We start from the raw sequence: 144,179 nt of genomic DNA on the forward strand, positions 1-144,179 counted from the left end.
CAGAACAGTTTACCCCATCACTTTTGGTTACAACTTCAGCGATTTCCTCCGCTTAGTCTTCAGCTGTAGTTTTTGTTCTATTTCTTACCTGTTAAATTAGATCACTGAGCACCACAGAATGAAGTGGTAACACTTTACACTTGTGTCAAGACACTTGTTGTCTGAACTGACTGGAAAACGTGGCAGGATATGTTGCCATTGTTAATATGTTTGTGGTTTTAAACATGAGCATCAGCACAGAGTGTCAGCATATGCCTTAGAGAGCCAGATGAGCCTCGGGTTGCAGATGAGTTTCAGAAGTAAACGCATATGTTAAGCAGTCCCTGCTGCTCCCTGCTGTCACTATGTAAATGTGACATTTAATGGTCAGGCTGGAAGTGTCTATATCAGTCACAATGGTTATTATTTGAAACTTGGGACACCACTAAGGGCCCCTGTGGTACGTCGTGCACCCGGCCATGACATTTTCACTGTCAGCCAAACATGTAGTCATTAAGTGAGAAACTGTTGGGATATTTCAGTATATATATCAGTCTTTAATTACAAGTGCACAGCTGGTTGTTTTGATCATACAGGTAATAACATACATAAAGAAAACATTACATGTCAACAGTTACAGTTTCTTGTACTGTAGATGCCTTTGGGTTCTGTACACACTCAAGACACAGCATTGCTTAAGGCAATATACCATATTGTACGTACCGCAGTTTACAGTATTAAAATTACAGCCATTAAGAACACCCCTGGAATGTGACATGTTGGTATGGACGGCGACTGCTTCCCTTTGTATGTATAGAGACAAGAGCAAAAATGTTCTCTCCTGAGCTGAGACATGTTCTGAACCTGTGCTTTGGTTCTTTGAAGAGAAGATCTTGACTACATATGTTGTGGACAAACACAGGAAGTGCACTGCAGAACATAGATGTCAACAGAACATACTGGACTTTCTTACAAGGTTTGTTTGAAGAACATGTATTGACAGCTCTGGGGATTTTTCTAAGGTTGACATGGGTTAAGGACAACGGATCTACTTATATATTTATATATATAAAATAGTAAATCTCTGATCTTAGTTTTCTTTGACCACTGCTGACACAACAGTTACACACATGTGGGCCGAAGCACATCACAATATTCCCCTACGGACAAGATACAGAGAGGAAACTACGAATCTTCTGATTTGACGTCAATAAATCCTTGGATTCTTTGCATGCTAAATAAGATCACCTGCATGCATCATTTCAGACGGCCTTATTTATTGGTTTTAAAGAGATGGATGAGAGGAGTAAAGGAAAAAGTTGAGAACCTCAACATGTTAATGCATCATCATGAAACATCTCACCAGTATCCAGGATTGTTTTGTTCCAAATGAGCTTCAAAGTTTGGACGGGAAATCATCCGTTAAGGCTCCCATGCTGACGTGACAACAGGAGTCACCTCTTCCAGAGAAGAGAGATTGCACTTTTAGATGGAAAATGATCAGAGAATAAGTAAAAAAAACACATTCCACATTAAATCAGTCACATTTCGTCCTTTTCAGAGCCAATAGTTGCTTAAACATTTACATGAGAAAAAAATACATTTCTTGTGTCATCAGACAGCAGCGTGGCTCTCTCCTAGCTGCTGATCTTGGTCAGCATCTTGTTGATGGCCTGTTTGACGTGCGTGGTGGAGCTGCGGCGTCTGGCCTTGCCCTGCACGGCCTTGCGGCGCCTCACCTCGCGGCACAGCTCATGGAAAGCCTCGGCCACTGTGCCGCCCTCATTGGCACACGCTGAACATTCATAGAAAGCACACGCCATTTCAGCTGCCAGACGCTCGCCTTCCTCTGTGCCAACCTGCCGGACGTGGTCCAGATCGGACTTGTTGCCCACAAGGACCAGAGGCACATTTTTGGGCTTCTTCACCTCCTCTAGGAGACTTCGGAGCGGCGCCACCTCCTCAAAGCTTCCCCGGTCTGTGATGTCGTACACAATGACAAATCCATCCCCCCAACGCATGTGACCTTCCTTCTGCTGGATGTCCTCCTGAGAAGAAGACAAAGAAAGTTGGTCACGAACTTGAATTGAAACTCCAATTTTGAATAATCTGAAAGGAGTAGTTTTGATATTGGGAAATTCAATTGTAGTGGTGCTACTGCTCTGATATCTGTATGTAACAGAGGGAAACAGCTAGCCTGGCTCCGTCTAAATGTGATAAAGTCCGTCTACAAGCAACTCTGAAACTCACTAAATAATAGGTTATATTTTGTTTATTTGATCTGGACAAACTCCAAAGTAAGAAAATGACAAGTTGTGTTTTTTGTTTTTTGTTTTTTTTTTTATGGAGGTTAAATGCCAAACTATTTCTTGCCTGAGAATGCTCACTTTCTCCATGAATCCACAACTTGTGTAAACAATAACATGTTTTTGTTGTGGTAAAAACAAACAAGATACAAAGACACAGAAGCTTCGAGATGATGGATTTAGTCACCTTTGGGTCAGGCTAGCTCTTTTGCTGTTTTAAGTGTTTGTGCTATGTTAACTGACTGCTAGCTGGAGCATCATGTTTTCCATAGGAGACCGGGGGTTGGTTCTCAAACAGCTATTCTCTGGTGCTTTTAAGGTCAGAGAAACAAAAATACAACATCAGAGTGTTTGCTTTCTTGACCTATACTTATCGACTGTGTTTAAACATTTGGAAATATTTTGGTAACATTTACCATTGAATCCAAAGTAAAAATGTGGTGTAATATTTATTTTAAATAGTCAATGGAAAAATAATTAGACATTCCTACTGATGAATTGCTTTAAAATGTTGTTTGGGTTTTAAAAATGGACAGATACTCAATTGTTCTTGGTTTCTGGTTCTTGTTTTCATCAAATGTTAAAATTGTTTGTATTGGTTGCTTAATTTTTTGGTAACTATATCATTTAACATTGTGCCAACCAAACTCGTGATGGGGCAAGTTGGCACAAATGCACATTACCTAAAGCATGTACCACCAAACTTTAGAAAACATTTGTATGAATTAAAACATATTAGTTTACAGTTAAGACCTAATATGTTTCATCTGCTGCTGGTTTGAGTATTGTAACATAAATTATGCCATTAAAGTAAGTCAGAGCAAAAAGTTTGCCATATAACCCCGGTCTCCCCTAAAGAAAGAGAGTTGTATTAATTTTATCCTACAACTGTGCAAGTGAATTTCCCAAAATATATAACTATTCCTTTACATTTTGCGACTCCGAACCTTTTTTTAAAAAAAGTCAGATTATCTAAAGAATGATCTAAAAACAAGATAATGCTCAAAACAAGGACTTACAGAAAATTCTGTTGCATAGGTTTCAGTTTAAAGCCAGCACTGGACACTATCATTCTATGCCTTTTTGTGTTTGAACAGAACAATATTTGGTCTTGGTAGTTTTAAACCATGTTCACATATGCAACACACCTAGTTTCGTTAGGCAGATTTGTCTCCAGTTCCTGACTGTTTGCTCTCTCCCACACCTGCGTAAACCAGAAATTAAATTCTGCCGAGCCGTCTGAGGATTGTAAACATTCAGGCATGTGCTCCTAATTTGATCATGTTGAAGCCGAGGCGGTTCCTCCTGGTCATAACAGGACTTAACTGGTCGTGTGGCAGACTTTAAATCGTAACCCGACTGGAGGGAGGCACACAGATCCTGATCCCATAATTATTGTCAGCGGAAGCTTAAAAAATACCACATCCCTCCAGAGGACAGACAGGAAAGTTTGACGTTTGTATACCTGACCGACTTCTGAACCTGGAATTTATGAGCTCCCCAGAAGACTCCACCTCCACAAATCATGATAGAGTTAGCACAGCGCTTTGATACAACAGAGTCAGGAGAGGCCTGACATCAATGCAGCCGTGACTGGAAACATTCAGACCTCATCCTAATGCCAGCTGAAAATAGGCTACGATATAATGAGAGAGAGAGATGACTTGGCTCAAGTGTCGCAAGGGAAATCAGCCGCCAGCAGAACACCTACGCAGCACTGCAGCATATTTATCTTCAGCCTGAGGACTTACGCAAGCTCTCCCTCATGGTCAGGACCCTGCTATACCTCTGCCAGACTGCAGGAAATGACCATCTTGTAGTGCCATTCAGCCTCATATCCACTCCTACTGTTGCTCAAACAACTCTTTGCATGAGAGACAAATGAGAAAAGAAGTGGAGATGTGTCCTTTTTTACTGTGAACAACACAATACTTTGCTGACACAGAAGTAAGCAATTACTTGGAGAATGTCTGGAAGAAGTGGGGGGGAAAAGCTCATTTATCTGGACCGACTTTAGGCATGCATTTTCCTCTGTCTGCTATTTGGTGTACAAATTATTGAACATTTACTCCATAAAAATGTCAGTTTAAAGTCTGGAGAAGTACATAAAAAAAACTACTGGCCAAATAGCTTTATAAGACAACTACAGCTGCCACACTTGAATAAATCTTGAATAAATCAGGTTGGAAATATGACTGAATATTATTACTTTTTAGAGCGAATTTTGTGATGTCACCATCCACCAATTTTACACAAAGGTCAGTTACTCAATGGACTCATTACTCGTGGACTAAGGAAGCCCAATAAGAAACCTCTGACATCACGGGGGGGGGGGGGGGTCCGAATTTGTCTGGACACTTCAGATATTAAACACAGTCTGTTTTAGAAAGCAGGGGCATTGAGTTTGAAAGATGCAGGCATTTATTAGGACGAAGGGTCTAATGAAAAACACTGTCGACTTGCATCATGGGAAATGTAGTATCCAGTGCGTTATAAAGCTACAACACTAAATCACTGAAGTGCCCTTTGTCTGTACTTGAGATACTTTAATTTACATCCATTGTATGTCTCTGGAAACATAGCATTAGATTATTAATTATGTTGACAGTAGGGCTGGGTGATTGATGATTTACTGATGTCAATATATTTTCAAGCAAAATATAGATTTGGAAATACCGTTTGCATTCATATAGACTGACACAGAGCTGCTCCTCTGTGTAATCTGTCTGTTAATTGTCTACAGTGCGACATCAGTCTATATATTGTACGTGCTACGCTGACTCAGTCTGTGAGATGAATGAAATTACCACAGTAGTACATGTGCAGTCCAGTGCTGCATGTGTGGGAGACAGAGCTGCTTGATTTGTGTCAGGTGAGCATTTGTCTGCTAGTTTGAGTGTGAGGTGGATCGTAGCACATCACCGTTCTTCTTGGTTGTAGTTGTAGTCTACTGTATGACACTGAGACAGCGCCTGGATGTGGGCGACAGATGTGTTTAAAATATGCAGCGACAAGAGGCGTTCCATATACAAGACGTATATAAGGTGGACTAGGGTTGGGTTGGTATGAGGGGGAAAAAAAAAAAAACGGCCAGGTTTTTGTGAAAAACCGCATCAAGGATTTTTGCCACTTGGAGGCGCAATTGACTCATTTAGAATAAATAACGACCATAGGGCAACAGAGTGACAGTAACACGTTGTTTCTTTTATTCCTTACAAATAAATTTGCAGGTTTAGCTTACCCAATCAGTGCAAACAAAGGTTGCCTCCTTCGTCTGGCACAAAGCCAAAGTGTTGCCATATTGGCGCATTCTTTGATTTCTTTGAGACTAAATTGTCCGCCATTATCGACTCCCCGTCGCTGTTAACAAACTCCAGGCTACAGTAGAGGCCTCGGTGCATACACACTCACACTCCCTAACTCAGTCCTCGCCCCAACCCCCTCTCTCCTGCTCGCTGTGCGCTTGGCGAAGAGGCAGACATAGGCTGTAAAATGACATATGCGGTCCGGTCGCTCTCAAAAAAAAAAAAAAAAAAAATCCCTGGTCCAAGACGGAGTACCGAACCGAATTGGTATTACTGAGAACTGACCCAACCCTAACATGGACAGTGTCTCGCGCCTTCCCTCCCTCAGTCTCTCTGTTGATGCTATATGCATAAATAAGATTAACAGCCTCAATAAATAAATAAATATTTAAATCATTTTCCAGCACTAGATTAATTTGAAAGGCCATGGAAAATGACTTTTTAACTTCCCACATGGAGATTTTAAATTGTGCAAAAAGTTAACGTACAGCCTGCTATTTATTTTGTAACAGTTTCCGTTAACATATTGTGCAGCTAAATATTTTCAAGCAGGAAGATCAGTGTCTTTGTATTTTATTTTGTTCACAGTGCATGTGACATCTCAACAGTGGTTTTATCTTGCACCTAAACATGTAGCCCATTTTGTAGAAAATACTGAGACATATAGAGTGTGTCGCCATTCAGCCTGTAAATATGGAGTAAGGACTTTCTGTCCGTATCGATCAGCCCTAATTGACAGATATTTCACTGTGTTCATACACTAACAGTATTTGTAGTGCTCAAGTACGAAGTCTGGTACTATGGTCATCCTACCTCTCCAGTCAGTACATGGTACAGCAGAGATAAGTTGCAGACAGGGTCCAAAACTAACTTCTTTTTTTTTTTACCAGCCAGGCAGATATTTTACCAGCCAACCAAATAGGGCTGCCACGATTAGTTGACTAATCGATGACCAATCGACTATTAAAATAATCGGTGACTGTTTTAGTAGTCGACTAATCGGTTTGAGTCATTTTTCATGGAAAAGTACCTCAAAATACTCTTACTGCAGCTTCTTATGTTCAGATATTAGCAGCTTTACGCACTCTGCTGTGACAGTAAACTAAAACCCTTTGGTGTGAGGATGAAACAAGACATTAGATGATGTAATTTTGGGGTTTGGGAGAGACAGACTGACATTTTTCAACATTTTAACACATTTTTCGATGAAATGATTAGTCGACTAATCGAAGAAATAATCGACAGATTAGTCGACAATGAAAATAATCGTTAGTGGCAGCCCTACAACCAAATAAAAATTGCTTTTAAGTGTTGTAATTTGCTATCAGTATTATTTACCATGTCATTTGGGTCTTGTATGCGATTCTCAGTCAATATTTTAATAGTGTGCACTAATATTAGTAATAATGTATGCTAAAATATGAATAACTGTTTCAAAAGTGAAGTGTAATATTTGGGTTAATAAATTCTGTAGTATTCTTACTACAGTGCAAAAAGAATCTTTCATTAAGGAATTTTACATGAATCACTGACTTCAGTCCCCTTTGGACAGTTGAGACATAAGATTTTAGCTCGACCAGACTGCAACAGCAGGGCCTGCCCTATATAAACATGAATGTCTGACCAGTGGTGGACAAAGTTGGTGGACAAGTGAAAGTTGTTCAGTCATTTTTTTTTTTTTTTTCTTAAGTGAAACTGCACCAACTGATTAACATACAAGTACAGAACAGTCCCTTCGTAAGTAAAGAACAGTCCCTAAAGTGCGGTGAGGTTTGTGGATGGTTAGCTGCCACAAAGAGAGAAATGTGAACGGCTTGTTTCTCCTCTGACACAACACATACCTGTGTGCTTGGCTGTTCAGGTACGTTTGGACAGCGATCGCAGGGCACCGAAATTCTCGCGTGAGCCTGTTCACATCAGACGCGCATTTCTCCACGCCGGTCGACAAGCGGTTCTGCTCCCAGCTGTTGTCTCCGTCACATTTGGGGCTGTTTTTCTATCATGGGCAACTGCCCGGCTTGACACATTCGCTCGCGGCTCGCCCAGAAAATAGACCAGACGCCGAAACGATCACTGCAGGGCAGCTCCGCGGCCGGTGTGGATGACACAGTCGGTTAACATGGGCGCCGAAAGGAAACTGGCTTCGCTTCGAGGCTATTCACAGCGCTTATCCGGGCAGTGTGGCCCTGGTGTTACGTGACCAAAGATCATCTCTGCCTGAAATACACATTACTCTGCCAGGAAACCAGCCGATACCAGCACCGTTCTACAGTAACAAAAAATGCATTTTTCGCTGGTAAAAAAATAACTCGCCAGAGTGGTGAGTGGTCTTAAAAATTTACCAGCCAGAGACAAAATCTACCCGTAATTGGCGAGTGTTAGTTTTGGACCCTGGTTGCAGATGGTGGCAGAGATCTCAAGTCTTTGTGTTTCTATTTTGACTCCTCAAATCCAAATGTTTGACACAGGGATCATTTGTCTCACCTGCCCTGCCGTGTCCAGAATCTCCATGGTGACAACCTCATCGTCAATGTTGGCTTGGTGACGATATGTTGATTCTGTAAGACACAAAAGACCAGAGTTACTCTATAAGATAAATTCAATCCAGTGTGAATCATCATTTGATAACAGACTCCTAATATGGGAGTCAGACTCATCGTTATGCACATTTGAGTTACTACATTACATATCACTGTGAAGGTAGGCAGACTTTTGAATGAGTGGATAATAAGTCATCACTACTGAAGTGACTAATAACTTTGGCTATAAAACCTCTTGCTGTGCAGTCCTGATCGCAGTACTCTGCCTGATGAATGCAGTGTTTCGATTTGTTTAAAGTCACGTCTCTTTACTTTAAATACACACTGGATGTAGGGTGTTGAGTTGGTAGTTTGCTGCAGCTTCCCAGTCCTCCCAGATCACAGCATGTTACCTTCACAAACTTGTCTTTTGTTTCCAGTCAGCTTGATACAGCCAAATAACAAATACCTGGCTCCCTTCAGAGACTTGTGTGTGATATGGACATCACGTACATCCATGTTTTTCTAGACTAATAGAGGTCAAAACAGCTTCTGCCTGGCTCAGACAGACGCTGCATTCTCCACAAAAGAGTGGCCTCAGTTTTCTCAGCAGGTTATTGGACCTTCCTGGTTGCTGTATGCAGGCTTACTCTTGCAGCGGCCTGAGTCGACCTGAGCTTCACCTCCTAGCTGGTTTAAAAAGCAGGATAAGAGCTTCTTATTCCTGGCACAGGAGCGCAGGTTTGAACTGTGGCTGTGACCTTTCGTTCCACCTTGAACAGCACAGGCGTTATCTGCCTAAATTGCCCCCTTGTAAAAAACCCATCTGTGTAAACACCCAGCAGAGAGCACTGAAGCCCATCAAGCCCTCCTTGTAAAGAGAGAGATTCTGACGGATTTTGCCGTCATCTCAACCGGAGGGCGAAGGCCTCAAAGCTTCTCAAAGCTTTTTGAGTTTGTGAATTAGGTCTTACAATTGCTTTCAGCTTGTGACTCATGACCAGGTTGCTCTGCGATGTCTCGATGTATGGTTCTTTTGTAAAGGAAAAACACCAGAAAGCTTTGTCCGTCAAGAAATCTATATTTGAAAGACAAGAGAACTATACATACTTTTGGTCTCATCATTTTTAATTTTTAACCTCTTGAATGAAAGACCAAGATAACTGTCAAAGTGGTCCGACTGCCCGTCACCTACCATGTCATTCAACATGATCCCTTATTCCAAAACCAAGAAAAGAAAAACATTCTTGCTCTTTCCTTAGCTTAACATTTGTTTTTATTTTTTGGTAGTGCTTTTTTGTCTTTTAACCGTTTTACAAAAAGAGAGATGTGAGAATGTGTGTATGTCATGTATTGCAAACTTCAAAGCTATTAGCTCTATTAGTTTGCAGTATCCTCCTGAGACCCTGTGTCCTCTTATGAGGACATCTCATTTTGGGTTTACTTGACCTTATACTAGGGTTGTCATGAGAGCCGATACTTCAGTACCAAGTCAATGCCAACACGCAAAAAATACATCGGTACCTGTTTTTTTTGTTGTTGTTGTTGTTGTTTTTTCTCGGTACCAAAAGTACCGGATACAACTTTGCCCTCAGCGGGCTGTGTCGATTCCCGTTGGAACTGACAGGGGCATTATACGCACGTCAGTCGGTGCCGAGGACGAGCACCTAAGAAGAACGTCTGTTCTCCATCGTCTTTGCTAGAAACTATGGCTTTTACAAGTGCTGCTGGAGCCATTACATCACGGCTTGTCAAAGTCAAGTAGTGGGAGTTGTGTGTGGAGAAGGTCTCATTTACACCGCAAGCGATGTGTTGGCGTAGCTCTCGCGAGCGGTCACTGTTTACTCGTGTTTTCATTTCGGCGAGCATGTTAACAGGTTAGAGCATTCACATTGCATCCGTTCTATGCGCTGCTTGAGTCACATTTTTTGAATCCATGAATGGCCGCGGTATTCAACAAAACACACGATTTTGCGTGTGTTGTGACCTCTCCCGGCCACCATAGACATCTCCCCCTTGACCAAGCGAGACCTGACAGGCATATGTTTCATGTACTTACCCATCTGTAGTGCTAAATATTAATTCTCCAAGTGTTGGAATAATCACTGGCGCGTGAACCTGTCCACCCTGGGCTTTGGGTCCAAACTCACTTGTTTTTCTTTGGGGTTTATTGGAGATTTACAAACACGGTGCACTACCGCCACCAACTGTTTGGGTGTGGTTTGTATTTTGACGGGACAGCAGCGTCTGTTTGATTTTGGTGTGAATACACTTGTGCTGCCACAAAGCTTGTGGACCACTTCGCGAGGGCTACGCAAATGCATCGCTTGCGGTGTAAATGAGGCCTTAGACCAGCTGATCCCGACACAAAAGTGGACGAGGTCCAAACCCTGATCACATTTTATGGTTAAAACGTGTTTATTTATTATTAATAAAGTTTGTAGTTTGATATGGATTACACATGTGATTGGTTTTAGTAACAGTAAAAAGCTAAGACACTGTTAATTAGGAATTACTTGTCTGAGGACACTGGGACTTAATTATCATCAGCAATGTTTATTTTTTTTTATAGTAATCGGGTCCTACTGATCCCAAATAGCTAGGAGAAATCAAAAATGCATTCCAAACTAAAGTGCGGTTCTCAGGAGGTTAAAGTGCAAGCTAACAGTTCAAGATGACTAAGCTAGTGTTTTCCAAGCTACAGGCTGTGGTGGTTTGAGGTACAGGCATAAGACAGCTCATTATACATTTATTAAACGTATTAAAACCTCTGACCACTATGTGAATATTACATTTTTTATATTTGATATGAGGATGCTTGTTTAAATTTAATTGTTCAACCATTAAGGTTGGATACTGGACTCATTACTTTTAAGGGTACTGATTGAATTACGTCTGTACTGCTGGTGTCAAATTTTGGTCATTGGGAGCACATCTGGGTGAGAATGCTGGGTGTAGACAAGAGGCAGAAGTGTCGCGAAGTGCCTGGAAGCCTAGAAGCCAGCGACAGAGCTCTCCAGTGATGCGTCGTCCATCGGGTTCCTAGCAAACCAAAACTATCGTTGCAGTGCCAATGTGCTGCAGTAGTTTTGGTGTCTGGTCTGTTTGCTTTTCTATAGTGTTTTAGTAATAGCCTGGTGTCACTGCAGGATGAGTAGACACACGCCGACAGTCGGAGACGGAAGATTAGCTCTGTGTGTTATTAGAAAAGAGCAAAGGAGCAGAATTACATTTTAGCCCACTACATCACGTGCAGCCTTTTTAAAATGTAATTTCTGTAATTGCAGAGAAAGTAAAGTACTGAAAAAAGGTACCTTTGGGTGCCAGTACTGGTGCCAGTATTGGTTCAAATGTGAACTGCTCCCAGCACCACTTTACTCTACTTAATGAATTAAAAACACTGAACAGTTAATTCTGAAACTTTTAAATTGCCATTTTCCGTTCATATCTGAAGTAATAGATTGGTGCCAGCTGCAGCCAAATTGCTCATCGATAAGTTCAAAAACTCTGCTCAGAGTTTAAATAGCAGATTCAGGACTTGTTGCTCCAGTCTCTGCACGTCTTTCTCTCTGTGTCCCAGGTGCGCTCACCTCTCTAGGGGATAAACTGCATCCTGTGACGTAAATGAAATGTCACAGAGAGCCAAAGGCGTAATAGTGGCAATTTATAGCTCTTTGGCTGGAAGCATGCGGAGCATCTGGGAGGAGGAAAACCAGAGTCTCGCACTGTGACCCGTGGGACAGCCTATTTCAGGAGTCATCACTCCATCAGCTGCAAACAGCACCTAATCTGTCCACGTCCACCCCTCTGTGTATTTGTCGCTAAATGCTCTGACAGGGGGCAGGGTCGCGATGATTTAACCTGCTCCATCATCCCCTCTAAAGGTCTTGGAGAGAAACAAAAGCAGTAATTTTCTTGGCAGCGAGCAATTCTTCCCTCATAATTCAAAACCCCTCGCTGCCTGAGGGCTGTTTTGGCAGAAGGAAGAAAGAGAAAGTGTCACGCCAGACTCTTAGTGTCAAAACTGGAAGCAGAATCCAGTCTGTTGATATAGCTCGTAAAATCTATCGCTCTTACAGTGCTTTATTTCCAAAATGTTCATACCAGAAATTCCCTCAGCATTATGCGATACAATATAAAGCACTGCTGCCGTCGTGATGCCAAACCGCAGTAGAAGTAGCAAAGTTCATTTCTGTGTGCCAAAGGAGATTAGATTCTCTAACTGGACGGTGTGCAGGGACAGAAATGACTAATGCAATATATCAAGGCCATCTGCACTCTGAACAGCTACAGTTTCTCATGTCAGCGAACGACATCCAACTGGTCATCTTGTAACAAAGCAGCAGATGACGTAGCAGAAGTCTAATTATTACTTATGCACATATTCATGTCTTTTTGCTTCATTCATTTGATGCAGGAACACAGTACGCAAGTTCGACAATACATATTGTCATTCTTTGCTAACGTAACATCTAGTGGAGTCACCCACAGGTGGCTCAAAGAACATTTGATGCCTGGGTGTGTTTGGATGTCGACTAGATCCTGAAAATGCAAATGTCAGTTAAGCAGCCCAAAATAAAACTTGGGCTCAATTTATGATTTAGATTAAAATATATCTTTTAAGGTTCAATTCAATTCAATTTTATTTATAAAGCCCAATATCACAAATCACAATTTGCCTCACAGGGCTTTACAGCATACGACATCCCTCTGTCCTTATGACCCTCGCAGCGGATAAGGAAAAACTCCCCCAAAAAACCCCTTTAACGAGGAAAAAAAACGGTAGAAACCTCAGGAAGAGCAACTGAGGAGGGATCCCTCTTCCAGGACGGACAGACGTGCAATAGATGTCGTACAGAACAGATCAGCATAACAAATTAACAGTAATCCACATGAGAGAGAGAGAGAGAGAGAGAGAGAGAGAGAGAGAGAGAGAGAGAGAGGTAATGACAGTAGCTTACAACAACATTATTGAAAGTAATAATATTATAGTTATAGTTCTGGCTACTGTGGTACAATATGTTGAAAGTATGTACTAATATCTGGCAGTATACATGTGTGACAATAGTCATGTGTATAATAACAGTAGAAGTATGACTAATGATGGCAGCAGCAGGAGGCGTCTGGCAGGACCACGGCAGAAAGTTGCCACCAACTTGTACGTCACTCTGAGTAGATTTAAATCCAGTCACAGACTTTATAGAGAGCTGTTTCTTGTGTTGGGTGACTAACACACAGCTGAACCAGCCTCATGAGTATTTTTTTTTTTTGCATTTCTGTATCCACGTTTTTTTGGCAAGACTGAAATCATGGCTCGATAGCGCACTGGAGCCGTCATTAACATAGCCTCTGCCCCACTATATACAACTAATGTTAGAGTGAGTAGCATCATCAGTGTTGTTTCATTCGCCCCCTGTGTGGTAGCAACGTCTGGTCTACGTTCAACAAGCTCGCTTGGTTCTTTCAGGCTAATAAATACATGACTTAACAACTCAACTTCCAGCTTAATCGGCTACCTGACCCGACAGTTACTGCTAACTGCTGTGGGTGCGTGCTCTGTAGGGCTGTACATGACTCAGAATTGTGTCAGTCAAATCATATTCAGACTTATAATACAAATACTCGACTATTCTTTTTGGGGTTTTTTTCCATATAAATTTTGAAAGTTTGAACAGAGCTCAGCAGGACATTTAGTGTAATATATGGGGAAAACGCTAACGGTGCCAGTGATGGATTGAAAATGTGCAACATTTTTTGTCGACACTTGTTATCAAACAGTGGAAACGGTGGAAAGTCTCTGTTCCTCTGTCGCTGCATCACTTCCGCAGCTGTCTGTACCAAAGAGTAGCGTGAAAGTTGAGTGCTCATCAGTCTCAGTCGACTGAGGGGTCTCTGACTGACAATTCGATTCTGCGACTTTCAAGTGGCAGCCCTAGTTCTTTGTGCTAATGTTAGCTGCTGAACAAGACACTGTCGCAGCATTAGCGCCTCACTTATTATTTGGCTTATGGCGTGTGCTTTGTGCCGATGGGTTAGCTGCTAACAAGAGTCTGGCTTCGCAGTGCCTCGCTCTTGGTTTCAGCGCCTTCAGTGTTTCAGAGCAGAGAATACTTTTTATTAGGGCTGGGCGATAAATCGATTTTATCGATTAATTCAAATTTGTAGTTTAATGAAAATTGAGTTTCTCTTTAAAATCCGCCCCCGCGCCCCCAGTATAATGGTAGGGGAAACACAGCTGTATGATAAGAAAGGGGCCCGGTGGAAAACGATCACAGATGCAGTCGCGATGTATATTGCAAGAAATATGGTGCCCATATATACCATGGAAAAGCCGGGGTTTATTCACATCCTGAAAGTTTTGGACCCCAGGTATGTGCTACCAGGCGTCAATTTAAATCGTGAATCGGATTTGTTGTGGAAAAAAAAAACCCAGATTTTTTTTTTTTTTTTTTTAAGGCCATATCGCCCAGCCCTACTTTTTATTATTTCACATTTTTGAAACTTTATTTTATACACTTGTTGATTTTTGTTAAATTATTCAAATTTGCCTAGGTGGTTACTGACACATTGTTTGTGCTGTGACAAACTGATTACACAAATTTTTGCTTTACCCTGACTTTAAACTAGGGTTGTAGTCAACCAAAGAAAATCTTGGTCGACTAAAGTCATACATAATCTTCAACTAATCGATTAGTTGTGGGGAAAAAAAATCTGCATGTTATTTTTACTTCTGCGGTGGTGTGTCTGTGTCGCTCTGCAGTTACACCTCCAAAACACTAGTCAGCGGTGGAAGACTTAAGTGCTGTAAAGTTAAGTTCAAATCAAACTTTATTTATGTAGTTGATTCAAAACACACATTAAACATGGCTTAATAGAGACAATTTCAAACACAAGTACGCTAATCAGCTTCACTATAAATTGCAGAACTGACAAACGCTTGTCTTTATCTGGACTCATTTCACCCACCAATACAACATGCTAACATTATTAGCACAAGTCTATGGCATTTTACAGTGTATAAATTAGCCTAGCGTCCAGCTATGTTTTCCTCTTCTCTTCTTAACCGACAAAACAACTGTCTTTTACTAAACATGTTTTCCAAGCATATACAACATGCTAACGTTATTAGCGCAAGCCTATGGCATTTTACATTGTATAAATTAGCCTAGCAACAAGTAGAGATTTCCTCTGCTCATATGAAGCCAGGATAAATCCCGAAGTATAAATCCCTGAAGGATAGATCACACACATGACTTGCTATTGCTATGCTATTTTAGTGGAGGCTTTACTGTCTATACAATTTATTGTTTCTGATCTGTGAAATACAAGTAATACAAGCTTTGTTTCCACTGAGGGAAATGGTTTGGGTGAGGGTGGGCGAGTTCAACTTTCTGTCAACAACGGGGGTGTTATGAAAACACCCCCGTTTTCACAGATAACTTAGCCTTTTTTTCACTGTGAAAGCATGGTTCACTGGCTATACAACTCGAGGCGTAGCCTTGGTGGTGATGCGATGCTGAACTAGTCTATGAATCTCTTTCTGAAAGCGGTGTGGTGTCCATGTTCCTGATTATTTTTCTGATAAGAGGCTCAGCAGTCTAGAAGGCATGTCACATTTACTTGAGCCAGCTGATGTGCTTTGGGTGCTTGCCCAAGCAGAGGTGTATGAGACACCTCTGCTTGGGCAGACCCAGGACATGCTGGAGGAAGGACGGGCAATCATGCTAAATCTAAACACCAGAGAGTCCTCATTTTAGAGAAGAACACGCTTATGATCAGAATGAATAGGTAGATAATAAATGGAGATCAACAGTGAGCTGTAGACACTGGAAGTCCTATTACAATAGATGAAGTGCAGCCCACATTCTGGCGGTAATCTCGAGCTTCTCAGAACAGCACTCTGCATGCATCCACCCCACCTGTGTGATGTGCCCATAATTGGGTTTTAATAATGTGTTGACCACCTCATGGGTAATTTCAGCCAGGCAGTCTGATTGGTCACAGACACCCTCCCACAGTGCTTTTATTCCCATTATGCACCTCAAGCTGTGCTTTCTTGCTCGTGACGCCAACTCTTGTGGTAATCGAGGCAGTTATGTTCTGTTTTCTGCTTCTTTTTTTTTTTTTTTTTTAAGCTAAAACATGTGCAAGTTAATACGGCGCACATGCTGTATGAAACAGGTACACACAGTAAGAACACACTGAATTACAAAAGAAGCTATTGAGGGTGGAAAGAAAATGAATCTGTTCTTAATAACATGTTAACAGGTGCCTGCGTTCTGCCCTCAAGTCACATCTTTGCTGAACAAAAACAAGTCACTCAGTATCTGGAAAATAAGTGTTCCTGTTTTGTCGCCCCTGGAGCTAAAATTATCTCAACAACCTGCCAGCCATATGTTGTGTTGTGAAGCAGAGGGCATAATGGCTGTGAGATTACAATCATCATGTCGTTACATGAAGACGAGATTGATTATAAAAAAAAAAAAAAAAAAAGCGAATGTGCTCCCGAGTACAGTAATTGCACTCAGCCGAGATGCTGCACCTGACGTCACTAAAAATAGGTGCTGAAGAGAGCACCGTGTGAGCAATCTAGGGGCTCTGACCTGTCGTATACAACCAGGAAAAGAAAAGCACTTTACGAAGATGTGATGTCCTTGTACCCTGTAATTACAGTGCGGGGAATTGGCTCAATCTGCATCATTGTATAAAAAGGTTTTATAATGCTCTAATGAGGGCAGGAATATATAGTCTGAATTAAAGCTGATTGCATCACTTTAATTTGTGCTTTTAAAACACCAGACTCATTTAAATCACTACATAGTAAATTAATTTATTTTTCATAGCCTATAGATTTTCAATGTGTCTTTTTTTATTCTGATAAGCGTCATTATTTTTATAGCTTTTGATACCACAAAAACTCTTTTGTATATAAAGCCATAAAGGAATATTTCAACATTTTGGGAAATATGCTTATTCGCTCCCTTGCCAAGAGTTAGATCAGACAATACAACTCTTTATCTGTGTGCTGAATATTTAGCTATGGCCAACAGGTGGTTAACTTAGCTTAGCATAAAGGCTAGAGTCAAGGGAAATCAGCTTGCCTGGTTATATCTAATGGTTAAAACCCATCACTAAAGGCGTTTCTCAATCTGATTTCTTACCTGTACTTGTGTTCTTGCAGACTTGTGAAACATCATCAGTCGCAGCCCAAGTACTGTTCCAATTCAAAGTAGGGCTGCAACGATTAGTCGACTACTTTTCATAGAAAAGTACTAAAAAAATACCCCAACATACTCTTATTGCAGCTTCATATGTTCAAATATTGGCAGCTTTACACACTCTTCCATGACTGTGACCTAAAACCCTTGGGTGTGAGTACGAAATAAGACATTAGATCACATAATTTTGGGGTTTAGGAGAGACAGACCGACATTTTTCAACATTTAACACATTTTTCGATAAAATGGTTAGTAGACTAATCGAAGAAATAATCGACAGATTAGTCGACATTGAAAATAATCGTTAGTTGCAGCCCTAATTCAAAGTACAGTCCGAATGCCCAGATGTGAACTTGCTCTGCCCGTTCCATCTGGGATGCATTAGGAGGTGACTTGTGTGGACTTTTGACAGCCAGGTATCCCAGAATGCATTTCTCACAAACCAGCGGCAATGGCAGCCGTCCTTGGGAGTTTGTACTCCTGAGTTGAACTTGCCAAGTCCAAACTCCCACACGCGCAAGTCCGAACTTGATGTACTTGGTATTGAGAAACGCCTCAAGAGATCTAGAGCTCACTAATTAACATGTTATCTAGTTTGTTTAATTGTTGTCTGTTTGAGGCTTATGTGCTGAAACTATTTCCTGGCCTTCAGAGACTTTAAGTAGCCACTGTTCCAGCACGTATCTTCCCGTAAGACCACCAATTGACATAGACATGAAAGAGTATACGATAACACAATAATTAGTGTGATTTAAAAGCTAAAAATACACCCTGCTCTTTGTCATGAGCCTCTCCCACCGGACAATGACACGCTTGTGCACGTGCTTCATACAGTGACCTGGTGTTTCCCGAACGTTGTATTATCTAATCTTATTTAAATGTAGAGTGGCCCACGGCGCATTCACTTAGTCCCTCCTTGCCCTGCTCTTTTACTGTCTGTTTTTCAGACCACAAATGAAAGAAGAATTAGCTAGCCAGCCCTCCACCTCACTCTCACCGGGTTGAGAGTGGGCAGCACACATGCGTGGTATCTTCTTATCTAACTCTCAGCAAGACAGCCAGTAATAATAATGATTATAACAAAGCAAAATGTCAAACGGAATAAGTGTGGTAGAAGTAGCAGGTCTGCAGTATTCGTATTGATGGCTGTAAAACTGTAGTTGTGATCGCAGATAACTTGTCTTACCGAGTGTCGGGTCGTACTCCCAGATGAAGCGTCTGGTCAGAAATCTCACCACCAAAGCTGCAGAGAACAACAAATAAGTTCAGAACATGAATACAACAGAAGGAAAACTTAGCAGGGTAGTCGTCATGCTTTACAGAATATATTCAGTAATAATTGTGTCCTGAGTGTGGATTTTACTGCATGGAAAACAAACTGGAAGTGCGTGACCATCAGTTATTAACAGTGCTGATTATATCAGGCGCTGGCCCTAATATGCACATCCGCTGACAATATGTCTCCTTTAATAGCTAATCAGCTGTGGATGACCACAGATCCAAACCATTTTAATACACTTCTCATCTAAATGCTAATACCTATTTGAACAGTTCCAGATCATTAAGGCAGAGTTTAAACAGCCTTCAGGATGAAATATAGGCTCTCAAAGTTCATCACGAGCTGCCTCTCTTGTTCTGCCAAGCATCATCCTTCATCACAACTAAACAAAACAACATCCCCAGCAGGCCGGTGACTCACTTTCTTAATGATTTACCATCAACAAGTAAACTGCCAGGCGGATATGCTGATCTCCTTCATTTAGACAGAATCAGGAGGCCATTACCTCTGTGTCACGCAGAGCTGCAAACCATCTGTGTGCTGTTTGCCGGAGTATAAGTACCTGTAAACACCCATTCGACATGTTGACTCATGTGGGGAAAGTCTAGAAACTGCATAAAAACATTTATTCGCCGATCAAAATGTGACAGCTCTGTGATACATGATTCGTACCTGGCTGTCTTTCTCAGCAGCACTTGGCCTGTTTCATCTCAAAGCCAACATCGACTCTTCCATTTGATTTGTTGTGTCAGTGCCTTCTCTGCTGCTGATTATATTATTACATCCCCTGGTACCTCACACCTGAGCTCTATGGTGTAATGTAACTGAGACACCATGCACGGTGCCCCCACGGCCAATGAGTTGGAGCCCTACTGCCCTGGATGCCCAGATGCAGATGTAAGGAAGTGACATTGAATAACCAATCTGTGTTGAAGCAGTGGTGTCGGGTAGCTTTGAAGTATTTCTCATGTCACAGACACCACTTTTGGTTCGTGATGTGTCTTTGTTTTTGTTGTGGTGCTCTGCACAGATTTAACACCTGTGTGCCTGCCCACCTGCTCTCAACCTTGGCTGTCTAAAGCTTAGTGCGCCACTGTTTCCTGGTAAAGGTGGCAGGGTCTGCTGATGTTTGTTTTAATTGTAATTTTTTTTTTTTGGTCTTTGTGTGCTTGTGTATCAGTCTGTGTCCCCTCTCTGAGGTCTGAGGTTTTTGTTGGTTTGTGAAGCAGTGTAGGTAGAACTCTTCCTTTTTTCCTCAGTAGGACTTTGAGGAGTTTTGCGTCACATTGCGGATAATTGATCAGTATTTGTTCATTCAATATGAGTCATATAGTCATTGCAGTGTTCAACAATTTTATCGTGTACCCCATGATATTGTGCAGCCCTAGTTAATGGAGAGGGATGATGCCACTGAGACTGAGTATAAGCAAAATTGTGTATAGTTAGCAGCTATTTACAACATGTTTCTTAGAGAAAATAAATTTAATGTCAGACATTGGCTCTGAAACTTGTGCATGTCTAAAACGGCGGCTCTTCGGCTCTGCAGGTGGATGATTTTCGGCATTTTGGGAAAAATAGCTTAGCTTTACCTCTTTCCAGCTCTTATGCTAAGCTAGGCTAACCGTCTCCTGGCTTTAGCTCCATAGAAAAAGCTCAGTGGTATTCATCTCATCTCACTCCTGGAAAGCAAATGAGCTATTTTCCCAGAATGTCTACCTCTGTCTGTCTGCTGTGCTTAAATGAGACTGCACATGTATTGAAAGTTTGCTTTCATTAGCCACTGTAAGAGTCAGTTTATGTTCCATCAGAAGTGGTTTGTAAGAGGTGTTCAACCATGTTATAAATTAAAAGTGTTTTCTTGGTGTTCCAAACTGCTATGCTGAAAGCCAAAGTGGGAAGCCCACCATGCTACACTGTCAACACGTTTGCAGACCCGTAAAGGCTCCCTTTTTTTTGTTTGCTAACACACACGAACAAGCAAGTGTTCACACTTTCAATTCACTTCTCTGCAGGAGCTGTCATGTGCCTGAGTGACTCGCTATAGGCCTGAGTGGTCCACTTGAGTCCAGGCGTGTATCTGTATCCCCATGTCAAGTTGCTGAGCTGCTGCTTTTAGCAAAGAGACAATGGAGAAACAGCTCTGCCTTTGAACTGGGAAAAAAACCCCATCCATCTCGGCCAGGCCTTTTTTCCGCTCATAATTAGCCACGACAAGGGACGGGAAGAAAACCCATTATGTCGGCCAGAGTGTCGCTGCCACGTTTCATTACGCTCCTAAAGAACTCAAGTCCAGCCTTTGAGCTCAGGGCAGTGTTTGATGATTACTGGGAGCCTGGTGCTCAAATGTTCCAATTTATCTTTAGCACGTACGGAGGAGCTGTGGAAGGCTTCGCCGTGGTCTCTTTTTATTACGCAAAACATTTCTTTTTCTTCACATTGTTACATCAGTTAGTCCCGTGAATACAACATGCACAGAGAGACAGGCAGTCCCTTTGAAAAGCCTGTTGCAGCCCTGTTTTGCTGATTTTCTTACCTCTCTGTCCTAACACACGTAATGTGTTATCAGGGGAGGTGAGAGTACGTAATGAAACTTCCCTGAATGCACTCAAAGCAGAACAGCAGCAGATAATTTGTCATGCTGTTAAGAAGGCGCACTGACACGCACATTTCTTCTCCAGGCACATTTGCTTCTCTTGTTGCTGACTGAATTTCCCACTGAGGTTATTTCGTGTTGTTTCGGCCACAGTGGCCTGGATTCCAGGTGGACAGAACAACCAATGGGGTGTGAAGTCCTCTCCTCATTAGAGGTAACTGTATCTCCTGCTTTTCACTGCTACTAGAAGAAATGTACACACGGAAGAGAGGAGCCTTTGTTAACATGCGTCAATATGCACATTGTGGCCCAGATTCAGTACAGGTTTGCAGAGGGAATAATGTGCTCTGTATCGCCAAGCTGACCAGATCACAAAGACAGGCGATTCACTGACTGTGTGCAGTGAGAAGAAAGCTGATAGCGGAAAAGAAACCTCTTTTGCACCTCTCACAGTCAAACACACCACTGCTGTGGAAACCTTGTAGCACCGGTTATGTTCAGTTTAACTGCAGGTGGGGCTGAAACAGTTTGTGAATTCATACCAAACCATCACAGTCCAGGGGTCACTGTCTGGTGCACGCGGCCGCACACAGCAGCATGCAGAATACACAGTATGTAGATAGAAGCCTGTAATACAGAGCCAAAGTTCACAAACCCGAGTGCTACCCAGAAACCTTTTAGCTATTGGCGGTGGTACGTGTCCACAGGGGCATTGTTTTGACGTGAAGGGTTGCGTCAGCTCCCAGCATTGGACACTTGATGGGTGTGCCAATAGGTGGTCTGCTCCCAGATTCCAAACCAACATGGTGGCTAATTTGAAAAAGTTATCTCATATTACAAAAGCAGTTCATCGAAATGTGTGAGAAATAAGCCATGCGCTTACAATTAAACGTCTGCCCCCTCGCTAGTCGGCGCCAGAATATTAGTTGGATAAACCAATTAGTAGGGATGTCCCCATCGCATTTTTTTTTTGTTTTTTTTTTTTGCATCCGATCCGATACCGAGTCCTTTATTTTGAAACCAAGTCCGATCCGATACTTTGCAAAGCACTAAGAAAGAAAAAAAAAAAAAAAGAATGCGTCAAGGTTTGTTTTTAATTTAAATAGTATCCAAAAAGCTTATCGGTGGTTCAACAGCACAAAATGTAAACAAATTCAATATCTTCTTGTCTTCAACAAACAAAATAGGCCTATATCTGTATACACTGGAAAGTGGAGGCAGCAATGAACAACATAGATGAAAAACCTGGCCATTTTTGTTGTTTTGATTCTGATTTTGTAAAAATAACAAGATCGGAGCCGATACCCAATCCGAGGATCAGATCGGGACATCCCTACCAATTACTGTTTTATTCATGTACAAGGCCACTTAACTGTCATGCAGCCGCCCGCCACTATTGGGGGCTACAGAGCCTTCAGACAGCAGCCCCCCTCCCACTGGTAATGCTCGAGTAGACTGGAGTTTTAAAACAGCACGGTGGGAAATAGGAGAGATGTCCTCTCGCAAAACCAGCGCAGTTCGGCAGTACTTTGATCTAGGAAATGAAAACAAGGTAGCATGTAGGCTGTGTCAGAAAAAAATGGCATATCACTTGACTGCAGCAATGTGCAACCACATTCTGCTCAAGCATTTGGATGTTAACCTGCACTGAACAACAGCTGCTGCTGCTAGCGGTGCTAGCCACACTCAGACCAATTTGACATCATTCACCTGGAGATGCTGTGATCCCGCCCGGTCTGAGAATATAACGCAACTCATCATGACAATGACCTCGCAAGATATGCTAACACTTAACTTTGTTGAAGGTAAAAGCTTCAGGAAGTTAATGCAGTATGTTGAGCCTGAATGTTCCTGTTCACATTCATACTGCACGGCACAGAGTCTCGTAATTCAGCAGCATTTAAAATCCGACATGGTTGTTGAAGATTGTGATTAAAGACTTCAAAAGGCTCTTAATGCAAACAATATTTTTGGGACAGTGTTCGAATTATTAACAATGTATCGTCTTAAATTTTGACTTTTTTCTGAGTGTTTTCCCTTTTCAGACTAGTCGACTGGTCTTAATTAAAATTTTCATTTAGTCGGCAGGGAAATTAGTCGCCAGGAACATCCCCAATCACGATATCAATATCAAGTTGCTATATTGCCCAGTTTCTATGTCAGTGGTTAATTTTGAAGTTTTGCCCAGAGTTTCCAGAGACAAGTTACACCAGACGCCCGTGATTTGCATAAAATCATCTAGATTCAACTTTACACAAAGTTGAAGCAGATGCCCTGTCTCTGGAAATACAACACTGTACTACTTGAATGTATTGAATGGCTGCTTCCATAGACAGTGAATGGAGACACACTCTAAGGTTAAAACAATAAGGGGATGGCATGCAAGTCAGTCACACTGATGGAAACACTCCTCTGACTGCACAAGCTCAATTTTGTATTATTGTATGTATTTTGTTATTTTTAATTTCATAGCACTGAGATGCTTCTCAGTTTTATAGCTTGTTGTGACCTGTTGCCTTCTGGGGAAGTATGTGTTCAGTGTTTGTACAGTGTATAGAAATGTTTGAAATGTTCTTTACTTTTAGAATGAAGAAAGTTCGCCAAAGTTGCCAGTGAGCTAAATGCTACATCTAGAAAGAGGATTATGTCTGTAGCAGAAATTCCCTGCCACGTTGACCTCAGTTTTTGCCATATAATATCTGGTATCTTGGCATGCTGACAAAATCAATACCTTATTGCCTTCTGGAGCTGGGCTGTTGAGTTTCTCACAGTCTGAACAACTTGATATTTCCCAACAAATACTGCGGCTGAACTGAGTTGAAAAACTGGTCTGATTATCATATAATTCTCCAGGCCAGACTTCACAGGGGTCGCTGTGAGTGGATGGATGGAGGAGGTGTCTGCCAAAAGCTGCTTTTGTCCAATGTGACCTAATCACATTAATAGCAGAATGTTGGACTAATTGCAAACAAAGCAGGAGCAATTAGCGGCGCCCGTAGCCCTGCTCTGAGCCGGCGCTGTGTTACTCATTGAACAGTCTCTATTGATTCCCCACGGCCATCAGACGGACACCCACGGCTCTTTGGTTCCCTTCGGCTACAAAAACACCTCTTTACTGGCAAGTAGAGCTCTCCCAGTGCTGTGCAGCTGCAGTCAAGTTTTGTACCTATTGTATTCATGTCACGTCAGGTCATGTCATACTGACTAGCGGTCCAGATTAGACTGGAGGGAAAATGGTTCGACTGTGACTGACTGAAAAATCTGACAGCAGAAGCAGAAAAATACGAGCATTTAATCAGTGAAATAAAAAGAACTGTCAAAACATAACTGTTCTGCTCAACACTTACAAAAAGCTGTGACTCAGTGTGTAGTCCAGGTTGAGCTTTTTTAGACTGAATTGAATTTTTGATATCTGTGTCACTGGACAAAAAAGTATTGTAGGAAGTGTAGTAAACAAAACTGAACTAAAATCGAAGCCAAACTGCACTGTTGTTGCAGTCTGTTATCTGTGGCTGTAGAACTTGGTGTTGCACTTAATTCACTATCTGCCAGGGAGACGGAAACTACAGGCAGCTTAACTAGAGAACTTAATGTATGAAACAAAAGCTAGCTGGTGAGATAGCAACTATAGCCTTAGCTCAAACAGAAGCCTTACAACTTGAAATTGTAATTGTAGAAATACAGATTTTGATGAACTGACATCTTGTTAATTCAATTAATTTACCACATAAAAATAAAACCTAGAATAATAAAACTAATAAGACAGAAAATACTCATTCTACCTCCTACCACCACACCAAATATAAGTTCCTGAATTTAAATCATCAAAGATTATTAAAAGTTTCTTCACATTTTTATCAATTACTTTTCAAAAGCCACATAAACTACCCTCAACATCATCATAAAGTAGATCCACCACACAGCACTTACTGAAAATATTTCCCTTTTAAAGCTAGTTTGCCTGCTACTCCTGTCCTTCGTCTATAAAAATGGTTACCAAAGTTACCATGTAAGTGGTTGCAGACAGGCAATGTAGCATTTAAAAGGCTATTTTTTTAATGGAGTTCGGCGCAGTGCTCACACCACATTAAACACACCATGGATACCCACAGAACAGTGTGGCCAAACAGTCTGTTTATGGGAATATTGTCTGGTCTAGCTTTGCTTAAAAACAAAATAAAGAATCTCAGAATCCGTTAGCAGGTTAGTGTCGTTCATTAACCTGCCTGTTTTTACCTGGTAACGTTACAGTGTTCTTCTCACTTCACCTGTTCAGCTGAGTTTCGCAGTTTAGACAACAGGCACTTGATTGTCCTGCTGTATTACAGACATTGAAACTAACCACAGACACTTGCCTCGTTCATGGACTCACAGATTGAATATCTGAGAAACACTGGAATAGATATGTGGCATTATTTTAGGCCTGGCAGGAATTCCCGTTGGTCTGGCAGCATGCCATGCCTGTATATGAGGGAAACACTGTAATATTGGCTGGACGAACGGATATCCAGCAAAACAGGCACACAAGAAAGCATTTAGCTTGTAGATTTTGTTTTCCTCCTTGCATCCCATGAAGATTATTCAAATGTAGAGTGGTTCTATGGCAAAGCTTTGTCATGTAAAAGAACCAGCCCTAAAAAGGCCTGAATTAAGCCATCGTTTGCTAGTCAGGCTGAAAAAAGTCCATCCTGTCTTCTCAGTTTCACTGCTTCTATAGCTCCTGCTCTTTCCCTTGTTAGGGCAGTATTGATGGAAGCGGACATACATTTGATACTTCTTCCAAATTCAGACTGTATATGGACTGAATGTTCTCAGTGATTCATGAATCATCTCTAATAAGCTGATGAGAGCTCAGAAATATTAACGATGCAAGACATTTAAATAATTCGTCTGTGACAGAAAATCCACAGAAACACCTCATTCGACTCAAATTCATCTCTAAATAGAATTAAATCTCGCATCTGATTTAGACTAATTATGATTTTCGGCTGTGCGGAATATGTCCCTGGACTTGTTATAAATTCGCTCCTCTGCTGGCAGGAAACTGTTTTTCTCTTGTTTTACGTGAATAAAGAAGAGGTGAATCATTAACCAAATGAGCTGTTTCTGGGGTTTATTGCATTTCTGTCAGAAGAAACGCAGACTCTCGCTGCCCTGCTGTTGTGCTGGCAGAACAGAAGAAGAAGCTCCAATTTACACACAGTGTGGCTCCCAAACACTTGTAAAGGACTAAATCTGTATCATGAATATACATGACATTTTCGTCATTTAGACTGCAAAACCTATTGACTGTGTTTACGTGTACAAAATATTCTTTTTTTTGCCCGTGTTCTGAAAATCAAAATATTCCGACTACCCTCTTGACATGGCTGATGAAAATTAATATTTACTTGCAGATGTGCAGACTCTGATCAGCATGCACTAACATGTTATCATGCCAAAAAATGGAAAAGTGGAATAGCTTGAGCTGTTTGAGCCATTTTGCTTTTTTGCAACAGAACAAACACACACAAGCCTCTGTCTTTCATTCCTCCAACCGCCATCTTTAAAAGGTCGTCTTTGGGATATATGCACATATCCAAAAACCTATTGATAATCAAACTCCTTTACAAGTAGTAGTCGGACACAGACTTCGATATTGACACTTGCCCAGGACAAGTTATCTCTGTGTTGGGGCATACTGGACACTATGTTGAGGTAACTCATACTTAACATAACGTTACTAATGTTAAATATCTATTAAATGCTGCATACGAGAGAGAGGCGCTACGATTTTTACCCGAGAAGCTAACATTAGCCATCCTTTTGCTCCAATAATAGCTCACGTTTGATTGCGTCCCTGTCCAAAGCTTTATAATTCAGCCTTGAACTGCCGTGTCTTTTTGAGACTCAGTAAACTAAATCCATAGTGATAAATCCAACTAAAATGTCTTCTGTGATTATTTGTTTTTTCTGATTAAAAATGAGAGTTGAGAAATGTTCTATCTTGGCGAAAACTCTGCACCTGCATTGTCACCAGTAGGGCAGGACCAATACCACAAAGATCAATTGTTACACAGGACATCTAGAAGTGCTGAACAACAGCTGCCGTTTCCAGCTAGGAGAGGAAACGCATTGGTGTTTTTAAAGACCAATGAGAACTTGGTCAGACAAGAACATATTGATCAACAAATTGACCAGCTGACCAGACTATGACAGCCCTTATGTGCTTGTGAACATAGTCAAATAATTTGAGATTGTACAACTCATTACTAGCTTAAATGACTATGAAGTTAGTCTTTTTGTAGCAGTCCCTCATCTCTAATTTATACACTCACCACCTATTATTAGAGATGCTGAGAACAGGCTTAAAGATTGCTCCACTTTGTGCAGTGATTATTGATTTATGATTTCCTGCAAATTCACTCAGCAGAACTGAGACAATTGGGACACTTAGGTCCTGCGGCTTTGCAGAGCCTCTTCTGTCATAGCTCAAGCATTAATCCTGAACATTTGGAGCTTTAGCATATATAAAAAAAAGGTGCTGCTGGACTTAATCACCTTCACTAAAGCATAATTAGAGAAACAACATGATGTGAAACAACAGATGGACACAGGAGAAGGTGGCTTCCAGAGTTCACACAGATTTATTCAGCTGTTTTATTAATGTGACAGACACAGTTACTTTTAAAGTACTGTGATAAATCTACTGGAATGCTGGCAGCAGCACGTTCTCCGTTTTCTTCAGTATTTTTTGTAAGAAAAAGCTCAATACATCTTTGTCAGTCTGAGTGATATAAAAGCACAACATTTCTCTTCCGTGTAAATATACATGCATGCATTATACAAGTGAGAACCCTAATGCTTGAAACAGGCAAACAAATTAGCTACAAAAGCATCCAGACCACTTCCTGAACATGAGGTCAGGTCACTGTTTTTTAGTCTCGGAGCTTTCCCAGAGTTCCTGTCACCACCAGTACCTCCCTGGGGCACGTCTGCATCTCTAAACACCAACACCAAGCCTCTCTGGAACTGCTGGTTAGACATAAACTGTATTTCTCACCGTTCAGATCCATAACACCCACTATAAGGAAATATATGTACGTCTAGGGACTTCTGAGAGTCCCCATGGTGCTGGGGTAAATATTCAATCTCTCTCGACTGCCAAATATAAATGAGATTGAGTCAGACATGTTATCATCTCTGCCCCTTTCCAGATCAGATTACAGCTCGCCAATCAGGCTCCATTCATATTTATTCTAGAACTTAACCAATACCCTTTAAGAAGGGATGTGGGAAGTCTAAAGTGAGCACAGTAACAATAACACGCAAGGCAGCAGTAAACATGTCATCTCCCATGAGTCATGGCGTCACTGTCTGGGCCAATCAGGAACACATATTTCACTCTGTGTGAGCTGGGATTCAGGGGAATCTAGCTTTTGGGCCAAACTGTGGTTTTGAACGGTGAGATGCAGCAGATAAAGTCATAAAAAATCACGCAACAGTCCTTCCATCGATTATCTATTCATAGCTTAGCAATAGTAACTGAGCTTAGCTTTTTTTGTGCCCCATTCAAAACGAAAATGCAAAGAGCAAAAGTGTAACGACTGGCTTAAACAGTATATTTATCTACATTAACATAATCGTTAGCATGCTCTGTTAGCTTTCCTGCTGTAGTAATTGAGCGTTCCCCAATGTGTAGACGTTGGCCCTAGGTACTATCTAAGTTTAGGATAGTCTGACTCACACAATGTAGCCGTTGGCCACCTATTTCAGACGTAATACTCCTCTCCTTCTGCTTTCTCCTGGTACTATTTTGCAAGGGCACCGTCACTACATCAGCTTAGCACCACCTAAGACAGCTGTGATTGGTTTAAAAAAATACAAACAACCCAGATGGTTTTTTTACTCCCCTAGTGTGAAATTATGATGAGCTCAGTCTTTCTCCAGTGCAGACACAGCGCTAAAAGAAATTGTGGAGGTAGGTCTGGTTATGTCATGCTCATTCTTGGAACCCATCAGCTGTATTCTGCGTCTGACTTCCGGCAGACGGCGATACAGCCTCTAGGGGCAGACCCCTGATTTTTTGGCATTCCGGTTTGATTTGGGCGGAGGAGGCGAATTTCCCTTTCCGACTTCGTTTATATATAAGTAAATATGCTGAACCATTGCCATGGATTCAGAGTTTGCAGTGACGCCAATTATGTTCCGCCTCGTTAGTTCACCGCACAGACCGTTTAACCTGGCAACAACTGCAGCCAGCTCAAACGTGATTGGTCAATATCACGCGGACTACAAACAGCCTACAACCGGAAACCAGGGCTCTTCCGCTCGTCTTCCGGAGGCAAGATCTCCAGGGTTTGCCTACAGACTCTACCATGCTAAGTTTAGGGTAGCATTACCGGATCTTTGTACTACACTCTAGGAACCCCAGCCAGCGTTATCTGTGATAGCATCACCTTTGCAAGCACATTGGCTAGCACAATCTAAAAGTCTTCTCTCTTGTAACAATAAGAGTGAAAACACATTGTTTGGAAATACAAAGTCTGATACTTTTTTCCTCATCATAATCATAGTACTAGGATATGATTTTATAACTCACCCATTTAAAAATTTTATGCCTCCACCCCGGTGATTGCTGTGATTGTAGTCATTATGTTTTCGGGTTGTCCGTGCATATTTTGTCCAATTCTCATGAGTGGGATCTCAAGAACGTCTTATGGAATTTTCTTAAAACTTTTACCAATGTCCACTTGGACCCCCAAGGATGAAGTGATTTGAGTTTGGTGGTCAAAGGTCACTGTGACATTGCGTCTTACCCTAGTTAAGACCATCCTGATGATGTGAGCTCAACATTCTGTTCCGCTCTCTGTATCAGTCTGGACTTGCTGCCACCCCAAGTGTGGTGGGATCCACACTGTAGTCAACGACATATGCAGCCAGTCAGGGACTGCGCTTTAGTTGATGACTTAAAACGCAGGCTGCAGCTTGTAGAAGACGAATTGCGGCCCCTGAAGCAACAAGCTACCCTAACGTTAGCAGAGTAAACACAGAAATAAGTGAAGTTATTGCAGAAATAACAACAACTAAACAAAAACAAGAGTATGCAGTGGAATAGTTTAACAGAGGAAGAGACATTCTTGCCGTTCGTCCAACTGGATTTGGCAAATACTTGATTCATCAACTGGCTCGTTGATGATGTTCCCTGGTTTTTTGTTATGCTGATTGGCTAAAGGAGTACTCCCGCCCACTGAAAATTTTTGGAGTGGCATGGAGTCCAGACTGATGCAGAGCGTCATCAGGATGTTCTTACCAGGCTATTTGCGTTTATCTCGTTCTCGTGAACTCAATATCTTAAGAAGGCCATGAGGGATTTTCTCAAATTTGGCACAAATGTTCAAACTCAATAGAATTCAATGGTCAAAAGTCAAAGTCGCTTTGACCTCACAAAAAATGTTTTTGGCCTGTAAGTGTAAAGGCTAATAGTTGTGCATAATTAAGGGCATGGCAGCTTGTTGACAGGCTGTCTGTGAGGTGTCGCTACAGTCTGAGTGAGATCCACCCCTCGCTCCTCCCCAGTGCTAACCCCCGGTCACTTCGGGCTCCAACAAACCACCATGGTGACAACTGAACTGCCCAACTGGAGGTCTCAAATGGGAGTCCACAAACCAATAGGTAACATCACAGTAGCTACTTCCCTATTTATTCAGTCTATGGTTTGAAATCAGTGTCTCTCTGTTTCATAATTTTCTGATTGTGAGGGCCATGGTTAAAATCATGAGCTGCAGCTGAGCCATGTGAGAGTTGCTACAGCCATGGCAACAGTAACTAAAGGGGAAGGGGCTTAGCAAATGATCAATTGAGCCATCAGCTATTTGCTCCGCTCTCCTTTTGTTGAGAGTCATTGCTCTCCATGCTGCTTAGTTACGCCTCAGGGTTTTGATTATCTGTGTGACCCAGATGGGAATTGGTAAAAATGCATCTTGATGCAGCTTTTTATCGCTCACACTGATAACAAAATAACAGATGTGAGTGACACGCATCCTCGAGAAACAATATCTGCTCCCGTAATATTAAACAAGTAATTCCTCAAGAAGTCTATCGCTTGTTCTCCAGATTATATTACAGCTGGCTAATTATCAGCACATGACTCATCACTTCTTCTCCATGCCCGTAAACTCATTAGTGATTGAGTTTTGCAGATTCCTGGATATTGTGCACCATTTAAATAAATGAGATGTGGGGCATAATTAGTGCAACTGCTCCTCTGAGACTGAGTAGATGAGCTTTCTGTTTTCTGCCATGCTTGATGAGTCATTACCTGTGGGATAATTAATAATTAGGCATATCTTCGTAAACAATAAATTACATGTTTTAAATGAACAACCCTTGAGCGCTGAGAGGTTTTGTATGAACCCCTTTTAATCCCGCACTTACTATCTGATATCCTGGCTCGTCTAAAATATACCAAATAAATTACCACTTGAGCTGCTGTGATCAGCAGTGAAAATTAATCCGTCTCTCTGAATATTGGTATGAGCAGCCTCCAGTCTGTGGCTGGCAGACAGCGCACCATCCAAATTTGTTGTGCGGTAAGCACATTCTCTGCGTCACAAGATGGCATTTTGGCTGCTAGATGCTTTTTGCTGCCTCAAGCCACATTCTCATAATAAATCAAAGTGAAATTAAGCCATCAGAGGAAATATTTTACTCTCCTGAGCTATTAAATCATTTCCTCTATAAATCTCCAATGCCGAGGGATTTGCTGCAATCATGAGCAGTGTAATTAGATTTGCTAGCAGTGTTGGTAAAACAGAGAAAGACAATGTTTGCATTGTGTTGACAGATTGGTACAAAATTAACAGCCGTTTTATGGGAATACAAAATGTCTTCTACATAGACATCTGCATGTATAATAAAAGACACTGCTTATCCTGTTAGGGGTTGTGGGGAAGATGGAGCCTATCCCAGCTGACATTGGGCAAGAGGTGGGGTACACCCTGGACAGGTCGCCAGACTATCACAGGGCTGACACATAGACAACCATTCACACTCACATTCACACCTACGGGCAATTTAGAGTCACCAATTAACCTGCATGTCTTTGGACTGTGGGAGGAGGCCGGAGTACCCGGAGAAAACCCATGCTGACACAGGGAGAACATGCAAACTCCACACACGAGGGCTCCCCCATCCTGGGATTCGAACCAGGAGCCCTCTTGCTGTTAGGTGACAATGCTAACTACTGCATCACCATGCTGCTTTAAAAAAATAGATAAATAAAAAGGCACAAGATACTGATAATTACTTCAAATATCTATTGATTTTTTTTTTTTAACTATATTAAATTAGATTAAAAAATCCTTTATGAAATGTGAAAGATGTCACCCATTGAGGTAAACCCACAGAAAACGATCACCTGACTGCGGTTCCTCGCCGCTTTATGGAACATTTAGTGTCTTTCAGCCCTTTGTTTTGGTTTTATAGCTCACAACTTTGATATTTTACTGTTTCAGTTATTTATTAATAAAGATATTATAAAAGGAGAGGAAGTATTTGACTTACATCTGTCACTTCACCAGAAACATGACTCCAAATAAATGCTGATGTTGCTTTATATGTCTGCTGTATGTGAAAGTAGGCAGTTGTTTGCTGGCGCGCTAACCATAAACCTAAAAATTAAATCTCAAGGCATTGAAAGCCTTAACTTCAGACGATAGAGATCAGACAGGAAATAAGAGTGGGAGAAATGTTTGCAGGACCGGGGTAAGTTGCGGTTCAGGGTTGATATCTTAAATGATCAGTGTGTAGGATTTAGTGGCATCTAGTGGTGAGGTTGCAGAACTGAAACTTGTCCTGTGTGTTAAGTGTGTGTAGAACTATGGTGACCAATGCAAAAACTCGAATAGCGCTATTTGTAGCTAGTGTTTGATTTATCTGTTCTGTAGAAACAACATGGCCGACTCGCTCTGTATGAAGATATTAACGACTCATTCAAATGTAATGAAAACACAACAATTCTTCAGGCGATTATAAATGAATGAAAACATGGTTATGAATATTATACACCTTCTGCTAATAGATGCCCCTAAATCACACACACTGAACATTAACTTTGGTTAAATTCTGTTAAAAAGGTTTTAAAAGGCATTAAATTTAAGCTGCCGATATCCATTGACACCCTGTCCACAGATGTGACTCATCCAAATCTCTTTACAAATGTTCAGGAGTAGTACCACAAATGTGATAAAAGTTGCGTAAACCTGCGATGACGTTTGTTTTGAAATCTGATAAATTGCCTTCAGTGATGTCACTACAGGGCTGGTGGTTCGGTCTGACTACCAACTCAAGATTGTCAGTAGTTGACGACCTGAAAATGAAACTTGGCAATCAAGTATCTTTCTCTAGATGTGGTACTTTAAGACTACAAGTCTGAACATTTAGAAAACCTGGGGGTGTGAAGTTTGAAAGACCTATTTACCAGACCTCTGTAGATCCTTAACTCTGAGTAATGAAGGCCCCAAAATTTAAGAAGGAAGAAGAGTGTGTTTTTAAAATGACATTCCTGTTTCTGCTAAATCAATTTTGATCTTTTTAAACAGTCCATGAGTCCATTGATGTATTATGTATCATAACTGTACCTTGTTGATGACTAGACTAGAATTGATCTGGTCAGATTGGTTTTCAACATTTGAGATTTCACTTTGTTTGAATTAGACAATCGTCTGCTGTCAGTCAGTCAGAGCCCAGTACTGTGAGTCCTCACATTTATTCAATATAAAGTACTCAGATCTCCACAGAGATTTGACTCGACTAATAAAATAATTTCTGTTTCCAAGCAGCTCCATCTCTGGGAAATGACTTTTTGACCACAGGACAGACAACATAATGTAAACACATCATGGAAAAAGATTTAATTCACATATAATTCAATTACAGTGGCCAATGTTCTTACAAAGATTGAATAGCTTTGTCAGGATGTTCAGCCATCTTACTTTGAGTTTTAAACACAATACAAGGCCGCTGACAGAGCTCCAAAAACACCAAATCACTTCTTCTAAATGAATAAATAGTTTGTGGAGAGGACTGGTCCCGAGGATCACGACAATGCATGCCAAACACAGACAAAGTGTGCTGAAAAACAAGCACAAGTAAAAAGCTAACCATAAGAGTGGTGACAAACAAGCTGTACTGGAGTTGGACAAATACTTAAAATTATCATGCAACCAGTTCTTACATTGGTGACTCACTCACTTCAAACTCAGAGTTGTTTGCTCACCCTCTGAGAAGCATTTGTGTGCCTTATGTAATGCTGAAACTTTTCAATACACCTGTGCTTGAATACACTTCCACTTCGCATTATGAAGATGGATCTCTCTTTGTCTGAACACAAGTCCCAGTACGTATCAAGTTCACTTTGAATGACAGTAAAGGTCACACCAGCTCCCCTCCGCTCCACTTTGGACAAGCTCCACGAGCACACAAAGGCAGAGGGAGAGACCGTGATTCTCCTCGGGGGCCCTGCAGCTCTGTAAAATAGGACACCAGAGAGACTTTGATTTCACATCTCTGAAGACTCAAAAGGGCAGAAGCTCGCAGTTGTGGAGTTAGAACGGGAAGGGCGTGAGGATTCTAACGCTGCATTCATCCCTTTAATTTAGTCTCTAACAATAGCACCACGGCGCTATTCATCAAGAGCCATCTATGAGGCAGATGAGGGCAGAGATGCTGTGGCAACCACACCTTAGCCAGAGATCTTCACTGTGATTACACACGCGAAGGTGAGGCTGTGTGTACAAAAGCGGCTGGGAAAAAGTGAAGTACCTTTTTCAGCATGACTCATCTGGGTAAACTTTTATATAATGGCCTCGATGACACTGCAGCTACAGTAAAAATTACAGAATTTAAAAGGAAACTTTGATGTCAGCCCTGTTGACATTTTGTCTGTCGTGTTTCTTTGAGTTTTCTCCAAATAATTACTTAGAAAATCACATTTTTCAACCATTTTTCATAGTTTCTACAGTACCTGAAAGGGATGAGGGATCTTTTCTTTTTAATCATTTATTCATTTTATTTTATTTTATCGTCATCACGATGCCGAGTGCTGCGTTAGATCAAAGAGGGTTAAACAAAGAAGTGTGGGGGTCAGGTTTCAGGTGTTTCATATAAATACATTAAAATAAAATGAAAACAATGTAACTAATTTTATGTTTTAATGTTTTAATCCTTCCACTGCTGATTTTGTGTCGGCTCGGTCCTCTGCGCTACCTAGAATATGACAGCTGCTTCAATCAGATGCGTTACTAACAGACACATTAACTGTGGAGATGTGCTGCTTAATATCATGAGAATAAGCCAAAAATATTCAATTCAGTTTTATTCATAAAGCCCAATATCGGAAATTACAAATAGCCTCTAAGGCCTTGAAAACATCAGTATTTACTGAACTTGTATTTCTTGAATTACCATTGATTTAAAATAATATCTTTAGTGCAGTGGTTAACATTGTCGCCTTGCAGCAAGAGAGTTCCTGTTTCGAACGCAGGGTGGGGGAGCCATTCTGTGTGGAGTTTGCATGTTCTCCCTGTGTCAGCGTGGGTTTTCTCCAGGTACTCCAGCTTCCTCCCACAGTCCAAAGACATGCAGGTTAACAGGTGACTCTAAATTGTCCGTAGGTGTGCATGTGAGTGTGAATGGTTGTCTCTCTCTATGTGTCAGCCCTGTGATAGTCTGGCGACCTGTCCAGGGTGTACCCTGCCTCTCACCCAGTGTCAGCTGGGATAGGCTCCAGCACCTCTGCAACCCCTAACAGGATAAGCAGTTACGAAAAATGAAATGTCCCATAATGATCGTTTTAAACGCACTGCCTAACCAAAGTATTTGAACAGTGCGTGGTTATTATAGGATTTAAGGTTTTGTGTTGGGTTTTGGATCTTGTCTCGGTGGGTCAGGTTGGGTTGCAGAACTTATTGGTCATATGTGCAGGTGGCGAGGTGAGTGTGTTCCTGAACGTCACGGTGCCAAGGTGGGGGCAGGTCTTAAAAGTCAGAGCCCCTGCAGAACTGTCAACACATCACCAAAGACTGCTATATTGCACTCTGAATATAGCACCAATGGTTTAATGACTTCTTGTCTTGAGACTATTTTGTTTGATACACGCCGGGCTGTTAAATCTTTGCCATTAGACATCGTCTCATTGGTCAGCATCTGCTTGCATGTCAGTTATTAGACCAGTGCTGCCAAACTACAATGCATGGTTGAAGGAGGAGAGTGTGACAAGATGAGTGTAGATGAAAGTGCAAAAGCCAGATGGGAGCTGGTGCCTACAAGACTGGCACGTAAGCTGTCTGCCAATATTTTGGATACAGGAGAGACAAAGCGGCGCTAGGCCTGTCGGTCAGGTCGTGTCCATATATAGCACAGTATTGCCCTTGTCTTTACATGTGTTTACATGCAAATTTCATCAACATTTTAGCCAACATGATTCCAGAATAAACAGAATAAACTTGGATGCAGCACCTAAGGTCTGTGAACATGAAAAAAGATTATGCTGTGCCACATTTTGCTGCCATTTCTGGTATTATACATTTCTAGTGTCATTTCTGGAACTGTATTATAATGCAACTATATTATCATTATGTCAGTGGCATAAAGTTAAAATGACTAATATTATTAGGGCTACCCCCAATAGTCGACCAGAAAGGTGATTAGTTGGCAAGATTTCATTGGTCGCTTAGCTGCAGAAAAAAAATAAAAATGTGAAACTCTGAGGAGCTGCACCTTGTCAAATTAAACCTATATGACTGGACCATGTGGGAATTTAAAGGGATAGTTCTCCCAAAAATGAAAATTCAGCCATTATCTACTCACCCATATGCTGATGGAGGCCCTGGTGAAGTTTTAGAGTCCTCACATTCCTTGCGGAGATCGGCGGGGGGAGCGGCTAGCACACCTAATGGCTGACGGCGCCCCAGACTAACGTCCAAGAACACAAATTTGAATCCACAAAGTATCTCCATACTGCTCATCCGTAGTGATCCAAGTGTGCTGCAGCCCCGAAATAAAAAGTTGTTTCGAGAAACGTCATATGAACTCTGTTTTTAGCCTCACTGTAGCCTGTAGCTCTGACTGCTTCTCTGTGCTCCCCGCTCACGCATGTGTGCTTGCACGAGACCAGCAAAAGCATTGGCTTTGCTTACCTGTGTTTACATCATGTGACACGTGCACCGCAGGGGGAGACAGCAGTAACCACAGTAGCTAAAAGATAATTTGCACTACGGTCGTTTAGCAAAGGACAGCCCAATATGTCTGAAGACTTTGAAACTGAGGAGGAACAGCATTTCTTTGTCGAGCCGTATTTGTTTGAGCTCGAGTATACGGACAGAACTCAGGCTACTGGACGAAGCAGCCGCCGCAGCTCATGAGCCTAACCCTCAGCCAGCCGCAGAATACCGAGTCGAGCACTGGAAACCTGGTGGTGTAGTTGTTTCAAATGCAAAGCAATGCCAACGGATGAGGAAAAGTCTTTGCTGCTCAGACTGGGAATTGGCGATGCCTGCACTTGAGAATCTGGACATTAGTACTGACGAGACTGCTGCTCTTCAGAGACCGTGCATCACCGATCACCCTGAGCGCGCACACGTGAGCGCGGAGCACAGACAAGCAGTCAGAGCTACAGGCTACAATGAGGCTAAAAACAGAGTTCATATGACGTTTTTCGAAACAACTTTTTATGTCGCGACTGCAGCACACTTGGATCACTACGGATGAGCATGTTGGAGATATTTTGTGGTTTCAATTTTGTGTTCTTGGACATTAGTCTGGGGCGCTGTCTGCCATTAGATGTGCTAGCCGCTCCACCCGCTGATCTCCGCAAGGGATGTGAGGACTCTAAAACTTCACCAGGGCCTCCATCGACATATGGGTGAGTAGATAATGGCTGAATTTTCATTTTTGGGTGCACTATCCCTTTAATTTGAAAGGACAGACACAGGAAGTGTCCACACTCAGCAGTCAGACAGGAGTCAGGTTAATTTCCAGGGCTGGTACCTGCGGTTATTCCACAGGCTAGTTAATAACATGTCAGGCAGGAAATCCAAAGTGTGGGATCATTTTGAGAAGGTGAAGGACGAACCCAAGGTGATATGTAAACTCATCTTCACTGGTCGACTACAAACATGACGTATCATCTGAAACATGGAAGTAGCTACATGCCCATTAGCCCACAGCGTCATTAACAGGCGGCTCGCTCAGTGTGTGACGTGCACTTGTAGATTAAATATAGGCCTATATTAATGAAGGTTCATTAGTACGGTTTTGTGTTTCTGATCCTGGTTTTGCAGCTCAGTTCATTGTTATGTGGTTTCATACACTGTGACAATGTGCCGTCGATCACTGATACCAAAAGGGTGTTCAAGAGGATCTTGTAATCTTCTAATGTCTTCCAGATGACATGAATAAATGTATGCAGAGTAATACTTTAATTTAAAAGTTTGCAGATGATTAACAGGAAAGTACAAAGTTACATCACTATCCGAAGAGAAAGAGAGGGTTTGAGGTGGGAGGGAACAGTGTTGAATAAGTCAAATATCACTAAAAGTGGCCCTGAATATTAAACATTAACTTGAGCCTCGGCTGATAACGTGCATTCAGAAGCAAAGAAAGGAAATACTTAATGGATCTATTATGAAACTTTAAAAGCGCTGCTAATCTCCAGAGAGTAAGGTTGTTAAAAGCAAGGAGGGAAATAACCAGCCGTGACTCACACGCTGGACGAGGACACGGGTGGAGAGCGGACAATGTGCGGAGGCTGAGGAGAGTCGGAGGTTTGCACTAAAAATAAATTCAAAAGAAGAAATAAGCACAGCCACTCGAGAAGCCCACCTTCCTGTGGCACAGCCATTTCCCTGTATGGGTCAGCTGCGGGTCTGATTAATTTGCTGATATTTATACTGACGAGAGGCACAGAACATTGGCTACCAGGAACTCCACTCCAGAAATACATCCTTTCTTTAGTTAAGCCCACATGTGAGAGTGTGTGTGTATGTGTGTGCCAGGTGAATAGAAACACTAGGGGGGAGGTTTGGAAACTGAAACAGGCAGATGGCCTTTAGAGAGCTCCAGCAGATAAGGTGAATGGCAGAGACACCCTGTTCTTTTCTTGGGACAAAAGGAAGCTCCGGGCAGTAGATGATGCGCTCAGGAGAGGAGGAAGTGGAGGAGGATGGAGAAAGCCAGGCAGAGTGTGGGCATGCAGAGGGAATTTAGGTCTTCTGGCAGTTTAATGAAGTCTCAGAGCTGTGAGGCGGCAGCAGCAGCAGCGGAGGGACTGATTGCATATACCTGCCATTCAAACAGTGCTGCTGCCCAGACTGTTGTTGTAGGTGGGGAGAACAATGCATTCAGGCGTTTGTTTACGGCTCATACCTGCTCTGTTTCTTTCCTCTGAGTGAGGTCACTTGTCAGCTCGCTTACTGCAAACATTTTGAACGTTACTGTTCAAGGTGGATAAACACAGACTGCACAAATGGTCCAGCTGTCAAATTTGCGAGACAGGTATAGCTGCAGCCACATTTGAAACCTACAGAAAAAGCCCCCTACAAGCTGCGTCCACCACCAATACAAGACAGACCCGCCGCTGCGACAGTTACTTGAGCCCTGCTGCAACCCGCCAGGTTCACATTGGACGCAGAGGCACCACGATTTGTCAATTGTTGTAAAGCAGCCGGTCAGCAGCTGCCTGGCCGTTGACACCAGGAGCACATCTTTCAGAGCTGGTCAGCAAGTGATTCTGCTCTCTGCTCTGTGTAAATCACACGTAGAGATCTGTCTCTGTCTGCCTGCGTCTGTGTGTGAGTCAGTGTGTGGCTCTGCTCGTCTCTCTCGCTCTCTTTAGACACAACTGACAAATGTGAAAGCATGAGATGCATATTACTTATCATAGGCAGATCATTTAATCGTATTTGATATACACTTCATAGAATTTACGATACATTCTCAGAGTGTTTTCTTGGCAGATTCGCTAACTGCTTGCGGAAAACCCAGCAAGCCGGCCAGGGTGCTCAGCGCCGCGCCACCTCCAGTGTCAACAGCCTAATCCGTTAATATGGGCGCCAAAAGCAAGCGGGCAGCGCTCCATGGAAAATCAGGATGCTTAGCAGTGCTTCTGAGTCCAGTGTGAACCTGGCATAATTTATTAAACATGAAGACATGATTGACGTTATAAGTAATAAGAGGTAACTGCTACCATTAACTTTAACTGCCTCTTCTTTTTTTTTTAAGTCACTACCACAGTGTTTGTTAGTGTTTTTAAAATATTTCAGAACTTATTTTTACTTAAAGCAATCATTTTAAATAGGTAATATTTTATAAATATAAATTTATCATTTTTAATACTCTCTTTTTCAAATAAAAATAATAATAAAAAGTAATTCCCCTTCATATATTCATATAGCCTGGGAGCCTATTCTTCCTCCATAACCTCCTCAACCAGTGGATGAAAATCATTTTAAGGGATGTCAGACAACCATAATGAATAAGAAAAAAGAATATTTTAAAAGTAGTTTTGCTCACCTGGCCCTCATGTGTCCTTGAGTTAGAATACTGCATTTAAACCCAAACCTTAACCGCCTCTCTGAAACCTAACCCTTTATAGCTAGTTAGACGCTAACGTAGCATTGCTTCTGGACCAAGGGGCAAAGGGGGCTGATTGTGGACTGACGTGTAGGTGTGGTAGGCGGGTCAGGTAGCTGCTCTAGCCGCAGCTACAGTATACCTACTCGAACTTTAGGACAATAAGGCAAGGTAAAAACTGTCTGAAAACACTGAGTCTTCTGCCACTCTAGTAGCTTTGTACTTAGACACAGTAGTGCTTTTAGCGTAATGCTAATGTCACAATGCTAACATGCTTACCATGTTACCGAAGCATGTTAGCACGCTAACATCTGCTAACTAGTAGGAAATGCACAGTACACCTGAGGCTGATGGGGATCAACAAAAGTAATGGGCAAAATAAAAGTTTTGACGTGATTCATAAGTCTGAGTCATAAGTGTGCATGCAGAATTTTAGTGCAAAACAGCCAGTAGTTGTTAAGGGATGTCCATCTATACCAACAATGTCAACCTCATGGTGGTGCTAGAGCAGGGGTGCTCAAAGTTTTGATGACTGAGTGCCAGTTTAGGGAGCCAGGATATGACCCAGGGCCATGCTAGAAAGGCATAGTTGCGAGTTGTCCAGCGAAACAGCACAAGCACTGATGAAAGAATGTAATTCCCGTGACACTTGTGAGGTGCTGTCGTTCCTAACCTAAAAGACGCTTGTAAGGGAAGCGCAGTTTCATGCAGTCAGCTATAAGTGGATTAAATGTAGGCCATTAGAAAGTGAAAGTGTAAGTAATGTTGGGGGGCCACACAAAATGTTTCTGAGTTCCACCATTGGACTGCAGGCTGCACTTTGAGCAGCAATGTGCCAGAGGAATGCTCAGAGGATCACCAAGATTCATAGAGATCTGTAACAAGTTTGTGATAATTCATCCAAATTATTTGTATCACCTGAACACAAGCTGCAGAAATATTTCATCCTGAGTTCATTGTGACTTTCAGCTCCTGTGAGCTGAAAACAATGTTCACATTAGCACCAACTCTCTGTGAACAAATACAGAATTAATTAGACGTTGACGTAATTATTTTTTTTATTTACACAGGTGTGTGTGTACATAAAACTGCAGCTGTACCCCACCTGTCTCAGCTGCGTGGGTAAATTGGCAGAAGTGCAATTAACTGATGATAATTTCTCATTTTCAAAGTGAAATGAACACGCTGAAGATGCTGCTCGTCTCCAACCTGTAATCATCCACATGAGGGTGTTACCGTAAGAAAGAACAGAGCGACGTGATGCATCTGATAATCTGATACATGTGCACCACATTAAAGCGTTCTTTACTCCTGCTGTTATCTATCAGGATTTAATTAATCCTCTCTTAAACACATTTTCTGTTATAGATCAGCTTCACCTGATCGGCTCAATCATCCATTTGTCTCCGTTGGTACGTCAAGCTAATATGGATTTACAGTAATGGGCTTAATGCTGTCATTTTAGAATACACTTCATCAGGTAAATCCATGCTGTTTTTTCTTACACTTATGATGGTAATAGCAGAGGCACTGGCCTCCATCATGAGAGTTCCTCAGTAGCCACAGCTGTTTGGGAGCGATGGGACTGAATAAAAATATTTAGTATAATAGTTGTAGGCCATAAAACCAAAACAACCAAAAGATGCTAAAGTGCTTTGTAGAGTTAACTGCAGAGTTGGAGCTCTGTGGGTGCAAGCAAGCCCTTTCACATTACAGGTCATTGTTAATATAGAATTATTGATTTGTGCAGCTTTGATTGTGATAAGCCTTTTTTTTGCCATTGCTTTGTATTTTTACTCATGCCCTCCATACACTAGAAGACTTAGAAACGACTTGAATGACTTATGTCTGACACCCTCTCACCTCTAATGACAATGTGAGTCAGTATTTGCAAGACTACAACTAGATTCCTAATCCTGCCGCCAGGGAGACAGTTCAGGAGCATCATCTGATCAGACTGTTGTTGAACTGTAGCACACATGAACTCTTTTTCCCTGCACTTTATTGGCCTTTTTTGTAGACTTGCACCGATTTATCGGCAGTGCTCAGAGTCGGGCCGGTTTTCACGTGATCGGCCATGACCTGTGACTGGCCGGTCAGTCTAAAATATGCAGATATAAAACGCCGGTCAAATTCCCGGCGCGCCACGTGATTGACATCGTGTAACATCAACAGCGCACACACACGGCCATGTGCAACTCACAGCTTGGGCGATGTGAGGAAGTGTAACATGGGAGGCTTCTCACCTTAATCATTCACGCACACGCATCAAAAGAGAGGAGAAAGTTGTTAATTGTCCGCGTTAAACTGAACTGCGGCGCTCTCACTGCTGCATTGTGCCGCTTGAAACTGACGAGATGTGTGTCCGCGTGCCGAAGATGCGCGTGTCCGCACGCTTACTGGCGGGCGTGTCCCCAAGGCCTGTGTGAATATTCCACAGGAGATATTTTTACTTTTGTCTATTCAAGAAATCATCCACAAATGCTCTACACCAAGAATTATTTTATTTATCCATGTTTTTATCTATGTATCTATGTATGCCTTTTTTACTTTTTTATTTTAATACTTATATGCCTTTTTACTTTTTATTTTAATACTGTGTAGAGGATATATATATATATATATATATATATATATATATATATATATATATATGTATGTATATATATATATATATATATATATATATATATATATTGTTTTATATTTTTCTATCTCTATATATATATAGATATATATATATATATATATATATATATATATATGTATGTATATATATATATATATATATGTATGTATATATATATATATATATGTATGTATATATATATATATATATATATATATATAAAAGCTGGTTGTATCTTGGTTAAAATGTTCTGATAAAGCAAAGATAGAAAATATTGCAATATCTTGTGTGCTGTAAAGTGGTTTGAAAAAAATGATATCGGTATCGGCCCAAAAAATTGTAATCGGTGCAAGTCTACTTTTTAGTAGCTTCTATTTAACATTTATTTATTTATCTATTAATTAATTGAATAATTTTACTGCACTGAGAACCTTTAATTTTGCCAGTTTTAGACGTGAAATTGTATTTCGTTTTTGTTTCATCATAAAAATGACTAGAAAGGAATCTAAGATTATTTTCCATCCTGCTCCTGGTGGGAAATGTTATACCAAACTCCCTTAAAGATATATCACATTAACAACTCCGTACATGTCCCCAAAAACACATAAATCTAGAAACAAAAGATAGAAGGCATCAAATGTCGACAGTAATCTTGTCAATTCAGCATCAACTTATGCCATAAAGATGAACTGTATTTGTGTACAAACTTGGATTTTGTCAACTCAACTCATTACCAGCCTCTCTTGGTTAGCGGAGCTATCGTAGTGGGAGGAGACTGTGGTGATGAGAGATTAACTTTTTAAAAAAATTAAGATGAAAATGAGTGCTGGTCATTGAATCAGATTCATGCATGCTCTTGTTCACTCCACAACTCCACCAGCTTCTCGTTCTTTGCCACAGTCCCCTCCATGTTTACTGTCTACCTGGTTCGCTGCTTCCTGTTTGGTGCTGGAGCGAGTGCAGCTATTGGTTGTTGACGATGTTCACATTGAATTTCACCATTTGCATGAGCCAAGACTGAAAACTTGAGATAATATTATCATGTTTGATTTTGTCAGAATGCCAAGACAAGAAAAAGACTGACTTAAAAAAAGCTCGGACTGAGTTTTATGACCATCTTACACCAAACAATCAGGATCACAGGAGCGTACACTAAGGGGTTAAACTCATGATTTTATTCAGACATTTGAAATTGGTCTGCGACAGTGAAATAGCTTAAAAAGTTGTTTGGTGTCGTGCTGGCGCAAGTTGATAGAAATATTCATTTTTGTTCAGTTGTTAATGTCCTTGACGTCTCTTCTCTGTGCCAGTTTCCTGTATTACAGGCAGCTTGGATAGAACTCTAACACCTGTGCGAAGAATTAAAAAGTTACAACGTCTGTGTCTCGCTTCAGCAGGTTCCCCTCTTTCCTAATCCCAACAAATCTCCTTCCCACACCATCCTGAAATACTTTACCACAGTTTCCTTTCCCTGTCTGTTGCAAAGATTGCACCCCTCCACAGCAACAAGAAATAGCCCTGAAACGATGTCTCTTATACTACAGCCAATTTATCTCCCACAAGAATCCTGTTCAATTTCACAACCTAGTGTTCCTTTAGTTACCCACCTGGCCCTGGTTGTACGGCTGCTTAAGGTCAGTCACCAGAAGAAAATGTTGGCATTGTACGTCTCTGGAAATGTTGATATGATGAAATGTAACAAATCCATGATTTTCAAAGTGACGTACTATATGTGCTGACTTTGTCACCAGGGGGTAGAGTGGTAGATGGTGTGACACCAAGACGAGATGCCTGCCAAGCTGCAAATCACTGTCAGAGATCAACAAACAACAAAACCGGTTGTTTTTTAGCAAGTTATCACTGCGTTTTCTGCCAGGATAGTGCCACTGAAAGCAGGTATTTCTTCTTTATTTCTTTTCCTAATCACAGCCAAGTGGTTTTTGTGCCTAAACATAACTCCTGTTAACCACAGTGTTGTTGAAACATAAAGACACGCAAAGTTTCATGCCGAGTTGCTTGCTAAGGCCTACTTGACTTCACCCATACAGCAGCAAGAGGCCGTGATCTCTGATACACACACTGAACAAACAAGCACAATTTAAAAAGAACAAAAACCTTAAAGTGATCTTAAGTCTTATGTAACATGCTTAAGTAGGTAAAAGTCACTTGATGTGCTGAGCACTCACATCACCGCAGTCACTCTGAAAGCCACTCGTCAACCTTTTCGGATCTCTTATCTAAAAGAGTAAAATCTACCTCTGACATGCTGATTAGAGCACTTGTGCCACAGCATAATGCATTCGATGAGTCATAGCTTACAGCTGCTCACCGGGTTCGACGTGCGGCATGTAATCAGCGGAGACAAACAGCCAGCCAACTTCACAGCTGTGGGCTCTCTCAGCTGTCAAAGGCCAAAGATGTGCGGCAGGATTGGCATCTGTCCCCCTGCATCCTATTAATTTTACTGTGGTGCAGAGCAAGGAGCAATGTGCAGAGAGCCTGATGGATGCTATTTGATTACTTTCCAGGGCTTTCATTTCCTCTTGCAGGCATCACAGGAAGTTGATTTTGGAAGCAGCGTGATCACTGCGATAGTGATTTGAGTGGAAAAGACTGGCTGGGCCATCTTTCAGCAGGAGGCCTATATCAAAGTCGTTAACAGGAGCTCACAATGTGATATTGTCAAAACTGTTTGAAGACCTGCTGTTATCTTGTACATTGTCTTCATAGACTGTATTACATTAAAATGAATTAGAGATCCAAATACAGTCAAATTTCATACCGTTTAAAATATCATTAAAATAGAGGAACAAATTCTGCGTGACTTAATCATCATTGCAATCCCTCCTGAGATAGTATCCTGTCCTGTGTGTGGTTCATGAGAGTCTTTGGTGAACCTCTAAGACTGAATGAGGTGACCGTAGAAAAACTTCCCACACTACTAAGATGTTCCCTTGTATACTTTGCACTTTATCGTCCAACCCAGTCCCCAGAATGAATGTTGGCATTGTACCTTTCTTCAAAGCTCAGATATGTTACATTTGTACGTTATTATGGAGCGAGTACGTTGAAACTTAATGATTTACATTCCAACACTGTGAATAATGTGTGGTTAGGTTTAGGCACAAAAACCTCTTGGTTATGGTAAGAAAAATATCACGTTTCAGTGATATCTGTAGGAACAAACATCCACTTTTTGTGGCGCGATCCTGGCAAGAAATCCGAAATCCAGTTATGTCTCGGTAAAAAACAACCTAATTTCTAGGCTTGTATGGTATCACTATAGCTGTGTTTACAAGGTCTTTAGTATCCCGGTTTTGAGGCTTATCCCGGTTTTGAGCATATCCGGGATACATGGAACACAGAGAAACCCGGTTATTCATATCCCTGTATACATGATAAATACCAGTAACCCGTTTTCTGATCACTACATCCTATCTGCGCAGGCGTGTGTTACATCTTTTACGTCTTTTGTTTACAACAGATTGAGCGGGAAATGTGATATATTTATTATATTTAGAAGTAAGACAAAAATGACACCTCTGTGGCTTCTAGCGGGCTTAGCATTAGTAAACACTCACGTTGCATTACAGCTATGGCTCATCCACTTCATCTTCAGCAATGGGAGGAGAGAGCGACAACAAATATTGAATACATCACCAACTTTGATAGGTATTTGGTAGAGCTTAGATCGGGCCCAAAAAATCCAGCCCGTTATGCACGTTGTGCACGTTATGTCCGGGACCGGCCCGTCCCGTCCAATTAACTGTAATTATGGACCCGAGCCCGATTTAAACCCGACATTTTTCAATAAGTTGGCTTTTATAATTAAGAGTATTAAACCACAAGTCTTGTTATTTGAATGACAGAAACATAGGATCTTAATGAATGGCGCAACACAGAAGCATGATTATGTAATAAAACAGGTGTTTATTTTAGTATCCAGGTGGTGAAGGGCTGTGAATAAATATTGTAAAAAAAATTGGACATTTCTTTGCAAATGATTCTCACTGATAAACAAGGTCTAATTCACTAACACCAGCGCTAATAGCCACACGCAGTTTGAGTGAAGTAAATAACGTGTTTAAAGCTGGTGCAAACTGGGCGCTCCTCTGTGGAAGCCTCTCGCCCAAACTTTCCAGTGATCGTGGCAGCAGTGATCGTCTGTTAAATCAGTCTGTAAATAATATTTTGACATTATTAGGCCAGGCTCGGGCTCGCGCAGAGAATCTCAAGCTCTAGTATTCGGCTGTCACTGCCACCACGCAGTACAAGGCAACAGTGGATGAAAATACGTATCTGTGACTGGTGGGATAGGATCTTTCTCATGGAGTTTACAGTTTCAGAGTAGAGAGAAAACTTCAGAATGAGTAGGGCATCCTTCAGCCGGCTGTATGACGTAGTTGAACCATTCATGAAACCGGGATAAGGCGTATACATGCTCCAGTATCCCGGCTTCTATCGGAGTACTCCAGGTGGCAAAACCGGGTTTCTTGAAACCGGGAAAAGGGCATAACCCGGTTTCTGAATTTGGGATATGGTGTTTACATGCACAAACACAAAAACGGGATACTTAAAAAACCCAACAAAAACCGGGATACTAAAGACCTTGTAAACACAGTCAGTATTACAGTTTACCAGGGTTTTAAGAAATCCCGATGGTATATTTCCAATACTGTCAAAAATACAGGTGCTTCTTTCTCTCTTAAGCTCATTGTTTGTAGTGCACATCATCCTCCACCAGAGGTCCGACTCTGGTCTCTACTGGTGGAACAGGCAGCTAAGGGGACCTCCAGCTACGCAATTTAGTAGCCTCTTTTACACTGCCAGATCTTCGGTGAATGTTGGGCCGTTTTGCCGGCAAGCTGCGAGCGTTTAGACACACAGAGCCGGATTGGCGAGTTGATCCGAGGTGCCCAATTGTTCGTATCAGTCATATTGGCGGAACCCTTTTAGTTTAAACAGACCAAGGCGGCCTTCCGCAATGGGAGGGGCTGTTGAGGACTTGTGGGAGGAGCTGTTGATGACGCCACACGTACGACCCACTGGTGGTGGACTAACAGGAAACAGCTGATAGCAGGAATGAGAAGGTAGTAGCAAGAGGGAAACACAAACCTGACAGACACTGTAAAGATGAGCAACTGGGGAGACAAGGAATTGCGCACCCTCCTTGCCCTCGCAAACAAAGAGGCCATTAACCGTCAGATGACGGGGACGGTGAGGAACGGGGCGATTTACGAGAGAATCGCCTCCTGATTTACGTCACATGCTGAGCTACATGTTTTGTTACTTGCTCACGCCCCCCATTGCCCCGAAAAAGGCGCATTCTGTATAAACAAAAGTAGGTAGGTGGCAATTTGCCACACTCCTTGATTTTATTTTTATACTGCCAATGCTGAAAAAAGACTGATTGGGCTTTCCTACAAATTTGCATCACTGCTATCTAAAAAGGGCTAGTGTTAAGGCGCATGTTGTCCGAGCTTTATATCATTTAAGCATAATCTTTCCGTAAAATACTATTTATCATCAAATATTGTGTCACCATATTAAAGCAGTTATTGTGCTTGAGAGCTGAAATAAGCAGAGCAGCCAAGGTGGGAGGAAAGGCGACAAATCAAACGAATGTGTGTAACAACATGGCGGATAACGCTCCACCTCCACTAACAATGGAGAAGCTTTTGGAAGAGCTTGAAAATCTAAGGAAAAGTATGATCAGTGAACTCACAGCCCTACTGAATAGTTTCTTAGAACCAGTACGGTCCTCTGTTGAATCATTTCAGCACACTTTGGCGACTCAAGCTTCCACTGTCAGAGAGATGGAGACTAGCCTAAAGAGAGGGGTGTGGATAACGTTACCAGACTGACAGTCGGCCAGCAGCAGCAGCAGAGAGAGAGAGAGTCCGAGGGAAAAACGGTATATTTTCACATCTAATTTGGTGAATTAAGGGTTTATTTCCACCAGTTGGTAGTTGTTAGAGGAGTGGACTAACCAGGTAGATGCCTAACAAGACTAACCAAGACAGTTTATTGAGTTTTATATTGTTTCTGCGTAGTTTGAATGAGACAAACTTGTATTCAGAGGGTTTATGTTCTCTGTTTAATAAGGAAAATAAGACTAAGAATATTAACTTCTCTTTGAGTTTATATTGTTAATTTATTGACTGAAGGGAGATACAGTCATATGGAAAAAGTATATACAGTGGTGGAAAAAAGTTTTCAGACACCCTTAAAATTTTACACAATCTCAAATATTATCATGAAATATTTGTGGAAAAATCTTTTTTGTGTTTCAAAAGGTGTGGCTGCATTAGACAGATACAAACAAATACAAATTATATTTTTTTGTTTATTGTTTACAAGAAAAACTAACAAAACTAAATTCTTGACAGTTTCAATATGTCAGTTCTCAACATTGTCGGTATCAAAGTCAACAAATAACAGAGAATGTGTTCAAAACTGAACAAAAAATAAATAAACCATCACATCATCAAATTAATATTTAGTAGTCCTGCCATTGGCATACAGTAGAGCTCTAATCCTGGCTGGCATGTTCCCCATGAGCCTTTCACACTGTTGAGGGGTAATCTTGTCCCGTTCTTCTTGAATTACTGCTTTTAATTCTTCTAAATTCTTTGGTTTATGCTTTGAAACAGACCTTTTGATAATCCACCACAGATTTTCAATGGGGCTCATGTCCGGGGATTGAGCTGGCCACTCTAAGACCTGGATACTGTGCTCCTGCAGCCAAGTTCTACTGGCCTTGGATGTGTGGCAAGGGGCATTATCTTGTTGAAACATCCAGTTTTTACCTCGACGGAACAGTGCACGTGCAGAAGGGAGCATGTGGGTTTTGAGAATGGTACAATACTTGGTAGAGTTCAATGTGCCATCACAGACAGTGAGATGACCAACACCAGCAGCACTCATGCATCCCCAAACCATGATACTGCCTCCACCATGCTTGACAGTAGGTACTGTACATGCTGGAGATAATGCTTCGCCTGGCCTTCTGCATACCCTCACATTAGTAGGAGGAAGATAAAGCTGGAAACTGGACTCATCTGACCACAAAATCTTCTTCCAATTCCTGGCTGTCCAGTTCTTGTGTGCCTGGGCCCAACGACGCCGGGCTAACCTCTGTCTCTCATTGATCAGGGGATTCTTGATAGCCTTGTAGGGCCTTAAGCCATGATCTAAAAGTCGGCCACGTACAGTGCGGGTGGAACACTGGACACCAGTTTGGTTTGACCACTGCTGCTGAAGCTCCTGTGATGTCATTCGCGGGTTTTGCCTGCACATGCGGATCAGGATGCGGTCATTTCTTGCTGAAGAAACCCTTGGACGCCCAGATCTAGGTTTTTCTTCCAAGCTGTTGGTTCGTCTGTATTTCTGCAGAGTGTATCCAACTGCTGAAGGACTGCATCTGCACTTCCTGGCTATCTGGCGGCAGCTGTACCCTTCCTGGCTGAGAATCTTTATCTTCAGGCGTGTTTCCTGCGTTAGGTTCCTTGTTTTAGCCATTTTTGTGTCTGAAGAACTTTCAAATGTGCTGGCTTTATGTAGACACGAAGCTTGGCAACAAAAATTGTGTCTTTTAATAAAAAGAACGCCCTTCATCACTGGTACCAAAATGACCCAATACTCAAATTTCTTATGTATTTTTATGGAACCAATCAATTTTAAGTTTTTAATGGCTTTTTTAGGATTTATTTAGTATTTTGGCTGTGACTGTACTAAAAGAAATTGCACTTGAAGACCTAAGAGTGATTCTTAATGCAATATTTCACAAATGCATGGGGTGTCCGAAAACTTTTTTCCACCACTGTACTGCCCAAGCCTTCGTTTTTCGTGTCACTATCCTGACAAGAAATGCTTTTTAAGGCACCTGCTGGCAGTAAATCCAACAATGTCTAGGTAAGAAACTACCTCTGATTCGATCACTATCCCAGCAGAAAATTCTGCAGTGTCTCGGTTAAAAACAACCTCTTTTCGTGTCAGTATCCTGACAGGAAATGCAGCAATGTCTCAGTAAAAAGCAACCGCTTCTCATGGCAATATTCCAGCAGGTAACGCAACAATGACTCAGTGAAAAACAACTGCTTTGCATGGCACTTTCCCTGGTGACAAAACAGAGATGGGTCACTAATAAACATCCATGTTTGGTGGCTAAAAAGCTGCTGGAAACACTGCAATGACTCACTAAACCAACCTGTTTTGTTGTTTTTTGGTCTCGAACACTAGTTAGTAGTGGTCTGCATGCTCACAGGTGTCTCACCATCCACTGTCCAATGACAAAATCCACTCATCTACTCTGACACTGAAGAAAGTTGATATTTATGGAACTTACAAATGAAACATATCCATGGTTTGCAGAAATGTACAACATCAACATTTTCTTCTGGTGACTGAGCTGCTTCGTCTTTCTATTAACTTTTAATTTATACTGTGCACCCCTCTCAAGAGCCTCACATACCGTAGGCTCCTCAGCCAGAACGTCTTTAGACTAATAATATAAGCTCTTGCCATATTTTCATATTAATAATTGTCTTGTTCCCCTCTAACTGCTGTGACACAAGAGTGACTCATAAACAGGAAAAATGCAAATAAGGAGCGTAGAGGTAATGTGTTTTCCTGCAGCTAAAGGATTAGACAGAGGAGACACAACAAGAACCTTTTAATGTGATGAAGAGGGGGGGGGGGAAGCAGATCCATCTGGTGCTTCTGTTGCTTTCATGTTGAAGGAATATGGTCTTTATTTTTGTCCTCTATGAAAATGTAAGGTCCTTGTTGCAGATTTAATTTCAGGGGAAACATCAGCTTATCCAGTTTGACAAGTAATCAGTGCAGAGGCACCACAGTAATGGTCAAAATCTAAAAGTCAAACTATAAAAGAATAAAGTGCTTTCAGGATTTTTACCTTCACTCCTCAGTCTAACACAGTAGCTGTCAGTCCGTCCAGCGCTGTGTTTGTTTTTGTGGCTTTGCTTCGCCTGCCTGCCCTCTGAATGACTGTTTACATCATGCTCCAGTCCGACATGTACATTAGGCTGATTCATGGTCCCTCGTCAGCGCTCGAGGTGGTAAACAGTAGTATTTCTGAGGCAGACACATGTTGGCCCGCTCTTTTGTTATTGTTCTGCTCTCTGGCCGTCAGACAGACTGAGGGGAGGAGGCGGAATGTTTGAGGAGCGACGAGACGAGATGTTTTACGAGCCGGCGCTTTGCACCCCATAAAGTTAATTTCCCAAAAGAACAACATTCAACCATCTTTCAAAGCACACTATTCAATATATGCCAGTGTTTTCACAGAGATAAACAGCCAGATTTTATTCAGATCATCTGATGAAAGCCAGATAGTGAATCACATTTTCTGTAAGCTAGTTTTCATCAGTAATTATTAGTTTGTACTTTATTAAAATAGTAGAAAGTGGAGAAAAGAGTCATCCCATTCTGGGTGTAGCTTTTCAGGAACTTGTGCCTGATTTTTTTGAACTGATTTTTGAACCAATAGCTTTAAAGGTACATTGTTGAGTTTGTGACCTTAGTGTTCCCCCTGCACTGCTCCCAAATGATTACTGCTGCTGCTGCTGTATAAAAACCACCCCATATGCAATTAACCTACTTTCTCTGCTTAAGCAGCCAGAGTTGGAGAAGAGTAAGGATTATAAATCAAACCCCCCAGATAACGGTGCTCTGATCGATCAGCCACTGATGATTTTTGGCCAGTATTCATCCCAGCTAGTTTGAAGGCTGATTAGAAGAGCCAGATGAGGCAAAACATGGTAATCACTCTCAATGTGCCGCTAAAATAGCTTCAGTGATCTGTCAATTCTGACAAACTGTTGCTCACACTGAACATTTCACTATCACATTCATGGTTACTGCTCACCTGCCTGTCCTGAGTGTTCCTCTCCTCGCTCACCACACACACCCACAGTGCACTGAACGTTTCTGTGGAGGCTGTGTTACACCCTGCTGTTTTCTGACAGGGTTTACATTTAGCTCTGTTTTGTTCTGCTTTGCACCCAGACGACTCACATGACATCTTTATGTACACCAGCTCTTTCTCATCTACACTTCTCCAGGATTTGAGTCATTTTGTCTCTGTGGCTGTAAATGCAGGGTTGATTACGGGAGAGTGATTGGTTGGACTTGGTTATGATGTCATCGCTCAAAAACCTCTTGAATTATTTGGATGCATTTTTTATGCAGGTAACTTGTATCTGTATTATACTTGTTAGCAGTCACCAATTGTTTTTACAAGCAATGGTAGAGTCACAGTATTGGTCGCAATACTAGATGTCAAATGTTACATCTGCCCCCACCTGTAGGTACAGCTGTAACAGAATATGGGGTATTGGAAGCTTTTTTTTTTAACGTAATCCATCATCTACAACCTTGCACAAATATGTGTCTGTTGCCCTTCTGGTGTCAGTGGACATGCTAAATATCTTACGGCAGTGCATTTCAGCACTGCGGCTGGAAACAATTCTTAGGGAAACACCAGGCCTGTAGATCTATGGGGTGATGGGGGGTCCAGTTTTGTTTATGACTGGGATACACACTAGCAATGCAATACATTCCACCTTTTGGCTCTGTTTTGGTCTCCACCAATTTCTGAGGGAAAAATCTGGTTCTTTGGCTGCTAAATACTCAACTGTGTTTATCTGTTAGGAATCTATGAATGTATTTATTTTTTTGGCATAGTTCTGACATTGCATTTTGGCCGTTGATAGTTTCATCTGCCTAAGATCTACACATGATACCAGTGTAAACCTTGCTCATGACCCACTAGAGGCGAGTGGGGGTGTAATTATCGGTCGAGACCCCACCCACTGCCTGTATGTTCTGATTTTCTAATTATTTTGCTGTGTTTGCATCATTTCTGCGTACAGCGTGCAGTTGAGGTGGGGACTCTAAAGAAAGGTAGCGACCAGATGCCAGAACGTTAACAGCACACATCCAAGAGGAAGCTAGAAAAGTTGTGAACGTAGCGCCCAAAAACCTGCAAACATAGTGAGGCAAACTACACTTTAGCTTGAGATACTGTTGAAAAACGGCAACCGCCAATTCCTGCATAGTACCTTTAACCTAATCTATCTGACTTCATTACCGTGCAACCTTTTTCTATATCTGTTTATCCATTTCTACATGATAAATTGATTGTATAATTTAAACACTCATATTTGCTTAAAACAGAGGGAAAGACTGGCTCCAAGCTCAGATATTGAGTCCAGATCTCTGCAGTACAACATCCAAACTTGTGAACCATCTGCTGCCACGTTTTTCCTGAAATATGTGTCAATAGTACTCGAGTAAAAAGATTGCAGATATAGTCATGGAGCTGAGTATTTAACCCTCAAAGCCTTGCCAGTGACGACTCTATTTACTGGGATCAACACATTGTGAGTGTGTGCTCGTGTACACGTGTATGTGTTTAGCGAGGACCAAGTTGGAGGTGCAGTAATTGGACAAATTTATCTTATTTCCTAACCACAGTTTCCCTCCGCTGGGTCAGTAAACCAAAAGTCTTCGGAGTGCCAGAACAACCAACATAAGTCAATACACTCTGCAGTTTATTATGGTTGGATGGCTCTGTAGGAGTCCAGGTCAGACCATCACAAAGGGCCCAACAAGCTCTCAACAATGCCAAGACACCCAGCAGGTCTGCTCCTGCTCGTTAGGAAAACATTTTTTCCACCCAGCAGGGGAACAAACTGCTTCTGGAGGTGACAGATCAGCACTAAAGCACAAATACTCTAAAATAGTAAACACTACCATCACATGAACACTAACTCACACACATACACGTACTTTGTGTCCAAGGTGAATCAAGTGTTGCTAATTACCTGTTGGTGTATGTGTCTGTTGGGGATGAAACAAGTCGGGGAACTGGATTATTAAAACTCATCAATGCATATTCTTTGGGTTTCTCATGGATATATTACTGTCACATAGCTCACTTACACTGTGGATAGGTGAAATGATTGTAAGTGAGCAATTGCAAAATGGAGTAAGAGGGAGAAAATACTGAGGGGAGAAGAGACAGACCAGAGAAAACGAAAGAAAAGTGTTCAAAGTTTAAGATCATTTCAAGCTGAGACAAAACCAAAACTCTGTACAAGAATGTATCTTTTGTAAAACCAAACTATCTTCCACAATAGCATGACGTCAATGCTTCAGCATCTCAGCAGAAAGCAACAACAGTAGCCATTATTCTACTGTAACAGTGAAGGCACTCAAATACTGGCATACTGTCCATGCGAAAAAAATAAATATGACAAATGTAAGGCCAACACTCCATCATGAGCCTCTGGTTATAACTCCTGAACTGCAGCTTGCACTCGTTATACTCAGAGCTGGCACAACACACTGACTTAAATGCACTCAAATACATGGTCGCTTATATGCAGCAATAAATACTCCATAGCATTAGTTATTACTTTGTCTGAATCTGCAGTGTGAGGCTCGCAGAGCGCTGTCAGGAGAGGAATTCACCTTCCAGTTTATTTTTGTCTTGTTTAGCTAATTTTCACATTTGCTTGATGCCATCATAAATGAAATGTTTTAAATGCTTCCAGAGATATACTTAACTTTATTTGAAGATTTAGACACAAGTGGCTGTCCAGTGAACTTCAGTAACCCAGCAAACCGGGCTAAGCTAACTAGCATCATAAAGCTGATAGACTTTGTGAAAATCGTGCCCTAGATTTTCTGGTCTTCATGCTTTAGGGTCCCCACAAGGTCCAGATTTCTCCTTAGTCATTAGTTCAAGGTCCACACAGTTTAATATATTAGTGTCATACTTGGAGACAGCAAACTAGCTCAAAAACGTGGCTGTCCGTTAGTCACTCGCTTTACAGCAGGAAACTGCACTTCAAAATAAAACACAATTGTGGTCCATTCAGAATGGACCCGCGACCCACCAGTTGGGAACCACTGCCCTAGCCAATAAGTATGCAGACCTGCCAACCTGTACGAATTTTGCGTACCAGGCATGCATTTTGACATCCATTCTCGGAACCCATCGGCTGTATTCGGCGTATGACTTCCGGCAGACGGCGATACAGCCTCTGGGGGCAGACCCCCGATTTTTTGGCATTCCGGTTTGAGGAGGCGAATTTCCGTTTCCGACTTCCGTGTATAAATAAGTAAATATGCTGAACCATTGCGATGGATTCAGAGTTTGCAGAGACGCCAATTATGTTGCGCCTCGTTAGTTCACTGCACGGAACGTTTAACCTGGCAACAACTGCAGCCGGCTCAAACGTGATTGATCAATATCACATGGACTACAAACAGCCTACAACCGGAAACCAGGGCTCTTCCGCTCTACTTCCGGAGGCAAGATCTCCGGGGTTTGCCTACAGACTCTACATTCACTGAATGTAGAGTCTGTATATAGAGACTATTTGACATCAAAGTACGCTGGTACGATTTGATGCTCTAAAAGTACGCACATCGCTCGATCTCGCATTTCGCCGGCTTCAGTCTATTGGCCTATGCAAGTTGTCACTCACAAGTTGATGCTCGGTGAGTATAGGCGCATAGGCGGAATGAAAAGATTTCGACCAATCAGAGCGCTGCATAAAACATTTGCTAAGCCCAAGAAGATGTCTTCAGCTTGTTTGTTTTGGCCAACCAGCAGTCCAGAACTTAAATTTACTGTCATACAAAACAGTGAGGAAAAGCAAGTTCTCAGGCTTGAGAAGCTGGAAACAGAACTCTTTAAACTTAATCGATTATAACCACTGTTTATTAACTTAATTCTGGTTGGCAAACTGATTAATCATCTGGACATCTCAGCACTATCCAGCTCTGTTAGATAAAATGTAATCAGAATTTATTTCCTACAATAGGAATATTTAAAGGTCCAGTGTTTACGATTTAGTGACATCAAGCAGTGAGGTTGCAGAACTGGAACTTCTCCTGACACTATCTAGAGCCACTGTTCAATTTGTCTGTTCTGGCGGACTCTGTGGAAGAGGACCTGCTTCGTGTGTAGATATAAACAATTCATTTCAAGGTACCTCCTACACACGGTCAGATAGAGAACTAGCATGAATTTAGTATCTTGCTCAAGGACACTTCCGCTCGGTAGGAAGGTGGGAGGTTGACCTGTTCTCCTCTATTCAAAGCACCGTCTCTCTAACTGCGTAAATGCTTGGTTTATAACATCTAGAATAGAAGTACAGTAAATAGATATTTCTAGACCACAAAGAGTGCTCACTCCAACACACCGAGGTTCAAAACAACATTCTTTCCTCTCTTTCATATTGTGTATGAAGTGGGAGTGTACGGCCCGAGTCCCTGTGTTGAACGCTGATTCATTATCATCCGTGGGCTTCTACTAAAGGGCTATGTTTAGATGAGAGCAGTTCATTGTTAAAGGGATCACCAGGGCTACATGTAACGTCAGATGTGACAACGACAACTACGATCGTGCTGCTCATCTGTTTTGGTGCATTAAAGAGAGAGTGTGCCCTTGACGGAAGAGGAACTGCAGAGCACTGTCCAATCAAAAATCTACGTGAAAAGGGAGGCAGTTGGTATTGAGGAAACATTTCCAGTAAGCACATAACAAGCTTACGTGGTGAACATGTTCTTGAAAGTCTTCAGATTTAATAATGATCATCACAGTGCTATTTTAAAAGAAAATACAGCACCCGAAGCATGAACAACAACCCCATCAGCTATTTCTGGTTTTTAAATGGAACATGAGGTTAGCAGCCACAGAGCAGAGAGTTGCAGTAAAGACTGAGGGAAAAAAAATGAGAAAGGACAGCAGCAGTGAGGGATCAGGGCAGGTGACAACCGATCAAGATGATTGATGAAGAGAGAAGGAGATGGGCAGGGCTAATGCTACGCTTCTTAGTCCAAAGAAAGACAGGGTTATGCTCACCTTAAAACGTCTTAACAGCACTGATTTTTTTAATCTAAAACAGGCAGTAATTGGCATTAAAATTTCTTAAATCAATCTTTAAAAAGTCCTTAAACTGTTAAGATATTGGAAGTAGGACTTTCTGATATTTTTTTCTAATGACATTTCGTCAGCTTAAATGCATGTGCACAGTTAATATTTCTGCTGAGATGTTCTTCACAGTATGTGTTTGCTCGCGCTTACAAGAGTTACAGGGAAACTGCCTAGACGTATTTACATCAACAGTTTCATCAGCCTCTAGTCTAAAGAACGTGAGCTCCCTCATGTCAGACACAATTTGTCTGTGGACTGCATGTACCAAAATTTCTAACGTTTCATTTGAATGGCGTCAGACATGAAGTTGTCTCTTCACGGACAAGACCATGTCGGTCAAAAAAAGTTTGTGCATCTAAAAAGCAGCTCAAAAGCAACTGTCCTAGCAATTTTCTCGTATTTCTGAGCCTGTCGATGCTACTGACTAGCTTCCATCACCACAAATCTCTCCCAGAGTTTGGCCAGTTTGACCTGATGTGATGATATTGTCACGTCAGATCAGAGAAATGATTTAAATAGCACAAAAAAACAAAACAATTCTCCTCATATTCTTACAGACACCTCATTATATGCTGTTCAAACGTGTAACAAATATTCAGATAACCAAATAGTTATAGGTAAATAACCAACTGTTTACCGACTGCGTTGTTCCACCACTCGTTAATAAGGGGTGCTGCAGCCAAACCAGTTTTGCTGACTTCGATAGCGATGGCTAGTCTTAGGTCCATCTAGGCTAACTGTAGATTCTAAATCCCAAAAAGGAAAGAGGAAAATAGAGAATTTAGTAGTTCGTGGACACTTACCGTTTGCTTTTACTGTCAATGCTGCGAGGTTAGAGTACCAAATAATCATAATAACCCACTGCAGAGTAGCCATCTTGTGGTAAAACATATTTATGAATGCTCATTCAAATTAAGTAAGGTTGATAGACAGATGACAGATGATCCATTTTCTGCTTGCTGTCACTATAACCTGGACGACACAGGGAAGTGCAAATTCAACAAAGTAGGGATGCACGATAATATCGGTATGTCATCGGTATCGGCCAATATCAGCTTTAAAATGAATTATTTTTTTCACAATGAATGAATATTCCATATGTTGCGTCCAAGCATTTTATTTCATGTCTCCATCTGCTGGTGGGCCATCATGATAAGAGTATGCATGCATAAGGTGATGCTAATTCCACTACAGAAGAGACTTGATGATCACTAAAATTAGATAGGGAAAAAAGTGGATATCTCGATATTGATAGTCAGATGAGTTGTTACGTATCGGCATATTAGATATTGGATAAAAATCCAAAAACAAAAATGTTTAATCACGATTTTGTAGCATGACTGATATAAGGCAATCCGCACAAGGCTTGGCATACTTAATGCAAAGAAAATTTCAAACTCTGCAAGATGGGAATCGAGGAATTCCACATGCAGACTGAGAAACAAAAAATGGCCAAGAAAACCTCATAACAAACGCCACGACTTTCCCAGTTCTGTTTTACCCTCGTCTCCATCACGCAACAAAAAAAGTAATGATTTATGTTATAAAAATTTTGGCAAAATTTCCCCTAACCCAACATAATCGATGTCATCTTTTTATTTATTTATTTATATTTTGGTTATTGTTAAATTGATTCTAAAAATCTATCTTTCCTAAAGCTGTAAGAACCTGAAAGACATTGCAGATTGGAGCATCAATGTCTCCGTTTCCTGAACAAGGTCTCAGACGTACATGTCACCGTCTGCATCACTGAGCACTGTTTTACAGCCGCGCTCCTTTCAGCTGAACGTTATGAACCCTGCAGTCATTATACTTTTCAGTACAGTACTCGAGCTGACCTCCTCAGGCATTTTAATGGCCTCCTACTACATGCAGCAGATCCCCCAAGCATGTTTTTCAACAGCTGATTGCTACACAGAAACAATCTGTCTTGATTTGCAGTCGGCAGGAAACATATGGTCCGTGTTATTGTGTTAGCTGCTGGAGAAAACATACAGGGCCCCAGCTGAGGCCGAGCTGCCGCAGCTTACAGAGGAATGCTGAAACCAAATGATAATGACTCAACGGACTTATCTGTGGGAGTGAAGGTATTTAAGCTAGACCAAAAACAACCTCCTACTGTAATGCTGACAACGCAAACAAACTGAGAGCGAGGAGAAATTATGGTGAGCGTAAAAATACTGACATTGGAGGGAAACATTAGAAAGCAGAGGTCATGCTGAGATGCACAGTGGCAATATAAATGAGGCAGAAAGAGGTAAAACACCATGAAACCTGCAGGTTTAAGCTTTTTAGATGGGTGAAAATGGATTTATGATAATTTAAACCACCGAAATGAGTTCGAATCAGTCTGCTTTAACATTGTTGTAGTTTTTGCAACTCTGGATGAACAGAGGAATAAACAGGGACATATAATTATGACCTGTACAAACTTAAAAAGTACTTTTATAAAGCAGTTTACCTGACTTGCCCACGCCCGCTCTGCCGAAGACAGCCAGCTTCACCTCTGGGCTTTTCGCCATGACTGCAGCTGCGGCCAGCAAAGATCAGCAAACCAATCAGTGAGCTGTGAGGTCAGCCATTCATCCTCGCAGCGTCTGACAGAAACATGAAGGACACGTTTATGTTACAATGCATTCGTAGTTTTCATGCTGAAGTACATTTCATTGCTGACAGCTTAATTGTTTCACTGGCATATGATTGTGAATGCTGTATTTTTCTTTTTGCTGGTATTTCTTCTTTTAGCTCCCAGCGTCCTTTGTGAGTCATGCAGTGATTTCTCTGTGTCCTCCAGCAAGCTGCAGGACACCTCAGCAGAAAAGGCAGGCGAAGAATGACTAAACTGAAAGAGGCTCATAGTCGGTCATATGAAGACAGAGTCACCATGCCCTCCAGAAATTACCTTTGTGTACTATAAATTTGTTTTTCCAGTTATGTTTGGAAGAAAAGGTAATTGTTGACTTGAATATGTAGAACTCAAAGTACGTCTCCTGGGGAGAATGGTGTCCTCTTTTAAAGCTACAGCTGGTAACTTTTGTCATATTTGCTGAAACTGTCACTGTATCCACACAGCAGTACATGAGACAGACAGTCTGCTGAAAAAAAAAGTCACATCCCTCCTCCTCCTCCTCCTCCTCCTCCTCATAGTCCTTCTAATGGCAATTGCAAAAATCCCCCATGGATAAACGAAAACAACTAATCGCAGCTGAACAGTGTCTAGCTAAGCTGTCAATCACTGCAGTCAAACTGTCAAACCCGGCAGCGTTGATCAAATATGAATCATGATTCTGTTACTGCATTGCCTAACTCTTGCCTCAGATTTTTTCAGAAGCATGTTTTACTGTTTATCTGTAAAATGATAAAGTTTGTGACCCTGCCACCATTTTGGAAACAGCAGTTTCTTGGAGGGTCCACCGCCTGGAGCATCTCATGCCTCCACTGAATGGTACCTCATTGCATTGGTATCTGACACCAAGGGGCGGGATTTGACAAGTTGGGAGCGAGACCAGCCACAACGAAGCAGCGCCCACCAGCCGATTCACAAACTTTCTCGGTATACAGCTAAACAGTACAAAATATGTTTCTGAAAACATCTGAGGTGAGCAATAGGCAATGTAGTAACAGAATCTTGATTCCTTTTTGATCAGTGCTGCCTAGTTTGGCAGTTTGACCACAGTTCGATTGTTTTCACAGATTATGTCTCATGTACCACCATTTGGCTATACAACACATTCTCAGTCCCAACTCATTAAATACTGACGCTAAGTCAAAGTCAGTGGTCCTACATGTCAAAATATGACACGCTAGGTACCCCTCCAGCATCAATTTTGGACCCTCGAGGATGGTGTGTCAATGTACACTTCTTTCATGCATTGTGTCTTTTCAAAACAAATGGAAATGTGCAATTTCTGCTCAATAAACATATATAGGCTCTTTTCAAAAGAAATTTAGAACATAGGTTAAAAAAACTTTAAGGTTTACGTCTTTAGGTTTAGGCAACAAAAGCATGTGATTAGGTATCGATGAAAATATCCTAGTTTGGCCTAAAACAAATGCTTTTATTACTAACCTGATGTAACATCACATGACATGCGTCAGTAGCATAGAATGCTAGACATACAAGCACATTGCGTTGTTAATGAAAATAACTTGTTAGACTTTTAATTTCAAATGGGACACAAACGGCAGTCTCCTGGGTGAAAGTCCAGAGTTTATTTGACCCATCCACCTCCCCTTCCACCACCCTTGGTGGACTTTCTTGCTTTTTATAATGCGGCAGATTCATGGAGTGTCTCATACCACCACACAAGGGTACCTCCGTGCATCCGTATCTGACGCCAAGGGCCACTCACCAAAGGACAGGATTCAGTGAGTTGGGAGTGAGACCAGGTTGAGATGTGGCGACAGGTTCAGCAAATATGGCAAAAAAGTTATTAGATAAAACCTTTAAATTTGATTCTGAGCTCAGGAGACATGACCTTCATGTAACTTTAAAAACAGTAGTTTGTGTTAAGTTACAGTACATAAAAGGGTTAATTTAATACTGTATTGAAATAATATAAACTGTCATTTAAATTCATGATTTAAAGCAAACGACAGACAAAATGTGTTAGTGAAGTTTTTGTTTTCTACATTTGGAGTTTTTGTACTTAATTTTGTCATACTGTTATATCCCGCATATCTTATATCTGGTTATCTGATATTAGAAAAGTATATTATTAATAATATTTTCATATTAATTTCAGCCCTAAAGTAACAGGTGCAGTTGCTAAGCATGTTTTTGTAACATTTTTGTGACTTTCGTAGTTCATAAATTCATGTTTCGTTATTTTTACATGTGCGCAGTAATGTGGAACAAATGAATCTTCCTTTGAGGAAAGACACCAGTGTGGTGTGTGAAAACCACATAAAAAACATTCACTTATTTTACTTTGCGTATGTAGCACAGAGACAGTGGTGTCAGTCCATTTTGGGGAGTTGTTGACCTCTTAACTGTGATTCTCATGCAGGTGTGTGAGAGACGTGACAGGCAGATAATGAGCAGAAGACAGAGAGGCCAGGGGAGCATAAAATAAAGCACGCACAGGGCTGAATTCATTCAAAAGGAAAACACAGCCGCGGCCCGTTAAAACAACCGAGCACAGGTCTGTTTAATGAGAAAACAACCCACTGTGCAGTTATCGCACAAGGTATTTGATGATGAAACTTCTGCCTCAGACACTTTATCTTCTGCCGGCTCCTCTAACATTTTTACAAAAAAACAAGCAGAAAACAACAAAGAAATTTTTAATTGAAATCTATATCTTAATGACTGCAGAGGAATCCTGGGAAACACCGGCTCAGTAATCGTTTGACACTGGAAGTTATTGAATGTCATCAGGATTTTATTTTTTTTTCCCCTAAAATATTTATCTAAAAAAAAAGAAAAAGCATTAAAATCCCATATGAAGTGGTGTGTTCTGTGTAGTTGGTATTAAATTTTAGTCACTGGGTTGCATTACATGAAAGTAATTGGGGAAAAAACATGAATTTTTAATAAACAAAATTAATTAAATAAAAACTTGGGAAAGCACTAGAATCCCATATGAAGGTATCTCCTGTGTGTCCACTAACGTGATGCAGTTTAGTATTAAATTTGAGTCACTGGGACTCATTAAATCAGAGTTATTAAAAAACAGTAATTATTTTCTATTAAAATATTAATGTAAAATAAATTAACTACACATTAACAATGAAAATAAATGCACTACATGAGGCCAATTAAGTCTAATTTTTTCATCTTTAGTCTCACTGATATTAACAAATTAAAATGAAGGTACTGAAAAAATACTGGTTTTATATTATTCAAATACTCAGTTTCACCTAACATCGGGTCAAACTCGGTAAGAAGACGCCGCAGGGTCCAGAGTAATCATTTGTCGAATATTAAACTTAAAACTAACTTCGGCTGATTTGACTGCTGTGTTTTCCGCTGCTTGGCTGCTCTGTCTTGTCTGTCCCTGCGCTGTCAGTGTTCTCTTTTTGCGCCATGACGTCATAAATTTGTTCTTCACTGCGTAAGAAGATAGACTTATGGCATGAGAGCGTGTGAAAAGTGTCAAATTGTGGATACCATCACTTGTTGAGTTGGCAGCTGTTCAAAATCAGGTGAGAATTACCGACTACCATGCACATGGTATTTTGAGCTCTGAGAATGTTGCATGTCCGATTAGCAGCAGTGCTGACTGAAATAACACAACAACAAACACAGCAGGCGGAGGTTTGTTTACATTGAATGTACTCAGTAGTTGCAGCAGGCCTGTTTGTGAGTGGAGGATCATGGATTTGAACCTCTGCTGCTGCTGTTGTGAGACTGCAGAAGAAAACATCCTCTGTAGCTGTACTGTGCTGGAGCCTCACAGCAGGAAATGACTAGAATACAGCAGTAGAGACACGTCGTCACCCCTGTCAACTTGGTCCATAATGCAGCGTAAACACAGAGAAAACCTCGAGAAAAACTCTTATTTCTGTACCAGGAATATGAAGCTGTCACCAGCACCTGCTTAGCTTAGCTTATCTTAGCTTAGCTTAGCATACAGACTGGAAACAGTGGGAAACTGTTAGCCTAGCTTAGTTCAAAGGTGGCGAAATCTTATTATCTTCTCCAAAGCTCATTAATTGAACCTTTCTCATTTGTTTGATCCATACAAATACAGAAAAGTAAAAACGTCACACTGTAGTTTTCAGGCGATATGTGTTGGTATAATTCTTGGTTGGGCGCAGTCACTCCTGCTTTATTGCCAGCTACAGTAGTTCACCAACTAGCCCTGCAAGTCCCCTCTAAGTCACCAAGCTTCTAGAATCAAAAGCAGATATGAATTTATTTTTTATTCTCTTGGAGGCCTGTTGCTCATGGTTTGATAACTAGTTGCTACCTTTAAGAAAGTTGGGACCACACACTTCTAATGGGTCATTAGTTAGGACTGAGAGGGATTACTTCTCTATGAGTCTACACTAGGGCTGCCCTGACTAAGAATTTTCCTAGCTGACCAGATGATATATTGTCCTGAAATATCCATGTTTCAGATGATACGTCATGTTTGTAGTCGACCAATGAAGATGAGTTTACATATCACCTTGGGTTCGTCCTTCACCTTCTCAAAATGATCCCACACTTTGGATTTCCTGCCCGACATGTTATTAACCAGCCTGTGGAATAACCACAGGTACCAGCCCTGGAAATTAACCTGACTCCTGTCTGACTGCTGAGTGTGGACACTTCCTGTGTCTGTCCTTTCAAATTAAATTCCCACATGGTCCAGTCATATAGGTTTTGATTTATTTTGACAAGGCACAGCTCCTGATAGAGTTTCACGTTCTGAACTACCAATGAAATCTTGCCTATTAACCTTTCTGGTCGACTAATGTTTGTTTGACTATTAGGGGGCAGCCCTAGTCTATACATTGTTTTATTTATCTATATTTTTAGGAAATCCTGCATAGTATACCTTTTAAGATCGAGGTCAACCTCAGGGCATAGCACTAGACATTAGATGTAGAGAAGAGGAATAGTCGCCCATTGCGACAGAAGCCTTCCTGTGAGTTTGTCACAGCTTCAGTCTGTCATTTAGATTGTGATGGTCTCTGCAGTGTCACAGAAATCTAGCGGCACTAACACTGAGCACCTGTCAGAATCTGCATCCATCAGGATGTCAGATCAGTGCCTCTCTATCTCAGATTTTGCATGTAATGCATCAGGGAGCAGATGGACAGACAATATAGCACTGTCATTGGGTAAAAACATGGTGCTAATGGTTCAGCTAAAATTTAAAGAGTGCTATACTCTTCTGTTGGTTGAAAAAAGTCTTTGGGAATTTAGATTTTAGAGTTAAAAGCGAACTTGGATGAAATGAAAATTGGATGGTGGTCAAGGTGAACGTTATTCACCTCCCATTGTGGAGGTAAGACATTTTCATGCTCTTTGTTTTGGCATGATACAGATCGGCTCTGCCAGAGAGTTAAGAGTCCAGATTTTTATTGACTCGAACTGTCTGATCACTTAATGTTTTTAAAATCAGAATAATATTATCATCTTTCTTTTTCTCTTGTCAAACAAATGCACAACAAAAAAAACACAATAATAAAACACTCAATACGTGATCAAAGGTGACAGAAATCTGGCTTTCAGAAATATCTGGCAGTTGTGAGATCCAATATGTAGCCTGCTGAAATGTTTGAGAAATGATCTATCATCAGTTACTGTCATGTAAATTAAACCGCCCATAGCAAGAAAAATGGGAGAAAACTAAAAACAGACGTCCAGCGCTCCCTGCATGCTTAAATAAAAGCTGAAAAATGTCTTGGTGTGTGTGTCAGTGCCAGAGACATGTTAGCCAACTTCACACTGGTTGAAGTTATGAAATGGCAAACTTCCAGCACTTTCCTTCTCACCCACTGCCCCCCCCACACACACACACTTGAGTTGAAGCTAACCTTCGCCTTTTATACCAACACACACACGTCCATATATGGTGTGGCTGTGTGCCGCTTGATGTGGCTGAAGTGGAGGTCCATCATCCATCTCTGTGTCTCTTTCTTTCAGCAAGGGCCATCATGGCAGACGTCAGAGTCTTTAAATATTATTGTTTTAAACATGATTAATGTGGATTTCAAGATCCCACCAGCCAGACAGCGCAGTCAAAACAGGGCATTATAGTGTGGTAATGCTGTAATGGTAATAGCAGTGACATCAGTAACATTTTGTTCTGTCCTTCAGTTTGGTTTGAGTTGTTCTGCGCATTTATGAAATGGTGATACAGTCTGTTCTACATGAGGGGAATCATTTGTCAACCATGCACTATAGGCTACAGCTACAGTTGGGTTAGTTGTAATCTCTAAGGGTGCTTTCACATCTGCCCTGTTTGGTTCGGTTCAGTCAAACTCAAGTTTGTTTGCCCACGAAGTGCGGTTCTTTTGGGCAGGTGTGAACACAGCAGTCGCACTCTGGTGCGCACCAAACCAACCAGACCGAGATCTTCTTGAAGAGGTGGTCTCGGTTCGTCTGTGGTGAGAATGTGTTCCGACCTCGATCTGAACCAACTGCTGTCTGTCTAGTTGTCCCTCCATTGTGACAATAGAAAGTGTCGCATTTATCTTGCAAGTGTACTCTTCAACATTTTGTTTATTTCCTGGATTGTTCCTGCATGGAAATTCTGACCAATCAAGAGCAGCTTTCTCGCGCAAAGCATTTTATCTGGTCCGCTTGTAAATGCTGCCGTGAGAACACAAACCAACTCTAGGCAATTATGACAAACAAAATTAGTCCCTGATTCAGACCAACGAAAGACAACTCTAGGTCTGAAAGCACCCTACGTTCTCCAGGACCACCTCGATTGTGGCTGCCTGAGAGTTAGGAGCAATAACTGCCACATACATTTGGAGACTCTCCAAAAAAAACCTCCACAAATTTAGTCATTTCAGCAATCGCCCTAGACTGACATGTTTGTGTTCAGGAGACAAAGCCCTGTTTGTAAAAAAGACAAATACTTGGTAAACCACAGTTTGTTTTCAGTTTCCAGCTGTCAGTCAGAATTTTTTTTTTTTAGCATGATCGTGATTGTTCCTTAACACGAACTACATGGTTAGTATTGAAACCGTAACGACAAAGGTTCCCTAAGCAAAGTATGGTTTTTTTTGGTTGTTGTTTGTTTTTTGTTTTGTAAACCCAAATTATATTATTTTTCCAAACCTCAGCCAGGTTTTTTTTTTTTTTTGTCTAAACCAACCCGACAGTAACCTCTGGAGTTGAAAAAGTGACAACACCTGCAGTTTCTCTAATGGCCACTTGAGGCTGACTCCAAAAGCGCGTCAATCCCCATAGACCCCGATGTTAAAATGCCCAACTTTACAGCAGAAATAAACATGTTTACAGTCTGGTACAATAACGATTGGGTAATTTCCTCGTTCGTGACAATCGTATGGGGTAATTATTTATATAACTCACCCATTTCGAAGATATTAAGGCTTAAGTTATGCACAATTAAAAGCATGGATGCTTTAGGTCCCATCCGTTGAAAAGGTGCCAACACGACGACAGTGTTGGTGAGGAAACATAACTCATGACGTAACCCCAGATTCACAGAGTATAGGTATAGCCATAGCTGTTGCAACTTCATATTTTGCATACAACCAGAGTCACAGCTCATATATCTGTTTGCGCCTGAATCACGCCTACATCTCAGGCAGTTCTCATCTACCCATGGAAGAAGTTTTGCCAGTGTGCTGCTTTACAGATGGAGCCTATAAAGTACTTAAAACTGTTGTAACTAGTGGCCACTGCATATTGATCAGAAATGAACCAGACCAACTGAGAACTTGTTCGTACAACAGAAAGATAAGAGGGTTTGAGGACAGGAATGTCTTCAGTCATTTTGGGGGGGACTGCCGTGTGCAGATTGTAAACAGAATATGAATGAAATACTAGCAACCCAAACCCTCTTTTCTATCACAACAGACTTTGTTCAGTGTTCTTCCTGCTTCGTATCTCGCTGTCATGTTCTTGCTCTATATCTGTTTTAGATCTTACACGTATTACTATACGCACACACACTACTGCAGTCTTCCTTCGCTCTCCCACGGAGCAGCAGGGAAACACCAGTGAGACAAGAGGAAGAGGCACATCACAGCAGGGTCTCCCCACCAACCGTCATTCTTCTTTAGATTTTGCCATTTATGGCCTCCGCCCACTCCACCCACCATCCTGCCTCTCCTCTCATGCACACACACACTGGCACACCTCAGTGGTGTAATGAAATCACAGGATAAACCACTTCAGTGAAGCTGAAACAGCTGCTAAACTCAACACAGTGATGCACCAGTATCTCAGACTGGTTTTCTCACTGTCACTCTGTCAGTATTGCAAAATTCAAAACAACCATTCTGTTCTACAAAATATGTACATGTACAACTACAACATTCAAAACCAGTAGTACAAACCACATTGCTATAAACACAAATCTAAATTAGTAACAGTGTTCAGGCTGAGGTCCCTACTGAGACAGACCTGTTTGTTAAAGAGAGAATCCTTTTCTTTTAACCAGAACTAGCCTTGAAATCGCCATCGCCAAACCCACCAGACTCCATTTAAATAAACAGTCAATTTATTGTCATAAAACACACTTCATTCAAAGTCAACCGAAACAAAATAAAAGTCACAGAAAAGATTTTGGTTTGTGTTGCCACTGTTTTAACAATCACCATCTCTGGTTTGGTTGAAATAAACCCTTCGTTCACTCAGCTAGATGTGAAAATGTGCTGCCTCTATACACGCTAAAATTGCTGTTTATTTAAATGGAGTCTGGTGGGTTTGGCAATGGTGAATTCAGTTTTTTTTGGGGGGTTGAACAAAAAGGATCTGCAGCTTTATCTAAACAGTTTTGGATTGTTTAACCATTGGTAAAATAGTTGTGAGCCTCAAAGGAGATGTGGTTGTTCAGGTTGCAAATCCCCGTGTGATAACATTATAACATGTCTTCAGTGGCGTTAAATAACATTTAGCATCATGTTTTAGCAAAGTCCATACACCTTTCAAGACTGTTACATCATAGCTGTAATGGCTGTAGGGTCCTGATATCATGGTAAGTTTAATTATATCTATAGGAAATGTAATAGTGTCTCTGATCTGAATTTGAAAAACGCACCTTCCAGCTTTTACAGGCTGGGGACTCCGCCCTCACCACACCCTCTAACTATGACTAGACACCGCTTGTATTTATAATGAACCCAACGCCCTCTTTCTTGTATCCATAACTCTTTTGTTTTCCACCCACAGAACCTCTGCTCTACAGGGACCCCATCCAAACTGTCAAACTGGGCACGTGTATGCTTTTTTTTCTGCTGTGTGCCCAGCTGGCTTTTGTGTCATTTTTACCCTGAGAAATGAATCTGGGTGGTGGTGCTGCGGTCGAGGGAGATTACAGACCTCTCAGCTCCAAACCATGGGAGGAGACCTGCTGCTCCACAGGCTATAGAAAGCCTGCAAACCACAGGCCTGTCATCTAAATGCATACAGTGAACTGGTGCTCTGCATCTGGAGGGGAAAGAAAGCTGCAGCGTCCTGCTCACCGCTGTTTTTGTCATCCAGAGGTGACAGTTGTGGGTCAGACCGCCCTTATACTGAGAGACTCTGAAACCAGTTTGGCCCTGTTTGATCAAACTTTTCAAGCACTTCTGTGCTGTCCCAGGGAAGAAAACAAGCTTTTCTATGAGTCAACCAAGCTGAAAGAAGAATTCAAATCTTTTTTTCCAACATCGAGTATGTTGGATTTAGGGCGTGAAAGATACCCTGGGTGTGTTGGTTGTGGACTTTCTGGGACACGTGTCAAGTTCTGCCTGTCACATGCATTGGCTTCTCTCAAAACACACTTCTGTTTTCACCGGTACAACAACGCAGATTGACGGTTTTTTTCCTCCAACAAATGCACATAGTTGGGTTTAAGCAACAAAAACACGTGGTAAGGTTTAGGAAAGAGAACCGGGTTTGGGTTTAGTACATTTCAGGACACGAACACAGCTTGCCCGGGTGAAAGTTGGTTTTCGTTGAACCCCTTGACCACCACCCCTACCCGCCCTACTCGTACTTTCACCATTTTAATTTTTCATTCTTGTCCCGTTGCGTTTTCCCCTGACGCCGCCGAGCACCGTTAAACAATAATGGCGACCAACCGCGCGTCATGCTGACGTTAAAGAATAGGTTTTTTTAGTCAGTTTCTGATGCTGCAAGTTACATCTGGATTTCGATGACTTTCGACTGAGACCGTGTTGACCAAACACTGGCTCTAGAGAGGGCAATGTGCATTTTTGCGTCAGCAACCGTACCTAGCAACCCCTCTGCGACAAGCCACGTCAGAAAACAACACTAATTTTATTAACGTGAAACTGCTTTATGCAATGTTTTACCGGTTTAAATCACCTGGGGTCTCATTTGAAAAACAAAGAGTAGGATCCATACTAAAAATGTACGTCCGAACAAAAGCCAAAAATGGAGTGTGCCAAAAAATATTCGACGGTTTCTACCATCAGGCTTCCACCTCACCATCTGCATCACCAATTTCCTGTCTCGTAAGCTTGTTCGTAAGCATGGGTCAAAGTTTCTCCTATCAAGTCTGTTTTTATAGATCATAACTTTTGCGTGGGAAGTAGCGTACGCCTCTTTCAGGCCTCATTTTGTGCGTACGCAATGTTTATAAATGAGACCCCTGGTGTGTTCTGGAGAGGAGGAGACCCCTGTGGATAATTGGGCTTCCTATAAAAACCTCCTGAATGTCTGAATCTTAAGTTACCAGAGTAAAAAAGTGAGCCCAGGTGCTGGGCTAGTGGTCCGTCTCTGACATGCCAGACAGCATCAGAAAACACACTTGGAGTTCAGACTTGGCATATGGGAGAAGATTCAGCTGGTTGCGATCTGCAGTCCTCAATGCCACGAAATCCTTCACACTATTCCTTTAAGTCAGTGGTTCCCAACTGGTCCAGCCATGGGGTCCAGATTTTTCCTTCGTCATTAATTCAAGGTCCACACAGTTTAATATATTCAGCGTCATATGTTTTGCCATGTCGTTGAGGTAGTTCGCTGTCTCTGTCAGGTAGCTGTCTGTTAGTCACTCACTCTACAGCAGGAAATGGAACTTCAAAATAAGAGCTCTGTGCTGCAAATTCACTGTACTTTAACATAAAGTCTTTTCTTTTTTGGTTGTTTTTTTATACAAATGTTGCATTCGCAAGTCACTTGCAGTCCATTCAGAATGGACCCACAACCCACTTTTGGACCGCGACCCACCAGTTGGGAACCATTGGTTTAAGTAACAGTTGAAATACTCAATGTGAAATATACTTGGTTACCATTTAAAGTTCTCCATTGAAAATGTAATTTAAAAAACAGGAGTAAAACAAAACTTGTATTTACAATTTGGGTTTTTCCACAACAGTACAAACAAAACATGGATCCAGTCATTGCTCCACACGGTAAGTATTAAAGGTTAAAGATGTATTTATATGTCCTTTCTAATGCATGATATTAATGTAAATATTACGTTATTGTATTACTATTATATATGAATTAATTAACGGCATCATTTATTGATTGTAAACTTTGTAGTAAAATCTTATTCAACAAAGTAAGGTTGCATTAAAGTACCTCAGAATTGTGCTGCACTTGAGTAACTGTACTTGGTTACATGCACTTTCTCTTGATAAGTGCGTTTCAGCTCAGAGTTGCTGTCAAAGTTTCTGTCATCTCATCTTCTCTTTCTCTCCATTTCCACTTGTGCTGGCATCCCACCCACAACATCCGTCAGAACCCCTGCTGGGAGTCCCTCCCGGACCCGGCTTGGCAGGCACCGTGTCGGATGTGTCCACTGACCCCAAATCCCATTGAGATGTGGGCTGTTATGTAACACTCAGAGCTGCTCATGAATGCAAATGACGTCCTGGAACTCAGTCGGGGAAGGTGGAGGGAGAGTAAGATAAAACTGCATATTCATGAGGGCTGAAGTGGAGATACACGTGATTGTATTACAGAAACCTGAACGTGTCTGTTCAACTTTTAGGATGTTAAAGCACTGTTCATCAGAGACACTGAATGCAACATATTTGAATATCAAACCCATTTTTAAATCGCATAAATGCCCGCCACATGTCATATAAATATTATTTAGTGTCATGAGAGAAGCAGACAGTGCCTGACCTTAGCTAAAGGTGTCATTGTGTCAGTAAAAGATGAAACCTCGTGGCCTGACCACAGGTTTGATCACCCCCACACCTCAGTGTTGCAGTGCTGTGTCCAGAGGGGACGCACCTCACATTAAATAAACACCGGCTCAAGACTCACCAATGCCCGCTGAATGCAGCAGCAACCTCCCGCTGATGAACCGCAGCGCAGGAAAAGAGGAATTAAATAAAGAAAAGTTGTCAGCTCCGCGGATTTAAAATGACGTCTCTGACCTTCCCGGACGCAGATGCGGCCGCAGCGCACCGCTGGATGAAAGGAGAGGTTCTGTCAGCAGCTGGATGGACAGACTGGTGGATGGATGGGTGGATGGATCCGGTCCGGACACACCGAGCAGCAGCTCTGACTTGGATGAATGAATCCGTAAAGCGGAGGGTCAGTGGAAATATACGGAGCGGAGCTGCTGGAGTTCCCGACACTCTGCTGCCTCTGACCGGGCTGCTGCTGCATGCCGCTGCATCTCCACACTGAGGACAGCGACCTCTGGTGGCGAGAAGCGATAACACGCTCATAACCCATTTAAACACCTTGCTGTGCCTGTTTTATAATTTATACAGGCTGTTTTTTCCAGTCCAAACTATTAAACTATTAAATTTCTTTTGATTTTAAAAGGGTTTTTAAATAAGTGTAGTTCAGGATAAGGTAGCTGGAGCTCACCAGGTGCAGCTGCTGCTACATGAATTAAACTGACATTGATTTTTCTCGTTTAATTTTGGCAATAAATTGTGCTTGTTACATAATTTCACTCCCTCTGATTGTAATTTATCAGACACCAGTGCTCTGCATTTGCCCATCCTGTAACATTTCAGCTCAAAGGACGCTTACTTCTGCAGGACTCTGCTTATGAAGCACTCACTGAAGTACACTGCACATGCAGGAATGAATGTTTTTTACTCACTGTGACACATCATGCTCAAATGATAATGTAATGTCAGCAGAGATGTAGTAAATGTAGACAGAGTGAAGTTTTGTACATTTTGGGGTTTTATAGTTATGTTAAGGAACTCTTCTGAAACATTGCAATCTCTCATGAACACTGCTGAAATGACATTTCCTGCCTATGTCAGTGCTACAGCATCAGTCCTCAGGTTCTAAATACAATCATCAAGCTCTACAACAAAGGACTGACAATCTTCTTTGATGACTACGGTGCCTGCTGTGTCCAGATGCAGATACATGCTTTTCATGGTGACTGACTGATAGTGAAATTGCATTAAGGTTCATTCCACTGTGCTTTGTTCAGTGCACAAATCAATGTTACAAGGTGTTACCAAGGTGATGGTCTACTCCTCATCTTGCAGACAACTTCAGACGGAGGGATGCCATATATCAGGGATCTGTCAACTACCAGTATGAAGATGTAAGCTCTGATTTCTCTTTGGAGTGCTGACTCCATCAGGTAGTTTGTGGCTTTACCGCCCCCACCCCCACCCCCCCTAATTTTCAGTCTTCCACCTTATTTAATTATTTGCATATTTCATTAATTCATAAAAAAAGGTAAAGACCCTCTAAGGTGCAAAAATTATCATCCAATATCCTTAGCAGATCTTGATAATAAAATCCTCGCCAAAATTCTTGCAGCAAAGTTATCTAAGGTAATCGGAAAGCTGATACACACTTGCCCAACTGACTTCATGAGGAAACGATATTCGGCTGACAATGCAAGGAAATTATTCAATATCACACAGTGTGCAATCAAGCTCCCTCTGCTGGCTGCACTGTGTACGATCGATGCTGAAAAAGCCTTTGATTGTATTGAGTAGCCATTTATGTTCAGTACCCTGCAGCAATATGGACTTGGCACCAACTTCATACAGTGGATTAAAATGCTGTACCTAAAACCTATTGCCTCAGCAAGAACTCATGACCTCCTCAAAACCATTCACCTTACATCAAGGCGCAAAACAAGGATGCCCAGTTTCAGGACTCTTAATTTAGTCATTTTGCCATTGGCTGAGAAAAGTATTAAAGGTATACAAATTGGAAGCCAAACGTATAAAACATCTGTATTGTGACAATATTATTTTATATTTAACCGATGTGGAACCCTCACTTTTTCATCTCAACCAGATCATTACTCAAGGCTCACTGTCAGATTGGGAGAAATGCAAGTAGCTACCTTTAAACAAAACCTGTGGTGTCACATGTGTAGGGAATACTAAAATCAAATGGAAACAAACAGAAATAATATATCTAGATTAAGAATGACATCAAGCATCTATCAAACGTGATATGTAAATCTCACTCAAAAAAATAACAGCAAATATTGATTGTTGGTCGAGCCTTCCCATGTCTTTGTGGGGTTGAGTGAATGCAGTGAAAATTAATATTCTTCCTACTGTCAACTACATTCTGAGAATGTTGCCTGTTATAATACAAAAAGCCAGGTTTGATGATTTACATAAAGCATTTTCACCATGGTGAAAAGACGTGATGTTCATACATGATGTCTAATCCAAACAAAAGGTGGACTACAGCTTCTCAACTTCTTTCACTATTTATCATTTGGTTGTCAGCAAATATTTGATACTTGTGTGATTAAAGATTGGAAATACATTGAAGAGAATACATTACAAAACTTAAACATTGGCACAAAATGTCTGTGTTTCATGAAATGATTGAAACCCCCATTGAAGTGTCATTTAACATTTTATATAACAAGTCATGCAAAAAGATTCTTGGAATTAACACAGATACCACAATAAATCAACCAATATGGCAGAACTCAAATGTAACAGTGAACAAAAAGGTAACTGGAAAAAATGAAAGGATAATAGAATAACTAAGCTTTGTGACATATTCTCTGGTAACTGTTTGAAACTTTTAATGACTTAATCACTGGACATAATATTCCAAAAAGTGAATACAAACTATCCTGCATTACAGCATTCTGTTAAAAAACTGTGTTCCGATTGATAAATTGCGAACAATTTTGAAAATATTCTTTTCAGCCATGACTTATTCAGTAAAAATGTAGTTAAATTATGGTATACAATTCTAAATGAAAGCATTGGTGATCAATTCACCCTTTGTGCAAAAAAAAAAAAAAAAAAGCAATAGAGATTAACATAAACATTTTCTCCGGGTGCATTTAACCTTTTCATTTGGGTGTTGAACTTTAAAATTCACCTGCCCTGAAAGAAGATCGAACCACTGAACTCATGATTGCCAGGCAGCTCTTTAACAGCCTGAGCTATTCCAATTCACACTTAAGCTGTGTTTCACGGAGGCTTTCACCTTCTCAATGTAAACACCAGTCCACTTGCTACCGTCTACACCATGAAACGGAAAATAAATTCATCAAAATTTGAGTTGCACATGTTCAAATCAAACTTTTATATTGAAATACAAAGTTTACGCTGATAAATTATTTTTCATCTCCTTTAGTTGTCCCTAGTTCTTCAGATGAATCCCAGAGTCCAGTTTTTCATTGTTTTTGCATCATTGTTAATAAAATCTAGTCACATTGCTATTTGACTGTCATTTCTCTTAAGAAAATCTACACACATACCACGACTGTTTATCACATTTTTATGACATACGGAAAGTATGACTGTTTTGATCACATTTTTATCACATACTATACTATGACTGTTTTCAGTCATAAAATGTGATAAAGATGTGATAAAAAAAAAAAAACACTCAGTATAGTATGTGATAAAAATGTGATGGAAAAACAGTCATAGTATAGTATGTGATAAAAATGTGATGAAAACAGTCATAGTTTAGTATGTGATGAAAATGTGATAAAAACAGTCATAGTATAGTATGTGATGAAAATGTGATGAAAACAGTCATAGTATAGTATGTGATAAAAATGTGATGAAAACAGTCATAGTATAGTATGTGATAAAAATGTGATAAAAACAGTCATAGTATAGTATGTGATAAAAATGTGATAAAAACAGTCATAGTATAGTATGTGATAAAAATGTGATAAAAAATAGTATGTGATGAAAATGTGATAAAAACAGTCATAGTATAGTATGTGATGAAAATGTGATGAAAAACAGTCATAGTATAGTATGTGATGAAAATGTGATAAAAACAGTCATAGTATAGTATGTGATAAAAATGTGATAAAAAATAGTATGTGATGAAAATGTGATAAAAACAGTCATAGTATAGTATGTGATAAAAATGTGATAAAAACAGTCATAGTATAGTATGTGATGAAAATGTGATAAAAACAGTCATAGTATAGTATGTGATAAAAATGTGATGAAAACAGTCATAGTATAGTATGTGATGAAAAACAGTCATAGTATAGTATGTCATGAAAATGTGATAAAAACAGTCATAGTATAGTATGTGATAAAAATGTGATGAAAACAGTCATAGTATAGTATGTGATAAAAATGTGATAAAAAACAGTCATAGTATAGTATGTCATGAAAATGTGATGAAAAACAGTCATAGTATAGTATGTGATGAAAATGTGATGAAAAACAGTCATAGTATAGTATGTGATAAAAATGTGATGAAAAACAGTCATAGTATAGTATGTGATAAAAATGTGATGAAAACAGTCATAGTATAGTATGTGATGAAAATGTGATGGAAAAACAGTCATAGTATAGTATGTGATGAAAAACAGTCATAGTATAGTATGTGATGAAAATGTGATAAAAACAGTCATAGTATAGTATGTGATAAAAATGTGATAAAAATAGTATGTGATGAAAATGTGATAAAAACAGTCATAGTATAGTATGTGATAAAAATGTGATGAAAACAGTCATAGTATAGTATGTGATAAAAATGTGATAAAAACAGTCATAGTATAGTATGTGATAAAAATGTGATGGAAAAACAGTCATAGTATAGTATGTGATGAAAATGTGATAAAAACAGTCATAGTATAGTATGTGATAAAAATGTGATGAAAAACAGTCATAGTATAGTATGTGATAAAATGTGATGAAAACAGTCATAGTATAGTATGTGATGAAAATGTGATGGAAAAACAGTCATAGTATAGTATGTCATGAAAATGTGATGAAAAACAGTCATAGTATAGTATGTGATGAAAATGTGATGGAAAAACAGTCATAGTATAGTATGTCATGAAAATGTGATGAAAAACAGTCATAGTATAGTATGTGATAAAAATGTGATGAAAAACAGTCATAGTATAGTATGTCATGAAAATGTGATGAAAAACAGTCATAGTATAGTATGTGATGAAAATGTGATGGAAAAACAGTCATAGTATAGTATGTGATAAAAATGTGATGAAAAACAGTCATAGTATAGTATGTGATAAAATGTGATGAAAACAGTCATAGTATAGTATGTGATGAAAATGTGATAAAAACAGTCATAGTATAGTATGTGATGAAAATGTGATGGAAAAACAGTCATAGTATAGTATGTGATGAAAATGCGATAAAAACAGTCATAGTATAGTAAACAGTCATAGTATAGTATGTGATGAAAATGTGATGGAAAAACAGTCATAGTATAGTATGTGATAAAAATGTGATGAAAAACAGTCATAGTATAGTATATATATACATTTCTGGGCCAACATCCCACACCAGAAAGCATCCTTTAAGTGTTTGAGATTTGCTGCCTGCCGCACGCTTTGGCCCCTTCTATTAGACTTCTATTAGACGGTAAATTGCTCAGTGGGTACAATTTCGTTGTACTTGTACAATGACATAAAGATTCAGATTCAGATTTATTGCCCAGTTTAAAACATTTGTTAGAAATGTAATCAGAGTAATCAAATGTCATAAGTTATATTACTTTGATTAAGTAATGTATGAACCTTAATGTGAAACTCTCCTGGTCTTTAATTCTCTCAATCACTGTATACTGTTTTTATTGGTACTACAGTTACCTTTGAGCTGTAAAATCATTATTATTATCATTATTAATATTATGTTTTTTTTTCCTAACAACTTCTGACTATTTTGTGGTTAATCTCTTGGTTTTATCTGTTTTCGTTTTGTTTTGTTTTTTAATTTTTGTTGTGTAGTTTTCTTGTGTTTTGGTTGTATTTTGTTCCTTTTTGCCTTGACTTTTTAGTTATACATTTGTTTTAATCTATGATGTAATATTTGCTTGTATGGACCCCAGGAAGAGTAGTTGCTACCTTGGTAGTGACTAATGGGGATCAAAGGGAACTCCTTTGAGCCTGTGATGAGGTTGTGATACAACGTGAGGAGGGACCTGCACAAGCAGATCACGTTGGTGCTGCTCAGTGGACAGTTCAAGTTTGTGTCCACCATTTGCATAACTGGACTTGGCCTCGGCAGTCCAGCTAAATGGAAAGAGAAAAAGGAAAACATGAGTCACAATGTGATCGGACTCATTAAAACTGGTTCGTTTCTGACTTTAAAACAGTTCACTTCACAGCAGGTCTTACTGTGGAAAACCTTATTTACATGTAAGATTATTCATGTGGTACAAGCCCAGAACAAAATGAACTCTTCCTTGTATTATGAATGCTGAAAGTACATGTATTAAACATGACATTAAACTGCTTCAAATACAATCCAAGTTCATTATTTGCAGTTTGTTTTTTCTTTGCCACCTTTCCTGGAGGTCTTTTTGGGAGGCTTGCTCTCACCACCTTTGTTGGTTCTTGAGGTGGGGTCTTGAGGCTCAGGTTTATAGCCATGTGGGGTCAGTAGGATTGGGACCCTACACAGGACAAGCTGTGGGATGCCGTGGCTGTCTGAGTTTGGGATGAGGTCAGGGATCCAGTTGTAGTGTTACTACAGATTGTTCTAAAGATAAAAACATACTCAGTCAGAGCCAGAGACAGGCTCAGATCCAGGTGACGAACCATCCTGGGAGACTGGTGCGAGGGCCCTCCGGAGGATGAGTCGCAGGCTGTCGGGCCAGTTGCGGTTTGCAACAAAGACGCTGGTCCAGGTGTAGTGCTTGTCAATCTGAAGGTTAAAAACAATGTTATAGGACAGTTAAGTTACATTAATGAATTAATGACTGTACTGAAATAGAATTTACCTTTTAAAAAACAAACAAACATGACTGTCCCACTTTACCTGAACATGTCATTGGAGAGATGTAGTGGTTCTTGATATGTTTGAAGGCCCAAAGTTTCTAAATTATTTTATTAAGCAACATATTTTCTTTATAGACGTAGAGCATAGACCATTACAAGTTCTACAGGTCAAACTTAATGTAGTACTCAAAGTTTAAGGTGTTTTTTTTTTGTAATCATCTACCATAAAGTGTCTCAAATGACCTGACTTCACCCTGTACAGGCTGAGTCACAGCTCTGAGTCCACTTGGAAGGCTGAAAAGGACCAAGTGTGGAAAAACACCCTAAGTTATATACTATGTACACACTGCCATAGTATATAACTTAGGGTGTTTTTCCACACTTGGTCCTTTTCAGCCTTCCAAGTGGACTCAGAGCTGTGACTCAGCCTTTTTTGCACATACGTGAACACTCCAAGAGAACTCAGACCCCTCTGAAGCAAACCACACGAGTTTGGTTAATTTAAAAAGGACTAAACCTTGGTCACAGGTGAAATGAATCAGATGTTTTAAGGTCATGGGGGAGGGGGAAGTCATTTTTAGCAGAGGTGTAGGAATATATTGTTCTTACCATAAGCAAAACAGAGCATAAACAATCAGGATGATTTCACATTAACATTCTCATCAAGTCATCAAGGTGATCTACTTCTGTCTATCATTCTGCAGTAAATGGGAACATCACCCTAACAGACTTCACTGTTTTGGACATTCACTTGTATAACTAGATTCGCACATCCATGTGGGACCCCCATGGTACAGGAGTGCATCCGGCAGCTTGACAGGGGCGTTTCTAGTACTTGAGGACATTGGGGGATCAGGTGGATCCTCACCAGGGAAACAGTTTGATAAACAAGCTCTATTTTGATGCTGTTCAATGCACTCTGGCACTGTATCTACAATCAAAGTACATGCCTTAAACATTGAAAAGTTGACATGTAACAAGCGTTGTTTACTCACTAATTGTGAATTGTTATCATGGTGGTGGACTGTAACTTGCTTAAGTACAATTTTGAGGCACTTTACTTGAGCAGGCCTATTGCCATTTTATGCAAGTTAATCGGCTCGTTCAAGATGAACTGCGCCTTGCCTGGAAAGTATATGAGAGCAGGCGGCTGCAGCAGGGGGTGGTGACATAAGGCTGCGGTCAAGTCAAGGAGGTTGTACCCTTGTACAGTGTGACTGACTTCAAAAGTCATTTCAGACTTTCAAGGGGACAAGTGGTGGTAGGCTTATCTAAAGCATGTCAAGGCCAAAGTATTATCACTAATAGTTGCATGTTATTTGGATAATTTTCTCTTCTGTTAACCTGGACCTTATGACCACATCAGGACCTTTCTATTCAAACACACAACAAACAAAACCACCCATGTCAAACAGTGTTCTTGCCCGTCTATGGACTCTATCCAACCGAGAGTCATATAGGGGTGTGGCAGACAGATTCAACATCTCTAAATCTACAATGTCAACTCATCTCCATCAGTTTTGTTCCCTGGTGAATTCACATCTGTCATATCACATTTCATGGCCCGCAGAAGAAGCAATACACTCATCTCAGTTACAGTTTCAATCAGCCGGATTTACAAATACAATCTGTGCTGTGGATGGATGTCACAGTCCCATCATAAAACCAACAACCGCATAGCCTATTATAACAGGAAACAATTCTATTCAGTCATGCTCACCGGCTTCTGTGATGGTGAGCGGTGTTTTTGCCATGTTAATGTAGGTCACCCCGGGAGTTGGCATGATGCGAGAGCATTTCGACACACAGATGTTGGACGGCTATTAGAGGAAGATCCCCAGGCCCTGGTCCCAGAGGGAATGCACATCAGTGGCGATTCAGCACACCCTCTGTTGCAACATCTAATGAAGCCCTACAGGGATGATGGGCTCGTAAGGGCCAGGCAGAGGCACTTCAACAGGAAGCTGAATGTAGCTCATGTGGCAATTGAGCATGCATTTGGGATTATCGAAATTCAGGAGGCTCAAGTGCAGGGGATCTCGGAGTATCAGTGGTCCCCAGAGGTAGTCATTTCATGGTTGTGAATTTGAATGAGCCAACCACTGCTTCCCTTTGTGGAGTGTTTCAGTTTAAACATTTTTTCAGTTTCTTCCCAACATATCAAAAAGACAGACACATAAATTTCATTTATGTGTCTGTCATTTTTATTTGGTATTGCTTTCTTTTAGTAAGTCAATTATTTGTTCTTGCTGCCTTCCAATGTCTTTTAATTGAGTAAGTAATGTCTTTTAATTGAGTAAGTATTTGTCCCATGCATGAGATCATTTTTTTTCCTCAGAATTTCTTCTCTCCTTCAGTCTCCTCCATCTTGCCAATTCTGGCCTCACGAGTGACTCCAGAGCAGCTGTCCTCCGCTCAGCATGGGACTCATAAGTGTCCTGAAATGATGATTTAGTGTTTGTTAATCGTCTGTGTCACGCTGTTCAGGAGGTGACCAGCTGAGTTCAGATGAAGTCTTACTTGGAAAGAATGGTGTGGAATGATGGTGCCTGGTGCACTCCCCACCCTGGAGCCACTAAATATTTCATCCATTTGCTGTACAAAAGGAGAAAATTTCAGTTAAAGTAAGAGAAGCACAAGTTTGAATGTTACTGGGGGTGGTGGAAACTCTGGGCTGGGGAGTGTGACTCTGGGTGAATGTTGGAGGTTGAGGAGTGGAGAGGACAGGCGGTTGGATGACAGGACTGATAGATTGTGGGGTTTACTGAAAAGAATTGTTCACATGCATTTAAATATTCATGTGTAGCACAATCAAAAGAGAATATACCTTGAAAGTCTCCTGCAGCTCTTATCTGAAAAAACAGCTCTGGTAAAATAACTGCCCTCTACGTTTGTCATGGTAAGATGCATCATATATTTCTTTTTACTCACCAGTTGCCAAGTGTGTCAGCAGTTTCTCTGCTGCCGCGTAGTTTGACAGTACTTTTGTCATCTTTGAGGTGACCTAAGACACTATGCATGGTTGCTGGTCAAAACCAGGCTCTGCAGGTGTCTTATATTTTTGATTTGTTTTTTTTTTTAATTTGAGGGTTTTATTTTGAACATAAAAAAAGAAAAGAAAGCAACAACAAAAGACAATGAAAGGTTTGTTCAAAAGAGAGTGGGAAGAGGTCGAAACATATCTAATCCCACCCTTCTCCCTAGTTGTTTGGTTGGTTTGTATATGTTTGATGTGTGGTTTCCAACTGATTTTCTCATCTACTATCACCCCAAGGAATTTATTTTCATGAACCCTTTCAATCTGCACCCCATTTATCTGTATTTGTACTTGCTCGTTAATCCTGCAATTCCCAAATGACATTTTTTGTTTTAAGTTTAATCATAATGTGTTTGTCAAACCATATTTTCAATTTGCTCATTTCCTTATTGACTTCCTCCAGTACTTTTAAATTCTCCCCAGAACATTAAATATTCAAATCATCAGCAAACACCAGCTTCAATACCTGTGACACCCTACAAATATCATTAATATACAAGACTAGTCCATACCCATTGAGTACAGCATACCATACCATGACTTAGTCATACCAAAAATTAGGAAAAAACAAAACAAAAAACATTCAGCCACAGGGGGAGCCACAGCGATTGGTCGCATTTTAGCCATTTTTAAGCATTTTTCTGTTGTTATAGCGCCACCCAGTTGCCAATTAGACTTAAATTTCTCCAGTCACCTTGAGGTGTCCTGTTCTACATATCTACCAAGTTTAGTAAAAATCGATATGGCGCTTGGGCCTAGATAAGAAATTAGCTCTCTAGCGCCCCCATTTTTGTTTGATGGGGTCAATAATGGAGGGGTCCCCTTAGATTATGTGTGGTCATATGCCTACAAAGTTGCGTGGTGATGGGTGAAACCCTTGAGATGATATACACCTTTATGTGATGAGCCACGCCCTCCGCAATATTCATTGCCTTATAGAAGCTCAGTTTTAGTAAGTTTTCCAACTTTTGCCAAGAGGGAACTTTAGATATTGGTCCCTAGATTATGTTCACCGAGTTTCATGCAGATCAGTCAAACTTCAAACTTTCACTCGCATTTGTGACTAAAAATAGGTGTGTGCGAACTGTAAAAAATATTTAGGGGCACATGTGCATATTATAAAAAAAAAAATTAAAAAAAATCAGCCGATGCAGCCTATATTTTTGTCAATAAAAAATATGATAATCTAACCGCAAATGTTGGAGGAACTCCAGCCGCCTTCCCTCTTCCCCGTGTGACACGGTTATGGGCGGTTTTCCAAGCCACTGTTGGCACAATGAATATAAGTCCCACTGTCAGCAGGGTGGAATTAAGTCAAAGTGTGGCGGAGACCGGGGGCCGGGAAAAGCGGCGGACCTCCGGGGAAGCCTTGCTCCGTTCTCCCCGTAGTTAGGGACCATTCTCCACGGCCAGGCTGTCAGCTGGGTGGAAATAAGTCAAAGTGTGGCAGAGACGAGGGACCAGGAAAAGCAGTGTACCTCCGGGGAAGCCTGCTCCGTTCTCCCCGCACTTAGGGACCGTTCGCCACAGTACCGCTGCTGGGCAGGATGGAAATAAGTCCTGCAGAGTTTCAGAGGACCTGGAGAATGTTTTAGGATAGTAATAACATATAAGATAATCATATTGCAAAGATAATATATATAAGACAATAACATTAAAGACAAAATTAAATTGCAATACTTTTTCAAAACTTGATGATTTTACCTTTCTGTACATTTTGTATACAAATTCATTAAATAATTTTGCTTGTAAATGTCTATTTGCATCATGTTTATTACGGAAAACACATTATTTGGTCAATTTACATTGTGCCCCTAAAGTTCTTTGTGCACTCCTTACTTTTTCAACTTAGGAGCACATGTGCTCCTTGGGAAAAAAGTTAGCGTCAAGCCCTGTAGGAAGAGATCAATTTTAAGTGTTTTTCAAAAAAATCAAAATGGCAGAAAATCTGTATAACCAGAAGTTATGGGTTCTTGAGGCATATTGTTCCTCATGAGGAGAGGCATCTCTGTGCAAAGTTTCATGTCTCTATGACATATGGGCCCATTCAAAGTTTGCAATTTCAATCGGTTGCTATTGCTTCATTTGCATTCTCCTTGTACTGCAGACTGTAGACCCCTCTGTCTGCTTCTCTTTCATTTTTATAAAAATGTATCAAGACTTTATTCAGCCTTCAGAAGTGGTTTTATTTTCACTGTAACGACTTCCCCCCAGTTTTAAAAAGGTTTTGTTTTGTTTTTTTTGTTTTTTGTTTTTTTTTTTAGCTGAAAACAGCTGCCCACCACAGCTATAAAAAGGTTAAGAACAATGAGACCGTAAAATCATAACAATGACCTGAAAGGTGCTAAAACTCTCCTTCTGAGGGGGACTGCAGATAATGCACTGTTGGATCATCAGGATGACAGTTGATATTGTACGTATTTGTTATGTTATACTATCATTTACATACATTAATTGTAATTTTTCTACTCTTTATCTATGTTCTTAACTGTTGCAGTACTTTGCCTTTAATTTTATTTCCTCTTAATGTTTATTGTGTGTTTCTTGCACACCGTTTAGTTGTAAGTGGAAACCTTGGTATTAAACCTTATTCAGATTCTGATTCTAACTGCTATAACCGTGTGGCAAATATGCTAACACATAATGGGAATTACCTTTAAAGCACTGAAATTAGTATCACAATCATATTATCTTAACAAATGATCCATTTTACTTCACATACTTACTAATAAAATAGCATGTGTGCTCACACTTACAGGCGTATTCTCAAATCATCAAATACTGCTGCTTGGTCAGTGATTTCCATGTCACACACTGACGGCAAAAGGCATCCTTTCATGGTGGTATGATATGCTGCCGGGCAGCATCAGTTTATAGCAGCACCGGCCTGCAATAGTTTAAACAGCCGATGAAGTTCTCGTTAGCTGTTGCTATCCTGCGCACCTGCACGGCGTGGTGATGAACTGTCTTATTGATTTCTGTTGCCGTGCTGTCTTGCGGGCCTGCACGGTGGAGTGATACTGGCCAGAAAATAGTCCCAATTGATAGCAAGGTCTGACGTAATGCGGGGATGTTTTAAAATTATTGAAAGTCTAACAAAACACATGCATACTTTTTTGTAGCTTAAAACCTTTTGGTTTACGTGTCCCCCGTACATCTTCAGAACTACTTTTTCTCCAGTAAGCTACGGGCGATTTCTCAGAGCAGGAGCCTCGTTGAGAGTAGTGACACCGTCACATCAGAGCTACAGATGGTCAGCGTTTCACACAACTTCATGTCCAAAAACCTGAACTATCACTTTAAGGTGCTTTGTGCAACTGGCCCCAGACTTTCACCCAGGTTTCTGTATGAATGTTGAGCCAAGCTAAGATGTTTCTAGGGATGCATCGAATATTCAGTAACCAAATATATTCGGCAGAATAATGCAAAAAAAAAAAACCACACATTCGGTATTTGGTGGAATAAGTTAAAAGCAAGGCCGAATAATAGCGGTGTGGTTTTGATAACGCAATCAAAAAGTTTGCCGTGACAGGCGGATTAAAATGTTGGCAGTGTGGTGATCCATCCGTCACCGCACTCGCATTTGCGACTAAAAATAGTTTTGAGCGAGCAAAACAGGCTTAAATCATTCAGCACACTGTGCAAGCAGCCTACAGATTTCAACCACCAGCAGAAAGGAAAGGCGAATCCCACCGATTGCGGGTTGAACGGGGGTCACAGACACAGACAGTAGGCCTAATGTATTCCTGTCAAATACAGCGGCCATCGACTTACCGGCGCGGAGAAGTCAGCTCCAATAATATCGTCTTCTTGGTGTCATGACTGCCCAGAAGTACCTGAACAGCTGAGCCAGCCGAACACAGGTATGTGACGTGTCAGAGGAGAAACGAGCCGTTCACGGCCTACAAACCTCACCGCACTTTAGGGACTGTTCTTTACTTATGAAGGGACTTGTCAGGGGAGGAGGATGGCTGGTTGATTTTTATTTTATTTATTTATTTCATTTTGATCCCCCCTATGTTAATCACTCATTGATGCTGTTTTTGAAGCATGAATAAGTCAAGTAATTTATTCCATTGAAATATCATTGATGTATTATAGAAAAGTGATTTACCTTTTTATAAATGACAAAAGGCACATCTGCCTCATTTTCGCTGTGGTATCGTGATACTACTCAGAACCATGATATTTTCACTGGTATCACACAGTGGGATCCAATTTTGGTACCGTGACAACACTAATCTGGAGGGGGTTCATCTGCAAAAACTAATGAAAAACTAAACAACGATATTCGGTATTCGGCCAAGCATTTATTATTATTCGGCTTCGGCTACAAATTTTCATTTCGGTGCATCCCTAGATATTTCTAAACCTAACCACGTGCTTTTGTTGCACAAGGAAATGAACATAAATTCTAGGAGCTTTGCCAACATTGTAAGTTTTTTTTTAAAAAGACCGTATACATCTAAGGTGCAGAAACTGTACATGTCCTGGGAAAAAGGAAATGTATTTTGGAAAGACACATGCATGTAACAGGTGTAAATTGACATGGCGTCCCAGAACATCAACAACAGATGCACCCACACTACCTAGAACATCGTACGTAGATGTGAAAGTTCACTGACAGGGCTGCAACATGTTAGGAGCTGGGAGTGATGCCATGAAAAAATTTCAGCCTCTGTTACGAGTGACACTTTGCTCATTACAAGTAGTCATTTTAGTGCATCTTTGATATGTCTGAATATGATGACCGATTATAAACACATCCTTTCTTCCTTCCTTTGTACCCTGTGCAGGATTTCAGGCATTCTTCCCCCTCACCACCTCTGGCCTGACGGACCCACCAACCCAGCACCATGAACTACCTCCGCCGGCGCCTGTCAGACAGCAGCTTTGTGGCCAACCTCCCCAACGGCTACATGATGGATCTGCAGAGGCTGACCCCTCCAGGTTCATCCACTTCCTCCCCGGCCTCCCTGGCCACAGAGAGACGGCAGCCCCCGAGCGCCCTGACTCCGGACCCTAATCCAGCCTCAGGCCCGGCCCCAACTTCGGGCACAGGGAGCTTCCTCAGCTCCTTCTCCAGTGTGGTGAAGAGTGCTCAGATGGCCCAGAACATCGCTGCAGCTGCACACGCCAAATCAGCAGCAACAGCAGCTGAAGGAGCCTCAACGGGAAGCAGCCAGCCACCTAAACCTGTCATACGCAAGCCCAAGATCCTGCTCGTCATCGATGATCAGCACACAGACTGGTAAGTGGACATTTCATCGTGTGTTGGGGGAATATGAAATGTATTTTCATTGTGCTGCATGTTTTCTCGATTCTGCTGCTCACGTCTAGAGGAGTAAACGTCTAGATTGAAGTGAACTGTGGGTTACTTGTGTTTGTTAGGGCTGTGACAATAACCGCATCACCGCGGTCACATGATGCCTACCGCAGTTAAGAGGTCATCACCGCACACACACACACAAAAAAAGAAAAGCTGATTCATGATGGTGGCGGATGTGGTTCCCAAGCCAAATGTTAAAAGAATACTCCGACGATTTAGGAGTTATGCCCTTTCTCTATCATTTTCATATTGAGACAACATGATGGATATCGTTTTTGTGTCTGTATGTCCAGTGGCTGGGTCTCAGCGGTTAGCATTGGGGTCAGTACGTCCGGCGCTGTGATCCGGGGAGGGATACACCGGTGAGCAGGCACAGACGTAGCCTGTAAACAAAACTCAGCTGTTTATTTAGCCTAGCGATATCTCCGGACTATAGTAGCTGCAATGGATGACTTTGAACGCGATTTTGAGGAGTTTCTTGTAGCAGACACGGACCCAGAGCCATACCTGTTTGAGCTGGAGCATACAGATGAGAACTCCCAGGTGTTGGATGCTGAGCGGGCGAGAAGAGAGGCTGAATCCTCTGGAGCGGCGGAGCAGCAACGGGCCGAGGGGAGAGAGAGGTCAGGGGAGGACTGGTGGTGTAGCTGCGGGGCTAGCTACCATGGTGCATATTATGTAAAATAATAATAATAATAATATTATTGATGGTGACATTTTCCACCAGTCCACTGCGCTCTGAGTCGCGGATCTGTCTGCTTGTGCTGCAGTGCGCTGAGGGTTTTAATTTATAGGGTTAAAGCGACTACAAGGAACTTTTAACTGGATATGCGAAAGTCTCTCATTTCTGCTGATGTCTGTGCGTGACCTACAACAGCAAATGAGACCATCGGTGTGAAGATAAGCTATTTCTATATAGCGTATATCCATACCTTTAGGAAACTGTGTCTGGGTCCGCAGCAGGTCGCTTCCAGGACGAAGTGATTTACGGCACTCAGACAGCACACGTCATCTTACCTAGCTGCTTACATTTATAGTGACTCTTATAGATAGTCGCTATTCCTCCTCCTCGACCGGACGTCCGCGGGGAGTTAAAATAGCAGCAATCATCGGGTAAAAGTTCTGTGAAAGCACTGGACTCACCAACAGTCAGCCACGTCTCAGTCACACAGAGAAAATCCAATCCTCGGGAAGTCAGGAAATCCTTCAGGATAAACGTTCTGTTCGCTAGCGATCTAGCATTTACCAGCCCAATCCTTGCAGGAGCTGCCGGGTCCATGGCGTTAGCTGTCCGGGGAGCCACACACAGAGGCCGCAGGTTGCGCAGATTCACCCCACGCTAGCGGGGACGAGGAGAGCAGGGGCCGCAGGGCTGGAACACCTCATCCGGGCCGACAACAGGTACCAGCCAGGCGTCGACAGGGTCCAGCGAGTGCCGAGAAATAAAGAGGCGAGGCACCGCTCCATACTCAGTCCAAGAAGCCGTGGAAGTGCTTGCCAAACAGGCCTTCAGCCTTACCAGCCAACCGCTGCGTTTACGCCAGAGAGGGGGAGCTGGGATCCCTGATAGGAGCGGGGGCAAAGTTTTCCCATCTTGTTGTTTCATTCATGCCCAAAACAAACACATGCGCAAGCCAGGTAAGCATCTTTACAACAATATGCGCTAGAGCACATGGGAAATGTAGGCTTCATCCCAGCAAAACACTACCGCTTTTGTCCACAGGGTCGCCAAAATCAACTCAAAATGAAAGTTCCTTGTAGGGGCTTTAAATCAGAAGTTAAACACTACTTATCAGCAACCAGTGTTTTTTCGTCTGGGAATATTTTTATCTTAATTCTAGAGTTGCAAGAAACTACCTTTTCGCCCTAATTTTTAAGTTATTAACTTATTTGGACTTTTTTTTCCCCCCCGCTCAATACCTCCACTGGTTGGCAATTGCAGTTTGGTAAAGAGGGGTGGTGAGTTTATTGTAGTGCTGGGTGTCAAAGAAAAGGTTTCGTCTCTCTGATGCTGAGGAGGCGGCGACTGTACACCACTGGGTGATGTGGGCCGACGAGTAGGCATCTGTAGTATGTATCGAACTCGAAAAATTTCAAGTTCAAGACAACAAATACAAAAATGTGAATGGAGAATACCGACATCAGTACCACCCCAAGTGTACTTTACCTTTTCCTCTTGTCATTTCTGTACCTTGTGAAGACACTGTCTTTGTACCTCTGTCTGGTATCTTTACTTTGTTTGATTTCACCCAGTGCATTCCACAAAATCATCCCACAAATTAGGGATGTCCCGATCCAGCTTTTTCACTTCCGATCCGATACCAATATTACAGCCGTGAGTTTTGGCCAATACCGATCCGATCCGAGCGTGTATTATACATATTCACTTATTTTGTTGTCAGTCATGTTAGAAAAGGTTTGATCAAGCAATATTACTCTAACAAGAACAACTTAATCAGCTTAGTTAGAATGATCCACAACAGTTGGTATGAGAAACTGACCTGTTTATTGTTAACAGGGTTAAATAAACAAACTTTAAACTTGAACATTAACATTAAATAAAAAATATAGCTGGTATGCTTTGGCTGGTTTGGCCCCTTAATAAATAGAAAATAAATCAACACAAGAAATCTTTAAAATGTCTAACATTGAAATTAAAATAGCAGCAAGACTCCACACATTTGTGCTTTGGCCCCCTAATAAATAAAAAATAGATTAACACCACAAGACATTGTTGACATTTAACAAACAATGCAGCTTTTCCTTTTCAGTTATTTTTGTAGTGTCAGTGCCAGCCTGGTGCTGCTGTTTCCTGTGTGTCTGCATGCTGGCCTGGTGGATTTATAGTAAGTGCTGGAGCGGTCCCTGGAATGGACTGCTTGAATCATGGAGCGCTGGGCTGGCCGGAAAACCTGGATCGGACCCCATGAAAAACAGCAGAGTTCTTGGATCGGCATTTTTCCATGCAGTCCGATCCAATGCCAATGCATGTTTTTTGCTAATATCGGTGGCCGATATTGATCCAAATATCGGATCGGGACATCCCTACCACAAATTGATATGCACATACTCTTCAGAGTGATGTGAAAACAACCTTGTTTCAGATTAAATCTACCTCTTAAATTGTACCCCCCTCTCTGTCCAAGAGCATTTTTGTATGTCGCCAGGAAGTAAGTTATTTCTGGCTTTGTACATGACTTGAGCTGTTAAAAAATCCACCAGATCCATAATTTTCAGTTCATGTGACTTATGGAATTATGATAAAAAATAAAAAAAGATAATATTAAAAAAAATCAAATAAGAATTGCACCTGTCCTTACATAATTCTCATTATGCAATAAGTCAAAATGTTAGTGTGGGCACCCATAAAATGATTAGTATTATACTTCCTTGTTCAATCTTGCAGAAAGTACACTTGCTATCCACATCTGAAAACACTGAATTATACATGTTTGCTGGACAGATTTTGTGAAATATTTTCAGATTAATTTTTCTAATTTTATTTGTGATGCAGAATCCAAAAGGAACAAGCCATGCTTTGAGCGGATCAGGCCGAAATGATAAGAAAAATAACCTCACTGATGTCATCAAAGTTATATTTTTTCAGACTTTGTAGCACACTCTTCAGAGACATGGGCAACATTATACAGCTGTTTTCCTCATATTGAATAGCACCCTTTATGACAAGTAAACCAGGCTTAAAATTGGTGAGGTGCCCATGTGAAAGTGGAACGACACTGAAGCAGCGTAAGAAACAGAGAAGTGAGTGAAGTTGTCGCTATAACGCAAACTACTGTCATCTCCGTGGCTGGATGAAAGAGACAGTTCCCCCCCAAATTTAAGCACATATTTTTTGCTAACACCACTAACAGTGATTCGGTTAGCAGGTGTAGCTTGGTAGAAGGAAAAAAGTTCCTTTATGAAGCTGCTCACAACAAGGGCTGTGGATTATCTTGAGTAACCAGGGGCCTGTTGTTCAAAAGTAGAATTAACCAATCCAGGATAAGTGGAAAAGCGAGGCTGGACAAATTCCCCTAAATCCATCCTGGCTTAACTGGTTGTTCGAACACCAAGCCAGGCTGAGGAGGCGCGGCTTCGTCAAGTCAGGTGTAACTTATTCAGGTGAGTGCGCGTCCACGGCTTCCTTAAATAGACCCCAAGATCGATCACAGATTCACCGATGCAGCAACGGAGAGGGCACGTGCCACATACTTCTCACCCAGTGAGCAGCGTCTCATCACGGACACTTACGAAGAGGTAAAACATATAATCACGAAGAAAGGAAACACTGCAGCGATTATAAAGCAGAGAGAGAGCACGTGGCAAACAATTGCGGACCGACTGAATGCGTAAGTAATCTAAAAATATACACTTGCGGCGCAAATGAATGTCATAATTACAATTAAAGTTCCTTCCACAAATTAACAGTTCACCTTAAAAGGTGAGCAGTGGAAGTTAAGCAACTGCTGATTTCACACCAGCAGAAGAGCTCGCCCTGGAATCAATCATTTTATTCATTCATTAATCAACCAATGGTGTTATGTGGACTGTCTGACTTTGGATTGTCTTGCAGTGTAAGACAAATTGACAAATTAAAAGAAAAACCTTAAGGAAATTGGACTTAGAAATTAAGAAACTAGAGAAAGAAGTGATTTTAATGCACATTGTAAGCATGACGCAATGTATTAATCAATGTTATTTCTCTCTCTCTCTCCCCAGCTCCAATCAGACAGTGACTGATCACATTATTTGTCACTTTTTTTTTAGCACGTTTTTAGTTAAAATAGTTGCCTTAAAATAGTTGCCTTTTTGCAGTTCTTATTAAATAGCTGCTCATAGCAGTGTTGTTGAAAATAGCTGCTTTTTGCAGTTTCATTAAATAGCTGCTTATATCAGGATTGTATTTATGTTTTATTTTTTTAAAAAGTATAAATGGCTTAAGATAAAAGCAAGTCATCTGAGGGAGCATAGAGCACTGGCAGATGTCAAGCTCCAGTGTGAAAAGAGAAAGCTGCAGGACATGGAGCTTGACAGACAAAAGAAAGACCTTAAGGAAACTGGACTTGGAAATTAAGAAACTACAGAAAGAAATAAGTGACTTTAATGCACACTGTAAGCATGACTGTGATGCAATGTATTAATCAATATTATTTCTCTCTTTCTCTCCACAGCTCAAAGCAGACAGTGACTGATTACAGTATTTTTCATTTAAATAAAAAGAATATTGTGGTTTCATCTTCATGTTTTCATTCACTGATGTAAAGTACACTTGAGTTATTGGTCCAGTTAACTGGGAATATAATTTGGGAAGGTCATACAGTTATGATACCTAATAACCACTAATTGTGTTAATGCCAAATACACCTACTTGTATGTTTATTCCAACAATTAATCATTTTATTGGTAAGGATATGTGCATGTCAAAGTATGTTTGGGCTATGACAAAAATGTTTTAAATGTTAAATGTTTTTTTTTTATCATTGTAGGCTTAATGTATTTTGTTAAAAAATGAGGCAAATACGTACCTAAGAACATGAAATGACGGTACAACACATTGATTTCCAATCACAGTGACAGCTGACTGGACAGATAAGTCACCAGGCTAAACTAAGCCTGGTTGTTAGCCTGGTCGGGACCAGGCTAAGTGCACAGAATAAATCTCCATGACAACAAATGTGCCTCTGCTTTCGAACAACCGAATCAACACTAAGTTAAGCCAGGATAACCAACATATCCCGGCTTAATCCCTTATCTAGGTTGCGAACAACAGGCCTCAGGTCATGATTTCTGGAAGGAGACATTAGTGTTGAGTTTTTCAAATGAATTTTTTGCAGCTTTGAGCACCACAAGCTGAGTGCCATCTAGTTCCATTATATTGGAGAGAAGGCAGACATCTTAATGACTGATATCTCCAACACTCACACCAAAACAATCTAGAGTGATAAATAGTACTACAGGTAAGAGGAAATATATGCATTTTTGATTTGGGGATGAACTGCCCCTTTAACCCATGACGGTGTCTGCCACAACCATCATGAGGAATCCAACATCCAATATCAGGTACTTTCTAGTAAAGATATTTATGAGATTCAGTTGATTTTATTTAATTTGCAGCCTGTTCCTTTTCTTGCCACTTAGTGGCGCTGTAGTTCAACTCCAGCTTCAAAGAGAAATGCTCCTGTGTCTCCACATGCTTTGATGTCTCTGCATAGAAGTGAAGAGCTCTGGCCAGCAGATGGTGATGTGTGATAGCCTCTGAAGTCGATAGAAAACAGTCATCCTCTGCTGTTGTGACAATCAGCACTGACAGTGTTTGAGCTTACAGATGTTCTGTAATCACCAGCAGCTCTTCTCAGTCAAAGCAGGGTGTTTGCCACAAACACAGACTGAAATACTTCAGACTTAAGTGGTCTGTAATGTAAATGCATGCTAAGCTGCAGCAAGACATCTTTCTAGGATAGATGGTGAAATTGACACCAATATCCAATTCAGGGTTTCCCATAGGGTTGGGAGATAATACGGTAATAAGGTATCCTGCGGTATCTAAAAATACCAACGGTATCAGTTTCATTACTGTGATCTGCCACCCATATAGGCCTACAGTGGCCTCATATAATATTAAATCTAATTTATTTTATATCTAAATAATGACTGTTTGTCCAGTACTTATGTATGTGTGGTTGAGTTTTCAATTTAATACTATTACAATTTAAAACTAATAATAGGCTATAATGTTTCTCATAACTGTTGTCGGGAGATGACATTTGATCAAGTTTTTGGATGTGACGTCATCACGTGACAGCTCAGACGTGAGAAAGAGAAGAAAAGATGGCAAGCCGCGCATCAAGCAAGTTGGTACAGTATTGGAACAGTATTTCCCATTGCTTCTCAGGATAGGATTATATATGCCCATTTTCAGTCATGCCTTGTTATTTATTATTCTGTTTTTCTTATTTGATAAGCCCTAGCATTGGATGCTGTAGAACTATGCTTTTAATGTATTTGATTTATGTTGATAGGTTCTAATAATAAACCATTGGACAGTAGCCGCTGCGGTCGGATACGCTGTATAGCACACATTATCGTTACGGTCGTTATTTATTGTTACTTTTTTAGAAGTGGACTGTAGCCCACAGACTGTGTTGTTATTTCATTCTGTTTGGTTGACTGATGCATTTGCACTTTTTTTTTTTTTTTTTTTTAAATATTTATTAATAAAAGTTGTTAATGTTGTACATATTTTGTTGTTATTTTTTCAGTATTCTTAGGCCTATGTAATGTTTGTTTTTATGTTTCTGAACAATAGGCACAAGCCGACTTTTTGGCGACTCCCTCTGAGCCCTTTAAAGTGATTTTTAATTAGTCACGGTAATACCATATACCCTGGGAAAATGTGGGGAAGGTTTAACGGTAACAAAATTTGGATACCGCCCAACTCTAGTTTCCCATTGCTATTCTAAACCTTAGGCCAGAGATTTATAAACTGTGAGGCCCCCTGAGGAGGTGTGGGAGAGTTGAAAGGGGGCACGTAGGTGGAGAGGCGAGGCAATAATGCTGCATGAGGTGAAAGAGACAGGTACATGCCAGTTTTCTGAAAACAATGGGAAGTTAGCTGGTTTTGCTCACCAACACGATCAGCAGTTGCTGCGTTGGCTCACGGAGGGAGTTGGTGTGCTTTAAGTACTACACTTTGTGTCAAAAATCGCTCTTTTTCTCTGAGTCATAACTTAGTAAAATCACAGACATGACACATATTTTTGGATTCAGTGTGACTTGCACTTTCTGAGGATATCATTATCGCTGATGTCCATTGTGAAAGTATCAAAGTAAAAATATGCCATGCTGTGTCACCATATCTTTGACCAAATACCTCAATATCAGTATTGTAACAGTACTGTAGGGTTGACTGTTGGTGCTTTCATAGAATACTTATGCAGTGAAGTTTTTGATTATTTATGATTGGTAATATGGATATAATGACTAAGTGGGTGAAGGCAGATAATGGAACAGTCTCAGATGTTTAGAAAATGACATCACTTTACTGTAACACAGCCTTTAAAACCAGGAAAAGACAAAAAAAGCATAATTGGTTAACCACCAATAATATTTTTGTCTGGTTATGCATTTCTTTATGTTGCTTAATTTTGCTACTCTTTGGTTTACCGCCCTCTGTAGCACTTAGTTCTGGTGGGAAGAAGGCAGCAGCGCCAATCACTAGTATTGCCATCCCGACCCAACAGTGTTGCTGTGCAATCATTGTGCCCACCCTCTGGTCTCCACTGATGAGCCAGCCTTGGCCGCTCTGCACTGTGCACCACCTTGGTCAGGGAGCTAGTTAGCAGCTCCACTCATACGTGATTAGTGCTTTTAGCACAGTCTCCCCACTAGGACGCTAAGAAACTTGTTGTGGAGGATTTAATGACTTGCATAGTTTGCATGCAGTACTTCAAATGTAGCTCCTGCCATCTGGTGTTATCACAATAACATTTCAGCTGGCACATGAACAGCCACAGTGACTGAAATAATAGCAACAATAATACATTTAGGACAAGAATAACCTGATGACATCACACACATCGTGAAAGATGACCAGCGATGACTGGTCGTGGACCAACGTGTAGTCTGTCATGTCTGCCGGCCAACTCATGGGGATTGTATGACCCCACAGTCGCATAAGCTGACAGTGACTGTCCATAACCACTAGAGACCAACGTATCTGCCTGAATCCAACGTCATTTTAAGTCCACACTAATGCGCAGCTATGGTGACATTTGTTTTGATGTGGTTTTAAGAGCTGATTAGCTTCTCATCAGTCTCCCTTCTGTGCTCATCTGGCGCTTTTAATTTTAACAAAGAAACCGCTGTTTCATGTCACAGTGCCAGACGAATCAGTCAGCTTGACCTCGGTGGAGTGGGTAAATTCAAAGGTCTGGATCCAGACAGACATATTTTACATGTAACCCTTTCACCCTGGGCTCGTACTATTATGACCACGTTATGCACAACACAATTTAATATCAAACCAAATAATGTTCAAAAGGGTGAAAGAGACATCTCAATGTAAAATAACATGTCTAGTGTAAACTATGACTCTCACTCTCATTAATAATCACTGAGAGGCTATGGGGATAACTGTGGTTATGATAAACCCAATGAAATGTTAAAGGGAAATTTCAGTTTATTTCAACCTGTCTCCTATCGTCCTAAATTTGTTTCAAGTGACCAGTGACATAAAAATAATAGTTACCATGTTAGCCATTAGCCTAGATACAGCCGGGGTGCATAGTAGCGTCAGACCTGTTAAAATGTAAGTGACAGGACATACTTAAAGTGCAAAGTCAGTCCACTAAACAAGCTTTTTTTTCCCCCCACAAAGACCGCCTCATATCATTAGGATAAATGTCAGAGAACATATAGAAAACGACATGTAAACGTGTTGTCTTACCTTACCGGTGTGGTGCCATGTTTGTTTACCATTTAGCTCTGCTTTCCAAAGCACGGCCGAAATATAGCGAGAACAAGCAGCGATCTCATACCGTGCCTGAAAACAAATTTAGGACGATATGTCCTACAGGTTGAAATAAACCGAAATTTCCCTTTAAGGCTACTCATTTACTGAAATAAATGAATTAACCTGTTCAGTTATTCGGTAAAACACAATGAATAATACCACAAACACAGTAGCTGAATTTCAACAGTGTATTAACTGAAATTGCACATATTTCACATGGCAGAAATAGAAAAAACACAGTATGTAAAATAAAATAAACCCCAAACAAAAAGGACTCGGGTATTTTTAGTCTTTAGTCTGGGTTACCCTGAGTGCACTCTAAGCTGTTGTTTTTTAAGCAAGCTTGCATTAAGGTTCGCTGGCGTTGGAGCTCATGAAGTAAACAAACCAGCTGCAAGGTTACCTCCTTGTGTGAAAACAGTCTGTAGAAATCCTGCTCCTCGGCCCTGACACAGGCTGCAGCAACACCGCAGCACAGCAGCGATGAGTAGCAGACAGCCCCGCTCCGCAGACCACACTCAGGACCCAGCAGCACGTCCACTGCAGCTCTTCCCAACCGCAGTCTCCTCTCTCGTCCTGCAGTTGAAGAAGAATGAGGCCAGTGTCCCCCATAGATATATACACATAGATGCCGCACCCTGGCTTGTGGGATGCGTCAATACCGCTGCCATCTTGCCTAGGTGCTCTGACCGGCTCAGACCCATGTCAGACTCGACAAAAATGCCACATTTTTGCTCTGCATTTGGGTGTACGAACGAGAGAAGTGTTAAAACCAAGCAGAAGGGAATAACATTCCACAGGTAAGAAGTTGTTTTACAATATTTTACTGTTACGAACATGTTTAATGAGATATATCTCTCAAAACGTGATCCTTCTTTTAAGCTAATCAAGTAAAGTAACTGTCCTGATCTGGTCCTAATGCCAAATTAAGCTAACGCTATGTCACACAACTTAAAGAAAAAAGGTTAACATTTATATAATATTACTTATAAAATTATGATGCTTTGTCAAACAGCTATGTCGGTGTATGTGTTATTCCAAATTGTCAATTATCTGTTTCATGGCACCAACGTGACATAACGCAGTATAATGTTAGTAGTTAACTTGTGGCCTGAATTGTAACTACACATTAATTGGAACTGCGTTTTTCTGACGCACTTATTTTGTGTGTAGTTTCCCAAAAAACACAGATAGGAGATGGGCATGGGCAGCAGCAGTGAGGAGAAAGGACTTTGTCCCGAGTGACTCCTCAGTCATCTGCAGCTGTCACCTCAGACCTGAAGACTTCAACAGGACTGGGCAGACTCCTAAAAATAATACTAGCTACTGTACACTGTATTTTTTGTAAATATGACCTAATAATGTAAACAGTTCTGTGTCCAGGCTCCCATGAGCACTGTGGTGTTATACATGAGATTAAAACAAAATGTTGTGTAAACATGCAGCTCTAAGTCATTTATTTTCACTTGTACAAAACCAACATTTGTTAATCAGAATGTGTAACTACACTGCAGCTCGGCACAACCCTGCTGATACACGATTTATTACATGGGGAAAGTTTAATTTAAATGTGTTGCAGAACTATTACTGTTACTTTATCTACATAAGATCAAATAATTTGTTATGAAAAGCTGCATTTTTTTATTTAACCAAGTATCCTGTATCATAACTACATGTCTGATGATTGTAACAAACCAAACCGCATGAAAATCGGTTGAGAATTCAGCGAGTAATGATGATTATAAATTATAAATAATCTCCTGCCTCAAGAGACATACATGCATTAGGCAGCGCGGCTCCACCTGGGCAAGATGACGGCCGCGTTGACGTATCGCTCCAATGAGGAGCACCGTTGAATGCGGCGTCTATATATATATATATATATATATATATATATATATATATATATATATATATATATGAGCGTCCCCCCTCTGATGACGGCAGGCGAGCTAGGCTAATTAGCTGGGCAGACGAGCTAGGCTAATTAGCTTGGCAGGCGAGCTAGGCTAATTAGCTTGCCTCGTTGTTGCAAAACCACACTTCGTCGACAATAAACAGTCTCTAACTTACACACGCCGGCAGTACACCGTCTCGGGCTCACACATGTAGGAGCGCGTTGGTCCACAACAGTCTTTAGTTCAACATAAAAGTAGGAAAAACCATGATATATCTTAAATTACGCTCCAACGACCCCTCGGCTCCACAGCATGCAGCGTCTCTGTCCGCTCGTCCCCGCCAGTACGTCTTTGTTACGTTACCCTTGCAAAAAGGTCAACAGGAAGTCAACCGTCTCCGGGTTATTAACTATTTAAAGTGATAATTCACAATTAAAATGATGTGAAACTTATGAATCAGGTTATTAAATACATATCATCAGATATCATTCCGTTCATATTTTCAAATATAATCAAACTGGTATCCAATAGCAACAATAAGGCTCATGATAGAACTCTTTGTGATAGAACCCTTTGTGACATCACAGCTCAAATCCTTTGTGACATCACAGCGCAAATTTTGAAAATTAGTAAATAGGGGCTGATTTCGTGGATCAGACAGGTTTCGCAGACCCAAGTTTGGTTCAGAGAGTTTCACTGTGATAGCAGCCGATCCAAATCGAGCTCAGTCTCAGAAAACTACCAAATACCAACCTTGAAGTCAGGAATTTGATTCTACAGACATGGAACCTAAGGTAGATTTTTATCTCAGTTCACTTGAAGAACAACTCCAAAGTGAACTGGGTGATGATGAGGCCAAGCTCAGCCAAAGTGCGGTTGAGGGTAGACTCCTCCTGAATATCAGAGAGGACATGCTGGCCAGTTTCCTCGACAGACTCCTGACACAGCCGGAGAATGTCGAGTGGTATCAAGAGAAAGTGCTTTTGCAGAGGCAGATCTCTGATACAAACCACCTTAAAACACAGTTGGCCAGGATCAGCTCAAAGCTGAGACAAGCGGAGAAAGATCTGGAGCAGCAGGCAACCACCAACAAAGACCTGCATGCTCAACTGGAACAGGTGAGGAGAGCCAAGGACGCCCATCCCAAAGAACCCAAGGCACGGCAGGTGGAGCTGAGTGCCAGGAGACAATTTGAGAGCAACATGTCTGAAGCTCAGGGAGAACAGCAGATGCTAACCTCCTCAATTCACCATCTGCACGCCGTACTGGAGCAGATGAAAGGTGAGAAATTGGCCCTTCATAGAGAACTGGAGGCAACAAAGTTGGAGGTGCATCGTCACCTTGAGTTCATTGCATCGGCTAAAACCAATGTTCAGTTGGAAACAGAAAGCCAACTTCAAGTCGAGCGGGAGCAAGCCCAGAAAAATCTGGAGCAGCAGGCTTCCATTATCAAGGACATGCGGGCTGAATTGGAAGAGGTTAAGGGAGCGAAAGCTGCCCTTGAAACTGATGTGGAGTCCATGAGGTCGGAGCTAAGTATTGCAAAGCAGCTGCAAGCAGCAGCTGAGAACGATGCTCAGACGACAAAGAGCAGAGCACAAGTACTTGAGCGCGATCTAACATCTGAGAGGGCTCAAACCAAGAAGCTCAAGCAGAGACTGACTCTGAAAGGGGAAGCTCTCCAAAAGCAGAGGGAAGACGCCAGAAGGACTCCGGAGGTATCCCACAGCAACCTTCAAGTACAACTGGAGAAGCAGAGAACGGAGAACAAGAGGATCGCAGCAGCCTTGAAAAAGGCAGAGGAGCTGCTAGAAAGTGAGCGCGCCAGTTTCCAGCTTGAGGAGGAGAGATTCAGAGCCTCTCACGTGGCTGAGATGGCCAAACTGAGAGACGCCAACAACAAGCTCACGTTCTCTCTAAAGAAAAGGGACCAGGAAATGGACGTGAGACATCGCCAGTGGCAGCAAGAAAAGTCTGTCCTCACTGCGCAGCTGGAGTCAACTGAGAGGAACCACAAGAACTACATGGCTGCTCTCAAGGTGAAGCTGCAGAGTGACTATCTCCAATGGCAGCAGGAGAGAACCTCCCTGCTGGCAAAGGCAGAAAAAGACAGAGCTACGCATGTGTCACAGCTGGAGAGTGACTGTCTCCAATGGCAGCAGGAGAAAATGTCCCTGCTGGCGGAGACAGAAAATCTCACAGCTAGATATGTGTCTCAGCTCAACAAGGAGAAACAGGAGAACAGTACCCTTGTTGAGGCTCTGAAAGAGGCTGAGGGACAGTTGCAGAGTCAGCGCAACTACTGGAAGGATGAGATGACATCTCTCATTAAGTCCAGAGAGAACCTGATTGAGACTCTGCAGGCAATGGAGCAGACAGAGTCCATCATGAGGTCACGCATTGAAGAGCTCGAGGAAAGAATTGCCAAAAAGAAGAGACGGAAGTGGTACAGGATCTTCGGAGCTTGCACCACTTCTGGCTCTGTCCGACAGGCACACAGGAACACCTCTTAGATCTCGTGGGAGCACATTAATCAGTCTTAACCCCAGAAGGTGAACTTTTGAGAGTTAGGACTTCCATCTACCCATCTTCCATCTGTTCTGCACGACATCTTATGCACGTCTGTCCGTCCTGGAAGAGGGATCCCTCCTCAGTTGCTCTTCCTGAGGTTTCTTCCACCCTTTTAACCTGTTAGAGATTTTTTGGGGGAGTTCTTCCTCATCCGATGTGAGGGTCCAAAGGACAGAGGGATGTCGTGTTCAATTGTGATAATTGGCCTTATGAACTGAATTGAATTGAATTTTCCACTTTACACTCCTAACCCCAGGAAGTGATCTCTTGGGAGTTAGGAGTGTAAAAGTGTAAAGTTATCTCTACACATTCTTAAAAAAAAAATAAAAATAATTAGATCATATTTGTTTGTCTGTTGTTGAAACATTACTCATGTTTAATATTAGATGCTTTGTAAGATAAATGAATCAGGGGACAGGCACTAAGGAGTTGTCGTTTGCAAACTATAGCCTGAAAATATAAGTGGGCCTGCTATATGTTGGTCCAAATATTGTTATTTTGTCCAGGGCTACATGTTAATATTATTAAAGGGAGGTCTGGGTTGCAAGGGTCTAAGATAAGGAGCAGATATAGATTTGTGGGTAATAACTGTGCACCTTTTTTTGGTTCAGTGTTTTGTACTTATCAGCAATGGCATGCTGCAAACACATTTTTAGCATCATTCTGTATCATTTTTATATTAGAACCATACACATGCTCAGTGTGGAATAGTGGTACTCTGAACATAGATTCATCAGTGGAGTCAGGTTTGTTTTTCTCTGAAATATTCTACTTTTTTAATAACAACAATAATAATAGGCTGGTCTAACTGCTTCAGAAACCTTTAACACAATTTTATACTTATTCTCACATAAAGATTTTAAACTTAAAGCTGCACTAATCAATATGTTTAAGATAACACAGATCAATGACAGCGTGTAATGTGGACAAAACGGCAGCAAAATGTTGGCATTGTACGTTTCTGCAAACCACAGATACATTGCATTTGTTAGTTATTATGTTGCTGGTACGTTGACACTTTACGTTTCTTTGTATTGTTATTGTGTGGTGAAGTTTAGGTACAAAAAATACTTGGTCATGGTTAGAAAAAGATCATGTTTTGGCAGGGGCTGCAGCGATATCTTTGTCAAAAACAACCACATTTCGTGGCACTATCCCGGCCGGAAATCCAGCAATGTCTTCTTGGATAAAAACAACTTCTTATTGTGCCTTTTTCATGGTTAGAAAAGACTATGTTTGGACTTAAAAGGCTGGTCTTGATGGCACAATCACAGAAAAGTAATGCAGCAGTGTCTCAGTAAAAAACAGGCTCTTTTTGTAGGACTGTACTCAATGGAAAAACAGCAACAAATCATGGAGGACACTCATGTTTGGGGACTAAAAGGCTGCTGGAAATGCAGCGATGACTTGCTAAAAGACATCTGGTTTTGTTGTTTGTTGGTCTCTAACTGTGGTCTGCAGCTTGGCTGGTATATGTTGGTCCAAATATTGGTCTTTACGTTTAGTCCAGCGCCCAATTGTCTCAGTGAGCTTTATTGTGGTTTGTGCAACTACAGGAAAATTTTACTATCAGAGTGGGACAGTGTTTCAGTTGATAGTCAGTTGCTCGTTCAGTAAAGCCAATAGCACGAACATGGCATTTAAAAATGTATTCAAATGTATCACCTCTTTCTTGGCGAAAGATTCATATATTGTATGAATAAAATGTGGACAACTGGGCAGTATCACAGGGAAGACGAGGGTGTTCGTCCACCCATCGCTTTCTGCCTTTGGGTTGAATATTCTCCTGGGCATTCCAGCAGAGAGGCTGAGGGCGGCGCGCCCGCCACGGCGTCCGCGGCTGCGCCCGCCGCGTGTGCGTCCGCAGAGGCGGATAAAGTGGCGTTTTTTTTCCTGCTGATGTGTGCTCTCATACTTCTGGATCACAGTGTGGTGAGACAGTGGATTTGGCTCAGAGCTCAGCTGCAGCAGACCTGAGCAGCTGTCAGTCTGCAGCAGCTGAGCTGAAATCTCTGCCAGGTCAGTCTGGTGAGGGGTTTGGGGCTGCAGTACACCTGAGCAGCTCTCAGTCTGCAGCAGCAGCTGAAGAACAGTCAAATGATGAGGAGGCAGCTCTCATCAGTGAGGTCACAGGTCAGGCTCAGGCAGTGTGCAGTCAGGCTTCATGTGAGGGAGAGGACATGGAGGAGGACTATGACTCAGATAACACTGAAGCTTCAAACAGGGGCACAGACCTTTACTCTTTACTGGAAATCAATCAGTTCATGGATGAAACATACAATAAAAAAGCACTAAAGGTGAGCGATTACTTTAGTGACAGAGAAATTCATCAGGTCAGTCAACACATTAAAGAAACAGGTCGGCATTGACCTCCTTGATGAAAAGAAACAGTTCAGACTTTAAAAACACATCACCACTCTGAGAAAAGTCAACAGTAAAACTGTCTGTAAACTCAGGAAATAAAAATGATCATGCATCACAGGATGTCTTCTCTCTACAGTGTCCTGCTGGTTTCAGTCTGTCTGCTTCTCCTGTCTCACTTCTCCATGAGGAGCATTAAGATAGGTTCTCTTAATATAAACGGTGGGAGACAGAAATAAAAGAGCTCTTCTTTCTGAAGTTTGTGGTCAGAGAAGGGTTGATGTGCTGTTTCTGCAGGAAACACACAGTGATCCATCTGACGAGACTGACTGGGGTTAATGGTGGGACGGTTTCTGTAAGCTCAGCCATGGCACTAACTTCAGTGCTGGTGTAGCTATTTGTTTTAAAGCTAATGCTAATGCTAATGTGCTCTCCTGTATTGAGGTGGTGCCGGGCTGGCTGCTGCTGGTTAGGGCAGAAATTGATGGGTGTGTGTTCTGTTTTGTTAATGTCTATGCTCCTAACATTGGATCAGAAAGGGTGGCTTTCTACAGCCGGCTGAAAGATGAGCTGATGGTCTTCCATCAAGACCAAATTATCCTTGGTGGGGATTTTAACTGCACCCTGGACTTTACCACAGACAGGATAGGAGAGGAACCTCACCCACCTTCATCCCGGTCTCTCAGCTCTGTTATCTCCCACTGTGACCTGCTAGATACCTTCAGAATCAAACACCCTCAATCCAGACAGTACACATGGGTAAGAGTCCATAACAACACAGTCTGTGCAGCCAGACCGGACCGGCTTTACCTCTCCAAAACCCTCAGTCCTAAACTGGTTCAGTGTACCATCAGCCCGGTAGGCTTCACAGACCACCACATTGAATTAATTCTGTCACCAGGTGAGAGGGTTAAGTCCTGCTGGCATTTTAACAACAAGCTCCTCCATGACAGCATCTTCTGCCAGGGCTTTCAGGGAGCAGTGGCAGAAGAGGAGAACAGACTTCGGTACCTTAAAACTGTGGTGGGAGGTTGGCAAGGCTCAGGTCTGTGCGTACTGTCAGCAGTACACTGCTCACTCCTCTGCTCGCCTACAAGCAGCAGTTAGAAACCTGCAGGCTGACATTAAAGACCATTGAAGAGGGGTTACAGTGGAGCCCAGATCCCACCACTGGCCCAAAGCTGCAGGAGAAGAGGATGGAGCTCAGTTCGATCCTGCAGGAGAGAGTGAAGGGAGCCTTGGTCCGGTCTCGCTTCCTCCAGCTGAAGGACATGGACGCCCCGAGCTCCTCCTTCTTCAACCTGGAGAGGTCGGCAGCGCAGAGGAAGCTCATGTCCTGTCTGAAGCTCCCAGACGGCAGGATAACCACTGATCCGGCTGAAATGAGGAGCCACGCTGTGGACTTCTATGCAGACCTGTTTGCAGCAGAGGACTGTATCCTGGAGGGCCGTGTGGAGCTCCTGGAGGGTCTACCTCAGCTCAGTCCAGAAGAAACGGCTGCTCTGGACTGTGAGCTGACCCTGGAGGAGTTAACTGATGCTGTGGGTCAGATGGCTTCAGGTCGGGCACCGGGGATCGACAGGCTGTCCGCGGACTTCTATAAGAAGTTTTGGAACATTGTGGGACCGGATCTTTATGCAGTGCTGCTGGAGAGTCTGAGGACAGGAACTCTCCCTGGGTCCTGTCAGAGAGCGGTGCTTTCCCTGCTCCCAAAGAAAGGGGATCTCGCCCTTTTGAAAAACTGGAGGGCAGTAGCTCTTCTCTGCACGGATTATAAGATACTGTCCAGAGCTCTGTCCAATAGGCTGAAGGACTTTCTGGGGACCATCATACACAGAGACCAGAGTTACTGTGTCCCAGACAGGACAATAATGGACAATGTCTTCCTGATCAGAGACGTCATTGATGTGTGCCGTGTGTATGATGTGAACTGTGGTGTTGTGTCTCTGGATCAGGAGAAGGCCTTTGACCGGGTGGACCACTCTTATTTGTTTGCTGCACTCAGGGCTTTTGGTTTTGGTGATGGGTTTCTTTTTTGGCTGGGTTTGTCATATCACGGTGCACAGTGTTTGGTGAAGCTGGGGGCAGGGCTGAGTCGGCCAATCCCTGTACGGCGAGGGATCAGACAGGGCTGTCCCATCTCCGGCCAGCTGTATAGCTTAGCTGTTGAGCCCTTGCTGTGCAGGCTGAGGGGTCGGCTCAGCGGGCTCTCACTGCCTGGGTCCTGTGGCGCTGAATGTCCCCCTGCACTCTCTGCTTATGCAGATGATGTGAACGTTTTTATCACCAGCCAGGGGGATGTTTGGTGTCTGTAGGACTCCCTGTCCCTGTATGAGAGGGCCATGTCTGCACGGGTGAACTGGGCTAAGAGTGAAGCTCTCTTGCTGGGAAGGTGGAGGGATCAGGTGGTGCCCGGTCTACCCGGAGGCCTTGAGTGGGGGAGGGAGGGTTTGAAGGTGTTGGGGGTGTGTTTGGGTACAGAGGGTTTTCAGAGGAAGAACTGGGAGGGAGTTAAGGAGAAAGTGTGCACTCGGTTGTCTAATTGGAAATGGTTGCTGCCCCAGTTGTCGTACAGGGGGAGGGTTCTGGTTGCCAATAACCTGGCACAGACTCGTCGCCTTGACACCGCCTGGAGGACTGATGGAGGAGGTTCAGAGGATGATCGTGGACTTCTTCTGGTCCGGCCATCACTGGATTAAGGCAGCGGCTCTCTACCTGCCAACAGCCGAAGGAGGGCAGGGACTGATTGACATTCAGGCCAAGATTGCCTCCTTCAGACTTTGGACTGCACAAAGACTGCTTTACAACTGTGGCCCAAGCTGGCTGGATACAGCTCGCGTGCTGCTGAGGAAAGCCGGACGCTGGAGCTATGACAAACAGCTTTTTCTTCTGCAGATGGAGGGGGTGGATCTCTCTGGCCTCACCCCGTTCTACAGCTCAGTACTGAAGGCCTGGAGGATCCTCAAACTGTCTAGCTGGGGAAGAGACTGCAGGCATGTGGGTGTTTGAGGAATCTTTGTTCCTTAACAGCTTCATCAGGACTCCAGTCCAGCCTGCGGTCCAGTCTCAGGGTGGCAGGCTGCACCAAACTGGGTCACCTGATGAGGCTGACTTCAACATCTATGGACTTACTGAGGGAGAGAGCCAACGTCACCTCTGCCAGACTCATCCACAGGACAAGCTTCAGGACGCAGGGCGGAGGGCCATCTACCAGCTCTGCGTGAAGGTCCTGAACGTCCGGTCTCTGTCGGGGATGAGGGAGTCAAGGTGGACTGGTTTGTTTGGCCCAGACGTTTCCCCCAAAGGCAGCTGGCGGTCCCTGTACAAAGTGCCCATCGAAAAGAGGACTGCAGACCTCCAGTGGAGGATCATACATGGGGCGATAGCTATGAGCAGACACAGAGCGCACATTGATCCTGGGGTGGGAGAGGGGTGTTTGTTCTGCTCTCAGACTGAGACTCTGGCCCATCTATTCACTGGCTGTCCCAGGCTGGCTCCTCTGTTTGACCTGCTGGGCAGGTGGACTCGGACTCTTGGGGAGGGGTTTTCTTTTGGACTCTTTATCTATGGCCCAAAATACACTGCCAGGAGGAAAGCAGAGCTCACTCTGATGAACTTTCTCCTGGGCTCTGCAAAGCTGGCCATCTGGCTGACCCGGAAGAACAAGGCCCTGGACTGTGGTGCTGTGGATGCGATGGAGGCTCTGCGGGCTCTGCTTAAGGCCACTGTGGGAGGGGTTTTGTGCTCCGTGGGTGGAGATGGACAGTTAAAGGTTCATGTTTGAAAAGAGTTTTCGGGACTGAAAGTTCTTTTCTGGTTTTGTGTGGGTTTTTTTTGGTTTTCGTTGCTCTGAAGAGACGATGAAACAGTGATTTGATTTGTAATTGCTAAATGTAAATAAAGGGATTTTTTAAAATCAAATCTCTCTCTCTCTCTGTCTCTCTGTCTCTCTGTCTCTCGTTGGCCTGAGTCATATGAAAAGAGAAAAAACAGCACTCCTCTTATGTACTTCTTGGCATTGTGTAAGAGTGGCACAGTTTCACGCATAGATAAATATATATTGGATATACAGGAGTAAAGTCACTTTGATCGTTTTTTCGGCAGCTAAGATTGTTTCTAAACTGTAGGAGCTAACTTTAAAAACAACTTGGCAAACCTTTATCACATATTCCTCCCACAGTGGTGGCTGCACTTTCCATCATCTGGTTTGAGACAGGTCAGATGACATCAACGATCCAAAATTTATGACAAGTGAAAGCACTTCAGTAACATTATTTTCTTACACATTTTCAACCACTAAAAGCAAACTAAAACTAAACGCAGGAATTACAGCCTACTTAACTGATTTCGTCAGAATATTTCCCACAGATTCAGAGTAAAAACAAAACAACAGTTCTCTAATAGTCTAATATTCTCTACTAACCCCTCAGGGCTGAAACATTAAGCCAATGCAGAAGTGTCAAAAACTGCAGTTACTTGAATGGCCACTTGAGGCTCACTCCAAAACAGAGCCAATCCCAATAACCCCTATATTAAAATGTCCAGCTTTGCAGTAGAAATAAACATGTTTGCAGCCTGGTACAAACAGTTTTGGTCTCTAGAGCTAATTTCCCAGGTCATGACAACTGTTCGGGGGTTGAATTTTTATACAACTCACCTGTTTACATTTTACAGATTAAAGTTGTGCATAATAATTGAGGGTGTGGCATCTTTGAGTGAAAATCCGTATAATTGGAGGTTATGGGTTCTTGAAGCAAATTTGTTCATCATGAGGAGAGGCATCTCTGTGCAAAGTTTCATGTCTCTACGACATACGGGGCATGAGATAGGCCCATTCAAATTTTGCAATTTCACCTTTGGCCAATTGATGTAATATTGCTTCATTCGCATCCTCCCATGACCCTCTACCACTGTGCCAAATTTCACACGGATTGACCAAGTCAGTGAGGAGAAAAACGTGGAACAGGCACACACATACACAAGGTTTTCATCATTATATAGTAAGATAGTAAGATAAATAGTTTAGGGCCCAACACTGACCCCTGGGGGACACCCCAAACAATGTCCAAACATTAAAAGCAAACATCACCCAGCGTAACAAACTGCTGTGTCTTCTGTAGATAGCTTTAAATCCAGTCTGACACAATACACAATTCCAGCTTTTTTAGTAATATATCATGGTTGATTGTGTCAAAGGCTTTCTTAATATCAATAAATATTCCAACTGCATATTTCTTTTGCTCAATAGCATTTGTGATTTCTTCAATTGCTTCTATTATTGCTAGTGATGTTGACCTGTTTGGTCTGAAACCATATTGACTGTCAGAGAGTAATTTGTGCTTTACTATGAATGTATCTAGTCTATGATTGAAGAGTTTTTCTAGTGTTTTGAAGTAAGGAGACATGTCTGTAGTTGGTGAAATGATGTTTGTTCCCAGTTTTGTACAGCGTTAACGACTGTACTCATTTTGTTTGGAATTGAAACAGTTTGAAAATATACCCAATCACACAGCAAAAACGATCACACACCTGCTTAAAATAAAGCAGATTTCTTGTGTGGAAACCCATGACAACTGACAACAGATTGTGTCACATCACAGTGATTGCTCCGTGTTTCGATGATTCTGCTGATGATGTAATTCAAGAATGTGCTCCTTCTATTTTACAGCAATTGTTCAGACAAAAACCAATAAATGTATCTGAACTGAACACTGACTCAGTGTGAATAATTATTATAATTAGCTGTTACTGCTGCACTTTATGTAGCCAGAGAATAATGGCTACGTTGCACATAAATTCCACTGTATTAATCATCTCAATGGGTGTATGAGATGTTGTTTGTGATATTTAATATGTATTCTAACAAACATATAGAAAAACAAACCTTGTACCAATTATTTGGTCGTACTTTTGAAGTTCAATGTTTTGAAGTCACACAAAGTGGAATTTTCTAAAACGACATAACTAGTCGTCTTTGCGCTGCTAAATACTTCAATATTAAAACAGTTCAGTGTTAATATACAATAATTTTCTGCTAACAGACTAAACCTGTGATATATATTGTAGATTAAACTACCCAGCTGTATATAAAGTACTCAAAATGAGCTCAGCTGTTATCCACTGCAACATTTAAGTGATGAACACATCAATGCATCCATAAGAAATCAATCCAAGGTATATTATTGTTATTAAATGGTCTATTCTACATACTGTACTTGAATTTTTCATCTCATGTTACATTCTGCTTATACTGGTTTACTTTACAAATTCGGATTCTTGCACACAAGCCAGATAAAAATATGGTAAAACTTCAAATAGTGGCCCGGGCTATGCTTAACTCACTGAAACCAACAGGCCTATATCTGGGACAGGCCTCACTGTCTTTGGTTTAGTTTTACTCACTGTTTGAAGATCCAGGTGCTTCGGGTGGTTTAAGAGTTGCAGAATGACGCCATGGACCGAGTGTCTTGACTGTCGCGTTCAAAAAAGACAAGAAAACAAGCATTCCCCAAATAAACAGGCCTTTACAAAAACAAAGTTCAAATCAATGACGTATTAAACGACTTCATCAAACAAAAAAACTAATATTAACCGAAAACACAACGGTGAACGACTGTAACCCCCTTGGCGTCTTCCACGTGCCACACCCGCTTGAGCACACCTGCCTTTAATTAAAGCTTCCTGAGACGCCAGGTCAGGTGGTGCATTTAAGTGACTCAGAACAAAATAGGAAACTAGGTTTTGCTAGAAACGGCTCTTCCTTTCACACAAAACTGTTGCCCAGCAAAGATGAGAAATCAATCAAACTGTTTATTTGGCACAGTATGAATATTACTTGTTTAAAAATTGGATTAATTTGAATGAAAAACCCCTTTGATTCTTTTGATCAGAGGACCCTTAAGGAGTAAAGGAATATGAATAACTTACAAGGTAATCGAGGAATGGACACATAATTTGAGGTAGCCAACAACTTGGTTTTATACATTTAAATAACTGCTCGGCAACCAGACCAGGGGCCACATTAACAAACATTCTGAGAACACTATGAGAGACCCCCTAACTTAGACTAAAACTACTTTTAGTAAGGAGTCCTAGCTTAGGAGTGATGTAGGAAAGTCCTCAGAGCACCTCTGAGCAAGGAAGGGACAGAAACTTTTACCTTAGTGAGGAGCTGTGGTTGATCCCATTGTTAGGTGTGATGCTTTTTTTTAACAGGTGTGATTGGTTGTCACAGACAAGCCTTTTGTGAGCCTGCAAGGTGTGGACACCCAGTGGAAATGAAATGAACTGCTGACTGTGAAAGTGTTGACATTGTTAGTGTGATCACTCTGCTGATGGAAGGTTGAGACAGACAAAAGTCTTTTTCCAGTTATTCAAATAGCTTAGCATTGTGATAATTTTATTTCTGGCGTTACAGCGTTATTTCGTTAGGTGGGAAATGTGTGCATATCCCAAATGAGATCAACCACACATATTATCCCTGCACAACCTCATCTGTAGCATTTTATTTACTCACTGTCATTTTGTGTTTCGAGAGCGTTTCTCCAACCTCTTTGTGTTTCTACCATTTTCTCCTCTACTTAAGAAACTGTTAAGCCGGGCCGTCAGTGGTTTAGTGGTAGAGCAGGCGCCCCATGTACAAGGCTGTTGTTTAATGGTCGTGACCTTTGACCCCTCTGTCTGCACTGCATTAAAAACCAACATGATTATGTAAAGAATATTACAACATGGGCTCATGAACACTTTCGAAAACCGTTGTCAGTAAACACAGTTCGTCACTAGGTCTACAAATGCAAGTTAAGGCTCGACCATGGAAAGTGAATGCTGAAAGGTACATACAGGTTTTGGAGCAACATATGCTGCCATCCAAACAAAGTATCTTGCTTATTCTGGCAAGACAACGGCAAGACACTTCCTGCATGGGTTGTAACAGTGCGGCTTCATAGTAAAAGAGTGAGGGCACTAGGCCTGCCTCCCACTGAGTATGTGCGGTGAGTTATGAAGCACAAACTACAACAATGGAGACCCTGAACTTTAGACCAACTGAAGTCGTATATTGAGCAAAAATGGGAAAGAATTCGACTTCCAAAACCTCAACAGTTCGTTTCCTCACTTCCCAAACACTTAGAGAAAAGGTGATGTCACACAGAGGTAAACATGCTCCTGTCCAAACTTCTTTGGAACACGTTGCAGGCATTAAAGTCAAAAGGCAGTCAATTTGCTTTTGAAACTTTTATTCATTCTCCAAACATTATGCAACCAATCTACATTCAGGCCACGCTCGGTGCACGCACACACTCACACACTCACGCACACACACACACACACACACACACACACACAAAGTGCAGACATAAGACAATGACATGAACACAGCACCATCTGTGACAGATAGGCAACATGAAGAGCAAAGGTGCTAAATATTGCACATTACGATCAGTTGAGGAAACTCGTCAGCCCGCTCAGCTTCACTGGCAGATGGCCGCAGGTTCTCTTTGTTTTGAATCGTCATAACAACTGGTTACAAAACAGCTGAGAGATTACACAAACTTCGCCTGTAGCTACCAGCATTTGTCATGGGGCTGATGTTGACTTCCTGCGCTGACTGAGTGAAGGTAGATATGACTCTGTAGGAAGAAACTAAAACGAGGTAACAGTTGATAATGGCCGACATGCGCACATCTCAAAGTTCCAAGTGCTTTGAATCGAGAAACTAATTTTTGCTTTAAGCTAACGAATAAAAACCAAGAGAGGAAATGCACAAGTGGTTTTACATTAGCGAAAGTTGCAGAGAGCACAATAATATTATGGTCTGAATAGCTGCAGAATAAATGTTGTGTGGTGTTTGAATAAATCTTATTGCCTTGTTGCTCTCAAAACAAAAAAAGTTTTTAACTCAAATTATCTTCTAACGTTCGGCCACACCTGAGACTACGAGATTGTACCATCATGAGTAAACATAAATGTGGCAAGCTAAATGATGGACGATGCTCTGAGCAATAATTTTGCGTGAGTTATTGCTTGGAAGCAGCCCTTTATCAGGCCAGCTTGGATATTTGTTCCTAGAGGAAAATTACATACAGAAAAATTACAAAAGCCACACGAAACCGTTCTCTATTCCACCAGGTGATAAATTAGCATCAAAGTCCAAAACCACAAATAAACAGCCAGCGGTGTCTCAGGAGCAGTCAGTGAAGGTGGTCACCATGTTGCCCCTCCGCTGGGTCACTGTCCTGCAGTGCTGCTTCCCCGAGCCGTGGAATCTGCCGTCAGTCCTGGAGCCGTGCGCGTTAAAGGAGAACATCTTCTCCAAGTCCTCAAACATGTCGTCAAAGAGTCCGCCCCCGAAGCCCCCCTGCTGGAACTGTCTCCTCTGTCTGTTCATAGTGTCCCGATGGGCCTGGAAGTGGCTGTCAAAGTGTCTCTTTTGGTGGGCCTGGGAGTGGGAGTGGGAGTGAAAGTGGTGGTGTTGCTGTCCAAAAGTATCAAAGTCTTTGAAAATGTCATCAAAGTTGAAGGACTGGTAGTGCTGGTGGAAGTTGTAGTCCCCTCCTCCTCCTCCTCCTCCTCCTCCTCCTCCTGCTCTGTGGCCCTCCCCTGGTGACGGGCCATGGCCAAACTGGTCGTACTCCCGCCTCCTCTTATCGTCTGATAGCGTCTCGTATGCTGGTGGAGACAAGGACGCATTACATCACTTGCTGTGCTGGTTGCTATGACACTGCTGCTCAAAACTTCCTGAACATTTTTCGACAATTTAAGTTCAATCTGGAGTAATTATGGAGGACGGGTAATAATACAGGAATAAATTACAGAGTAAAGAAATACTGAAATAACTCACAAATGCATCAATAAAGAAATAAGTGCAGATGTAAGGACCTCCTCGCTCATTCATAAACAGACACAGAAGTGCATGAACAAATAAATGCAGATGCAATTATCAACTTGTATTTTTCCATTTATAGATGTATGTATGTATTTATGTATTTCTAAATCTATTTATTTTGCATCTCAGCATTAATTTAATCTTATGCATTTTTTAATCAATATATATTTATTCCTGTATATATTTATACATTTATGGATTTAATTCCATGTTTTGCATTTATTCAATTTTTCATTTATACATATATACTTATATTTACTTATTTGCATATTTATTAATTTATTTATTTCCATTTTATGTATTTATTCCATTTTTTATTTATACATTTATTTACTTATTTCCATATTTATTAAATCCTGTATTTATTTATTTCCATATTTATTTATTTTTGTATTTATTTGTTTCCATACTCATTTATTTCTGTATTTATTTATTTGCATATTTATTAATTTATTTATTTCCATTTTATGCATTTATTCAATTTTTCATTTATTTGTTTATTTCCAAATTTAATTATTTATTTATTTATTTATTTATTTATTTGTGTATTTATCTATTTCCATATTCATTTATTTCTGTATTTATTTATTTTCATATTTATTTATTTCCTGTATTTTTCTATTTCCATATTTATTTATTCCTGTATTTATTTATTTCCATATTTATTTATTTTTGTATTTATTTGTTTCCATACTCATTTATTTCTGTATTTATTTATTTGCATATTTATTTATTTATTTATTTTTGTATTTATTTGTTTCCATTCTCATTTATTTCTGTATTTATTTATTTGCATATTTATTAATTTATTTATATTGCATTTTATGCATTTATTCAATTTTTCATTTATTTATTTCCAAATTTATTTATTGTGTATTTATCTATTTCCATATTCATTTATTTCTGTATTTATTTATTTTCATATTTATTCATTTCCATATTTATTTATTTCCATTTTATGAATTTATTCCATTTTTCATTTATATATTTACTTACTTCCACATTTATTTATTTATTCCAATCTTTATTTATAGATTGATATACATATTTATTTATTTTTTTCCAGTCTTTGGTACATTTATTTAGTCATTTCCATATTTATTTACTACTGTATTTACTGATTGACATGTTATCCACTTATTTTCATTTTTATATATATATATATATATATATATATATATATATATATTCCTGAATTTAATTCCATATTTATTTATTTTTTCCCAGTCTTTGCCAATACATTTACTCATTTCCATGTTTATTTACTGCTTGATTCCAGGCTTTATTTATATATTGATCTACTTACTTCCATATTTATTTATTTTAGTCTTTATTTATACATTTATTTATTTATTTATTTACTTATTTACTTATTTACATGTTTATTTATTCCTGTCTTTATTCATACTTATATTAAGTATGAATAAAATACTAGACACCTATAGTAAACAACAGATGAAATGGCCGGCCCATTAGGGGAGTGAAAGTGTGCTAATGAATGTGTGTAATCTGTCAGCTGTCACCATGACAGCATGTGTCACCTCACATCAGACACAAGACAGGCCATGACTGTTGCTGGGAGTGTCTTAGGTAACTCCTTTTATAAACCCAATGCATCAGGAAAAGCTTGCACAAACAATACACAATATGTTGTCTAACCTACCCATTTTAAATTGGACCATCACTTTACTTACTCTATAAATATATATCCAGCTTTTAAACACCTATTGTGCAGTTGCCCTACATTGTGGACACACTCACCCTCAGCTATCTCCCTGAACTTAGCCTCGGCGTCTGGGCCCTTGTTCCGGTCCGGGTGGTACTTGAGGGCCAGCTTGTGGAAGGCTTTCTTGATCATGCGGTCGGTGGCATCTTTGGGGACCCCCAGTAAGTCGTAGTAGTCCCTCTTGGCCAGGATGAACTCAGAGATGAGCAGGATGTGCACCGCTAGCAGCAACGCTGACTGCGCTGTGGCCATAATGCTGGTTTCGGCACCTTAGCGGCTGTGAGGAGAGCAGTTTAGCTCGGTTAGCACATAACACACACCTCTCACACACAGAAAGTCTTTTAAATCTCCCAACTACCCAAAGAACAACAGGAAACAGGCTAAATGACCGTGCTAGCGTCACCTGGTTCAACAAAGAGGCGTTGGACTCAAGAGAACTCACTGTTATGGTGGAATAATGGCGAAACTTACACCAGCTCTCCCTTTAAAAGCTCGTTAAAGCTCCTCTGTTCTTTGCTCGCGAATGTAGGTAAACTATCTCGACAAATAACCTTAATACGTATCAAAAAACGAAGTATTACCTGGAGACGAAGTCGAGTTTAGCCGCAGGACACGTCTATCAGCCGCTGACAGCCTCCAGCTGATGTGAAACGAAAGCTAACAGTTATTGACGAGCCGCATTCCTGAGCGGTAACACCACGACTCGCAACGCCATTGGTCCGTTTCCTTACACGATGACTCCGAGCGTGGTGATTGGTGGAAACAGTGCGCACGTGGAGACTGGGGATTGTGTGGAAAAAGAATACAAGCAAAGCAAGAGGATGATCTGTGTGTACTTCCGGCTTCGCTTTGCTATGCTATTTTGGCATTTAGAGTGACGTGTGAGGCTTAAATATGTTTTTTAGCTCATTATATTGTAGTAATACGTTTATATTTTTACTATTCCTAATGGTTTGTGCATTAAATAGGTGGCTAATGCTTTGGTCAAACATGTATGTGCATTCCTATTTTTTTTAATTTTCTCCAGAGAGTTGTGCAACTGTTTTTTTTCTCTTCCAAACCTTTATTTGTCATAATAAGGCATATATATTCATGAGATAGATTTGTCTCAATATAGACCTTTTTCACGGCAAATATTTTGACATGTCACAGTAGGAAAAACAGAGGTGTATCTAATAACATTAATGATACTAGCAGGCAAGGTCCTGGTATTGAGCCATGTTAGTGAAAAAGGCCTATCAATTGTGAGAACAGATTAACAATCTGTGTGTTAATGTCTAATCTGTAAATATAAAACACCCTCCACAAATACAAATGAGATGTGGAAGCTCACAAAGCTATCCATAACAGAAACTACAACTCCCATAAACGTCTGTCTTAAATCTTTTATAATACACTTTTTAGCTGAATGTAATTTATGAATGAGTTTAACATACATTTCTTTCACTTTATAAATGATAAAGTATTGATTGAGTAGGAGCCAGGCCTTCTTTTATACCATATTGTCCAATATATGGGACGGTCCGGTAACTATCTTGATCCGTAAACAGGGTGTGCGTCATCTCCGCTATGAGCACTACAACCCGGAAGTGACAGTCTCATGAGCTGGTTTATGTTTTTAAAAAATGTTAGCTACAAACATGAGCGTGTGAAGGGGGTTCATGTAGTTTGGCTGCAGACATGCCGCGGTACTGCGCTGTCAAAGTCTGCAGGAACCGCGGGGGGAGCGCGTCGAGACAAGACAACAAGAGAATCAGCTTCTATCCGTATGTTGTCTGTTTGCTTTCTGATGCGTGACTGAGTTTACATGTTTGTTTGGTTCAGCTGCAGAGGCTTATTTACTGTTATCCTCAGTATCTTTGGTGTTAGATAATAATAGCAGATAGCAGGGGCAGTTAGATAATATCAGTAGGATATAATGTAACGTTAAGTCATGGTTACCTGCCTGGAGAGGGGAGAGTGTGACTTAATTTAATCAGGAAGTCACATTGAGATTATGAGCTCATTTAGGGACTGTTCTTTACTTATCAGGGGAAGGGGTCGGTTTGGTGTGACCTTTTTTTTTCTTTTTCTTTTTTGACCCTTCCTGAAGACATTTTCTCTTGAGCCTCCCTGAGTGATTGGCAGAAAATGCATGACCTTCCCTCCACCATAAATTAGTAAATAGATTTTTAAAACTAACATTTTGATGTTTGAAATCAATCAATTAATTATAAAAATGGGAACTGAGGAAACACTACCATAAATGGGGAAACACCAGTGGTAGGATAAAAACTCAAAATCGAAAACAATTTTAAATCAGTCAATAGCAAGAAAAACAGATTAATAAAAATAGATGAATTGATGAAGACACAATTATAATAAATATAAATGACAATAAATAAAAAAGATATAAAGTTCAATTAAAAGCCAGGCTAAAAAGGTAGGTCTTGAGTTGGCTTTTAAAAACATCAACACTCTGCGGCCCTCAGGTCCCCAGGCAGGCTGCTCCATAGACGTAGACCATAGTTATGAAATGATGTCTTACCATGGGTTTTTGTTCTGACTTTGGGGATGATTAAGGTGAGCGGTTCATATGATAGAGGCTAATGTGATCAAAAAAGGTAGGACTTAGACCATTGAGAGCTTTAGAAACCAATAAACGGATCTTAAAATCAATACTGAAGCACACAGTAAGCCAATGCAGAGACTGTAAAAGGGTGTAATGTGTGAAAGTTAAAGTTGAAGACAAAATGGAGTTTTAAAAAAAGCCTGTTTTTCACTCATGTCATGCATGCTGGTAATTCAGTTATGTTTTTTGGTATCTGTCAGAAGAGTTTGTCACACATGATGTGCCCAAGGACCGTTGGAAATTTTAAAATCCAACAATAATTTCTGTTTTTTACAGTTTCTGGCTATGGAATAGTGCAATTTTGATGATTTTTAAAATGGCATGTTTTCTTCAAAAATTGCCAATAATATAAACACGAAATATAATCATTTAGATATGTATGCCCCTTCCCTGTGCTTTAAAAAAATGACTTCACATGACTTCCCCTTTTTTTCCACCCTCATAAATAATGAACATTCCCTTACAGGCGAGAGCTGAGTGCAGAGTAAAAAAAAAATTAAATTAATAATAATAATAATGGTGATGACATAAAACTATTATAACAAAATAACAAGGATAAAATATACACTCTAAAATATATTTGGTGTAGGTATGAAGAGGAATAAAATGCAAGCATGATGTATTCATTTTTTAATTTCTTTTTTTCTTAATTTTCTATACTTTATTAAATACAAAAATACATGTAGATATGTAAAATTTACATTTCTGTAGTCAACTGTAATTGTCTGCAATTTGATTAACTTTATATATATATATATATAGTGCCTTTAAAACACAGTTACAAAGTGCTGTGCAATAAGACTAAACACATTTTAAGACAAGGAAAATAAGACAAATTATTTATTCCCTCTCTCCCCTCAAAGGTTTCCCCTGCAAGACAGCGCCAGGCTTCAGAAATGGGTGGACAACATGAAGCGGGAGGAGTGGACCCCGAGTCGACATCAGTACCTGTGCAGCGAGCATTTCACAGAGGACTGCTTCGATATCCGATGGGGAATCCGCTACCTGAAGAACACAGCCATCCCAACCATATTTCCCTCCAATGAGGACGTAAGTATCTGTCTTGTTTTTCTGTCTCAGCATCCATCACAGTTCTGACATGACGCTTGTGATTGACCAGATTTATCCTCCTTTATCTCAGGATGCTGAGACAAAAGTCACCACCTTTAAACGAAGCCCCAAGGTCAAACCCAGGACTTTGGACATCGAGCCGACAGGATCGGACTCTCCTCTCAGCAAGAGGCCACTCATTTTGAGCAGGACGTGCAAAAAAGTCCAGTCAAGCACAGCGAACAGCGTTGTCACCGAGCACACAGAGGTGATATCTGAACCGCCTCTGGCCTCGGACCCAGTCATCTCCTGTCATTCAGATGTCTCAGAGATACAGACTGCTACCTGTGACAGTGGAGTGTCCTGCCTCGCACTGTCCCCACGAGATAAGCCCCAGTCTGAAGAGCCGGCCGACTCCATTGTGACTGTGTTGTGCTGTGAGTCACTGGGCTCTTTCTCCGATGGCGAGGGGAATGTGGATGCAGCCGCCCTCCAAGCAGCGCTGGGCCAGACTTTTAGCTTTATCCCCGTGCAGACGATCAAAGACGAACCCACAGGCTGCTTTTTGGAGGAGAGGGGACCCAGTGAGGGGGAGCACATTTCTGTGTATGAGCACTCGTACTGCAGACCGGACACGGACAGAGATCAGCTTTGGAGTAAGATCTTGAGTTTGCATACAAAGGTCTTGGAACTGGATCGCAGGGAGGAGAGCACAGTGGCCAAAATCCGTGCTCTGGAGACTGAGGTCGCCCTGCTGAAGAGAGACGGGGCTGTTTTTAAAGAGAAGCAGAAGATTTTAGAAGATTATATATCATCCATGTTGCTCTGATTGTAAAAAAAAAAAAGACAGGTTATGGACTCTGGAGTGAGTTCTTGGGCACGCATGGATTCTAATCATCACCATTGAGTCATTTTTCCTGACATGTTGCACACGCTCCTGTACATAAAGCACAAACTGTGTCTTCTAAAACTCTGTTGGTACTCAGTGGTCCACGACATTGCTCTCAGTATGCCTTTTCCCACAGATGACATTTTGACTTGTCACCGTAGCAACAGCGCAGGTGTAAATAATCAGATCAGCGATGGTCGAATTTCATTTCGCTGCTTTAATTTCAGGTTTCTGGTACGGAACTCGTTGCTCACTGTCACTCTCACAGGAAGACTTGAATAGAGCAGAGCCATCGTTAATGTGATCAGTAACACCTGTGCTTTTTGTGCTGTGGCAATTAAAAATGCCTGCTGTGTGGAAGGCCTTTTGTATTTGTATCTGTTGTTGTCCACATGGTGGCACTGTACGTCTGTCTTTACAGGAAGTGATTGTCAGTGGCTTGTTGCTATGCATTATTAATACATGTCTGAGACACGTGTTTACAGTTTTTACATGATTGGATCTCAGTGGTGATCAATACATTATGAGAATTCATTGGCTCATGTCTGAAACCTTTTTATTTCCTTGATGTACAACTGGCTTCACCCACTAAAGGACCATTTTTATAGTTTCTCACCACGTGTTACCTTGAATTTGTGTGTCCTACAAGTGTTTTTCTTGTATGCCTTTATCGTCTGTATCCAGGGTACGTTCAGAGCTTGGCAAGCGAACACTTTTTTTTCCATTGTCACTCTTTGCCGCGCCAGGTCACGCCATGCCGTGCTGATTTGTGTTTGCATTGTCAGTTTAGACGGGCTGTGCCACGCCAAGGTTAAATTAATAAACTAAAAAATGAACGGAGAATCCAAAAAAGGTGAACACCCTTCATGAAGTTGAGTTAAAGGGGACCACGTGTAACAACAGCAAAAACGTATCTGACGAACTCTCACGATGGGTTCCAGGGGCGATTGCTCTGATACAACAAGGGAGGCTGAACTTCCCCTAAAATTTCATAGAAGAAATGGTCAAATATGCACTATTGAATTTACATTCAAATAAGAATTTACATTGCATTAAACATGCGCTAGGATGTGTTTCACATTATGACTATGATGTTCAAATGCTGTTTCTCACCAGTTTTCAAATGCGACCTCCCTGTCATGCATTCTTTTCTTTTTTTTTAATATATTTTTTTGGGCATTTTGCCTTTATAGATAGGATAGTCAAGTGTGAAAGGGGGAGAGAGAGAGGGGGGATGACATGCAGCAAAGGGCCACAGGCTGGATTCGAACCCAGTACATGGGGCGCCTGCTCTGCCACTAAGCCACCGACACCCCCCTGTCATGCATTCTCATGTCAGCACGGTGGACGCGGAGCCTCCAAGCATTCCTATGCCAGACGGTCATTGGATAAATGCTTTTTCTTTTCACTTTTAGTAGGTACTGCAGCTGCTCTTATAAAGTACGTACTGTCTCTGCGGCTCTATCGATGTAACATATCGTCCACTGTGCAGAGGATTGTGGTCAGAATAGCCAGAAAAGCATGCTGGATTGCATACTGCAAAATTGGACCTGATGTAGTTGAACATCCTGGTATTGTTGGCATATTACGTTCGACGTACTATGTATTGGGACATACTAAATCTTTCTCTGGTATACTATGTAGTATGGTAGTATGGGTGTTGGTAAGCACAGCCAGTCCTGGGGTTGCTCCCTGAAAGTGGAAGATTCAATGTTTTGGTCTCTAAATATAGCTGCAGAGTGAGCGCTCTTCACTTTCATGCTGCTCTCCAGGACAGGCAGCTGCAGACACACACCCAGGGTGAGTCTCAGAGAGATGGAAGCAGCTGCCCAGAGGAAGAGGCTTTGCCCGGTCAGGCTTCGAGATGCCAGTATCTTCTGCCTTCTGCTTAGAGGTGGTGAATTTACAACTCGCAGCAACTTACCACGATGCAGTCTTTGGCTTTTGTTTGATATTTAGCGTCGACAAAAAATATTGTTGCTGATCCATCGTTAGTGCCAACTTGGCTTGTTTAATTTATGATGCGAACGTGTTATAAACATGGTCCCTATTTACCTCAATTCACAAAGACTGGTTACCTTTTTTGGATTCTCCGTTCACCATGGAGACGCATCGCATATTCAAGGTAGCACGGGGTTAGTAATTTACATTCAAATAATCATTTTGTGGGTGAAGTGCTCCTTTAAGTATTCCTTGGTATGTACTGAAGCAGCTCCTGCCTGCTGTGTTGATGTACACCAAATCAGTTCTTTCCACTTGGCCACAAACAGCACCATTCATACATGTATGCCTCTGTCTTCAGTGTCCATGAGTCATGAGCAATCATGTCCACTTATACAGAAGGTTATTATTTCTTATTAGTTTTGCTTACCGCAGTATACCACCATGTCATTATGTGCAATCTCCCGCAAGTCGGAAATATTCTGCTCCACAGATAAACCAGCGATGGATCTATTTGGAGGAGGAATAAAGTCTGCTGTAAATGTTTTCCTTAGGGCACGCGCTTCTCAGGGGGCTGCATTTGTGTCCGCTGTGTCCCTGGTGATTGTTTTAGACCCCAACAGTGACATGAACATGAAGCAGCTCCCCTCAGGCTCTGAATTAGTCACCATAGTATTTTGGCCAAGAGAGATGTATAATTTCATTTGAAGCAGCTTTCCAGAAAGAGATGCACCATAGGCTGTGTCTACACAGTAGCAGGCCTGGTCACAGGATCTGTTGGACAGTGTGGAGTGGATGGTAACCATGTCAAAACATTGTGTTTGTACACACCACACCTGTGATGACAGTAGGGATGAACTGCATGTGAATAAACACCCGTCATGCTTTTAATTGAGTGCAGAGCAACAAGACTTTAACAAGGCCAAGAATGCAGTGGTCTTTAATGTGATTGAGAGACAGCGCAGAGGCTAAATAATTACACATTGATTGCACATATGAAAGGACTCGTGGAGCGCAATTTCAAATGACTCCAGGGTTTTGCGTTCCACGAAAAGGTTACAAGATGACACATTTCCCCGGCAAAGACCGAGCCCGGAAAGGATTAAGAAAATGGATTCTGAAAACTAGTAATGAAATGGAATTGTTGTAATACCATTGCTCCGCATCTCAGCGGGAAAAACAAAACATCATGGCAGTGCATTAGTCCCCTTAATGCACTGCCATGATTTGTTTCTTGGCGAGGACTACATCCTCCAGGGATAAGTGCGGGTCTTGATCTCTGAGCATGCTGCAATAATGAAACTAATCTTTGTTTGGAAATGAGCAACAGTGACAAGGTTACAAAGCCATTTACAGGCAGAGGAATGTAACAAACAATCAATAAAAAAGGACTAAGGAATATAATGTTCATGATAGAATTAAATAAAAGTAATCAATACATTTCACTGTTGAGCCACAGACTTTATTCAGACAAGTGGGGAGGCAAATTACAATGAGAAAAACCGAGCAAGTTTGTCCTCGGCCATATTTAATGGGTTAGAATTTGGGGCAGTGGATAGCATTGCTGCTACCACAGGTTCCTGGTTCAAATCCTGGTTCACCCTTTGTCAGCATGGGTTTTCTCTGGGTACTCCAGCTTCCTCCCACAGTCCAAAGACATGCAGGTTAATTGGTGACTCTAAACTGTCCGTAGGTGTGAATGTGAGTGTGAATGGTTGTCTGTCTCTATGTGTCAGCCCTGTGATCTCATCCAATGTCAGCTGGGATAGGCTCCAGCACCCTCACGACCCCCAACAGGATAAAAGGTTACGGAATGTGAATGAATTGGAGGAACCCAGGTGAGACGTCTTTTCAAGAATGGTTCACAGAGTTGGCAAAACGTGCATCGCACAAAAAAATTTCTTACATTCTAAGGAATTTCTAACCTGAATACAATACCTTGAAAAATATCTATACTCTATACCTTTTTTAGCTCATTTTTTATTTCAACTCCAGCATTTTATACCAACAATACATTTTTGCAGCTCACATAGTACTTTGATCATTGTACAGAGCTTTCAGCTGCTGTAACATTTATCCAAGTTTAAAACTGATCTGGTGTTCAAGTGCAGTGGAATTATCTGAAATTCAAACTGACTACTGGTACACTCATGACTAAGAAGGAAAAAAAGATCTATACAGTTGTTGAAACCACAGGGATACATTTACATTGAGGGCACAACATTTAAAATTTTAATTTAAAGGTAAATATGGCATTACAACGAATGTAACATGGTGTGTTACATTTAAAACTGTCCCAACTCAGTTAAAAACTGGTTTTCAGCAGGTTTCTGTCGTACAACAAAAACACATTACAATACAAAATAAAAACAGAAACAATCAACAGACTAAAACAACAGCAAAACATAGGCAGCTACATAGACAATGCAGAGTAGAGCAGTGGTTCCCAACTGGTGGGTCCTGGTCCAAAATTGGGTTGCGGGTCCATTCTGAATGGACCCCAAGTGACTCACAAACATGTCATGTGCATAAAAAGTACAGTGAATTTCCTGCGGTGGAGTCGGTGAACTCGTTATAGATCTTAGTGTAAGTGTGACAAAATGATCTCAGTATAGAAATAAGTGCATGAGAAATTGATCTAGTGATGTGTTGCTGTCTTGTTTTGTGACTTGGTAGTAAAGCAATACGTGTAGGATTGGAAATGAGAATTTGAATGGATCTGAAAATGAAATTTAACGGCGAGATTATCTGAGTAGTTTTGAATAGTCAGGGCCTCAGAGTGAGAGTTCAGTGCAGGATGAATCCAAACGGGAAGGGTTACCATGGATCTTGTAACCTCTGCTGTATAGTCTTGCTATTGGTTCAATGGTTTCCTTTGCGGCGAGGGACTGAATTGGGAGACAGTAGGATATTGTTGAGAGAATGACTGTATGTAGATATGTGTCCAAAACAGTAGGGGGGAGATATCAGAATCAGAAATAATTTATTGATAGTGTAATTCTGAATGTGGTGTTGATACGTGAGATGTGAGTCAAGGAATACTCCAATATCCATCCATCCATTTTCCTAACCACTTATCCTGTTGGGGGTCGTGGGGGGGCTGGAGCCTATCCCAGCTGACATTGGATGAGAGGCAGGGTACACCCTGGACAGGTCGCCAGACTATCACAGGGCTGACACATACAGACAGACAACCATTCACACTCAGATTCACACCTACGGTCAATTTAGAGTTATCAATTAACCTGCATGTCTTTGGACTGTGGGAGGAAGCTGGAGTACCCAGAGAGAACCCACGCTGACATGGGGAGAACATGCAAACTCCACACAGAAGGGCTCCCTCCTGGGATTGAACCAGGAACCCTCTTGCTGTGAAGCGACAGTGCTAACCACTGCCCCACCATGCCACCCTACTCTAATATATATGATATAATACATAATAATTTCTGAATAAATATTCAGAATCAATATGAATCAACAAATTGTTATTTTTGACAACACTACTAAGGACAGGACTGAGACATGTAGTGAAGTGGGGAGACAACTTGATATACATAGTAGTGAAGTACAAAGCACACACCATGTACATAAAACTCACACACATGATCTTTATGTGTCTGAGAATTAATTTGCATCTTGTAAGTTAATTGTAAATTAGATTTTTACCTATATAGGACTCATTTGATTTGATTGAAAAGTCAGTTAAAAAGGAATACTAATTACAAAAGCCCATAATGCAACACTACCTAACAGAGAGATTCATGAGGTTAGTGGATAACGCTTAAAATACAGAAGTTTTTCAGCATAAAGAAATTGTGTTTCATGTTTTAGTCAGTTAACTTCTTTCAAGAAATTGGTCAAATCAACTTTTCTAGCATTTTTGAGTAGGATGGAATTAAATAAGTTAGAATATCGTAAATAGAACAGTTAGACTAAATATCACCACAAATATTAAGTTGGTTCAACTAGTTTTTCAAGGTCAAAGCAAATTATATTTGTGGTATTAAAATAATTGAATTTTCCAGATTATAAATGACTGACTCATGATGCCAGAGTTGGAACTACCCAAAAAGATGCATGCAGATTGCTTACTTATATTTTTGATGTTGAATCTGTGAATTTTCTTTTGGAGTGTATAGCCTGAAGAAAAACAGAATCTCATTGTGTTTCTCACTGTTTAGGTAGTTCAGTGATGAAATTCTACAGGTACGTTTGCAATGCTTTATTATTGTCTATCATTTTGATATTTGAGTGTGATCAGACAAAAAAAAAAAACAAGATTCAAAGTTTTATATCGTTTTATATATCTCCATTTCTGGGTACTCACAAAACCACTTTTTCATCATTTAAACCACCTTGAACCAAACATAAAAACAGCAGGAGTAACAAGACAGTCACAGATATGTTACGTGGATATGCTACAGTGTACTGTGTGTTATTAATCTGGTGCAACCAAATCCAGTTCAGAGGGGTCCACCATGTCCAAGATAGGTCGCTATAGTTGGATAAATCCCTCCATATTGTCATGAAGGGTGTGAGTCATTTTTCCAGAGAGACAGTTCTCCATACCTCCTTATACCAATCATCCAGTGTTGGGATGTCCTTAATTTGCAAATCATAACCTATCTAGGCAACCACTTCCCTTTTCACTTTCTCTCCAAAATTTCTGTCTTTACACATTTCCAGAACATATGTGCATGCATGCCAACTTCTGAGTTGCATTTAATGCAGTCACAAGAGCTCAGACCAATCCTGCCCCTCAATAATGGCGTACAATGAAGCCATGTGTGTTTTCTGTAACTGATGCCCAAACATTTTCTTCCATTTGACATTCAGTGTCAATCTGCCAGTGTTTTGGAATGTGGTCTGTAGTGTAATTAAGATTTGAGCCAAAGGTTTCATAACATAGGAAGTAGTCTTTTTGGTAGGGGTTGTTTAAGAAAGTCTTCCAAGAAAGATCCATTTGGGGCATGTACTGTACCTTCTTTGGTAAGTCTTATTTGCAGATATCTGAAAAAATATGACTGTTGTAAAGAACATCTGCTCCTCAAACCCTCAAATGACTCAATTGTCCCTCCTTCATAAATGTAAGTGCTATATCGTAGGCAACTGGACTTGCTTGCGTTTCTTGAAGACGTTTCGCCTCTCATCCAAGAAGCCTCTTCAGTTCTAAATGACTGGTACAAAGTTGCCTACATGGTGGCCAGGTGGGTCAATGACTCACATTGTGACCTTAGCGACTCTGAAACTAAGAGCTCACGTGACCCCTACGACTCTGCAAGGGTTCCCACCCACACAGGGTTTAAAGCCCGCAACTTCGTACCAGTCATTTAGAACTAAAGAAGCTTCTTGGATGAGAGACGAAACATCTTCAAGAAACGCAAGCAAGTCCAGTTGACTACAATATTAGCACTTACAATTACCATGACCTGGATGACTGAGAATCTTCACCGACAACTCCTTTATAAAGTTTGACAAGCCTGTCCAGGCCCTTTTCTTGCCAGACCCTGAACACTACGTCTTGACAAGCGGGAGGGAAGTCTGGGTTTCTCCATGTAGGAGCCAGAAGTGAGAAATGGTTCTTCAGTTTGAAACAAATCTTAATTCTATTCCACGTGTTCAATGTGTTTAGAACAATGAAGTTACTTTGAACCTCCACTTTCCCCTTCTTGTAATTTACAAAGGGGCAGTCCTTTAGTGTCAGTAAACCCCAATTTCTAGACTCCATATCAATCCATGTATTTGTAGCATCTGGATTGACCACATTTGAGCTGCCCAGTAGTATAGCCGCATGTTGGGGCTCCAAGTCCCTCTTTTTCTTTGCCATTCTGCAATCTATGTGTTTTCATTCTCACTTTTTTACCCTGCCAAATGAACTGTGTAAACATTTTATGCAAAGTATTAAAAAAACTGTTGGGAATTCAGTTGGGCAGCATCTGTAGCAGATACAACAACGCAATTTACATTTTTAATGACATAAACATTTACGGAACATTAAAAACAAGTCAGATATGTCTCAATTCAATTTTAGTTTTATTTATAAAGCCTAATATCATAAATCACAATGTGCCTTAGAGGGCTTTACAGCATACGACATCCCTCTGTCCTTTGGACCCTCACCGCGGATAAGGAAACACTTTCTCCCCCCAAAAACCCCTTTAACTAGGGGGGGAAAGAAGGTCTGTGGATGGTGTGTATTGCCCGACATTCTGTTTCTCTGTACAGTGTGTGAAGATCCAGGTTTATGTCTTGACTGTTCCTTTGATGCAGATTTATTTCAAAAGTCTCATTTCCTCAAGCTAGGGCTGGGCGAAATGGAGAAAACCAAACATCACAATATTTCTAAACAACAATTGTAGGGTCGACTGTTGGTGCTTTCACAAAATATCGACACAATGAGATTTCATGATAAATAATTATAAGTGGGTAAAGAACAGCTGGGACAGTCTGGTAAGTTCAGAAAATTACAACATTATACTGTCATGCGGCCTTTACCATCAGAAAAAAACCAACAACATTTACAGTATTACGATATCTAAACTCTAACATGATATCTAGTCTCATATCGCAGTATTGATAAAATATCGATATATTGCCCAGCTCTACTTCAAACACTGAATGAAAGAGGGTACTGTGCTTTGTGCAGTGTAATGCCTGGAGAACACATCGTTATGCTGACACAAATATTGTATTGGTGAGAACGCTGAAACATTAACTGTGAAAATAGCCAACAGAAATTGAAGCTTATGTACAGCAATGCTGACACTGATCCAGTTACATTTGTTTTTTTATCATAAAAGAGAATCCAAAACAACAAATACTCAAACACTGGATTAATGCTGACTTCATTTTGAGTTCGTCAGACCTTTGATTGTATCTCAAGTTGCAATTTTCTTAGCTATAGTAAAGATATATCCAGGGGTTGGTGCAGCTGTTGAGGCTGGCCAGCAGCATGATGATGGCAAACACTGGACCTGCAAGACAAAAAAAGAGACAGCAAAGTATTAAACAAATTCTAAAATAGAGTAGTGGAAAGGTGGCAGCAAATCTCCAATTTTTTTAAGGGGCACACTTAGTGACTAGTTTGACAGAAACACTAAAAGGAGCAGTGTGTGGGATTTAGTGCCATCTAGTGGCAACCAGCTGAAACTTCTCCCTCTGCCAAGTGTGAGCTCCTGGTTAGGATTCTTTCAGTGTTTATTCTTCTTTTTATTAGGAATTATCTGCGGAGACTTCCTCCTCTCCAAAACAAACCGACCAGGTGATTGAAAAAAGTAAAAATATAATATATAATATAATCACTGCAAGCCTAGCATCTGCTAATGTGCGCTCAGCTTTTTTCTCTGATAACCTGAGATCCAGACATTCAGGAGGTTTTTACTGGAAGCCGAAATATCAGCAGAGGTCTCGTACTATCCAGAACAAATGGACCGAGTGATTAAAACCTAGAAAAACACTGAGTAAAGCAGTTTTACATTAAAAATCTGTGTTTTTCCAATGCTGTTCGGCTCATCGTGAAGAGACTGCTAGCTATATGGTGGCTGACACAAAAACACAATGGCCTTTTCTCGAGTTTGACTGTTGTGAGCTACTGAACAAACATGGCGATGCAATGTGAGGGATGCGAGGGTGAGAAACAGCTCCCTGTGTAGATATCATGGATATATTTAGAGACCTGGACACAGCATCAGAGACGGGACCTTGTTCATTTCTGCGGAAGTTGCTCTGTAGCGCATGAAGCCAAAAAAAGCTCTACTTCCGCAAATGAAATTATTCAGATAATCAGTGCTTCTTCTTCATCACTGGGCCCACAGCGCAAGCGCACTGAAGACATCTGCCGTGCCGGTCGAGCCAGCTACTTACAGCTTGCCGTTCTGCTAACTTGAATTGGAATAAAATGATTTAATATTGCAGCTCTTTTAGACTTTCCAAATGTTCTCGGACCAAATGGATCAAATCCTCATTTTGCAGGGGGTTGGGATGAAGGTCTTTTTGGTCGAATTTGGCTTCGCATGCGCAGCACACTTCCTGGGGTCCTGGTAAATATAGACATCTCCTTTTAAGGAAACAAAACTACCACAATTCTTATTTTAAGGTGATTATACACTGAAGAAAACAGACTTGTTATACCGTATTCCATTTCTCCTAATACACCCCCCTGAATCCTACACACTGGATCTTGTAATATATTATTAATTATTATTATAGCATGTGGGCCTACTCCACAGTGACATTAAATCTATGACCTCCTGGACCTCATTTGGACCAACCTTGAGTAGGCGCAGTGCTGGGGCTCCACACAGACCATAACTGGACAACAAAGAATGGGCTCCAACACACTGTGTATGTCATTATAATGACAAAAGTCATTTTCACAGTCTTCAGCATGGCGTTGGACACCCCCCTCGTGCCCGCGCGCCCTGCCTGCAGCGCCTTCCTCTTCATGTTGAAGTAGATGGTTGTGCATATTCTTATCTGGCAATAGAGCACAATGACTGCAGGCAGGGCAAACACTGACAGAGTGATCCAGGTGATGTAGATCCTGCTCCCCCACGGTTCAATAAATGTAGCCCAGCAGTCATACTGGTTCTCCTCCACCTCCTTGAGAGAGAAGATGGAGATCTGAGGGGAGCTGAAGGCGAGAGAGATGAGCCACGCTGCGCCTATGGAGAGGTATCTCCTAAACGAGCCCTTCAGGAAGGAAACCATCGGCTTACACACTGCATTATACCGGTCTATGGTCATGGCCACGATCATGTACGTAGAGCCAAACATCCCGACCACCTGTAGGTATTTTACGGACCGGCACAGGAAGTCCGTGCCTCGGAACCTGTGCGTAATTTCCATGAGAAACTGCGGTAGGACTTGGAAAAAGGCGACCACCAGATCCGCCAAGCACAGGTGCAACAGGAACACCTGGGTCCGTGTGTTTCTTTTTCGCTTCTTCCAAAGTGTGCCCAAGAAGAAAAGATTGCCGCATGCTGCAAGCACAAAAACCAAACCCAGTATGCCAGCTCTGATGAGCGCGAAACGCTCATACGCGTCTCCATCCTCATCTGGCGGCTTTTTAGAGCTGCTGTTGCGACTGGAATCCATTAAAGCCCGGTGTTTCCTGTGTGTCCTGTAACTTCTGGGTTCAATTAACGTCTCCGCACATTATCCAGAGATTGATAGTGCAATTTTGGCGCACAAGCATCTCGGCAATTTCCTCCTTTGCGCGCGTGGTGCGGGTGACTGTGATGGCTGTGAGGAGGGAAAGCCACCGACTTGAGTGGATGAGGGGGGGGTCTGTCTGCTCAGTGTTGACTGTATGTCCACAAACATATTAAATAAGATGACATTTTACCCAGTTGTTTTAAAAATTTGAGTTTGCCAAGATATAATCTTCCTTAATAATCATAAAATGCACTGAAATCCAAATACACCACAGATTATAATGAGCTCATGCTCTGTGAGTATTCCAATTTGTTTATTTAGTAGTGGAATATAATTGCTTATGTTAGTCTTAAAGGAGCAACAGTATAATTATAAAAGGCAACAGAGGCCAAGATATCCAGACTTTTATCTTTTATTCTAAACTTCATCCTACAGCTCCCACGATGCAGTGCAGTTCTGTCTGTTCACAGTTTTTCTGTTTTTTCCAAACCGACTTCAAGATGACCCTGATGATGTCACCAGGGTAATTTTCTTTGACTCACCTGTTTATCTCTGAATAGATATGAGTATCATCTTAAATGCAGGCTAGAAGGCTGCTGCTACACTGACTATATTTAGAATGCCATTATCACCTTACAAAACTGCCGTATTTCTTGTTATGCAGCCATATGAGCAGACTTTGTCATCAGGAGGTGGAGGGGATGATGGGTGGCTTGACACCTAGATGGCTGCCAAGCTGCAGACTACTGTTTGAGACCAACTAACAACAACACCACTTGTTCATTAGTGAGATATCAAGGAGCTTCCAGTGGCTTTGTGCCCCACACCTGGGTGATTTTCAGAGACCTGTCACTGCACTTTCAGCAATGTTTGTGCCCAATAACTAGTGTTTTTTTAGCAACTTGTTGCTGTGTTTCCAGTGGCATTTGTGCCCCCACACATGGGTGTTTTTTACAGACTTGTTGCGGCACTTCCAGTAATGTTTGTGCCCAAGAACTAGTGTGTTTCAATTTACAAGTTGTTGCTGCATTTCTGGTGGCGTTTGTGCCCACACACCATGTAGTTGTTGCTACATTCCCAGCAGTGCTTGTGTGTGCGTTTAGTGACCTGTCACTGCATTTCCAGTTGCCTTTTTTTCCCCCACACCTGGGTGTTTTTGGCAACCTGTCAATGCATTTTTAGTGGCGTTTGTGCCCCCACACATGGGTGTTTTTGAATACCCTGTCGCTACATTTCCAGTTGCGTTTGTGTGTGTGTGTTTTATAGTGACCTGTCACGTTTCCAGTGGCATTTGTGCCCCCACACATGGGTGCTTCTTAGAGACTTGTTGCGGCACTTCCAGCAATGTTTGTGCCCAAGAACTCGTGTATTTCAATTTACAAGTTGTTGCTGCGTTTCTGGTGGCGTTTGTGCACCCACACATGGGTGTTTTTTGAGACTTGTTGCGGCACTTCCAGCGACGTTTGTGCCCAAGAACTTGTGTGTTTCAATTTACAAGTTGTTGCTGCGTTTCTGGTGGTGTTTGTGCCCCCACACAAGGGTGTTTTTTAAGAAGCTGTTGCTATGTTACCAGTGGTGTTTGTGTGTGTTTTTAGTGACCTGTCACTGCATTTCCAGTTGCCTTTTTTCCCCACACCTGGGTGTTTTCGGCAACCTGTCACTGTATTTTCAGTGATGTTTGTGCCCAAGAAATTCTTTGTTTTTATAGCAAGTCATTGCTGAGTTTCCAGTGGCGTTTGCCCCCACACAAGGGTGCTTTTTAGAGACTTGTTGCAGCACTTCCAGCGATGTTTTTGCCCAAGAAGTTGCTGCGTTTCTGGTGGCGTTCATGTTGCCTTTTTTTCCCCACACCTGGGTGTTTTTGCCAACCTGTCACTGCATTTCCAGTGGCATATGTACTCCACACATGGGTTTTTTTTGTGACAAGCCGCTGCACTTCAAGGCTTTGTTTGTGCCCCAGAGCGTTTTTTTTTAAGCAAGTCGTTGCTGCATTTCCAGCGGCGTTTGTGCCACACATGGGTGTTTTTTAACACCCTGTCACTACATTTACAGTCGTGTTTGGGTGCGTGCTTTATAGTGACCTGTCACTACATTTCCAGTGGCATTTGTGCCCCTACACCTGGGTGTTTTCTAGAGACCCGTCGCAATGTTTATGCACAACATTAGCAAGTTGTTGGTGCGTTGCTACTTGTGCCTCCACACCAGGGAGTTTTTAAGAAGCTGTTGCTACATTTCAAGCAGTGTTTGTGTGTGCTTTTAGTGACCTGTCACTGCATTTCCAGTTGCATTTTTTTCCCCCACACATGGGTGTTTTTGGCAACCTGTCACTGCATTTTCAGTGATGTTTGTGCCCAAGAACTTGCTTGTTTTTATAGCAAGTCATTGCTGAGTTTCCAGTGGTGTTTGCCCCCACACAAGGGTGTTTTTGAGAACCTGTTGCTATGTTTCCAGCAGTGTTGGTGTGTGTTTTTAGTGACCTGTCACTGCGTTTCCATTTGCCCTTTTTTCCTCACACCTGGTTGTTTTTAAGCAACCTGTAACTTCGTTTCCAGCAGCATTTGTGCCCTCTCAACTAGGTGTTTTTTTTGTGACCTGTTGCTGCGCTTCCAGTGGCGTTTGTGCCCTCATTCACGGGTGTTCTTTAGGAACCAGTCACTGCATTTCCAGCAGCTTTTATGCCACCATATGTGTGTGTTTTACACCAAGATGTATTTTCTTAACCACAACTGAGTGGTTGTTGTGCCTAAGCATAACCACACGTTGATCACAGTGCTGTTGAAATGTAAAGAAGCGTGAAGTTTTAGCAACTGCAATTTAGTAAGGTCATAATGGCATTTTGATTATACAGCACCAGTCAATGTAGCTGAGGCATTTTAACCTCTATAATGCTGATAAATACTGCTACCAACTATTTAACAGAGTGATAACACTTAAAATGGGTGCTTAGAGGAAACAATACAGCACTTGTCCGAGGCTGAGCGATACTCTCCAAGATGAGTAAACTTTTTTAGACTTTTAGGCATAAAATCAGTGTAAAGTTCCTTTAAAGCACCAAAACATACACCCTAGAGAAAATGTTACCTTTCTGTCGCAGTGCATCTTTAGTCCTTTCCCCTTTAGTTTTTGAAATTGTGCATTCCAGCGTAGCATAATGGAGCGAGCTGCCACAGAATGTGTAGGCAGTAGATAAGAAGGACTTACAGCAGTGATAACAAAAGGAGAGACTATAATGTCTTCACAATGACTTCACCCATGACAAATGTAATGTTACACATACTTTCTAGGTCATGACAGGGTGTTCATGTATGCACAGTAAAAGGTGGCGTGGGCATGAAGCAGAAAAAAGACGCGCTTTAATGTCATTTATCCAGCCTCTATCATACCCTTTGCCTTCTGCTGCCTATGGCAAGCCAACAAAAGCTGTTTGTTCTGAACAAGAGGTTGCATTGTACCCATAAGAGCCGCAGGTACTGCTTCCAAAGCAGATGCAATTGTAAGACATGGTGCTATTCTGACTTTCTATTTGTTCATTCCATTATGCTGTGCCTGTATGATGCAATAGATACATCATATTAGCATCAATCATTTGTTGCACTGGTTTTGGAGAGCTGGTCTCAGTGATCTGAGTATACACATTTCCCATTTTACTCCAGACCACTGGCAATGATTGCCTGTGATACTGACAAGAGCTACAAGCCGCCACTGTGCCTAAAAGAAGAGATTTACAAGTGATTGCTCGACATGGACAAGTGTTTCATTCCTCATTATGTGCATTGGCACCCGGGCATGTATTAACCTTTATCCCACCAGGGCAGCCATTTGCCTGTGTCTGTCAGATGGTAAACATGTTATTATCATTGCCACCAGCCATTGTCACATAGCAAACCAGCCTGTGGCCAACAAAAGCTAAGTGATGCCCAGCATGTGAACTGTTGAGAACAATGTCACCTGCTGACTTCAAAGTAATTATAGGGAGTGACTGTGTGACTGTGATGTGTGTACGTGTGTGCATGTTATTCGACAGACCCAGTTGAAGGTGCGCTGCATTAGATATTGAAAGGACTTAACTGAATATAGATTTCATTATCTCTCATATATAGTATTTCAATTAAATGTATTATTTGTAATTTTTTTTTTTTTTTGGAAACAGCTTGCACTCAAAACTTTTAATTTAGTACAATACAGTAACATAAAATTTTTGAGTACACCTGACACAAGATTAATGTGAATTTTTTACATCAGTTTAACAACTTTTTTGTTGTTGTTTGAGCATTAAATTCTGTCATATGAACATAATAACACTGAGTACACATTTTACAACTTTTTTTTTTCATTTAACCACAAAAATAATGGAGCGAGCTTAGGTTTCACAAGCGTAAAAATCAAGTGAAGAGATGGATTTTAAGCCAGGAAGTGCTCTTTATTTCAACTCAGCACAATTTAATGTGTCACTCTGATGCCTACACAGTCCACAGTTTACCACAACATTAACTGTAACCCATTACAGTTATTGGGTTACAGTTAACCCACCCAAAGAGGGTAACCCACTGAAGGCCATTGCTGAAAGGGCTGGCTGTTTGCAGTGGTCCGGTTGGTCCAAAGCCCTCTTTTCAGATGAAAGTAAATTCTGCATTTTATTTAGAAATCAAGATCCCAGAGACTGGTGCAAGAGCGGAGAGGCACAGAATCCAAATGGCTTGAAATCCAGTGATGATTGGATTGATTTGCACTGCGCTTACAAGGGATGAGTTTCTGTGTCAAGTGAACATTAAGTTTTTTGTCATTTTGACAATCCCGGGCATTTGTGTAGACTTTACGTTCAAATTTTGTGTCATGGATGGATTGGGGTTTACAGTGGAGCACATACCCCTAAATTTGCAGCCTCCCATCTCCGAGTTATCCCATTGGCCACTTAGAATATCTATTTTGTAGGAAATTAGCAAAGCTCATCTTTTCAATGTAGTTGGTTAAGACCCATATTGGGGCTACTAAATACCTAAAATGTGATAATATCAGTGTAATTAGAAGGTATTTTTGTATAATCAAATTACAAATTACTTTCATTTCAATTAAATACACTTTTTCATACAAGTTCTTAGTGTTTTATTTTGATACATTTACTGACCAAGTACACATTTGTTTTTATTCTAAAGGTGCTTTGTCGACACCAAGTGGCGTAAATGAAGCAGTGCACCTTACATAGCCTAAAGCGCTACTTCCCTGAGGTCACTTCCTGCCTTCTTCCTGTTTATTTTTTCTAACTAGCTCCCCATACATGTAATGCACCAGCAGCTCGTCATTGAATGAAATATCTTTTGTATTGAACCGTCTTCGTTGTGTATGGTAAGAATAAGTTAGTATATTTTGTGACATTGCGTTAAATTCGACAAAGCGACAAAATATTCCCTCTTAGTTAGCTTGCGTTAGGCTAACAGAAGCTAACATTTCTCATTGTAATACATAGTGCCAGCTGTTAGCCTAACAAGCTAGCTTTTAATGGTCCTGAGATGTCTATTTTTTAAGGGTTAAGCATATTATCTAAAACAAATGGCTTCGCTGTCTTGAGGACGAGTTGAATTTATTATGAGGTCCCTCAAAACGGTCACTTTAGATGTAACGGTAACGGTAGTTAGCTAGCTACAGTCAACCAGCGTTTACTGTTATACGAATTTTTAAGCTAGCTAGGGTTACTTTATTTTATTTCGACGTGGGTTGACACTTAATAGGACAAGGAGACACTCAACTTCACTCTGTGGGGTTTAATGTTAACACTTAGCAAGTTAAGTGTAACTTTTGGGAGTCTTTTAGAAGCTTCCAGAAATCGGTTCAAAGGTCCAGCGCTCGTCGGAGCAAAGTCTTGCTCTCGATAACGTCCACCAGCCACTTCTCCCCGAACCTGCTCCTCCCGGGTGTGTGCACCAGCCTGTTTGACTCCACTATAAAGCGCACCTCCACTGGCAGAGTCTGGGGTTTGATTTTAGATATGTCCACCACGAAATAGACGCTGGCTGTCCCCTGAATGGGCCTCCGGGAGGTCGGGATACTGAAGCGGGCCCGGTAGTGGTAGATGGTATGATGCTCCTCCTCGGTGGAGCAGAGGAAGTCCAGACTGTAGAGCCAGCAGGGCTGCAGCTGCCAGGTTTGGATGTACTCTCCAATCTGCCTTTCCCCCACTTCGACTGTGAAGTCTTTGCAAGCAACCCAGTTAATATTCTTCATCTCACTGTCAGAGGAGTCTTCCTCCTGCTGCTCCGTCGTCACAGTGCGGTGGCGTCTCTCCAGCAACGAATCCACAAGTCGAGCCGACTCTGTCGTGATATTCAGACTTAATGCATTTTCCTCTTCCATCTTGTCTTTGTTACAATGAACAGGACGTCTGGAAACTGGTTTCGCTGAGTTGTTAGCAGAGTTGTTGGTATAGTTGTTTCCATGGCTACCAGGGTGGGTGTGGTGGCAAATGGAACCCTCTGTTGGCCAACCTTTGAATAAGAATACTTTATTGTCACCGTTAACATTGTCAGGCAGTATCAGTGTGAAAATCTGTTTAGCAGCTCCTATTTGGCAGTAGTACCAAAAAAAAGTAAGTAAAAGTAAAAAATAACACTGTAACAGTATATATATACAGAATGAAACAGCATTCTGGGGGTATTGCACTCAGTATTTTAGTGTGGTTCCACAGTGTCAGTCTTTGGGTGGGATGGGTGGGGTGATGGCTTTGACGGCCTGGGGGATGAAGCTGTTAGTGAGTCTGGCTGTTCTGGCTTTAAGAGAGTGGTATCTCTTTCCAGAGGGGAGGGGGGGAATAGGGAATGTCCGGGGTGAGTGGGGTCTGTGCTGATGTTTCTGGCCTTCCTGAGAAGTCAGCTAGTGTAAGTGTCTTTGAGGGGGGGGGGGCAGTGTGGTCCCGATGATCTTTTCTGTGGTCCTCACCACCCGCTGTAGGTCCTTCCTGTCCTCTGCGGTGCAGCTGGTGAACCACACTGTGCAGCAGTAGGTCAGGATACTTTTTTAAAACTTGTTCTTTAAAGAAACGTTAGTAAAAAACTTTTACAATTAATAACAATACTTTTTTAAATATCTTTGTTTTGTTTTGTTTTTCCAGGCAACATCGGAACAAGCAGAAAATTGCTATTTTTCCTCGAATATGAAATTTCTACTAAAATCTGCTGATGGCAGGTAGTCTGCCAGGATGCTGCATCCGTTTACACAGACATCAAGTATTATTCAGTTGCCTGTTGGACTTCAAGTTCTTCCCTGTACTGAGTGAGCCAGCAAACGCATGTCGCGAATCAGGACCACACTCGACAGTGTCACCAAGGCAGTAGGCAGCACAGACCTCATCTCCAAGTTCTCCCGCTTCAAGCCTGGCGGTCCCACAGTTGACAGCGCCCATGCAGAGAAAGTTCTCGTCAGAGCTGAGATCTTAACCTCTAACAGCACAGCTGCAGCCTCGCCACCTGAAGCCATCATGAACGAAGAAGAAGAGGGCGAGAGGAACACAGCGGAGGATGAGTCAGATAAGCAGAGGCAGCAAGTTACAGAACATCCGTACATTGCCACAAAGAAATCCACATCCAGTTTAGCTTCGGCAGCGAGTGTGTCTACGTCGAGCTCTTCCTCAACTGTCGCAAAACAAAGTATTCAGCTGTTTCAACCAGTAGCTATGTCCACTAACATGGATGAGACCTACAAAACTCTGGCTGAGCACATCAATTGTTACTTTGGTACCAGCATGCAAGATGGAGAAGGAGACAACAAGCAGCAGCAGCACGGAAAAGGGGATGATCCTGTTTCTGAGCCCACTCTCAGCGCCATCACTCGGACAACTACGGATCACATTCCAGTTTTGTCTCCGGTGGCAGAGGCAAAGAGCACTGACACAACCACTACCTCTAATCCCCCTCCCTGCCCATCTCCATCAGAAAAGCTCAGTCCTCCAGCAGCGACGCCCTCATCTGACACCCCTGCAGCTCAGTCCACCCCTGTGCCTGCTAGCTCCCCTAAAAAAGGCTTCACCCACTATCTTTCCTACCCTCGGCCCAGCGTCCAGGCATTTGTGGGCAGCTACATCGCACCCCTGGTCCCCAAATTCAGAGGTGATTCCAAAAGCGTCGCCGCTGAAAAAGACAAGTCTGCAGCAGTCGCCGAGGGAGAGCTCACCGTGGACAAGGCAGGAGAGAAAACTGATAGCGAGGAGGAGAAAGCAGATAAAGTGAAGCAACAGCAAAGAGAGAAGGTACGGTGCTCAGTAAAAAAGTTTCAGAAGAACAAGACAAACCGTTGTATTTTTTATCCGGCACCCTGTTAGTTTCCCTTGTTTTTGTGCCTAAGTGACTGATGGGAGCAACAGTTTTTGAAAGTGGTCCAGTATTGACAGAGAGGGTTGAAGCCGGGAGCAGCAAAACAGGTTACAATGTCAACAAACAAGTTACGTTTGGTAAAAGTGTTTGTTTTTGCCAAGATCGCTAAGATTGTTATCACAAGTGTCTGACAGCAATATGTAAAACCCTTAGAATTAGTCTGCGAGAGTTCAGAATGAGACTTCTCTTTGAGCGAGACTTGGTTACACACAAACAAATAGACCGGATCAAGTGAAAGGTGAAGAAAAATGTTTAATATCTCTGTGGGATCGTTTTCGTAATGCTGTCAGACACAGAAAGTAACAATCTGAGCCTGTCAGTGGCAAAAACAAGCACTTGTAGTGGACTTAAACTGTCACTGCACAATGGCAAGTGTTAACTTTGAAGCCAGTTTTGCCGCTTCACACTTTAAAAATTGTTGTTCCCATTTGTAATTTGGACACAAAAACATGGGAAACAGGGTCCAGATTGCCTTTTCCTTAAGGCAATGGAGGCGATATATTCATCCGATTGTCCCTAATGTTTTGTACATATTGTACATTGTCATACAGATAATAGCCAGGGTGAGTGTAGACAACAGGACCAGAGCCCTGGTGAAAGGCCTCCACAAAGTGAGTGACGTCAAGCTCCTCACTAGTCGAGTAGAGGAGCTCAGCTTTCACCTTCTAGAGTTCCCAGAGACACGAGGTGTAGCTATCAAGGTTAGTATGTATCGCTGCTCAGTTTAATGTCAGAAATATTGCATGTTTTAGTAAGTGGTAAATTTTTACCAGTCAGTATGTGTAACTGTGACCTTTAGGAGCACGCGCTGCCCTGCCTGCTGCGATTGCGCCAGGCCAGAGACCTCCCTCTACAGGCTGCTGTGAGAGAAGCACTGGCCCTGGTTGGCTACGCCGAACCAGTCAAAGGCAGAGGGATTCGGGTCCTGGCCATAGACGGAGGTGGAACAAGGTAAAAATTAAAGTACCCGTGGCATCATCATAATTATTCAGCCAACCTAGAAAATCCAGAGAAAACAAGGTCACAGGTTAGCTATCATTGCAGGCCAACTGTTTATGACCACCTTTATATGTTTATAGTCGTCATATAATGGCTTGTCAGTCTGTAAACCTTGCGCCTTGGTTATAGAGGACTGCTGGCCCTGCAGACTCTCCATAAGCTGCAGAACCTGACCGGCAAACGAATCCACCAGCTGTTCGACTACATCTGTGGAGTCAGCACAGGTATGTTGTCATCGTCGCTCTTCTCCAACACTGAGATTTATGTCAACTTCCAATACTCCCTTGCTCACTGGCAAATCACACTTGTTCCTCTCTGTTTCAGGTGCCATTTTGGCCTTCATGCTGGGGATTTTCCAGATCCCCTTAGAGGAGTGCGAGGAGATGTACAGGAAGCTGGGCTCGGATGTCTTCAAACAGAATGTCATCGTTGGAACGGTCAAAATGGGCTGGAGCCACGGTTTCTACGACAGCGAAATATGGGAAAACATCCTCAAGTTAGTGCGCAGGACTCTTCCGCAGCTTCTTTTTCCATTCTTGATTTTAAAGACACTGGGGTAGTATACATATCGTATGTATAGTTAGCTGTTTTTGTAATGTGTTTTTGTATTTTCTTTAGGGAACGGATGGGTGAGGGGCGAATGATTGAGAGTGCCAGGGACCCAAATTGCCCTAAGGTAAGTCTCATGTCTTTGTCTACATAGTTTTAATTTGTGCATGGACTCCTGTTTCTATGCAGCCTACAAAAAGACACAAATACATTTTATTTTGTCCGTTGTACAGTAAAGCACTTTAAGAAACACCAGCTTGTTGTAAAAATAAAGATGTTCCTTTCTAAACATGCCCTTTGTGTGTCCACCAGGTGTCAGCAGTGAGCACCATTGTGAACAGGGGCTTACCTTTGAAGGCCTATGTGTTCAGGAACTACAGACTCATGCCAGGAGTGAGATCCCACTACCTTGGAGACTGCAATCACAAAATGTGGCAGGCTATCAGGGCCTCATCTGCCGCCCCGGGCTACTTCCAGGAATACGTCCTGGGTAAAGACCTCCATCAGGTACAACACTGCACTGAGAGTCTATTGAGGTTTGAAAAAGGAATAGATGATAGCGTTAGGTGTTGCAGAAAATGCAGCAGTATGATCAGTGATGTTTTGACATTGTCCTTGGAGATGATTTTCTTTTTAAGCATGCATGAGCATTAACAGCAGACTGCCGCAGTGATCTAAGGAGTCGCATTTCTCTGAGAGCCCTTATTTAGTGTGAGGGTGTCATTTCCTTGAAATGTTACCAATCAATACACTTAACGCTATGGCACTGCATCGCCCTGTGCCAAGGACAGAAGCACTGGGCATTACTGCACTGTGTGTGTGTGTGTGTGTGTGTGTGTGTGTGTGTGTGCGTGTACACATAAAGGTATATGTGTAGATTTGTTTCACTCCTCCAAACCCATAACCTTGAAGGCAGTCCCTGAATTGGTTCATCCTCTCCTCTGGTTGTCAAGTCTGAGAAAGAGAGAAAGTGAACAGAGTGAGATGGAGGTACAAAGAGAGTCCTTGGACCTGGCATGTGCCCCCTAAACATCAAAGGGGCCTCATCCCCTTGTGACTTAGCCTGCTGTCCAGCAGAAAAAGGGAAAGCTTCTGATCTGATTCCCATTCAAAGAGAATTTCTAACAGGGCTGCTGTGTGTCGGACCAACACTGTCTGAAAGCATGTTTCAAAAAACAAAGCATGTAATAAAAGTAAGTACCCCCCCCCCAAATGTAGTCTCATACAAAAGTAATCCCTCTCAATTATAACGTATGACCAACAAGCAGATTTCTGGGTGTCTCTGTGGATGGTGGTGTGTAGCGCTCAGCCAATAGCAGCACGAGATGGGAACTCTATGCAAGGTATAACACTTAGTTTCAGGTGGCTAATGTACAGTTTGCTGCTTCCAAATGTCTAAGTAACACACTCTGCAGCTGCATTAATGGTCTGATAGTGTTTGGATCAATGTTAAAAACATCAGCATCACTGTTAGCTGATCTTTGAGTCTGATATCTGCACTGTTGTGATAAAATGCCATTTTAGTGGTTTCCTGCATAATGAGTCCATCACTACTTTGCTTTCTCACACTGACTAATGACACAGTGCATTAGGTAATGGAGTCTAGCTCTGTTTCCCTTTTCAAGGTTCAAGAACAGCAGATTAGGTTTAAGTAGGAGGTCACTTATTAAAAACAGGCTGGTAAGGCATCTGATAAACGGCTACAGTTTGTGTCGCATTAATGTTCGTTATTTTCTGCCTCTATACTTTTATAATACTTGGGACCCATATCACAAGTTTGATTATTAGGCCAGATATCTTTAGATGGTCTTTATAGGCAGCAATTATGTTCAAGGCTTAGCTTCATTTTGATAACCTACTTAGGCAAAATTAGCCTTGTCCCTGCTTCTGACAAGTATTTCTCTCTCTGTCCCTGTAGACAGCCCTTTAAAATGTTTCAGTCAATAACAGATTCTTATCTCCAGTCCCACTTTGCATGTTTACTGACGTAAGCCTGGATTCTTCTAGGCATTTAGAATAAAAACAAATGGCCCAAGCTACTAATTTAGCAAAGTAACACATGTAAAATCAAATGTAATCTGGAGAGCTTGTGTTCACGTTTGATCAGCTGAGGATTTCAACTGCATTTAATAACGTGATGTTGATTCATACATATGGT

At 41.5% G+C, this 144,179-nt stretch overlaps 6 protein-coding genes across 7 annotated transcripts in view; 2 read left to right on the plus strand and 4 right to left on the minus strand.

Annotated features, from left to right (window-relative positions):
- Positions 1-515: 515 nt before the first annotated feature.
- On the minus strand, positions 516-73,706 carry rerg (RAS-like, estrogen-regulated, growth inhibitor). Of its 2 annotated transcripts, none has more exons than XM_049566367.1 (5): positions 73,390-73,706; positions 60,875-61,010; positions 18,514-18,570; positions 8,075-8,148; positions 516-2,027 (listed from the first exon to the last, which is right to left on the minus strand). In XM_049566367.1, exons 2-5 carry the CDS (start codon positions 60,933-60,935, stop codon positions 1,617-1,619), a joined length of 603 nt encoding a protein of 200 aa, XP_049422324.1. In that variant the 5' UTR covers positions 60,936-61,010; positions 73,390-73,706; the 3' UTR covers positions 516-1,616. The 2 variants fall into 2 exon arrangements, with proteins under 2 accessions (XP_049422324.1, XP_049422323.1); XM_049566366.1 differs by having other exon boundaries at positions 73,277-73,702.
- Positions 73,707-113,080: 39,374 nt separating this feature from the next.
- LOC125882575 (dnaJ homolog subfamily B member 9-like) lies at positions 113,081-117,187 on the minus strand. Its single transcript, XM_049566361.1, has 3 exons — positions 117,048-117,187; positions 116,502-116,743; positions 113,081-114,523 (listed from the first exon to the last, which is right to left on the minus strand). The coding sequence occupies exons 2-3, from the start codon at positions 116,716-116,718 to the stop codon at positions 114,036-114,038; spliced, it is 705 nt and encodes a 234-aa protein (XP_049422318.1). The 5' UTR covers positions 116,719-116,743; positions 117,048-117,187; the 3' UTR covers positions 113,081-114,035.
- Positions 117,188-118,054: 867 nt separating this feature from the next.
- Positions 118,055-121,041, plus strand: LOC125882573 (THAP domain-containing protein 5-like). The gene is made up of 3 exons (XM_049566359.1): positions 118,055-118,232; positions 119,941-120,127; positions 120,219-121,041. Exons 1-3 carry the CDS (start codon positions 118,147-118,149, stop codon positions 120,954-120,956), a joined length of 1,011 nt encoding a protein of 336 aa, XP_049422316.1. The 5' UTR covers positions 118,055-118,146; the 3' UTR covers positions 120,957-121,041.
- Positions 121,042-129,851: 8,810 nt separating this feature from the next.
- On the minus strand, positions 129,852-132,053 carry avpr2l (arginine vasopressin receptor 2, like). Its single transcript, XM_049567419.1, has 2 exons — positions 131,228-132,053; positions 129,852-129,931 (listed from the first exon to the last, which is right to left on the minus strand). Exons 1-2 carry the CDS (start codon positions 132,051-132,053, stop codon positions 129,852-129,854), a joined length of 906 nt encoding a protein of 301 aa, XP_049423376.1.
- A 4,474-nt stretch (positions 132,054-136,527) lies between these two features.
- Positions 136,528-144,179, plus strand: part of pnpla8 (patatin-like phospholipase domain containing 8) — a 10,577-nt gene continuing 2,925 nt past the window's right edge. The window contains exons 1-8 of the mRNA XM_049566336.1: positions 136,528-137,456; positions 139,216-140,349; positions 141,025-141,174; positions 141,273-141,424; positions 141,602-141,696; positions 141,797-141,968; positions 142,091-142,148; positions 142,334-142,528. Of these exons, the coding sequence (XP_049422293.1) occupies positions 139,393-140,349; positions 141,025-141,174; positions 141,273-141,424; positions 141,602-141,696; positions 141,797-141,968; positions 142,091-142,148; positions 142,334-142,528 (1,779 nt within the window). The 5' untranslated portion in view covers positions 136,528-137,456; positions 139,216-139,392. The remainder of the gene's footprint in view (positions 137,457-139,215; positions 140,350-141,024; positions 141,175-141,272; positions 141,425-141,601; positions 141,697-141,796; positions 141,969-142,090; positions 142,149-142,333; positions 142,529-144,179) is intronic.
- Positions 137,447-138,751, minus strand: akap14 (A-kinase anchoring protein 14). Its single transcript, XM_049566369.1, has one exon. The coding sequence runs from the start codon at positions 138,459-138,461 to the stop codon at positions 137,940-137,942; it is 522 nt and encodes a 173-aa protein (XP_049422326.1). The 5' UTR covers positions 138,462-138,751; the 3' UTR covers positions 137,447-137,939.

Source organism: Epinephelus fuscoguttatus, linkage group LG22, assembly GCF_011397635.1.
Source record: "Epinephelus fuscoguttatus linkage group LG22, E.fuscoguttatus.final_Chr_v1".
Lineage (NCBI taxonomy): Eukaryota > Metazoa > Chordata > Actinopteri > Perciformes > Serranidae > Epinephelus > Epinephelus fuscoguttatus.

What these genes read in the sequence shown, in the direction of transcription:
- LOC125882573 (XM_049566359.1), top strand. Translation starts at nt 118,147, where the DNA reads ATGCCGCGGTACTGCGCTGTCAAAGTCTGCAGGAACCGCGGGGGGAGC. An exon ending in AAGAGAATCAGCTTCTATCC is followed by an intron (nt 118,233 to 119,940) that starts GTATGTTGTCTG and finishes CTCCCCTCAAAG; the next exon opens with GTTTCCCCTGCAAGACAGCG. An exon ending in TATTTCCCTCCAATGAGGAC is followed by an intron (nt 120,128 to 120,218) that starts GTAAGTATCTGT and finishes CCTTTATCTCAG; the next exon opens with GATGCTGAGACAAAAGTCAC.
- LOC125882575 (XM_049566361.1), bottom strand. Translation starts at nt 116,718, where the DNA reads ATGGCCACAGCGCAGTCAGCGTTGCTGCTAGCGGTGCACATCCTGCTC. An exon ending in GTTCAGGGAGATAGCTGAGG is followed by an intron (nt 114,524 to 116,501) that starts GTGAGTGTGTCC and finishes TGTCTCCACCAG; the next exon opens with CATACGAGACGCTATCAGAC.
- avpr2l (XM_049567419.1), bottom strand. Translation starts at nt 132,053, where the DNA reads ATGGATTCCAGTCGCAACAGCAGCTCTAAAAAGCCGCCAGATGAGGAT. An exon ending in CAGCACTGCGCCTACTCAAG is followed by an intron (nt 129,932 to 131,227) that starts GTTGGTCCAAAT and finishes TTTGTCTTGCAG; the next exon opens with GTCCAGTGTTTGCCATCATC.
- akap14 (XM_049566369.1), bottom strand. Translation starts at nt 138,461, where the DNA reads ATGGAAGAGGAAAATGCATTAAGTCTGAATATCACGACAGAGTCGGCT.
- rerg (XM_049566367.1), bottom strand. Translation starts at nt 60,935, where the DNA reads ATGGCGAAAAGCCCAGAGGTGAAGCTGGCTGTCTTCGGCAGAGCGGGC. An exon ending in GGAGTACGACCCGACACTCG is followed by an intron (nt 8,149 to 18,513) that starts GTAAGACAAGTT and finishes TGTGTCTTACAG; the next exon opens with AATCAACATATCGTCACCAA. An exon ending in TTCTGGACACGGCAGGGCAG is followed by an intron (nt 2,028 to 8,074) that starts GTGAGACAAATG and finishes TCTTCTTCTCAG; the next exon opens with GAGGACATCCAGCAGAAGGA.